Raw genomic sequence first — 144,179 nt, 5'->3', positions numbered from 1 at the left:
CACCTACCGCTCATGGGTGGAGACCAAAGGGGACATTAGGTCCCCCCTTTAATTTATTAGGGTCCCCATCCGCCATTCATGGGTGGGGACCAGGGGGGACATTAGGTCCACCGTTTATATTTATAGCCCCCGGGTGGGGGTGAGGAGGGGCACTATGTCCCCCCTATTTTAGTTGTTTGTGTTCCCCACCATAGGGGAACGGGGGGACCTGGATCAGGTAGCTGCCGAGTCACTAGTAGTTTTAAAAGACAGTGAGCTGCTCGCTCCACTGGCTGCTCGCTGTTTAGGCGACATGCTCCTTCTCGCGACATGAGAATAATTAATTGGGTGCAGAAGAATGAGTAATATGCAGAAGCAGGGGATATCAATTCTAGGGGAGTGAGGGATAAAGTGGTAGAAGGGCTAAATGGTTATAAAATGCATAGGAGAGCAGCAGAGGAAATTATTAATTGTGGACACAGAGTACTTTACCTTTCTGTTGGATGTAAGGAGTGTATTGGTGTGGGCATGGCCGTAGGGTGAGGGGCTTTAACGGAAAGGCACGGACACCATTTTGTTATTGAGCCTCATTAATAAAATGGAGGGGAGGGGGGTAATCAAGTTGTGCTGAAAAGCTTCTAGGAGTTTCTTTGCAGGGTTTTAAATCTTCTTCCAGGTATATTAAAGTTCCTTTTTTCTTTGCATGGTTCAATAGATTTTTCATCTCTGTGATCATGTACCGTTCCCTAAAGAATACTTTACAAATACTTTAAGCATATTTTGCCTCTCTTACTACACAAAAAATACAATAAAGTGCTGGAAAATATTTTTTTAATGCAAAAATTATGTACATTTTATTAAAGGAAATGTGCTACACAAAAGGTAAGTCTAAACAAAAATTACAGAAAAGTCACCAAACTAGTATTGGGAAAGACTATTCCAAATGTATAATTAAATTCTAAAATAAAGGCAGAGATTTATTTTTCAGACATACTGTGTGTAACGGACCACCTGGCCCCCCCCGACCGGCTACCTCAGTCAATCGTTGCTTCCTAGTACTTGTGAGCACCATAAGCACTGCACTGGAACACCATTACCCCGTAAACCCCCAAACCGCCGCAGCTTGGTTGGGGTCTCGCTGTCCTCCACCCACCCTGGACCCAAGACCAGGATCCAGCTTCCAGTGGGTAGACCTCTCCTAGTTCAGAGAGCAAAGCAGGCTGCTCTTATAAGAACAAGTGTTGTGATCCAAGGGAGTATAGTGATTATAGCAATCCCCAGAGTGTTAATATAGCTCTCCAATCCCCCAAAAATTAGTCTAGACTTCATGAAGGGTAAAACGAATCTCAGTTTAGTGGTAGCCACAACTGGCCTTTTATGACAGTCCCCATGCAAGGGGCACTCCCCCCTGAATCTAAGAGTAAACCACAGTAGAAATAAATACACAATCACATTGGCTCTCAGGTCCAGGACACTCCCATACAAAATCAGATAATCCCTCCTCTGTGCCTGGCAGATAAGTGGATCAGGAACTGTACTAATCTAATCTGATTATCTCCAAGCACAGAAAAAACATACATTTTTACAAACCCCCCAAAATACCTTAAAACACACAAACCCCCCACAAAAGTAACATCCCCTGATAACCTTGATCTGGGTGACCAACATATCCGAAAATCACCTAGACCTGTTCAGGGGTTCAGGAATTTCCTGGAAGTCTTATTTTTGACCGGTCTCTCTGTCTGGAGTACAAAAGTACATAACTCACATGAACAGAGCCTTTCCAAGTGCCCCTCCAAGAACACGTGACGAGGTTCAGTTCATCACACTGTGCAGCTGTCATGGGCCTCAATTACAAAAATTCTATTTCTCATAAAGCCTTTTATCAGTTCACATTGATTACATTACTGCCATTAAAGGCTTTTCAGAAGCCAATAAATATCAGTTTAAATAATATCAATTTTTTAAAAAACATTGAGAATCAATATTGTACATAACGTGGAACATTTAAGATTTGGCTTATAAGAGCTTGAGAAGCCTAGTCTTGTTATAAATAGAATTATTCAATTGTTAAAATATAACTTTTATTATGTATAGAAAAGGAAATATGAATCCTATGGTCTAGCGTTAAATATTATCTAGCTCCAGGATGAGCATTTGTGTCAGATACAAAACTTAAGTCGCTCAATGATTTCCATACCTGTTTACAATAAGAATGCAGGGTATGCATATAATCTCTGTTTTCTGTGTTGCTACAATAATTGAAAAAAAAAACACACTTAGTAACTTATGAAAAAGAGGTATGGGATCATAAACTGCGATAGTCTTAGGCATACAAGAAAATAAACGGAGGGAGAGGGAGCTCATCTATTGACTCATCTTGTGCCTTCATGGACACCTAATCTAAGATCCCCCCACCCCGTAGTATCTGGTTCTATCCTGACACTACAGAAATTGCTCAAAAGAGCAATAAGAAAAGCAACAATAAACAAATAATAAAGAAAGTAAAGAAACAAAAATAAATAAATGAATAAAAACTCTCGGTGTGATCAAAAATCTATATAGTGTCTTTCACAAACATCTAACTGGAAGGATAAATCTCCAGTTTTATCTTTATACATTCAGTTAGATGATGGTGAATAACACTATATACATTTTTGATCACACTGAGGTTTTTTTTTTCATTTATTTATTTTTGTTTCTTTACTTTATTATTATTTGTTGTTTTTCTTATTGCTCTGTGGGGAGAGGGCTATAATTAATAAACTCAGGGGGATGTATTGCTACCCTCTAGCCCCCCCATCCATGAGCAGTGAGTTGGGACTATAATTAATAAACTTGGGAGGGAAACAAATGTTCTCCCCAGCCACCCACCCATAGGTAATGAGTGGGAACTATTAATAATACTACAATTATAATATTACCCTCTAATGTCTTCCATGGGAGGTGGATGGAGATTATATTTTTGTTTTCACATTTATTGGAGATATTTCCCACCTGCTTATTGGGTTCAACTGCTAGAATTTTATCTTGCATTAAATCTAATCACAAGCCTTTATTAAAAAAATTAAAAAAAAATTGGTAGTCAATCATTTTCAACTGGGTTTTGCCAATAGAATGGAATCAAGGCCATCGTCTGAGCCACCTTAGGTTGTGGACAATATAAAGTAGGCAATGTTATATATGTAGGTAAAGAGACAAAAAAATGAATTGTTTTAGAAAGTGTAAAAAAAATAATTTAATCACAGTGTTACAGATTTTTGTGGTAACTTACAATGGTCTATCCCCCCACAGGATTATTATATATCTCCTCTAGCTACTAGAAGTATGATGCTAAAATGTTTTGCCATTAATCCAACGTAGAGTATTGCTGAATATTCTCTAAAAATTGAAATAGACAGGTTTAAAAAAAGACCAAAAAAGGCCTAACCGCTCAATAAATACACATGTGATGGAATGACATAAAATAATTTAGCAAGTATACAAAGAGCATGTGTAAAAAGTAATAGAGTTATCACTTTTTCTCCTTAATATAAACTAACAGACAGATTTAAACCAACATAGAAGGTTAAAGGTTTAAAGGTAATACAGACAGTTGGTGAGTCATAGCTTGCTCTCTTTATATGACTATTATATGCAATGTTATATAAACTAAACTTTTGACTTCTATTTTTTTAATGCTACATTTACCTTGAGCGTCTCATATTTTATTCAGAAAGCCATTTGTTTAGTAGCAATTTGTCAGATTGTTTATTCTGTCTATATTATATTTCGGATGTCTTGCTGTGTACAACTACAGTTATTGTGAACATGCCTATATCTCTATACATTTTTAGAACATTCATTCTGTTCATCAATGTCTTTGTTAATGTGTGAGTTATCTGTGATTTTACAAAAAAACTATTCTATTCTTTTTTTTATTTTTCTGTTTATTTCCCCACATTCCATGTAAGATTTTTTTTATTTTTTTTTACAGATATTTATTGTACAGAAGTTTTGGTTAAACGTCACCAACAGAACATGTACACTGATATTTCATGAACAGCTTAACAAAGCACACAAAAATAAATTTTTTTATTCTCGCTTTTTCTTGGTTAAAAAAAAACCCCACAAAAAACATATATATATCAATAAATAAATAAATTAAATTCAAATTTCACCGCCTTTCCAGTATATTCTTAATTAGAGGTGTCCCCATGTTTTATCCAATTAATCATTCAGTAATCTCATATTTCATGACAGATGCATGGTTATATTAATTATAATTCTTCACACTTTTCTGTTCTCCTTCCAATTTTTTAATTGTATTTATTTGTTTAATTCTATTTTTTTATTCTTATCTTCTGCATAGGGTTGTTCAGGGTTGTAGCTTTATTAAAAGATCACTTCTAGCAAACCTGAACAGTGCTCAGATCACCTAAAGCTGGAAGGAAAAGGCCTTATGCATGTCTGAGTTTCTGCAAGGTGGACTATGGAGGAAACTATCTACTCTTAATACTGGACACTATAATTGTATTGAATTTTAACCACTTGCATATTTTTAAACTATGTATCTCTAATCACCATTTCTTTGTCATTGTATCTTAACTGGGTGTGCTTGTTCTTTAAGATACATATATATATATATATATGTGTGTGTGTGTGTGTGTGTGTGTGTGTATGCATGTTTGCTCATACATACATATATTCTGCAGTTTGTCTTGTCCTGCATGCTAAAGCTAGTTGCTCCCTGCCCTGCTCATCACTGGTTTGTTAACTTAAATGTTATTCAACATTCTGCTTACCTCTAAAGACTTTCTCTTTTATTTCTGCTCCCCCCCCTTATTTTATTGATACCCACCCGAATGTCTTGCTTGACCAATCCTCACCTCCTGCAGTCCTGTTTTGATCCTATCATCTCTGTCTTCCACAGTCAGAGTTTTAAAAGACCACTTCTAGCAAACCTAAAAAGTGCTCAGATTCCCCCCCACCCCAAGTTCCTTACTACATTTATAGATAGAATACCACACACAATTTTAGATAATTCCAAATAGCAGCTGCAAACACTACCAGTAATGAGCACAATCCACCTTCTTAACCCCTAACACTCAGTCCTTCTCCTTACTTCTGCTCATTCTCCTTTCCTCTAATTACCTACCCATCAGAGCAATGCTCTGTATTCTCCTCCTCTCCTTCTCTCTCATCTCCCTCAAGATCAAAATATCCCCTTCCACCCACTTCCCTCAACAACACACTCACATTTACATTAATCCCTCTTTGCTACACTCCCCCCTTCTCTCATCTCAAGCCCTGCACTCATTTATCTATTCTCTCTCTCCTGCTCTAACCCAATCTCACCCTAGTCGCCGCCCATATAAAACCCATTCACACCTCCTATCACTATCTCTCCTCCTACTTCTGGCAGCTGGTGTCATCTCTCCCAACCCAGAGCCCCTCACCTCATCTGCTCACACTAAAATAACCAGAAACCATGCACACCTCCTCCAAATGCCCTGCAGTTTATCCTCCTCTACCAAAATTCAGTGTGCACTCTGGAACGCTCGCTCCATTTGTAGTAATATCAAATCTACAGCTATACATGACCTCATCATCTCTAACTCACTCACAATACTGGCACTCATGGAGACCTGGCTGTCCCCATCCGATACCGCTACTCCTGCTTCTTTATGTTTCGGTGGTCTACAGTTCTCCCATACTCCTAGACTAGACTGTAAAGGAGGTGGTGTAGGCATCCTTCTCTCCCCTCAATGTACCTTTCAACCTATCCTCCCTGCCCCTGCCCTATCCTTTACTTCCTTTGAAGTTCACACTGTACGCCTTTTTAAGCCCACTCCTTTAAGAATCATCTATCGCCCCCCCGGTCACACTAAACTATTTATTGAACACTTTTCCTCCTGGTTACCCCACTTTCTTTCCTCTAGCACTCCCTCTCTCATACTTGGGGACTTCAATATCCCTATCAACAAGCTCAACTGCCCTGATGCCTCTCGTCTGCTCTCTGTAACCTCCTCCTTTGGACTCACACAGATTTCTTCCTCAGCAACTCACACTGCAGGAAACACTCTTGTGACCTCATCTTCACCAATCTCTGAACCACCTCTGATCTCTCCACTGTTCCATTTCCTTTGACCACCATCTGCTAACATTTAACATCTGCATACCCCATACCAAAATTTCACCACCATCAACTCTCCAACCTCGCAGTAACCTCAACTCCCTCGATCTCCAGCACTTCTCCACCAAACTCCAAACACTCTTTTTACCCATCTCAAATCTCAACTGCCCTAACTCTGCAACCTCACTCTACAACTCCACTCTCTCCTCTCAACTTGACATCATGGCACCTCCTACAGTTAAAAGCCGCAAGCGCCCCCAACTACAACCCTGGCACACCAAGCTGACCCGTTACCTCCAAAAATGTTCCAGAACTGCTGAACGCTGCTGGAGAAAGTCTCACTTTGCATCTGACTGTGTCCACTATAAATTTATTCTGCGCTGCTACAGCATGGCTTTTTCCTCTGCAAAAGTAAACTACTTCAACACCCTCATAAGCACACTGTCCCATCAACCCAAACACCTGTTTCACACTTTTGATGCTCTTCTTTGCCCTGTGACTCCCCCTCCTTCCACCACCTTGTCCGCCACAAACTTTGCATCTCATTTCACTGAGAAGATCTCTACAATCAGGAAAGAGATCTCTAATCTCTCTGCTACCCTTATCAACACATCACCCAACCCCACTCCCCCTGCCATCCTATGCTCATTTTCACCTGCTACAGCACAAGAGGTTTCTGCTCTGCTCCTGTCCTCCCGCCCCACCACCTGCTCCCTCGATCCTATTCCCTCGCATCTCATGCGCACTTTGTCTCCCTCTCTTGCTCTTCCTCTCGCTAACATTTTCAATATCTCCCTTTCCTCTGGCACATTTCCCTCACCCTTCAAACATGCAACCGTAACCCCGATTCTGAAAAAGCCCAACCTTGATCCCAACTCCCCATCCAAATACCGCCCTATCTCGCTACTGCCATTTGCCTCCAAGATCCTCGAGAGAGTTGTGTACGCTAGATTGACAGACTTTCTCGAATCCAACTCTCTGCTTGACCCCCTTCAGTCTGGATTCCGCGTTGGTCACTCTGTCGAAACTGCTGTGACCAAATTATCCAACAATTTAATTGCTGCTAAATCTCACGGCCAATACTCTATCCTAATCCTCCTTGATCTTTCTGCCGCCTTTGACACTGTTGATCATCAACAGCTTCTTCACATTCTTCGTAACTTTGGTCTACGGGATACTGCTCTCTCCTGGTGCTCCTCCTACCTCTCCCAGCGCTCTTTCAGTGTTTCTATCTCTGGTTCTGCCTCTTCTCCCAAACCCCTCTCTGTCGGTGTCCCCCAAGGTTCTGTCCTCGGCCCCTACTGTTCTCTATTTATACTGCCTCCCTTGGTAAACTCATCAGCTCCTTTGGCTTCCAATATCATTTATATGCAGATGACATGCAAATCTACCTGTCCTCCCCTGATCTCTCTCCGCCCACCTTGACTCGTGTTTCTGACTGCCTCTCTGCTATTTCCAACTGGATGGCTGCCTGGATGGCTGCCTGGATGGCTTCCTTAAACTCAACCTGTCCAAAACAGAACTTCTAGTTTTTCCTCCCTCAAGTGCTGCTACTCCTGTGTCTGTCTCCATCCAAGTCAACGGCGCTACTATCACCTCTACCTCACGGTTCTTTTTGATTCTGACCGCTCTTTTACTCCCCATGTCCAATCGATAGTCAAATCCTGTCGCTTCCAACTCAAGAACATAGCGCGCATCCGCCCATATCTAACGCCGGATGCGGCTAAGGTACTGGTTCATGCTGCTGTTCTCTCTCGCCTCGACTACTGCAATCCCCTTCTCACCGGTCTTACATGTTTCCAGCTTGCACCGCTGCAATCTATAATGAATGCGGCTGCGAGGCTTATTTTCCTGTCCAGTCGCACCTCCCACGCCTCCACGCTCTGTCAGTCCCCGCATTGGCTTCCAGTTAGATATAGGGCCCAATTCAAAATTCTGGCGCTTGCTTACAAATCCCTACATAATGCTGCTCCAACATACCTATCCTCCCTCATACACAAGTATGTCCCGTCGAGACCCCTGTGCTCAGCCCAAGACCTACGCCTATCCTGTGCCCGGATCCCCACCTCTGATGCTCGCCTTCAAGAGTTCTCCAGGGCTGCACCTATTCTGTGGAACTCCCTTCCCTCCTCAATCAGACTTTCATCCAGCCTCCACTCCTTTAAAAAATCTTTGAAAACTCACTTTTTCATTAAAGCGTATCAATTAAACTGTCAGCAGGTTTCTCATCCCCCACCCCATGACTCCTTTCCTGCAACTGTCAAAAATGACCTACCAAGCACTCAATAAACCCTTCTCTAACAAACTATTTAATTCCCCTACTTTAACCCTTTGTGTCACTATACCCCACTCCCTCTAGCATGTAAGCTCATCGAGCAGGGCCCTCAACCCCCTCTGTTCCTGTACGTCCAGTGGTCTGATCACAATTATGTGTCTTTTAGTCCACCCATTGTACAGCGCTACAGATTTGTTGGCGCCATATAAATAATAAAATAATAATAAAATAATAATAATTTGTGAAGTGTGTTCCCTTTTTTATTTTACAAAAAATGCAGATTGCTGTTTTTATATATAATCACAAAGAAATAAATGCATAATTAAATGCATGCATGTTTTCATTGGGGGTATCTACTAAATGGGGATTTTTCTTTTAATTGAGCAGTGAAGTGCCTCTTTAAAAGGTGATCTTGGCTATATACTCACAACATGGGTGTATTCACCAAATAAGGGACAATTGATAAAAGAAGGACAAAATAACCAATCTAGGAAATAACAGAATTTTTTTACTATTTGGCTATGCTCGTCTATAATTTGGCCTAAATTATCTGCAATTCTTATTTTAATTAGTAATTTATTTGTTTAAATGCAATCTGCAGTTGATACACAGTATACTCTTCCAGCACTGGCTTAGGAAATAATTGCATATATTTAGTTTATTTTGAAACTAAATTAAACAAGTCTTTGCTACATAAGAAAAATATAAGAAATTCTAGACCGTACATTAATCAACCCAAAATGCATGCTGTCAGTCACTGAAATTCTTCATTTCTGTTAGTAATAGGCAACAGCGACACCACCAGGCCAGGACGTGTAATGGAAATTGATGCAGATTCAAATTTAAACCCCATAAGATAGAAATCTGCTACTACTGTCTTATATATGTTAATCAGCGTATAGAATACAAAAATACTGTCAAAAATAGAAGTAATATGTTGGTTTAACCATGAAAAAACAAATAGCTACATTTTTCATTGCTACTGGTTTTGTTACACATTTATACTTGAGTTGCTAACTCACAAGGTGAGCATGGTAACACTAATTTGACATCATTGCAGAACTGCAGAATTGTTGCTCTTCTACCCTGTTGTACTATGCAGGTTTGATAGTCATGCAGAGTTCTATTTACCAAGTTCTGAATTTGTTTCATTCAATGTCATTCATGTCAATTCAGATCTAGTCTATGTGGTTCAGTAAATTCTTATTGAGCAGAATTGGTACCAGAACTTTTTTAAATGGGTCAGCGAGATTAATCTGGAAATGGCTCCTGCCCATTGGCAACGAAATCACAATGAATAGTAATCAAACAGCAACCAACTTTTCTTAGTAAAAGGAAAAGTAAAAAAAACTCCACCTTGTTAAAAGTAAGGTTTTGGGGAGATCTACTTTTGAAATGTCATTAATAAAAAAGTGAGATGGGAGGCAGCATTAGGATGATTTGGGGTTAGGATGTTTAAGGCACAGACATCCCTCAATACAAATAAGTATGATAGATAAAGTATGAGAATTCAATAGCAATTCAAGGTTCTGAAGGTTTTGAAGTTGTTGAATTAGCAAATGTGAGTAGACTTGACTGATTTTAACTAACCAAACAGTAGCCAAATTGAAGTGCAAACACTGAGGAAATATCCATATTTTTTTTTTTTTTTTGTCAATCTTTCTTTTATTAGAGGCAAATAAGATGGGATACATAAGAGAAATTGGGGAAAACGGTCAAATGAGTTACAGTATAGGGTCAGTACAGCAAGATTAAATGACATTTCCTGAATTGCGGTGCCTCAATTTTTTAAAATATTTTTTGTCGTTAAAACCGTAGTTAGAAAATACAGGCTAAGGATCATAAGATCCGGTAGGTAACATGCTAACATATTAGAGGTCCTACAGTTGGTTTTACATGCGTAGACGAGAAGCTCACAGTTTAAAGCAACAGCGGTGGAGCATTAGGATAAACGTTATAAGTATCGATCAGTGAATTACAATGCAGGCTATGGATCAGAAGATCCGGTTGGGAACATGCTAAAATATTAGGGGTCATACAGTTGGTTTCACATGAGGAGGCAGGAGGCTCACAATTTAAATCAGAATAGGCAGAAAAGTAGAGAGCCTATCATGCCTAACACATCACTACTCAAAAAAAAAAAAGGGTACATTAATGCTTATAATGTGATTCGCTGAGCTTGTGGTAAACTTAATAGCAATGCGTAGGGGTGACAAGCTTTACACCCAGGTTGTGTACTAAGGCTTGGGTTACAGAATAAAAATTTTAGGCTGTAGGTACAGTAGTCTGCTAACTAAGTGACTGTGAGATAGAACATGTTGTTTAGTCAGTACTAAAGTAAGTATATCACAGTTATGCAGTGTAACTATGCGTAAACTATAACTACACGCAAATACAGGCACAAACATGAGAATTGGCTACCAGCAAATGAATAAAAGAAAAATAAAGAGCTGGAGGGACACAATATGTAAAATGCTAAACCAGGCACAAGGGGGTCCGTTGATAGCATGAGAAGGGGCAAATACCACCAGTGGTCTGCCACTCGGGCAAGTCCTCATCATGTCCAGCAACAGGGGGCCAGATCTGGACCCAGAGTCCCGCTTGCTACGCTGCCGTTAAGCCGCTGACCAGAGTCTCAGTGTTGGCTATGTTGCTTTTGAGGGCCGCTCGTCCTCTGCCTGAGGCCTTGATGGGCACTCGCGCCTGTGTGCCATTGGACCCATCTTCAGGACCGTGGGCCCAGGGTTCCGCCGGGCCCCTAGCTTCTCCCTGGGTGTATGGCAGGCTGTGGGGGGGGTTCCTCCCGGTGAGCACCCAGCCCAGATGAAACGTGTGCGGACCTCTCAGCAACGTAGTATCCGTGAGCGGTATCTGTTAGGCTCTCTGTGTCAGGGGTATCTCCGGGTGTCTGTGTCCGTACCTGAGACCGCCTCGGGTGCCGGAACGGATGGTGACTGCAGGTCGTCCTACGGGTCTCCGCCATCTTGTGCACGGGTCCAGGCTGCATGTTGGTGCACGTGTGGGGGCTGGTAAGCGTGAGCTCTGTATCTGCAATTCTCTGGGCTTTAATGCTGTGTTAGAGTGTGGGTCGTGGAGTTCAGGCGACCCTGTATACCACGCCAGGTCTTTTCTGTGGTCGGCTATATGTGATCACCGCTCTCGTGACCTCCGCCATCTTGGCCACGCGTCTGAGGCCTGTATGATGGTCTGCTAGCTCCTCCGCAAGTAGCTCAAAGCTTAAAGCATGGACCGGGATCTCCCCCCCGGTCCAGTGGGGGGGGGAAACAGGACCGGGTCCGCCGATGCGCTTTGTGTGCTCCGGGCTCCGTTGGGCAGGATAGTGGAGCGGCGGCCGTCCACTCCACTCACCGCCAGGCAGGTACCCGCTGGTTGCTGCAGGGCACCCCTCCTCCGGGGGACTAGAACTCCGCGAGCAAGCCTCTCCCCGGCTCCGGTAGCCCGTGTGCATTGCGGGTCGAGGTTGGTGGTAGTTGATTCAAGTTAGGTATCGATTTTCAGGCGAAATTGAGCATCTTGTGCGGGAGCTGTGCTTGCCTGCGACCGCTTGGCTCGGCGGCCCGGCCCCGCCCCTCGAAATATCCATATTTTACTTTTGATTTTTAACTAGATAGGTTTCACAAAGCCCATTTTTGATTGTTACAGATTGGCAATCAAATACCATTCGGCATTTGTTGAACAGACTTTACAATATTTTGGTTCTTGTAAAAACAAAAACAAAAAAAAACACTCTATATTATTCTGTCTGTACTGAATTACTCACATTTAGGAGCAGTAGGAGGAACAGATACAATGTAAATTAATTAAACATCACCATCTTATATGGTTGTATGTTCTTAAGTAGTCTTTAGGACATGTACCATGTGAGCTTTGCCATAAAGCTATCTATTTTTATACATATATATATATATATATATATATATATATATATATATATATATATATATATATATTGAACTATTTTTTGTATTCTTTTTACATTTTTACACATCTTGTAGCAGGGCCCAATTTACATCTTGGATGCCTGTAGGCCCTGATTTGTTAGTTGTCTTTACTAATATGTCTATAGCTCAAATATCTACCTCAGTATGAAAAGGATTATACATAGATAGAAATTAACTATAGTCTGTTCTGTTCCTATTCTCAAGGTGAAGAAAAGATGCACTGTCTGTGTGAGGGAGGTGTTGAAATTAAGGAGGAGATATAAAAAAAACAATTAAGAAGAATAAAAAATAAGATTCCGGTCTCTTTTAAGGTGCCACTATCAGGCGGCAGCTTGTCTACTGATATTTTTTGGTCACAATCCAGCAGCGTTATTTGATCAATAATATTTTCTAAACTTTGTTCATTATTGAATGTATATTTTCAACATGATCACAATCCAAAATAGTTGGTACATTTGTTTGCCTTTAACATTGTGGAAGTTAAATCATTATTAATGTTAATCAAGCTTTACTTCTGTCACCATTGTTAATCACACAAAATTACCTTTTATTAACAAAAATGATAGATACATATTAATACATATTAATCCAAGCTGAAAAAACTGTGAGTTCAACCTTTAACACATATATTTATGTGCTGTTTAACCAAAAGAAGGCTAAGAAAAAAAATCAAGAAGTTTTCTGATCTGCGGTTTTCACCCCTTATTTAGTGAATTAGTGATGGCATTAACCTTTTATGGTACAGACTGACATATGATATGTATTAGACTTGCATATGGTGGAAAATGTATTACACCTGAAACACTTCATTCACAAATCCAAAAGCTTTTTGGGATGGCAGAATTTCATGCATGTGAAACGTATATATTTTGCAGTACACCGATACAAACGTTTTCCCACCATTTTGTTCAGAGATCAAGTGAGTAAAAGTAACTAATGGAGGAAAAAGAAGAGGAGCAATAAAAAAAAATATAAGCTATTTGATAGATATATATTAAATATAGAAATGCTGATTTTTTTTTTATTTTCTGCTATTGCTTTTTCCCTTTGTCACTTCTCACTTGATCTGTGAATAAAATCAACATTCAGTGGTTACTTCATCAGTCATCTTTTTTCCCATCAATCTCTCTCTTTTTTTTTTTCGTCATCGGAGGAACTTCGAATCATAACTCAAACGAAGATGCTCGTCCACTGTTCAAGTCATTTGTTTCACGATTAATCGGAAAAAATCTGGAATCACCTTATCTGCCCAAATTCAAACAAACTGCAGTCTAATATGTATGAATCTCCAAGTCTAATATCGATGTATTTATTTATATATAAGCATCTTCAAATCAGACATTCTGGGTATAGTATACATGTGTATGTGTTGTTTTATCAATATTCTATATTATATTAGAGTAAGAATACACGTATCAGCTCAGGTTAGGTATTTGTGGTATTTGTTCCGCTTATGAGCACATGCTTATGTTAATTTTCCATTGCATTTCTTTATATGACTTGGTTGAAGTGTTCTCTGTGACTTATAAAGAACTTTTGAAATAGATATGATAACATTGTTCTGTCAATGTGGTGATACATCTTTAAATTAATCTCTTTAGCTTGAATTTTTAACATAAGGTACAGGAGTAGAACTTTTTTTGTGGTCAAGTGTGTTGTCAAAAAGTATTGGTGAGATTGGGATTGTGTCGATATTGCTAATGTGATGATTATTATTAAATGATAGATTGAAATGACTGCTCCCAATTTATCATTAACACAAGATAGCAAAAGGAAAAATTTATCTAACTTCCTTTTTAAAATCTTATTTTGGCAACTCAAAATTGGCATTGCGAAGCATCTCATATTGCATAGTCATTAGGCCAGGCAATATTGTAGCCATTTTTGCATGTCAGCACAGTCTGAGGCAGCATTTTTTCTGTTGTTTTGTCTGCTGGAATTGCCTTCCCAATTCATTTTCAATACTGAAATTCAGCCTAGCAAAAAAGTAGCTCAAACTAAATTCTGCCATCACAAAATATTTTTTTTCCCTTGTGGAAGTTGTTCTGAAGAACCACATTTTTCTGCCCTGTACAAGTCTAGTTTCTATCTCTCCCACTGTATATCTCTTCTCTCTGGACAGTCTTATTCACCCCCACAACAGAAGTGGAGATGGATGTAGCTGTGCCTGTGACTTCAGTCACAGCATTGTCTAGTAGAACGTCCCTGATTATGCTGGCAGGCTCGATAAATGGTGGAGTATTGCATGGCTCTCTAACATTAATGAATATGGAAGATAGATAGACAGATCGATCGATTAGAGTGATCCTCAGAAGATCACATTTCAAGTGAAAATAGGAATTTAAACTTAAAATAAGATGGAGTAGTAATTTATTTTTATACCTAGTGTATCCGTTTGTAAATAGTTGTACGTAACTTACAATATGTAAAAAATCAGGCAGTGTAAACATTTCGTGATTAACACAAAGTATATAAATGATGAAAAGCAGTCATTCACAAGGAATTTGAATGATGTGGACTAGGAGTGACAAGGATATGACCAATCACCCCTGTAAATACAAGAAACATGAACAACCCAAAATCTGACACTTCCTTACCAACCAAGCAGAGACTAAATAATTGTGTGTTGAGTCTATCATGACGGGAAGCACACAGAGGTGCAGGAAAAGGTTTTACATGTGAAATATTAATTTAAGAACAGCTGAGATATCATGCTGAGTGTGACGTGCCTCACAATGTAAATTTGTGTATTAGATAGAGCCTGCATAATCACTTACTATGCTGAGTAATAATATATGTGTTTCAGAAATAGACTATTACATACAGGTGATACTCGAAAAATGTGAATATCGTGCAAAAGTTCATTTATTTCAGTAATGCAACATAAAAGGGGAAACTAATATATGAGATAGACGCATTACATGCAAAGCAAGATAGTTCAAGCCGTGATTTGTCATAAGTGCAATGATTATGGCTTACAGCTCATGAAAACCACAAATCCACAATCCACAATCTCAGTAAATTAGAATATTGTGAAAAGGTGCAATAGTCTAGTGTCCCACTCTAATCAGCTAAGTAAGCCATAACACCTGCAAAGGGTTTCCGAGCCTTTAAATGGTCTCTCAGTCTGGTTCAGTAGGAATCACAATCATGGGGAAGACTGCTGACCTGACAGTTGCGCAGAAAACCATCATTGACACCCTCCATGAGGAGGGAAAGCCTCAAAAGGTAATTGCAAAGGAAGTTGGATGTTCCCAAAGTGCTGTATCAAAGCACATTAATAGAAAGTTATGTGAAAGGGAAAAGTGTGGAAGAAAAAGGTGCACAAGCAGCAGGGATGACCGCAGCCTCGAGAGGATTGTCAGGAAAAGGCCATTCAAATCTGTTGGGGACTTTCTCAAGGAGTGGACTGAGGCTGGAGTCAGTGCATCAAGAGCCACCACACACAGACGGATCCTGGACATGGGCTTCAGATGTCTTATTCCTCTTGCCAAGCCGCTCCTGAACAACAAACAACGTCAGAAGCGTCTTACCTGGGCTAAAGATAAACAGACCTGGTCTGTTGCTCAGTGGTCCAAAGTCCTCTTTTCTGATGAGAGCAACTTTTGCATCTCATTTGGAAACCAAGGACCCAGAGTCTGTAGGAACACACTGCAAGATGCTTGAAGTCCAGTGTGAAGTTTCCACAGTCTGTGTTGATTTGGGGAGCCATATCATCTGCTGGTGTTGGTCCACTGTGCTTCATTAAGTCCAGAGTCAGCGCAGCCATCTACCAGGAGATTTTGAAGCACTTATGCACTTATGACAAATCACGTCTTCTACTATCTTGCTTTGCATGTAATGCGTCTATCTCATATATTAGTTTCCCCTTTTACGTTGCATTACTGAAATAAATGAACTTTTGCATGATATTTAAATTTTTCGAGTATCACCTGTATGCTCTACACTCTGGAGATTGTAACATCATCATATAGATACAGTTAGTGATTCCATTATTAGGCTTACCTTCTTTGGGTAAATTTGCCCCAGAACAGGAAGTATTACTTTACTGAGGGGGTAATGACAGCATGTAATAGCCTTCCAGCAGAAGTGGAGAGGTTAACACAGTGAAGGAGTTTAAGCATGTGTTGGATAGGCATGCTTGGGATAGACGATCCTAGATATAATATAAGGCTAAAGAAGGTTTTTAGAAAATAGGACAGACTAGATGGGCTAAATGGTTCTCATCTCCTGTCACAATCTATGTTTCTATGTCTATGTTTCTAACAACATGAAGTCATTAATTCAACAAGACACTGGAAACATTTCTTAGAGATGTTGTTCTATATTGGCATGATGACATCACACATTAACTTTACATATGTCAGCTGCGCATTTATGCTGTAACTTTTCCTTCCCAGCACATGACTTTATGAAGTGAAGTAGCCTTGGACGATTGGTTATGATAAGACTTGTGCACTGCAAGATATTTTGGTTCTGCAGAATAATTTTTCAGGATACCTGAATTGTGTCCAGATATTGCTCTGGAAACCAAATCCGGAGAACAAACCAAAAAGATACGAAAATGGATCGATCAGTGTGCTGTAAAGTCTATATCTAATAAACTATTACGTATATATTTGAAGAACATTTATTTCTGCCTTTTGTATCACAGATCAAGTGAGGAAAAACAGCAGGAGCAGTGAAAAAAATAAATCTATATTTACCCTCCTTATTAACCCCCTTACTCTTTCCCGAACATGTTCATCATTGCATGGTTCAGTTAATTCATAATTTGGCTATTACTTGGCTCGGAATCAGGTAATTTACTCAAACATCCAATCAATATTCATCATAATATGCAACATTTTTGCCAATCACCAGTTTTGGTGTTCTTGTGCCAGACAGAGTCTCCTGCAGAAAAGTTAGGGAAAGACAACAAATTGGGAAGCAAGTTTATATCACAAATGAAATATATAAGGTCTCAAATGACAGTAGTTTTAAAATATAAAGTAAACTTTATGCAATATCTTAATGTAAAAAAGTTAATTTCTAATTAGGAAATAGCACATTTATACAATGGTTAATTTGTGGATGTGGTAGCTGTAATACGATCTTTAATTATAGAGAGAAATGAAATGAGATGTTTAGTACAAATAACAGGTCCTCTTTATGTTGAAAGATACAAAAAGATCTAGGCACGCAGAAACGTGATGCATGTAGAAAGAGAGGCAATAGATCTAACGCACGTAACTGCATCTAATTTGACTGTTATAAAAAAATTCTACGCAATCTGCAGCCAGCTTTTAATATAACTTAACCTAATTATAAAATAAAAATATTATCAATAATATCTAGTATGACATTATATTAATAACCTTATAGGCAGAGTATAAAAAAAAGACTTTACACTCCTTGCTTCATACAATCAAATTTATTTTTTAATGAGGCGAGCAAACTATTTTTAGTACAACAAATACAGTAATAACACAGTCTAATGTAACAGAGCACATTTTATGCAGTGAGGGCCCTGGTGCAAGAACCCTCAAGGGTTACCAAATGGGAGATCCTTATCTGTCGTACAACTCCCACAATGCTATAGCAGCTTAGGATTTGCCCATCTTATCATTTCATTATTTTCCCAATACATCAAAGACAGTGACATCCAGCAAGTTCATATTTCTTTTTGTCAACATTTTATAAATGTAAAAGTTATGAAATACCTGACAATTTTAGAATAGTTTTGGAAGTTGACCATGGCCTTTCCAGATGTTCTCAACACCTTCTGCCTTCACCGGATTCATTGTATTTTAGTTTCCCACCCAGTGCATTTTGATTTCTCTTTCCAGGACAGCTCTTCAGCAAGTCTCAGCTGATGACCCCAGGCCACACATGATGTTTCCCAATTCTTCTTTGTTTAGTGAAACACAGCTAGCTAAAAATAAGGCAAACAAATAAATATGCCACCCAGAAAAAGGCTAAGAAATACACACAAGTACTGTCCGCAAGCTTTAAAAATACATGCAAATGCCAATATAAGTATACATCAATTATTAACTTCCTGTCTTGACATTTTTAGTCAAATCTTTCAGTTGGCTATTTTAATAGTGAAAAACCTTTTTCACTATTAAAATAGCTAACTTAAAGCTATTTAATTTTTTATTTATATATATTTTTTTAGATAGACAATAATAAATATATCCTTGAAGATTTAAAAGAAGGTAAAGACACATCTTAATGCGGGATAAGCAAGGCAGACTTAAAAAAGTTCCCACCAATTTTATGTTTAAAATGTATGATATGATTATTTTTGTTTACTCATTTTTATTTTTTGGACATTCTTCATTTTTGGTAGTGCGAAAGCATAACAAACAATTACATCTAGACATTTCATAGGAGTATAGGTGACAATGCTGAAATATGGACAGAACTTGAAATGTCAGAATACTGCACTTTTTTTGTAATATATGTATTGTACGCCTCCACAGAAAATATGGCATCTAATATCTGCAGGTAGTGCGCTATAGAGCCCTGGTAACCCCATGTTGGAGGAGGAAATGCTAGGGGAGACAGAGGCTGAGGATTGGAAGGTAGCCACAGCAGCCTCCTTTTGAGGCTGGAACAGGAGCAGGGTTAGCCAGGGCTGTGATGGTGCCAACGGCCTGGTTAGATGGGCTTTTCGGTACGGTCGCATGCAGAGTCGTACCACAGCAACAAAGGTGCTTCATAGGCTGCCAGGGAGGACTTGCTGGATGGTGACACAGAGTCCCCACATGGCCATGTTTAAGGCGAGGAGGACATATTGGGCAATAGCTGATGTAGTGGCCTCCCTTGCCACAATAGAAGCAAAGGCCTTCGACTCTCCTTCTGGCCTTTTCATATACAGTGAGCATGGTATTTAGTGTACCAATCTGCATGGGTTCCTCTATGTCCATGGTGGGGATAGGGGTATAGGTCTCACCAGCAGGTTGGGAGCGTTGATCGGGAAAATGGTTAATTTCAAATCGCTCCTGCATTCTTTCTCTGAACTAGCGATCCAGCTGGGTGGCTAGCACCATTAATTTTTCCAGGGAGGTTGGAACTCCCTCTCGTGCCAATTCATACTTAAGGGTTTCAGTTAATCCAAGGTGGAATTGGTCCACTAGGGCGGTTTCATTGAGTCCAGTGCCTGATGACAAGACACGGAACTCTGTGATGTAATTTTCCACAGCACGGTTTCCTTGTTTAAGGGAACGGAGAGAAGTCCTGGCTGTGGAGGCATGGAAGGGGTCCTCATACAAGGATTTTAGGGCTGTAGCAAAGGACTCCCAGGTGTCCAGTACAGGGCTTTTGGCATATAGCTGTTGATGAGCCCAGGTCTTGGGTTGCCCGGATTACAGTTCTTACTTTAACAAAATCTGTGGCATAGGTATAGGGTTTAAGTACAAACAGGATTTCACAGTCCGTGATATAGGAGCGGAAGGAAGCCCAGTGACCAGTGAATCTTTCAGGCAATGCAATATCAGGTTCAGGAGCATGGTGTGTGTTCCCCTTTAAATCAGCATAGCCACGCTGCAATTTACTTACGGTTTGAATAGGAGGGTCACTAGCTGTGTGAGGGTACTCAGGACATTCATCATCTCTGCGGGCTCCATGGTAGAGATCTGGTCATTATGTAACAGTTTACCAGGAGTTGGAGCCCAGTTGCAGGAGATGGCACAAGGAGGAGGCAAAAACACAGTATAGATAAAGGGGTAATCCAAAGGCAGGGTCAGACCAGAAGCAGAAGTCAGAGCTGGCAGCGGAGTATCGTAGTCTGTAAGGCAGGCAGAGGTCATAGTCCAGGAAATCATTCAGAAGAGTAACAAATATCCGGCAGGAAACACCAAACAAACAAAACCACCAGATCCCAGGCCTCAGAACTGGCTTTTGCAGGAAGCAGAATAATGCAGAGAGATACTGTAGCCCCCTGGTGGACAGCATGGTAGAGAACCTGACTGGGATGCTGGAGCTGTGAGTTCAAATCCAGCCAGGTCTGTTAAAGGAGCAGCCACGCCTTGCTGTCTGCAGGGCTCGGGGTGTACCGTTACACTCCTTCACACTGGCTATACACTGTTGAAGTGTCAGGGCTCTTTTTTTACCACCACAGAACAGGGATCAATAGCCGCATTGAGTAGGTGTTTAGTGAGAGATTGGTTGTATCAGCAGAGCAGCATAATTTTGCCTTCCCCACTATGGGCTAAATAACATTTTGCCTTCCCCAGTTCCCCACTGACACCATATGTGGAACAGAGAACCCCTTCCCCCTCCCTCCCCCTATATCGCCAGCAGAGATGTAGAAATGCTGCAGAAGTGGTTGTTTGATCCTGGTTCTATCCACCCAGGTTACTGCTGATCCACCAGCCACATCCTGTTCTAGGCAATTCAGTGTGTTCTAGGGGGTGTACATGCCACTCATCAAATGTTGTCTGATAATATTTGATGAGCGAAGGAAAAACTGTCCTTCCACTGCTTCAGCAATTAAAAGGTGGTATAGTTACAAACGTGGTGTCTTGTCTTGCCAAATAAAGGTACATATTGCATAGGCGGTGGGCGAGAAGAAGGCATGGAGAACCATTATTGGTACTGTCTGGGGAGTATGTTCATCATAACTGCGCTGATTTATCCTTGTTCAACTTTAGGTTTTCTAATGAGCTTCATTTCTTCAATTCTACAATGATATTAGGCAAGGACACTGTAGGGGAGTGGACAAAGAACAGGAGGTTGTCTGCATAGGCTGTAACCTGGTGTTCCATGCCTCCCACTTGTAACTTCCTGGATCCCCCCTCTCTGCCTTATTTAATCCAGAAAAAGGTTCAAGTGGAGAATGAAGAGGAGAGACAGTAATAGACCCTGTTATTCCATTGTATAGAGAGATAAATAGATAAAAGAGGGATTAACATGGTCATAGCTGATGTGAAAACTGTGTGACCTACCTTCTTACTCTTTGTGGACTTGATTTTTTTCAGGGCAGTTTCTTACGGTGTGCTTGGAACTCCCACAGAGGCAAAGGTTCTCCCATCTGCATCTTTGTATTTCTAGATAAATTTGAGACTTTTGTCTAGCTGAATTGCTTGTTGCTTGAACATGTCCAGAGATATGTGAAATCGTCTTTCAATGGTTCAAATAACCTAATACAGAACTGAGTTATGAGACCTATTTAATTCTATCTGGTGTCTATAGCACATCTTTTGAACTCAGTGATGTAATCCTCAACAAGTCTGTGGCTTTGTTTCAGAGCCCAAATGGCTGGTTGGGGTGGTCTCCTGTCTGTCTGGATCATCATACATAGAGGAGAAGGCAAACACAAATGCTTTCCAAGATCTGATTACCGGATCATTAGCACATAGTAAATCATGTTCCCATTCTTGTGGGGATCCAGTGAGAATGGATAGAATAGTGCAGATTCAAATTGAATCAGAGTGGTAGGTATGAGGCTCTTTTTGTATATTTGTTACCCAATGGTGCATACCGAGAAGTGTGCATTTCCATCCAAATTATCTTCAGTGGGTTTTTGTTTTCTATAGAGCCGGTCATCTGTTAGTATACCTTGAAATCCCCATGTGCATTTGCTTTTTTGAGTTTATTTCAAAAGACACCATGTTGAGATAATTATTTCCCGAATGCTCCCCTACTTCAAAGTTTGTCAAAATATATATATTGTTTGTTACAACCATATCCAGACAAGCATACTTTCTAGATGGTGCTTGTACCAACTGTGAGATGAAACATACCAGAGACTCCGGGCAACCAAGTGACACACTAATGGGAGTATGGGGAGCAAGACTAAACTATTAGGAAAAGGAGTGAGTGCAGGCATATAATTCCACCTACTAACCTACAATTAATTGCGACCAGAGTGTTATCATTGGAGAGAATCCAAGGTATCCTGCTAGATGTTAGGGCTTGTGTGAGGCTCCAGATCTTTATTATTTAGTCCTTTATCAATATATTAGTACAGTGGCATGACTATTAAGCATTTTTCTCTAGCTGTATTGGATCCATTGAACTACTTGATTTGGTTAGAAAACAAATTGGCAGGCAACCACAGCCCTACGTACTCCAAATATTCGACATCACACCCCTGCGAAAAGTGTGAAGAAAGGGGAAGCATGGCAGGTCCCTTCTGTTTACGATGTTAGTATGGTTTATGCTTTTGTTTATGAAAATGTATCAATTTCACCTGTAGAAATAAGACATCCCTAACTCTGGGTCAGTTTCAACATGAGTAACATACAAATCCATGCATTTCTGCAGATATATATTTTTGAAGCAAAAACCATGTTGTGCTGAACTATATTTACAATTTGGAATTTTTCAACAGTTACATTTAATGAATATCTGAAATGAAACTTATAGTCAAATTAAAGGATTTTTACGGGAATAAAATGCAATTCAGTGGAAGTGTATAATCTTTAAATAGCCTTTTGCATAGCAGTCACTTCAGCCAAGCAGAATGGTCACAGAGTTATGTTTAGGTTTTTCAGTAAGCAGTGGCCATAGGAACCACTAGTTTCAATCAGGAACTTGTTTTCTAATCAAGTGAACACAGGTCAAAGTAATTTTTATAGGCTTGTAAATTACTCATTAATAATCTTTTTTTTCATTGCCTGCATTTCTCCATGGAAGAAAAGAATGTTCCCTCTCACCCACCTTCTGATCCTTAATTATTACACAGAGCCCCAGGAGTACAAAAGATATATTGGAAACAATCTTTAAAGGGGAAAAAATAAATAAAAGAATGAATGCTGTTCTTTAAGTAGTCATAAAAAGGCATAGAAAACGAGAAGTAGGAAGCAAGAAGTGGGAATGTTCAAAAAGGAATGAAGATTAAATACAGCAAAACATGCTGGACAGCTGCTGAACCCATACAAGTTTCGCAAAGCTTCCTGCATTGAACATTTGCTAAGTGCATCTTATTCAAGAATAGGTTATTTGAACCAGCTCAGGGAAGAACTACTGATTGAAGAGTCCTTTTGTTTGATAAATATTTTATGACTTCACAGGTTTTAACAAGTGGAATGTTAACAAGCAAACTTTCTTTACAAAGTGGGGGAGTTGAGTTTACCCGATTTCCCCACTGATTAAGCCTTCTGTCAAAAGAGGGATTCTGTCTCACAAATAAAAAAGCCAGTTAATTCTCGCTTAGTTGTATTATCCGAGATTTACAAAGTATGGTTAACTGTTTCACTTCCAGAAAGGGTGGACAGTAGATTTCTCTTTTGATGAAAGATTTGATACATTCAGCACATTTAACTGTGCAGAGAGACATCGCTATAAGGGCACAGATTTCAATATGTGTTATGTCTAAACACTGGCTTTATATAGACAGTAGAATTGGAAAATATAATTATACACTATCTTATATATGAGAATATATTATAAAATAATAACATGGGATAAACTGTGATAGCATATACTTTTTAACTGAAATCATTGAAGTAAACAATTCACAGGTATGGAACATACTCATCTCAGAAATTAAACTGTTCTCTAACAGAACTTGCATACTATATCAATACTATTTTTACATTATAGAAAAACTGTCAGTTATTCCCACCTTAGATATTTCAAAAAGTCATTGTTCTTCATGTGTGCTTTGTTATCATCCGTATTGTTAACCCAATTAACATCCAGGTAGAATCAAAGGAGGGTGAAAAACTTTAGAAATGGAGACTTTAGGAATAGTACTTCATGCACCCTGTAGGGTGTGATGACCCATTGGATCAAGGTGGAGTACATGAGGTCAAAGTGACACTTTGGGCATTGTAACTGCTATATATCATTGAAATGGTTTTAATGTCTGTCACCCTTTTGTACCAACAAAAACAGAATACCCTGCACTCAGGTCCTGCACATATGCTCTTGCCTTCCACCAAGGGGGCGCTCTGTGTATAGGATGGACCCTTTGGTACCGACCCTTTGGTACCGTGTATAGGATGGATCCTTTGGTACCGTCCTTCCGTTCATTGTTGAACTGATTTTAATGGTCGAATGCCAATAAGAGTCCAAAGGAGCCCATCCCATCTGTGCTGCTTAGACAAATGAGGAAGCATTAGGTGAATGTGATTGACTAAGAGTGTTTGAAGACCTTTTTCATCCTATGCCTAGCAGGAACAGTAAAATATCTGCATAAGCCCACCAGTGAGGGCTGGAGTATGGGCAATGGGCGACCCTCATTCAATAAACTACATAAAATTGTTGAACACTGAATGCTGGGACAGAGCCAGGGACTCCGGCAATGTAACCAATTCCATTAGATAAAATGGTTATAGTGCCTCGAGAGCCCATTTAAGTGAACAAAGTCCAATGACATTGTGTTGACAATTACAAAGTTAGAATCATACCCCATGTGCTGCTAGATGCCCTCTGCTTCTTAAAACTTCACCGTCAGCAAATGGATAGAGTGATTTTGAATTAGGTGGCACAAAAGTGGTACTCAGCACCACAGTCGTTTCAGGTCACTGTTGTGATTATGGTTCCAGGTTCCACGAATGTGAGTCAAAATATTTTCAAACTATTTAAAACTGATATCATCTAGTAACCAATATATAGATATATTTGTTTTAAAAGCAAAAACACACGTGGAAAGGCATTAGGTTACTCCAATCTGTGGGAACTTTTGGAAGGCGCCAGGGGCTTCCAATCACCATAAACACTACAGAGAGCTGTAGTGACTCTGGGGAATAGAATGCCTTTTTAGGTAAGGGGGACATGGGTTATAGTTTAAGCTTTGCTGAAAGTCAGGTACCACTTAATCTGTTTTACAGTAGTTATGCTGTAATCATTTTAATGCACCATCAGCATACAGCATCTCTCAAACCATACTCTGCATGGAAAATGCTTTATTTCAAACCTGATATTTTAAATGCATCCCTACAAATATCGCCTATAACACACCATTTTTGTCTTATTTTATCTTTGTCCCTGATGAGTCCATGAAAAGGGAGCCATTTGTAACAAAGCAAATAAAAAAATTAAGATATCGACTATCAACTCTGTAACTGGAATCTGGAATAGCAGCACAATGCTTTGAACATACGTTTTAGCTTTTCTGATCAGCTTCCTAAGCAGCTCCTGGAATGAAGCCATGTCTATGCAGTTCTATTGGATGCTTAGATAGGTGAATGTTGGCCGATATGCAGTAGTCAGGATAAAAAGCAAAACATCTCGACAAGTTAATCCAGGTATTAAGTTCAGTGCTTGCTCTTTGGTGCCTACATCTATTACTCAGGAAGCATAGGTATTTTTATCTTGATGAATGTAGGAAACTTTCCAACTCAAACATGGTCGAGCAATTCATGAGATTTTTCATCTTGGGAGTTCTAGAATGCTAAGGTGTCTATTATTCTCTTAAAGTGCAGCAAGCAGCCTTACAATGAATTGAGTCCGTCTGAAGTTTAAAATCTGCATTCAATTTAATATTCAGAAATAAGCCTTCTATTGGACACGGCTGGAATTAATAAGAAACGTGTGTTTATACAAGCCACTAAAGCCTACTGTCTCACATTTGAAAATGTGTTTTTCTCCAATTGTTATATTAGCAAAACTGTGTGTGTGTATAGTGAGCAAGAGAGAATATGCAAAATGGTAAACCATGCATTATAGGAAAATAATACAATCTCGGGGGTCTGGAGAAACCATAAGGACATTATCAAGCTGAAGGTCACGTGGATAATAATTGTCTCCAGAACCTCAGGATACTAGATTTGCAGTTATATGTCTTATATGTATAAAAAAATTATATTTTTAAGTTACTGTTGCTGTTTTAGGGGTGAAGCTAGGGTTAGCATCAGTGTCAGGGCAATATAGGGGTTAATGCTTAGAGGTAGTATATGTTAATGGCTATGGGACATTAAGTGGTAGGGTCATGAAGGGTTAAGAGTATTAGGTGTATTAATTGTGTTAGTTGTGTTAGCTAGAGCAGGAGCTACAGCTTAGTGTTAGTGTTAAGGTAATGTAAGTAATGTTTGTGTAATGCAGTGTATTGCAGGAGTTCAGAGAGATGTTTACCGTTACAGCAGCACCAAATCAATTTTTCTGTATAGTGCTTAACATTTTGTATTTATCAAATCTTGAGCAGACTCAGGGAAGTCCTAGTTCTGCTCAAGATCACGGACCCCAAAATGCGCAGATGCAATCTGTGCATTATTACTTCTTTCAATGCAGTATAAGATTCTAAGATATACATGCATGTGTGTGTCTGCATTTGTGCAAGCATTTGTGTGTATATATATATATATATATATATATATATACCAAAGGCTTGGCACTCACCTTTAACAAATCAAGAGGAACTCTGACCCTGGTGCTATCTGCATTTAGTAGATATTCCAAAATAAAGTGGGTGCACTCAAGGGATTTTGTGAATGAGCTTAATGTTTTTTATTGCATATTTGCAAAAAGTACACACTGTCCCTATCGATGTTTCGACCCCTGTGTGGGCCTCTCTCAAGATCAGTAAGTGAAGTGAACATACAATCAATACATACATTATAAAATAAAGTCACTTACCAATCCAAGTGATGCTCCTCCGTGTACCCAAACCCGGAAGTGTTCATGCGGGACATGTGACCCCCTGTGACGTGATGACATAGAACGCTATTCTTCCTACTGTCTATTTATTGTAACCAAAATATGAACAGTATAGGGTTGTACCGAATTAAAAATAAACAATTGAAAAACAATTGATAAGCCATAAGTGCAGCATTGCTGAAAGATAACTCCTAGTAGTGAGGATCTGCTTGCATCCAATAATGGAACGATCTGAAAAAACGAAATAAAACGTGTACAAATCATCTCTAAAGTGTACCCACCAAGTTAAATCAGTGTGTACCTGCGATGGACACTGCAAATCTAATGTGCATATTGACATAAAGTAAATAGACATCTGTTACAATGGAACCGATGTAAGAACAACCTAAGAAAAAATATTACATTTTCCAAGTAATAAAAAATATGAACAATATGTATATAAGAAAAAGTGAAAAAGGAAAAAGTTTTTTTTATAAAGTATTATTCAGTATTAAGAAGAAAATTGTTACTAAAAGAATGAATATTAAAACAACATGAACCAACATGGAAAAATATGTGCAATATTGTCCCATGATACTGAGACAATGAGACTATATAAAAAATGAAAAAAACAAAACCAAAAAAAAAAAAAACCCCAAAAATGCTTGGCATTATTAAGAACCTGGGGGTTATATCCTCTTTCCATAAAACGATAGGTCATCTCTAGAAGTTGTTCTTCCATTTTGGTGCAATCACTGCTATACCGTAAAACTCTCATATACTGTGAAATCGGTAATGAATACTTGAGTGTATGTGGATGGTAGCTGGTTGCTCTCAACAAAGTATTCCGATCAGTGGGTTTACGATGTAATGTAAACCCAAATGATCATCTTGTTTATACAATGTAACATCCAGGAATTGTATGTTAATCGAACTAGAGGTGGCTGTAAATCGAACTGTGGTCGGTAGCTGGTTGATATGCAAAATCATTTCATCCAATTCGTGTGACGTACCTCACCACAGAAGGAATATATCGTCCACAAACCTGACATACTAAATGATGTGTTCATCATATTTCGATAAGAGATGTAGTTTCTCATACCAATACATGTACGCGTTGGCGTATGAAGGAGCCATAGCCGCTCCCATTGCATTCTCTAATGTTAGGAGGTAAAAATGATCTTCAAATTTAAAATAATTACATGTTAAAGCAATATGTAAGTATTCCAAAAGATATTCAATGGGTGGTCCTTGATAGACTTCTGAACCAGGTAAGATCTCTCTCAAGGTGTTGATCCCCTGCTCATGGGGGATTATGGTGTACAGCCTCTGTACATCTAATGTAACCAGTAATATGTTCTCATCACCGTTGAATCTCATTTGTTTCACTCTTGAGAGAAGATCTGGGGTATCTCGTAAACAAGTTGCTTAATACTTTCTTTAATATGCAATCAATAAATTTGGCTATGGTTTCCAGTAAGCCATCCCTTGATGAGACTATAGGTCTTCCCGGTGGGTGTACTAGATGTTTATGTATTTTATGGATTGTGTACAGAACAGGATGTTTGGGATGTTCAACATTCAGGAATTTAGCTGTTTTAGAATCAATGCAACCCATTTGTATACCTAGTTGTATATGTCTGTCAATACGTTTTGAAATTGGGACACTGGATCAAATGTCAGTCTTCGATATGTAGTTTTGTCGTCAAGTTGTTTCAGAATGAATGTCTTGTTTGTACTTTTGATATGTTTGAATGACCACCACTCCCCCCTTATCAACTGGTCGTATCACAATATGTGGGTCTTGTTGTAGATCCTTCAATGCTGCTCTTTCCAATTTGGTGAGATTATGTCTATGAGGAGGAGGATGCTGGACAATGGTGTCCATGTCCCTTTTGATAGCTTGAATGAAAGCTTTAATTGCTGGGTTTGATGTGCTAATGTCTCTCTGGAGTTCTAGTTGTTGAACTTGAACCCTTGCATATCTCATGACTAATGAGAGTTCTTTCCAGTTCATATAATTCAATGTCAGCTTTAAACGGAAAGGGTTTGGATACTGGTACAAAAGTAAGTCCCTTGCTTAAAACTGAATAGTGATCTTTAGTCAAAATCTTGGCAGACAAATATAGACGTTACCTCATTTGGACAGGGGGTTTTGCGGTGTAGCTTGTACCTCTTGTGGCTCTTCTGTCCCCGTCTGATGGGTCTATTTTTCTGGCATCTCGAGTGTGCATACCGGATCTGCTAGGTGATTTGCGTTGTATTGAGCCTAATTCCAATACCTTACGACATGAGTCTTCTTGTGTGTCTGCAGCAGAGGCTGATTCACCTGAGCTGACATCTATCGTCTGAAAGGAAGGTCAGCGAATGCAGGTTCTAAATTTGGGTATGTTTTCTCTGTTGGATGTTTGGGTTCCAGTTAGCCACCTGTATACCTGATGATATTTATAGTAGTAATTTACTTTTTCGAATTCCTGCTTATTGAACCGTATCAATACGTTTTTATATTTATTGATTTCATCCTGCAATTTGAGCATCAATTCAGTGGCTGTGGATGATTGAATAGTGATAACATTAGTTGCCTCTAGATCTTGTATGGATTTTTTGTGTTAATAAGCTCCTTGCCCACCTCCTCCACAACTATCACCATCCAGTCAAGGGAGCACTTATTAGCAATTTGCATTTATTATTTGCAGAATTCTGGGTTCTGACGTTCAATCGTGGGAGCATTGCGGACTCTAAAGCCCCTAGGTATCGATAATAGTCGGAGATGAAGACCCCATGAAGGTCTAAATCAATCTCTTTTCTTTTTAATTTAATGAAATCATTGTATAGATCCTTAGCGGAATCCACATGTATTAATTCCTTAGAGGTCCTGGGTCACAAAACTGCCTGTGCCTCCGTGATAGATAATGTTTCTGCTGTTTCCTCTAAGGGTGGTCACGTGTCCTGCATGAACACGTCCAGGTTAGGGTACACGGAGGAGCATCACTTGGATTGGTAAGTCACTTTATTTTACAATGTATATATTGATTGTATGTTCACTTCACTTATTGATCTTGAGAAAGACCCGCACAGGGATCGAAACTTTGATCGGGATAGTGTGTACTTTTTGGTAATATGCAATACAAAACTTTAAGTTTATTCACAAAATCCCTTGAGTGCACCCACTTTATTTTGGAATATATATATGAAAAGACACTCTACCTGAAATAAAAAATTAACACAAAATGCATAGGTGCTAGTCATGTATGTATATTTATGTATGTTTGTGAGTAGTTAATTTTTGCATAGGGCCTACTTATTTTGCTGGACTCTTAAAGTCAGAATAATGGCTGTGTGTGTTTTTGTGTGTGTGTTTGTTTTTGCTTATGCATGCAAAAGTAGGTAAATTAATATTCTCATTTTCATGCCTGACTGTCAGAACAGACAAATACGAAGAATTATTAAGAAGTTTTGGCCTTTTTAAGAAGATATCCAACCCTGAAAGATATACTCCCAAAAAGATTTGTGTGTAGAGGAGCAAAAAACTTGAATTCAAAGGTAGTTAGCAGAGACCTATGAGGATAAACATAAAATGCAACAAACCCCTTTTGTATTTCTATAGTTTAATCAATTTCAGGATGCTGAAATTGATTAAACTATAGAAATACAAAAAGAGAAAAAAATATTAACAGAAATAGAAATGGAAAAAGACAAATATAAAAGAGGTTATCATTTGTTTCAGAAAGAATGCAGTTTGCCTTTTAATATGCCCATGTAGAATGAGTTATATTGGAAAAACAACCAGACCACTTAATGTAAAGATACAGGAACACATTATAAACATCAAACAAATTATATGAAGGCAGTGTATCCTTACATTTTAAAAATAAACATCAGAGTAGTCCAGAGGGTCTTATATTTATGGGCCATAGAAAGATTTTTCCCGCATGGAGGAGAGGTTATTTTGAAAGGACCCCTTGAAGGTAAGAAATTAAATATATCTACAATTTTAATACTTTACAATCAAAGGGACTGAATGTAGATTTCATACTCTTCCATTTTTTATAATAAACTCCATGAATTTTTATGGATATTTTTATATTTTATTTTATCTTATTTTTTGGAAAGCTCCTCTAATAAATAATACACATAATTGTCACAAACTAAAATGTGCCTAGCGCCCATGCCACTCTCCTCCTCGGCCCGCGTTACTCCAGTCCTTAAGCCAATTGGCCCAAATAGGATTATACTCACCTTTGGTATCTCGAACAGCTCCCTCTGCTGGTTCACTGTCCGAACTACAGCCCCTACAAATAAAAGTAATTGTCTTGCCGTCACGCCCCTTAAATGGACAAATTCGCTCAGGCTTTCTAGACATCATTAGCCAGAACTGCTCACCTCTCCCTGGATAACCCTGCATCTGTGCCACAACCGACCATAGACCACCCCTTTGTGTTGGATGCATCCAATAGCAACAGCATGTCCACTAAATACGGAGGTGATCCAAAGACTTGCAAGGAATTAATCAATTAGATAGAATTCCATTTCACAATGTCTTCCAAGTCATTCCCTACTGAAAGGTCTAAGATTATTTTTTCATGCACCAACTTACAGACAAGGATTTATATTGGGCTAATCCATCATGGGAGGCTAATAAGACTCTGATATACAATTACCAGAGTTTTGTAAAGGCTTTCCATAAAGCTTTTGACCCACCAGGTATGGAAAAGAGTGCAGCCAAATACCTTATGAGGATCAAACAGGGAAACATATCAATAGCAGAATATGCTATTGATTTCCGCAAACTTACGTCAAAATGGACAGGACTAACAGTGGGTTAGTCTCTGCATTTATGGATGGGGTTAACGACAACATCCTAGATGAGGTGGCAGTGAGAGATCTTCCTATACTTTTGGAGGACCTTATCGATTAATTGATATAGATAATCGTTTAAGGGAAAGACATCTACAAAGGAATAGAGTCAAAGGTCCTTTTGTAGTTGCTACTCCTGAGTCTGAGCCCATGCAGTTAGGGACAACCAAACTATCAGAGGCAGAGAACCAATATAGGAGAAAGGAAGGGATCTGCCTATATTGCAGGAAGAAGGGGCATCTCAGAAATTATTGCCAGGTGCGTCCAAGGGCATTAGCTTTGGGTGTGACATCTAAGTCCCCATTCTTGCCTCAGAATTGTTTGTTTCTCCCTATTACATTGTCTTGGTAGAAGAAAGAAATTGTCATACAAGATTTAATAGACTCAGGAGCAGCCGACAACTTTATAGACAAAGATTTTGTTAAGACCTATACACTCCCATTAAGAGAGAAGTAGACACCCTTGGCCGTCCAGGCCATAGATGGTAGATCGTTATATTCTCCTATTATGACGCATGAGACCAAGCACTCCCTCTTCTCCTATTGTATTGGGTTATCTCATGGAGTACTCTATGTCAGGAAAAGTGTATAATCAAAATCACACCGCTGTATTCTATTAACACTAACCCACCGTTATCCACAGAAAGACCACCATCTCACTTACACCTCAGTTCTGATTTGGATTAGAAGTAGGCAGACCAGTTACCTCCTCATAGACCCTACAATTGTTCCATTGATCTCCTACCAGACACTATACTTTAAAGGCAGGGTTTAGGGTTCATACGTAGATCTTCCTCTCTCACAGGTGTTGGGTTTTTCTTTGTGTCCAAAAAGATTGGGATCTATAGCCGTGTATAGATTATAGAGGGGTTAACAAAATAACTATAAGGAATGCATACCCTATTCCATTAATCACAGAGTTGTTCAAGCATCTATATTTACCAAGTTGGATCTTAGGGCTGCATATAACTTGGTGTGTATTAAATAGAGACATGAATGGAAAACCTAATTTAACACTAGCAGTGGTTATTACAAAAATATGCTCTTATGCCATTCAGCCTATGTAATGCATCTGCAGTTTTCCAGGATTTTAAAAATGATGTCCTCAGAGAATATATTAATTCCTTTGTGATTGTGTACTTGGATGATATTCTGATCTATTCCTCTAATCTAAGCATACATCATTCTCGCATATCTATGGTATTACAAATGCTTCTCAAGAATGATCTATATTGCAAGCTTGAAAAGTGCCTATTTGACCAAACTGAGGTAAACTTCTTGGGCTATTTAATATCTTCTTCAGGATTCAGTGTGGATCCCAAGAGGTTATCAGCTATAATAGAGTGGCCATTACCTCAAGGTTTAAAACGAATAAAAAGGTGTATAGGGTTCGCCAACTATTACAGAAGATTCATAAAGGACTTTTCTTCTGTAATAGCCCCTATTACAAACCTTCCTAAGAATGGGTTAAATCACTATACCTGAAGCTGTAGAAGTGTTTGAAAGCTCGTCTCTGCTCATATTCTCAGACATCCAGATCTTACGCTTCCTTTTAAATTGGAGGTGGATGAATCTGAAATAGGAGTAAGTGCTGTACTTTCACAGCGCAAATTCCCTGACCAACCATTACATCCTGGTTGGTTCTATTCCAGAAAACTTACGTCGGCCGAATGTAACTATGACATAGGGAATAGAGAGTTACTTGCCATAATTGATGCCTTAAAGGAATGGAGGCATCTCCTAGAACAAGGCTTCCCAAACTTTTATGGACCGAGACCCACTTTTGAAAATGGTAATTTTTTGAGACCCGCTTTTAATGCATATTTTAAAAATGAACACCATGGCAATCATCTTTAGAGGAATACAATTGGCACACCATGGCAATCATTTTTAGAGACATAAAATTGGCACACTATGGCAATCGGTTTTATAAGCATAAAATTGGCACACCATGGCAATCCGTTTTAGAGGCATACAATTGGCACACTATGGCAATCAGTTTTAGAGGCATACAATTGGCACACTATGGAAATCAGCCTTAGAGGCATACAATTGGCACACCATGGCAATCAGCTTTAGATGCAAAAACTTGGCAGACCATGACAATCAATTTTAGATGCATAAACTTGTCACACCATGGCAATCACTTTAAGATGCATAAACTTGTCACACCATAGCAACTTTAGATATATAAGATTGGCACACCATGGCAATCAGCTTTAGATGCATATCATGACAGTTTTAGCGGCATACTTTTGGCATATCATGGCATTTTTAGCGACAGAAACTTGGCATATTATGGCAGTTTTAAAGGCAGAAACTTGGTATATCCTGGCAATCGGTTTTAGGGGCATACAACTGCTTACTCACAGACACAGACAGAATTAGAAGTGCTGTGTTCCGCTCTTTCATCCAGACACCTCATGTTGAGTATTCCAGTGGTGGAACTTATGTAGAGAGGGCTCTGGTGCAAGTATGTTTTCTGAGAACCCCTCTAGTGCAAGTGTGGCCAAAAGATGGATCCCCATCTGTCAAAGAACCATGCGATGCCAGCTGGGGATCTACCATTTGCCCATCGTTGCAGGGTTATATTTATAAACAGTGTTTCAGCTTTTGAATGTAAGCATGTTTTTGTATGAAGGATATGTGTGCATTTATGGGTGTATTTTTATGTACTGTTGACATTGGAATGTAGTGGTATACTTGTGTGTAGTGTTTGTGTCTGAATGCAGGGGTTTGTTTGTATGTAGTGTTGAAATTGTAATGCAGGTGTGCTTTTGTGTGTAGTGTTGGTGTTTGAATGAAGGGGTGTTTGTATATAATTTTAATGTTTGAATACAGGGGTGTGTTTGTATGTAATGTTTGTGTTTGATTGCAGTACATGTGTAGTGGATGGTGTGTGTATATTGTGTATATAAAAATATACATATACACAATGTGTGTTTAAATGTAAGCATGTTTTTGTATGGAGTATGTGTGTGAATGTTGGTGTTTGAATGCAGGTGTGCATTTGTGTGCAGTGTATAAACTTCCACACACACTGAAACACATACACACACACATACAGAGACACACACTGACACACATGCAAATACACACACTCGAAAATACACACCCTGACACAGTGATACACACAGGCACACACACAATGATACCTAGTTTCCCACACACAGATACACAGGCACTCATGTACACAGACACACATGGACACACAAATACACACACACTGACGCAAAAGGACACACAGATACACATACTCACAGAGACAGGATGTGAGGGTGACTGTGTGTGGAGGAGGTGAGTGTGACAGTGTGGGAGGGAGTGTGTGTGCTGGTGACAGTGTAGGGGACAGTGTGAGAAAGGGTGACCGTGTGGGAGAGGGTTGAGAAAGGATGACCGTGTGTGTGGGGCAGTGTGAGAAAGGGTTACAGTGGGGGGGGGGGGGCAGGGTGAGAAAGGGTTACAATGGGGGGGGCAGGGTGAGAAAGGGTTACAGTAGGGGGGCAGGGTGAGAAAGGGTTACGGGGGCAGGGTGAGAAAGGGTTACAGTGGGGGGGGTGCAGAGAGAGAAAGGGTTACAGTGGGAGGGGCAGGGAGAGAGAGGGTTACAGTGGGGGGGGGCAGGGAGACAGGGTTTCAGGGGGGAAGGCAGGGAGAGAGAGCGATTCAGTAGGGGAGCAGGGAGAGAGAGGGTTACAGTGGGGGGCAGGGAGAGAAGGGGTTACAGTTGGGAGGGGGCAGGGAGAGAAGAAGTTACAGTGGGTATGGGGCAGGGAGAGAAGGGGTTAAGGTGTGGAGGGCAGGCTGTGTCCTATTTATTTATTTTTTTAATTATCTCAGTCAGCTAAGCTTCCATTTTGGCTACTTTGAAAAAGATTACATTTGAATCAATCTGAACTTTCACTTTAACTTTTCACTGTTAGATTTGAAATTGACTTTGCAGCCTGCTTTTTTGGGAGCTTTATTTATAACATCATTGTCTTTTATTGTATACTGGTCTCTGAGGAAGTCCCCTGGTGGACGAAACGCGTAAGACCAATCCTCTTTTTATTCTTTTTAAAAATCAATAAACCTCTTTTTCTACCTATCTACCTGTCTGAATCCTGCATGGTTCCTGATACTGGGTGATACCTGATCATAAGAGGGAGATACTAGTCCCCCAAAACATTGGGGAAGCACCAATAGAGCATGTATATTTCAACATCCTGCAATCAAGTGCAATCTATAGCAGGAAATATTACATTTCCAAACTGTATTATGCTATGTTTTATTTTATTTAATTTTAGATTCATCAGCTGAATCCCACATATATTGTATTTCTTGGCTTGTTCAGACGTAAAACTACTTCGGAGGTGTTCAGTGGGAAGCTGTTTTTTCTGTTTAATCTGATAAGTATTTAAATTCTTTTTTCTTATTTTTGTTTTCTATCATGCCACTACAGCCTACTTGTATGTGATAGACAAATGATAAACAAAGACATGGCAAAAAGACCATCTCTTTTCAAGAACAGTAATCTGCATTCTAGATTGTAAGTTCTTTCGAGCAGGGTCCTCATCTATCTATTGCTCCTGTAACATTTTGTAGTTGTCTCATCTGTTAATAAATTCCCCCATTTATAATATTGTAAAGTGCTGCTGCTATATGTTGGCGCTAAACAACTGCTGATAATAATAATAATAACCCTGCTCGATAAGGAAGCTTGTGATTCTATATGGCTGATAGCCTTGGCTGTGAAATATTAGTCTGGCAGGATACGTTTGGGAAATTGTGTTATTGGAAAGGAAATAGTCACTAGTGACACCTATGTAATGATATGTGTATCGGTCCAAGAATTAACATTATGTGCCAGGGAAGTGATGTTATCACAAGGGAGCAGTCCTGCCGCCTAATTAACACTACAGGTCGAGTTTCATGTGTTTTCTTTAGTTGTTCAATAATGCATAGCTAACAGATGTCAAAAATCCCAATGGGAATCAATTTCAGCTAACTTATGTTATAAAACTGTAGGCGATCAAATTACTTTGTGCAAAATATATATTTTTTAGAAAAAAAAAAGTATGGTGTATGTTTTATTATTGAAAAGAAAAACGTGTGCTGTGTTTGCATCATATTTGAAGAAAACTGCCTGGCCAAATGTAATGATACAATCCTGAATTTATTTCAATCAGATTTCAAAAATGGCTGAAAAGCTACATTTTAATTTGATTTTCTCATGATCTGTGCACAATTAACTGAGTTTTTCAAAAAGTTACCAAGGGTTACCCTTTTTTTATTCTCTCCCAATGGATTAACGTCTGGAAAATACTAGTATTGAAGACTGTCATATAAAATATATATTTTATTGTTGATGTTTTATGTGTTTTAGAATTAGTAACACAGTCTTACAAACGTATGTGTACATGAGATGTGATGAAAGTTTTGTTTACATTGCTTACTAAATATGGAATGCTATTGCCACCATGTGGCCAAGGAAATCATCTGCAGTTAGAATTGGTATTCAGATATTTTCTCCAAAAATATTTCATATTAGGATTACAACAACACTATTTAAAAGAACAAAACATTTAAAAAAAAAAAACAACTTAATAACCTTTTCAATATATTAACATCAAAGTAGACTTAACCCCTTAAGGACAGAGCTTCAGAAGCTTGACTTACGCTTAATGACACAAGCAATTTTTGCATTTTCTTGCTGTTTGCGTTCAACTGCAATTTGCATCTCTCTCATTTATTGCACCGGCACATATTATATACTGTTTTTTAAAGGACAGAAAGGGCTTTAATTTGATATAACATATATATATATAAATGCTTACTTATTATAAAAAAAATACAGAAAAATGCAAAAAAAATGAAAAATATTGTTTTTTTTTACAGTTTTTGCAATAATAATGTGTGCATAATTAGTGCAGGTTAAGGAAAGTAATTAAAAATAAATTCATTTATTTGTTCTGATTTACAGAATATATAATGTGTCTGGGATTTTAAGTTTTTTTTGGTAGTTACAGGTCACAAAGCACAAGGAGTAAAATAAAATTTTAATGTGGAGCGATTTTAGAATTTGGTATGTTTGTCTTGTAAGCCTAATAGCCATAAAAGAAAACAAAATTGCCACACAAAAGTATATATTTATATAAAGTAGACACCACAGGCTATTTACCTAAGGTTGTTTTGACACTTTCTACGTAGCCATTTTACCGCCAACCTCTGCTAAATATTGGAGTAAAATTGTGTTTTTTGGGGGTTTTCGCACACAAACTTATAACAAAGAACTTCTCAAATGTATTTTGTAAAGTTGGTGTGTGCTATTCCTGTACAAAGTTTTATTATGTGTTCAGTTACTTCTGCTGAGTACAACGGTACCCCCATTGTATGTCGTTGGCACTATTTCGTGAAGTTACAGTGCCATATAGGAGACCTATCCATTTCAGTATTCACAGTAGAATTTTGAGAGACGGATTTAATGAGCCTATGTGTCCATTTGGGGTATTATAACAGTTTGACTGTTCAAAAAAAACCCACAAAGGCCTACCATTTGTAAAAGTAGACACTCCAGGGTATCTCATAAGGTGCATATTGTGCCTTAACATGCCCCCATTATTTCACCAATATATGCCAAAGTATGTGGTAAAAAATAATTTTGTGCGTTTTTTACATATGGATTGCATTTTTGCTAGGCATTGTGTATATTTCACATGTGCCACTAAGTTCAAACCCCCCAAATTATGCTCAGCTAAGTCTTCTGAGTAAAATGACACCCCCATTGTATGTCTTTGGCACTATTTCGTGAATCTACAGTGCCATATAAGAGACCTATCCATTTCAGTATTCACAGTAGAATTTTGAGAGACGGATTTAATGAGCCTATGTGTCCATTTGGGGTATTATAACAGTTTGACTGTTCAAAAAAAACCCACAAAGGCCTACCATTTGTAAAAGTAGACACTCCAGGGTATCTCATAAGGTGCATATTGTGCCTTAACATGCCCCCATTATTTCACCAATATATGCCAAAGTATGTGGTAAAAAATAATTTTGTGCGTTTTTTACATATGGATTGCATTTTTGCTAGGCATTGTGTATATTTCACATGTGCCACTAAGTTCAAACCCCCCAAATTATGCTCAGCTAAGTCTTCTGAGTAAAATGACACCCCCATTGTATGTCTTTGGCACTATTTCGTGAAGCTACAGTGCCATATAGGAGACCTATCCATTTCAGTAGTCACAGTAGAATTTTGAGAGACGGATTTAATGAGCCTATGTGTCCATTTGGGGTATTATAACAGTTTGACTGTTCAAAAAAACCCCACAAAGGCCTACCATTTGTAAAAGTAGACACTCCAGGGTATCTCATAAGGTGCATATTGTGCCTTAACATGCCCCCATTTTTTAACCAATAGATGCCAAAGTATGTGGTATAAAATTATTTTGTGCGTTTTTTACATATGGATTGCATTTTTACTGGGCATTTTGTATATTTCACATGTGCCACTAAGTTCATACCCCCCAAATTATGTTCAGCTAAGTCTTCTGAGTAAAATGACACCCCCATTGTATGTCTTTGGCACTATTTTGTGAAGCTACAGTGCCATATAGGAGACCAAGCCATATCAGTTTTTACCGAACTTTGAATTTTGACGCTGGGCCTATGTGCAATTTCCAAGCATCTTAGCAGGTTTTAAATTTAAACTACCCCACAAAGGCCTACCATTTCTTAAAGTAGACACCCCAGGGTATTTCAAAAGGTATATTCTAAACCTTAGTGTAGGATCATTTTTTTGTTAGTTTGTACCAAGTCTCGTTGCAATTAGCATTTTTGTCTGCCTTTTTGACACACACTTGGAGATGTTATTGTATATTTTGCTATCCTTATGTGTGCTGTGGCAGTATAACACCTAATATGTTGCTCAGCTATGTCATCTTAGTGCAACAATACCCACATGTGTACCTTTTTCATGGTTATGCGGATGTTGAAAGGGCACATTGGAGACCATGTCATATGAGTTTTTACCAAACTTTGAATTTTGACGCTCGGCCCATGTGCAATTTCCAAGCATCTTAGCAGGTTTTAAGTTCAAACTACCCCACAAAGGCCTACCATTTCTTAAAGTAGACACCCCAGGGCATTTCAAAAGGCATATTTTAAACCTTAGCGCAGGATCATTTTTTTGTCAGTTTGTACCAAGTCTAGTTACAATTAGCATTTTTTCTGCCTTTTTGATACACACTTGGAGATGTTACTGTATATTTTGTAATCCTTATGTGTGCTATGGCAGTAGAACACCTAATATGTTGCTCAGCTATGTCCTCTTAGTGCAGCAATACCCCCATGTGTACCCTTTTTGGGGATATGTGGATGTTGAAGGGGCACATTGGAGACCAAGCCATATCAGTTTTTACCGAACTTTGAATTTTGACGCTCTGCCCATGTGCAATTTCCAAGCATCAATTTCCAAGTGTGCTATGGCAGTATAACACCTAATATGTTGCTCAGCTATGTCCTCTTAGTGCAACAATGTGTCACGGGCAACGCTGTCACGGATTCCAAAACACAGACAGACCACAAAGAGAGAGAACACAGAGAGAGAAACTTGTAATACCGGTCCTTAGAATGGCCGGGCTATACAAGCAGAGAATAGTCAAGGTACAAGCCGAAGTCAAGGGGTAAAGAGAAACGGAACAACGATAGGACAAGCCGAGGTCAAGGATCAGAGAAGACAGGATAAACGGGAGACAAAGCCAAGATTTGGTAACCAGACAGTTGACTATTCGGCCTGGGTGTGGAAAACGTTAAAACAATGGCCAATACATAGGCCGGGCTGAGAGGGGCAATCAGGGCAGTAATAGCTTGTCTCAACTCTTACGCCCCTCTTGTAACACACCCTGCACCTTTTCTGGGGGTTTTGTTTTTTAGGGGTTGGTGGAATCTTAAAGCAGAAGTGACCTGCCTCCATTCTTCTGCTAGGCTCCACTGATGGTCCCCCTCTGTGGCACTCAAGTAACCCAGAAATGAGCTGAAATTTAAATGAAAGGAATGTGCATTTCAGCTCAGCATTTGCCTTTTTAAAAATAATAAAGGCATTGTGGACTGCCGTCTGCATTATATATATGCCCACTTTTTTGTACCATGCCCTGGTTTTGCGCATGATTAGATACGGCTGCATTAGTTGATCGGATAGATCAACTCCCCCCATGTGCCGATTATATTGCTGAATGCAGACTGGCACCCGTTTATGTTCCTCTCTGCCACGAACTGCGACCCTGCGAGTGTTTTCCCCATGGATCGTAGTTAGGATGAAAACCTCCTTTTTATCGCGGTACTTGAGTGCCAGCAGTTCATTCTGGCAGAGAGCTGCTGTTTCCCCCTTTTTAATTTTTTTTTCTGCTAGAGCCTTTGGGAAACCTGTGCGACTCTTCCTGATAGTGCCACAGGCCACGGTCTCAAAACAGTACAGCATTTGTAAGAGTGGGATGCTGTTATAAAAGTTATCGATGTATAAGTGATAACCTTTGTTGAGTAATGGCATTATTAAGTCCCAGACAATTTTCCCACTTGTCCCTACTGTATCTGGGCAACCTGGGGGATCAAGGTGGCTATCCCTTCCTTCGTATACACGGAAGGTGTATACATAGCCACTGCCACTTTCACATAATTTATAGAATTTTATCCCATACCGGGATCTTTTGGATGGGATGTATTGTCTAAATCCCAGTCTTCCCTTATATTTCATGAGGGACTCATCAATTGAAATTTGTTTTTTGGGGGTGTAAATAGTGGCAAATTTTTCATTTAAGTGGGTAATTAGAGGGCGTATTTTATAAAGAATGTCATACTGCGGATGACCTTTTGGGGGGCACTTCATATTGTCATTAAAATGCATAAAACGCAGTATGTCCTCATATCTCTCCCTATGCATAGTCTGGGAAAAAATGGGGGTATTAAAAATAGGATTTTTAGTCCAGTACATTCTAATTGTGGGCTTTTTAACTACCCCCATTAACATGGTCAGTGCCCAGAATTGTTTAATTTCTGGCACACTGGTTGGGTACCATCTCTCTGTCCTGGCGATTCGGGAGTCTTGGTTGCGTGCAAGATATTGCTCCGCATACAGATTCGTCTGGGTAACTACCTCCCCAAAAAAATCATCCCCCAAAAACAGCTCCATACAATCCAGCGCATTATAGCCAGACAGGTCAGCCTGTATGCCAGGATTGGCAGTGAACACTGGGATGTCTGGCGAAAAATGATTAGGGGGTACCCAGTCATCTGCGCCATATTGAACATTAGGGGAATCAGCGATTTCCTCTGATGTTACTGCACTATCTGGCACATAGTCCCTGTCCCCTGCGTCACTCCCTGCGTCACTCTCTGAGGCAGTGTCGGTCGCCTCTGAGTCGGCGGCTAACAGGGCATAAGCCTCCTCTGCGCTATACTTTCGCAACATTTTTAATACAGTTAACACAGCTAAGAAAACTTTAACTAAATAACTAAACTTTTTTTTTTTTTTTTTTTTTTTTTTAACCCCTAACTAAATTCCCCAAATTACCACTAAATTCCACCCATCAACTAACTAAATCACAAATTAATAAAATAAAATAATAAAATATAACCCCTTAGGGTTACAAAAAAAATAAAATTTAACCCTTAAGTGTAAAAAAAAAATAGATCACAGTAAAGTACTGTGACCTGTATATTGATCACTGCTAGCAGTGATCAAGCAGCAGGGAAAGGGTTAATATTTTTTTTTTAAGGAAGGGGAAAGGGATTAGGAACTTTTTAAAGATATTCACTATTCTTCTGGAACACAATGTTGCAACGATCCGTCTCTCTCCACTTCACAAACCCACACGAGGTGGAGGGAGGCGGATCAGATATCCCAGCAGTATTGTGACCGCTGTGACTGGCTGTTACAGCGATCACATGTGCTGGGACATCGCGATTTGCTGTTGCTGGTCTGCCCCTGACTCAGAGGGACCCAGCAACAGCGTTAACCCCGCGATCGCCGGCACTGCGCGATCGCGGCGTTAATTTTACCGCGTGACGGACGAGGTCCGTCACCCGTCGTTAAGGCCATCCCCAGGATGACGGACCTCGTCCGTCACCCGTCGTGAAGGGGTTAATGGCTAAAAATAAGAACTGGAAAGATAAAGTGCTGCACCTTTTCTGTGGAACTCTCTTAACTTCTCCGTTAGACTTTCATCCAGTCTCCACTCCTTCAAATTTTTTTAAAAACTCACTTCTTTGGTAAAACATATCATTTAAACTGTTAGCAGGTTTTTATCCCCCCCCCCCCATGACTCCTCTCCTGCAACTGTCAAAAATAATAAATAAGTTCTCAGTGAATACTTTTGCAGAAACCTATTTCATTACCCCTACTTATACCTTTTGTGTCACTATACCCCAGTCCCTCTAGCATGTAAGCTCATTGAGCAGGGCCCTCAACCCCTCTGTTCCTGTGCGTCCATTTGTCTGGTTACAATTACGTGTCTTAGTCCACCCATTGTACAGCGCTTTGGAATTTGCTGGCGCTATATAAATCATAAAATAATAATGATAAAGTGTACTGATTGATCACAATACATGCATTTGACTGGAAAATTAACGTATTCAGACATTGCTCAAATTGCACTCTTAAAGAATGTAATGTACATCATGCCATTCAGAAGAGGTATTTGGTAAATTAGCATTTGCAGGATATTCTATAAACACACTTCTGTTTTATCAATATTATATTTGTGTATGCAGTAGGACAAAACGAAACAAAAAATGTGATTGATACACATTGTGTTTGTTAGTTTTCATGTTGTCCATTAATAGTTAATGTATAACAGGTACAATAAAAAAAATCTTCAGCTAGGCTTTAAAAACAAACTGCAAGCCCAGGAGTAAAGCCAAAGGAAACCAATGAACTTTAAAGTTTAAAGCTGAAGAAAGAAGATTACCATGACTACGGGAGACAGCTTCAAATAGGTATATCTATTTTACACTGCACTCTAGGGCCACCAAACCACAAGTGTGAATTTCAACTTTGGAGCTCTATGCAAAACAGGCAAAGTACCCATGGGTGCTTTTTTCCTTCAAAGTATTTTATGTTAACTTGTTGACAACTTTTTTTTTTGCACTTAGTCCTGTGTCAGCCAATCATGGGTTTGTTCAAATGTTTTAGATTTTTTTAATTGGCAAATTATCTGCAAAACTACGCTATGTTTGTGTTGCTTTCTTTGGTTACTATGTTTTATTTTCTAATTTAGCCAATTCAATTGCCGTTTTTAAATACCTTTTTTTGCTTGCAAAAGCATATATTAGAACAAGTGAAATGCTGGCAGAATAAGCATATAAGCAGCAATATGCTACTGTTTGAGGTATCCAGCAATACTCCAGTACATGCCAATAAAGTTGCATAGTGCTGCAAGGTGCCAACGCAATCAGATGTCTGCCAGAGCACCGGGAGATCTATAGTGCTGTAACTAAGGACCAATATGTCAGAAGCACATATTTTTTTTATTGTTCCCCCTCATGTAGCAACATTTGGGAAATGTTTGCTTTTTCTTGAGAGAAATCAGGGCGTATGTATGGATGCGAGATCGAGAAGGAATGCACAGGTTGTTGACAATTCACAAATGTTAATTTTTTTTTTTTTTAGAGAATGATGGAGGAGCAGTAGGTAGAAACATTTGGCATATAAATTTAAAATAATGAAAGTATTAGTTACAAGCAATACGGAGTGTGTGCATCACCTGTCAATCTATGGTGGACAAGAAGAAGAGAATAAAGGACAGAGGTACCAAGGATGCGCTTTCCTCTGATCACCCAGATTCAATGCTTGTTGAGTAAAAAGTGAAGGAATGACATAACACATCAGTGCTAGATGCCAAAAAGCATGTGTACAATCATATGAGTAAAATATATAACTTTTAAGGTTACCTAAAAAATAGAGAGTACTATATTTATATCTATTTATGTGTGTGGCTGAATTCAAATAGATGAACTTCTGAAAATTCAATAAACATTTTATTTAGATATGTATTTGTGAAATGTTTGCACAGCACATAATGGGTACTGTTTTTTAGTACACATTTTTTTTATTTTTATAAAACACTGTTTGCTACATGATTGGTGGCAAAACAGTTTGACATTTCCGTAATCACACAAACAGCATATTTTCCTTTTTGTTAGCCAACCATCATAAATTATTAAATAATCAGTCTTGTGTTTTACTCTGTAATTAAAAAAGGAAAATAGAGAGGCGGCATGGGGACTGTAGTTGAGCAGTAGCCCACATTTTTTGCCAGAAGTTTGGAGAATTTATCTGCCCCTTAAAGCGGCACTGTCATGCCGAATTCCGTTTTTTTTTTTAACCCCCCTCCCGCCTCAACTACATCCAATCGACCCCCTAGTCACCCCCAAATGCCCCTATGTCCCCCACATTACCTATTTTTTATTCTTTATTTTCTGCCCCGATCTATATTCAGGGCGCCGCCATCTTTGTGTGGGTAGGTGAAGTCCCTGTGGGACACGTCATCTACCCACACTAGATAGCCCTGAGATTCCCGCACATGCCCAGTGAAACACCTGGACATGCGAACGGGAATTTCACCTATTCATTCATTCATCAGACAGACGAATGAATGAATAGAAAAAATCAGACGAACAAACTAACACTGTGTATCAGTGTTCGTTTGTTTGTTCGGTTTATTACAAGGAGGGAGCTACCGGCTTGCAGCTCCCTCCTTGTAATATGTAACTATAGAAGCGGCAGGGAGCAGTGCTCCCCACCACTTCATAAGCCCCCCAGGTCCCCTCCTCACTCTATGGGGGTCAATATGACCCCCATAATAGCACAAGGGAGATTCAAATCTCCCCAATGCCCCTACTCGCTATATCACGAGTAGGGGCATGTCCACTAAACAGTGAGCAGCCTGTGGCTGCTCACTGTAAAAAAAAAAAAAAAAAAAGGGTAATAAGGGGGGGACGGGGGACCTATTGTCCTCCACCGCCGGCCCCCACCCCTGGTCGGCGGGTGGGGGCCATAATGGGAATGAGGGGGGACCTACTGTCCTCCCCTCAGGCCCCCACCCCTGGGCGGCGGGTGGGGGCCATAATAGTGATAGGGGGGGACCTACTGTCCTCCCCCCCGGCCCCCACCCCTGGGCGGCGGCTGGGGGCCATACTAGTAATAAGGGGGGGGACCTACTGTCCTCCAGCCCCCGGCCCCCACCCCTGGGCGGCGGGTGGGGGCCCTAATGGTAAAAGGGGGGGGACCTACTGTCCTCCCCCCCGGCCCCCACCCCTGGGCGGCGGCTGGGGGCCATAATAGTAATAAGGGGGGGGACCTACTGTCCTCCAGCCCCCGGCCCCCACCCCTGGGCGGCGGGTGGGGGCCCTAATGGTAAAAGGGGGGGGACCTACTGTCCTCCCCCCCGGCCCCCACCCCTGGGCGGCGGGTGGGGGCCATAATGATAATGGGGGGGACCTACTGTCCTCCCCCCCGGCCCCCACCCCTGGGCGGCGGGTGGGGGCCCTAATGGTAAAAGGGGGGGGACCTACTGTCCTCCCCCCCGGCCCCCACCCCTGGGCGGCGGGTGGGGGCCATAACGATAATGGGGGGGGACCTACTGTCCTCCCCCCGGCCCCCACCCCTGGGCGGCGGGTGGGGGCCATAATAGTAATAAGGGGGGGGGATCTACTGTCCTCCCCCCCCCCCGGCCCCCACCCCTGGGCGGCGGGTGGGGGCCATAACGATAATGGGGGGGACCTACTGTCCTCCCCTCGCCCCCACCCCTGGGCAGCGGGTGGGGGCACTAAGTAAATTCCCCCCCCCCATCAAGGTGACTAGGGGTGCCCAAGCCCCTAGTCACCCACCCCCCACCCAAATAAAAATGCCCCTACCTACCCCCCTCACCCTAAAAAATAGTGAGGGGGGGAATAAAATTGCTAACCTGTAAAGTAAAATTAAACTTACCATTCGACGTCTTCTTTTTTCTAAAATCTTCATTTTTCAGCCCCAAAAAAGGCCAAATAAAAAACCATCATAGCCGTCGGACTAAAAATAAAATAAAAAACCCGAGCGCAAAAAAAAACCTGACGAAAAAGAAAAAACCCGAGCGCAAAAAAAAATAATCCATCTTATAAAGCCTTGCTCCGCCCTGCAATTAGGCTAAGAACACTCTGATTGGTGGGTTTAAGCCAATCAGAGTGCTCTTTGTCATTTTACAAGCGGGGGAAAGTTCTTTGGAATTTTCCCACGCTTGTAAAATGACACAGAGCACTGTGATTGGATGGATTTCAAGCCATCCAATCACAGTGCTCTGTGTCATTTTACAAGCGTGGGAAAGTTCTTTGGAATTTTCCCACGCTTGTAAAATGACACAGAGCACTGTGATTGGATGGATTTCAAGCCATCCAATCACAGTGCTCTGTGTCATTTTAAAAGCGTGGGAAAGTTCTTTGGAATTTTATTCCCCCCTCACTATTTTTTAGGGTGAGGGGGGTAGGTAGGGGCATTTTTTATTTGGGTGGGGGGTGGGTGACTAGGGGCTTGGGCACCCCTAGTCACCTTGATGGGGGGGGAATTTACTTAGTGCCCCCACCCGCCACCCAGGGGTGGGGGCCGGGGGGGGCAGTAGGTCCCCCCCCTTATTACTATGATGGCCCCCACCCGCCGCCCAGGGGTGGGGCCCGGGGGGGGAGGACAGTAGGTCCCCCCCCTCTTATTACCATTATGGTCCCCACCCGCCGGCCAGGGGTGGGGGCCGGGGGGGGCGGACAGTAGGTCCCCCCCTACTACTATTATGGCCCCCACCCGCCGCCCAGGGGTGGGGGCCGGGGGGGAGGACAGTAGGTCCCCCCCCTCTTATTACCATTATGGCCCCCACCCGCCGGCCAGGGGTGGGGGCCGGGGGGGGCGGACAGTAGGTCCCCCCCTACTACTATTATGGCCCCCACCCGCCGCCCATGGGTGGGGGCGGGGGGGGAGGACAGTAGGTCCCCCCCCCTCTTATTACCATTATGGCCCCCACCCGCCGGCCAGGGGTGGGGGCCGGGGGGGAGGACAGTAGGTCCCCCCCCTCTTATTACCATTATGGCCCCCACCCGCCGGCCAGGGGTGGGGGCCGGGGGGGGGGGGACAATAGGTCTCCCTCCCTTATTTTACTTTACGGCCCCCACCCGTCGTTTAGGGGTGGGGGCAATATTTTTTTTTTTTTTTTTTTACAGTGAGCCACAGGCTGCTCACTGCTTACTAGACATGCCCCTACTCGCGGTATAGCGAGTAGGGGCATATTATTTACTAATACCAAGTCATTTTTACTTAGTGTTAGTAAATTTGGCTGAAAGACCAATTTAGGTCTTTCAGCCTTTTAGTAGATAGCTCCCTGATACCATGGGAATTAGGGAGTTATCTACTAAGCGGCTGCAAGATGCAGCAACAGCAATGAATAGGATCGGAGTTTCATTCAGTTGAATGAAATTCCGATCCGAACAAAGTACCGAATTGCATCCTAACACCAATGGAGAAACAGTGCTCATTCTGTTAGGATGCAATTCGGCAGTTTTGCCGGCGTTCTGTCTAAGTGACAGGACGTTCGGCAATACTGACAGGAAGCATTGTGGGAACTGGGAGGAAAGCTAGGGATCATGGGAAAATTGGTCTGACCAGCGGAAATGAAGCACACTTTGCTCCTCCGTTGGTCAGAGCTGGTCAAGCGGAGGAATCCTCCATAAGACAGAGTCCCTACTTTGTCTTATGATTTTAAAGAAAACTAAAGAAGACAGGAAGAAAAGAATAACAGATCCTGAGAGAGGGGGAGAAGAGGAAGAGATTGAGGAAAGGTAAGTTCGGCATGACAGTGCCGCTTTAAAGAAATTATTCATAATATGGATGGTGATTTTTTTTGAAAAGGCAGTAAGTAATGGTAGAACATTAGATTTCAACAGATTTATGTATTAATTATCTAGTTACAACAATATTGCACTAGTTTTTTTTCTGCATTTATTTTAGATCTTTGAGATCATCATTTAAGGGAGAGTGCAAGTATATTTAAAATGTATTCTACCTCACTATATCACAGTGTATTTATCTATATACACAAGTAACTTCACACTTTTTTTGGTTAGTTTTTCTAGTTTGACTGATTTTATTGTCCAATGTTCATATTTTTACACTGTGTTTTTAATACTTTTTGCACACCTAATTATCTATTTTACTGTCTTGGGCATTTTGAATCAGGATTCTTTTTAGGTTGCTGCATGTGAAATTGTTTGACACTGTGTTTTAGGTGTTACGACGTGCACTTTAAGATCACTTGCGCCACTTTATTTTGCTTTTATTTTTTTTTAATGGTAGAACAAACATACATCAAAAATGCTAAAACAGCCTCAGTAATGAAAACGCAGAATATCAAAGAAAAACTATAATCCAACCATCCTTTATTGTATAATTATACATTTTTACTATACAAATGTATCTAAGCAAAGAAAATATATACAAATACAAAAGTATGTCACTATGACCCACAAGCATGGAATATTAACATAATTCAAATACATTTACATATGTACGTGTGTTCATATACATGCTGTCAACAATGCCAATCTAACTTGGCTTTTACTTTTATTTTGAGAATCAAAACAGAGTTTCTTCTATACAATCTGTCTTATAAAATATATCATAAGACTTATTACTCAGATTATTTAAATATTTGTTTACCTCTGTGTCTATGGCATATGTATTTTCATATGTATCATATAATTTATTTCCTTTACATACTATTTAAATTTAATTTATTTGGTGTTTGGTTTATGGTGTTTGTGCACACATATTGTCTTTACAGAAACACTCCAAGCTCTAGAGTTTATGGTGCCAGGAGTGCCCTAGCTTACCTCTATTGTACTTTGTCAAACCATATTTGAATGTTTTTACCTGGGATCCTCTGTGTGCTGCTTCCTGCCTCTACTACAAATGCAATCAGCTGATGTTCTCAGTCAATGAGCTATGCCTTGCATGCATGGCTTAGTTCAGGAGTGCTAACAGAAGTTCCTTCTTAGAATTCAAAAGAAGTTTTAACTGCGGTTGACATGAAACATAACCTTTATTGTAAAATGTTATTTTAAAAAAAGGCTTTAAAAGAATATATCATCATTTCAATGATAAAATAAATTAAACTGCTAGTCTAGGTCAGCTTAAAGTAGTTTGCCAAGTCTCCTAAGCTTTTTTCAATAAAAAGTTAATATAAAAATGTGAGATAAAAAAGCTAAATTTCACAGGAGTTAGAAAGAAGCAAGAAACCTGAGTCTTTCTAGGTCAGATTTTCAATATGTAAAAACTGTAGAATCCTTACTAGATGAACAAGAACATCAGATCTCTCCAACCTCCGTATAACCCAATAGCACATTGTCAGAATGTACATGCCTGGAGGTGTTTTCCTCTGTGATTATGAAAATACCCGCAGATCGGTTGACAAAATCCAAAAGAAGAGCCACGAAAGCACTTTGCTCAGAAACTGATGTTGATGATTAGAAAATCATCTGACAAGGAAGGTAATATAGTATTGTTGAATAAAGACAATTACGTCCAAATGTACATGGAGCATCTTGCTGACACTGGTGGTAATAGGGTCCTATCCTTTGATCCGCCTGTGACATTATTGTAATTTAGATACAGGATCTCCCAAATCTGAAACACAATTGTAAATAAATCTGGAATGTACTCACTTGAATTTATAACTATTGTAAACAATAAAGCTGATGAAAGAAATAGTAAAAGCAATATTTTTTTCCCATGTGCCATATCTTATGCAAATTGATTAAAAAAAACTCCTAAAATTAATTATGTTAAAATCACACTTTTTTTATTTAAATCTACTTTAATTTGCCTGTCCTCTTCACGGAGAGACTGATAAAGGGTTTGTTTTCAATGTTGATGTTAAATACTAGCTGTGAGCTATTTACCAATAAGTTGTGTGACCAACCCTTATTAACGTCTGCCTCTACAGATACCTATCACTTAATAGTAACTGAAATGGCATGCTTTCATCACCATAGCAAACACAACTGGATTGTATAACAGGTACACCCTGCACATGCATACGTCACCTGTGATTGGCTACAGTGGGATAGACAAAGGGAGTTATAAGCTTGATGTACATGATACTACATGTAGCAAACTGTTATTTTATACAATGGCATATTCATATCCGCGTTATGGGCCTGTGGGCCCTAGTTTCCCCCCCTTAGCTTTTGAAGTTAATGTCTGTTAGGTTAATTGCTCATTTAAATGACATGCATTTTATTTACATAAAGAGTTTTTTATTTTTTGAACTCACGTCTGTCGGCTTTTTGATTTTATTTTTTATCGATGGCTGACATACTTTGAGATGCACTTTAGTATTTAAATGTGATGACATACTGTATACATGACATGTATTTTTTCCTACAGGATGTATTGGAAATTTGTGTTAGTTTTAAGGTTATAACTTGACTTTATCTTTACAATTAGCTGAGGCAGGTTTTAATTTTGGTAAGATAGCAGTAAAATGTAGCATCTAATGTGGAAAAAAGTCAGTGTGGAAACTATGTAAGCCCACCTGGTATTTAGCAATCACAACTGGTATGATGTAGAATTAAAACAGCTATTAGACACTAATGTTAGTAACACCCATTTTAACAATTAGCGGGTTGTCAGTAAAAGTGAACAACATTGGATAGCTAAAAGCTAAGAGATGGCTAAATCTTAATTTACCAGCATTAATCATGTTGAGTTAAGTGAAATAATTTGAATAATTAACCATTGTTCAACGTATTAGTAGACCTTTTACAAAGGTAATTATGTATAAAAATGAGTGTTAACATTCAGTCCTCACAGATCAAACACGGGCTTTATATTTAAGATTTCCCTGCCTAAACAAAGATGGGTAAAACTAGATAACTGACAGCGGATTAATTCACATTAGACAGCTAATTCAGAAAGAGTGTGGTCCTATCATACTTGTGTTTAATATTCCTACTATTCATATTTTGGCAAAAATCTGTTCTCTTAACAGTCAAATTACCTTTAAGGCATAAGCTATGTTTTTTTTGTGTGCATAGAATAAATAATTCACTAAGCAATGCGTGCATTCTCTGGCTCTGTTTTCTTCTTTTTTTCACATTATTCTATTTGTTCATCTGTGCAGAAATAGCTTTACATGTTTTTTGGTTCCTTTCTAAATTTTTTAGTTAAGACATTTAAGGTGAATTCTTGAACGGCAGTGCTATGGATCACCCACAGAGGAATACAATTAATGAGACGTCCCTAAAAGAGAAGAAAATGGAAATATTATCAACATGTAATAGGCATAATCATTTATTTTCTTTCTCCCTTAATCTCTTCCTTTCTCAGAGATATTTAGGAGCTCTATATACTTGTTAGAGCACATTAAGCACTTGTCTTTAGCGTTGTCTCAAATATGTCCTTTATGTTATCTGTAAAGTTGTACCAATATCTCAACCCAATACGGTCTACATTCTAACTATGAATGGAGACAAGTAAGCATTCAAGCTATTTTAGGTTCTATAGTGTGGTTAGAAACTTCTAAAATATGTGTTACTTAGAGCAGACATTAACCCAGGCTAAAGCATTGTATGGTCATATTATGTAATTATAGCCTCAATTTAATATTTTTGGATACGCTTTTCAAATGATATAGTAGTTTTGGACAAACTTTTACAATACTTTTTTTTCCAAAATATCTAAATCAAATACAGCAAGATATACAAATGTATCAAAAATATCAAAATATTGTAAAATGTTTATATTTTTCATGACATTAAATCATTGTAAAGTTTATGCAAAAATATTAACTCCTTTGAAAAGCTTATCCAACAGTATTACATTGAAAAGAATAACTGAGTGGCAAGGTGAAAATAGCCCACACCAGCTAAATCTGTGGAGAGCTGTGATAAATGGTAAAAAAAAAAAAATATAGTGTAAAATAATTTTAACATATGAAAATGGGGAAATAGATGAGGTAAATGCACTCACATAGGGCAGAGCCTCAAATGAATAGGCTCAAATCACATGAATTGATGTGTTCTAAGGAGACACCAAACCTCTTAAATCTTCTATCCAGAGGAAACTCAAAAGAAGAACAATAATGTGGAATACAGTGTTGCAGTTAAAAAATGGATGAAGAAAATAATAGAGCTGCTCACCTTAAACAGACCCTCTTATAATCGGACCCAAGGAATACTGGCAGGTGTGTCTGGACTTCACAGTCCCTTATTTAAAATACATTTTGGGGTACTGGACATTCTAATATTTAATATTCCCAACAATTTACCTTTATCTAAAAGTTTATAGTAACTTAATTTCACTTCATTAGTGGGGTCATTGATCATTTTTTTATGCAAGTTAGTGTCCCCCGATAATCTAAGAGTTTCATTGTTATAATCACCGAATTCAAAAAGAACTAACGCTCTTCTTTAGGAAAATATGGAATACAGGCCCTTAGGTGGTTTAGAAAGTTTTTCATTCATGAAAGTTTTTCATTCATTTCAGTCTTTCATTTTTACTTAAATTATACTCCTATTAGTAACACTCAGTTACTTTTTTGCATTTCAAGTGTGTGTAAATTTGGGGAAGTATTTCCACCTATGTGGTAGCAGCTGTGCCTATTCATCACATATACTGTTTTTTGAAATACTAAATTGAGGCTTATATCCATTTTTTTCATATAGTCAATGTTGTGCATTTTGATAATCTTTGCAGATGGAGTTCAATATTTTTTGCTTTTTCTTTATTTGTTTTGTCTTCCTGATCTTTGTTTTCGCCATGCAACAGACATTCCTCCATGCAACAGACATTCCTCCATGCAACAGACATTTGAATCATGAATGTATTCATATGTAACAGTTTGTCATAATGTTATTGTTTTATGTTTTAAGTATTATCTAAAAGGAAAAATATATAATTTGATAAAATTTGATATATAAAAAAAAACAAAAAAAAAAAAACAACCCTGCACCCTGGTTCTTTCAGCAGCCAATCATGTTTATCCTTCATACAAAATTTGCCTGTAATATACATTTTCAACAAATATTTGTACAACTGTAACAAAAATATACCAAAACTTCGTGTGCTAGACAGCCAAATGTCTCGTTTCCAAGTTTTATGTAGCTCAGTGACTGCGTTACAAAATCTTCTGCAGATTTGGTAAAGATATTTGTGTCTATTCTTTTTGTCATTGCAGTAGAGACGCCATATGGTGTCACAGCCTGTACAAGGAAAATAAAAACATCAAAAGTCAGTAGAGTGAGATTGCTCACCGTGGCCTCTGTTTAATAAGCTTTTACAAATGATTCAATACGGTTAGAAAAACTTTACAAACGATTTAACTACAGAAGTCACCATTAAAGTCTGCATGTTTTTTGTTTTTTTTTGTGGGTAAATCATTTGAAAACATATTCTAACATTATTGAATCATGTAAACAGTTTATTAATAGAGGCACATATTGTAGATTAAATGGTCATATAGTGATATGGGTAATTAACCTGTATGTTTTAGGAGTATGGTAATCATATTCTGATATTCACTCTGACTTTAATGTATTCATTAATCTTGTATTATTGGGTGTTATACATTTAAAATAGAAATATATAAAACAATGATTCAGATTTTCTGCATATATGTTGAATGAAAAAAAAGCCATTTATTTATTTTAGATAAGATGTAATTCTTTTCATTTATATTAGAGAGAGGAAAATGCGAATAGGATGAGAATTGTACCACCCCTCAGTGTATAATAGACCATCAGCCATCTAACCAAAGGGTAAGGGGAGAGGATTCATTTTTTTATACCTTCCTACAATAATGGTGATCTCAATTTGTTTGCATCGACTTCCCATTTTCACTTAAAGGGACACTCCAGGCACCCAGACCACTTCTGCCCATTGGAGTGGTCTGGGTGCCAACTCCCATCACCCTTAACCCTGCAAGGTAATTATTGCAGTTTTTATAAACTGCAATAATTACCTTGCAGGGTTAAGTCCTCCTCTAGTGGCTGTCTATCAGCTTCTTAGAACACTAAAAATGTTTTAAACGATGCTGGACATCCAGCAGCGCCGGAATCCCCATAGGAAAGCACTGAATAATGCTTTCCTATGGGGAGGTCTAATGCGCGCGTATGGCCATTGCCGCGCATGTGCATTAGGTCTCCCCCGACGGCTGACGGCAGGGGAGGAGCATGGGCGGAGCCTGACCCAGCACCGAGGGACATCGGGGCTGGATTCAGGTAAGTCACTGAAGGAGTTTTAACCCCTTCAGCAACATGGGATGGGAGGTGAGAGGGGGGGGGGGGGGGGAGGGCACTGCAGGATCCTGCAGTGCCAGGAAAACAAATTGGTTTTCCTGGCACTGGAGAGTCCCTTTAAGTATGGAGGATGAGATAAGTTAATTTACATCAGTTACATACTTCACCAATGTCCCTATCTAGTGAGTTATATAAATCTTGACTGGTATTCACTTATCATTATCGTGTTTTTCGACAGAAAACTTTTAAGCTATTGAGATTCTTTGTTTGAGGAAATGTGCTAAGTTGGCTATAGCTGGGGAATATTATGGCAGAAATGTATCACAATTAATGAATTGACCACTTCACATTGCCACACGTGTATACACGACTGCCAGGGTCTGCACGTTTAACTTATAATTGTGTATAAAGATATTTTGTTTGCAATGATTGTGCTGATAGCATAGCCAGTACTGCCTTTCAAGCACCGGCTCTGCTTAGCTACCCTGCACAGCACAACACTGCGTTACTCACTGGCCAGGCTGCCCTCTGGCTGAGAGTAGTGCTCAGTAAATGCTCTCACCCAGTCAGAGACAATAAGGGGCATTTCTGAGCTGTCTGCTATCAACAAATTCAGCTGGTTGTCCGCTGGATCACCAGGCAGATTGGATCCACCTGACCAACAAGGAATAAGGATCAGAGCCCCCACTCACTGCCAAAAGGTAAACAGGTTGAGGACTCAACTAAAAATAAATAGAAAGAAGAGCAGGGAAGGCTGAACAGGGAAATGTAGCTTCCTCACGCACAATCTACACCCACACACATTCATCAGCCTGTCCCATCACATACACGCATTCACCTTGTCACACCACTCCCCCCACACACACACATCACCTGTCATATCACCACCCCTTCACCACACACACTAAGTCACACTATTGGTCTTCCCCTACCACACACAAGCACAGTCACCATGTCATATCATGTCCTCCCTCACACACAATCATCTTGTCACCCCTCCCCCCCACACACAGTCACCATGTCACAGTCACCCGCCAAACTTACCCCTCACACACAGTCACATTGCCAAAGTCACCATCACTCTGTTGCAATCATCCTTTCACACTCACTCTGTCACAACCACCCTGCCACAGTCACCCTTGTAAACACATAGGCACCCTTATACACAGACAGTAATCCTCATATTTGTACAATCACCCCTCACAGTTACAACACAACAATCATAAACACAATGCACACAACAAGACTACAAGTAGCCATCCCTCAAGCATACAACTCAATGCAAGCAGCTCCCTTCACACATATGCTCACAGACACAGAGATACACAGATAAAGACATGCATTGCAGGCACAGTCATGGACACACATACACACAGATATATATTTACAGATTCTCACAAGGATACTCACTGCCACACATACTCTCAGGCACATACATGCTACACATTGCCAGACATGCACACACTGTACCAATTGTTACCAATACCAACTGTTACCAATACACATTGCCAGACACACACTGTTATTTTATGACTGTATCTGTCAATACATGTATTTGTGTGTCTTTGTGTTATTGTGTGTCTTTATAAATCAGTGTGTGTTGTGTGTATGTGCATGTATCAAAGTGTACATATGTGTTGTATCTATTGCTATATAGGCATATTGAAACAAAAACTATATTTTAACAATAGACATTTGCACATAATTAGTTATGTTTTGCGTAATATTTTTTAATTCAAACTTTTTTTTTAACACTTGTTAAGTGCTCTATTTGTCTGGAGCCTGTCACACTAGTGAGAGTTAATACAAGTGCCAATTTCAAGAAATCTGCATTTTTATAATTGGGCAGAAACAAATTCTTGGCTATCAGCCGTAAAGCCAGGGAGATTTTCTTCCGCTTGCATTAACTTCACAAAGAAGCAAAGGAAATCCATGCTTTTGGTTGGTGTATTCCCTGGCACAGACAGAAAGTCTGAAAGTCTGTACTTGGTTAGAAGGGCAGGGCTTGCAAAGACTGCAAAAAAGAGATCTGTAGCTTTTGCAATCTGTTTTAGATAAATCCCAATGAAAAATGCATCTATTGGGGGCATTCCTTTAATTATATGTTTTCTTATTTTAAGGTTCTCTTTTTTTCGTTTTTATTTTTTTTAAACAAACAAAAACAATACATGATGTAATGTTTTTATAACATTTATCCATAAATGGAGGATCTATTCATATATGAGACTAATTTACCTGAATAATAATCCCCTTTGATTTATATTCAGCTTGAAGGGCTTTAGAAAATGTTGTAACAAAAGCCTGTAATAAAAAGGAAATATTAAAATGCAGCAATATAATTGATGCATATGGTTTATTGGATAAACTATAATTTGTAATTTGAAAGTTATTGTTAACATGAACTATTAACCATATCATTGCGATTACAATGTCACTGTTCTGATACTTGTCAACAGCCCGTTTACCATTATAAGTTTGGTTGACCTCACAAAGTCAAGCAATCGTAGTCCTTCAGAAAAATTATTATTGACACATTATTGGAACCATTGGAGACTTTGTAGTTCAACGCCAAAAATAACTTGATAAACCACAGAAAACAATAGCTCAATTAACTCATTTAATATAGGTCAAAACATTGGAAACTAAACAAGGATAACGATTAATCGATTATTTATCAAAACTTACTTTAGAAGCACTATAGAGAGAATAGAGTGGACAAGGGAAATATCCAAATGCAGAAGATATATTCAAAATAAGACCTCTCTTCCTAAAATGGAAATGAAACATTTTAGAGATATTTTAACATCATATAATTATCCCATAAATTAATTAAAATGAATTTTCTTTGGTAAAATTTTTTTATCATCCTCCTATAAACATCTACTATTTCAGGAATGTTGAGAATAGAAGACAGACATGTGTATCTCTAGAACATAATAGATGTTGATATTGATTATGAAATCAGCTTAAACTGGTGGTTTTATCTTACACATGACACTAAATATAAGTACGGTATATGGAAAATAAATTACATGATATAAACTGGACATGAATGCATTAGAGATTGCAATGTGTTTTATAGTATTTTCCATTATCCCTATGACTTAACTCTGCTTTCTGATGCTTCCTCAAATTTATCCTCAAATAACATGAAAAATGAAAAAGATGTTTATCTCGATCACCAGTATGTAACCCCTCGATAAGGACGCAATATTGTTTCCCTGTGCAATTTCAGTGGGTCACCAATGATATTTCTTAGTTCCCTCGACAGCTTCTCATAAGAAGATGTAGTGTAACCTGTATACAGAATATAAATTGAAAATAAAGTGCATAGGTAACTAACTCACACTTTTCTGAGCTAATGTACTAGCTCAGGTATATGCGCCTTGGGGTCCGTAAAGGCGACCCTCACCCTCCTTCTCGTCCAAATGTTCTCCAGGTGCAGTTTCCTAGGTAATAGGTATAGGAGGGAAAAATATAGCGTAGTACAGTTTGCGTATCTAGGGTGTATGTAGTAGGTAATACCAATATACTCACAAACCCTGAGCCAATATATCGGCTCGCTTCATCAGACGTATGTGGTTAAGAACATTTTTTCCAGCTGAGGAAGCCAATTTGGTGAAACGCGTCCTGGATGAACAGTGAGCAGACAGAATTGTCTTTTGGACTATTGCCACAAGTGTTATTTTATTGATATATTATTTTTATATTAATGTTATATTAAAAAAATATTTTTTATACAATAAATTATATATTATATATTTTTTTTTACACTTACGGCTTTTATTTCTACCTGCTATTACAAAGAAGGAATGTGGTCCTTAACCACATACGTCTGATGAAGCGAGCCGATATATTGGCTCAGGGTTTGTGAGTATATTGGTATTACCTACTACATACACCCTAGATACGCAAACTGTACTACGCTATATTTTTCCCTCCTATACCTATTACCTAGGAAACTGCACCTGGAGAACATTTGGACGAGAAGGAGGGTGAGGGTCGCCTTTACGGACCCTAAGGCGCATATACCTGAGCTAGTACATTAGCTCAGAAAAGTGTGAGTTAGTTACCTATGCACTTTATTTTCAATTTATATTCTGTATACAGGTTACACTATGTTTTGTATATTTGTGTTCTCTGTTTAAGGTCAGTCTGAAAACATTGGGACTATTCATAAGTATATATATCCATTAAGGTACAGCAAAGTTTCCCTTCAATTTTTTTCCTATATATCTACCACTATAGAGCGCTACACCGATATTTCTTCCTGTTCCACTATTTTCTGATAGAAAGATAAGCACGGTGACACAGCAGCTCACATCAATCTGCTTGGTATAACCTAGAGTTAAAACTATACATATAAGCGCTTGTACTTTCCATTTTATTCTCATAAGAAGATGCTTACCTTGGCAGTACTGCCTTACCAAATGCTATTAAGTCCCCTGAACAATGGGATCTTGCAAATTAATTGTGTTATATAATATCTAACAATTGAAGTATTGGCCACTGAATCAATTTAAATTGAAGAAAGAGTGGACAAGCTCAAATGAAAGTGTGTCATTTTGGTTCATTAAAAAAAAAAAAAAGTTAAAAACCACTGCTCTAGCTAGCATTAATTCTTATAGTATTCTTGGAAACCCCCCACCCTCCTTTCCCCCCACATCGTAATGACAACTCACAGAGTGCCACATATCTAGTCCCCTGTACGCATATTATAGATTTGGCAAGGTCATAACTTTGTCCTGTGCAGAAATAGAATGTCTCTGGCTAAATGTTTCCTCATTGGTTCTGTTTACAAATGATCAGTTTGTAGAAATGTTGATTCCAAAACATGTAAAATATAGGCGTTGCTAGATGGGGCTTTGGGGAATTAAGCCCCAGATGTGGGACCCTTCATTCCTGGATCTCTACATGTAAGAGGATATTAGTGCTGTGCAAAACCACAAATGGGGAGAAGGTGATGCGGAACAGAACTTTGCTGCACACTCTTCTATTAGTTAGGTAGCATGGTCAGATCACATTGAATATTTGGCTCTGCATTTTTCCACTATGCTATTCTGGAGAGCATAAGCAGCATTCTGTTCATGGGTTGCAAGGAAGGGAGGTAATATAAAGAGGAGAGCATATGCCACAATATCTCTGTATTATTGCAGGGGGTTATCAATTTTGCCCCAGGTGTTTTTGGAACCTGTTTAAACATTTTGAATATCTAAATGTAACAACAACACAACCTTCTGGAGCCCTTTGTAAATCTTCAGCTTGAAAGGGTGGGGCGAGAGAGTGAGAGAGAAATAAAGAAAGATATATCTAACTAGATAAAACCATATAATAGTTAAAGTAAATGTATGTCTAAACACAAGGGAAAACATGGTGGGATTTTTTTGTATTGAGACCTTTCAGGTAGCAGCAAGAATTATTGTAGGTTAAGGTCATTGGTTAAATATAGACATATGAAAATATATTGGTGGCAAACTACAGTTTTCAATAAGGCACAGACTGATATACAATAAAACTAAACAATACAAATTTAAAGAGAAACTATATTGCAAGGAAAACAAAGTTGTGTTCCACCCGGTAGACAGCAACTAGATGTGGAGTTAACCCTGCAAGGTAATTATTGCAGTTTATCAATAACTACAATAATTAAAATTGCAGGATTAAGGGGACTGGGACAGTGCACCCAGACCACTTCAATGAGCTGAAGTGGTCTGGGTGCCTATAGTGTCCCTTCAATACAAATGTCCCATTATGTTTACACTTACTTTTACTTTAGTTTTTGTCACTTATATCAGTCCAACTTATGTTCAGACAGTACTGTCTCTTTTAATTTAACATTTATGCTCAGCTAACAAGTGTGAGAGGGCAAATGCAAATAATACAAAAGTAGACATAAGGTTAAATGCATAAAATATATGCGCAGACATTACATCACAATGTCCAGCAAAATTACTAAATGAGCTGAGGTTTTTAAGAAAATGTATAGGCTGGAACTATATCTAGGGTCTGGCCTTGAGCTGGTGCTTTTCGTGTTAGGAACATGAGGCAGGGGTCATCTTGCCGGAGTCTAAGCTTGAGACTGCGAAGTAAGTGTACCTCGGTAAAAACTAGGCAGATTATTTTACACTGAACTAAATTAAATTAAAATATATGAATGGAAAGTCCCTTTGGGAGATTAGCCAGTCACCTGGCTAAATGTAGGACACTTTTTAAACAAAAACTTTGATGGGTAATTTGCTAAACACTGATTTGTGATAACTTGAAAATGCAACGCTGGACCATAATAGATGGAAGAAACCTCCAACTTGGTTATAATCATAGTTCAGGTTTTTTATCCTGAATTTTGTTGTTTGGTTTTCAATTTATTGCATTCAGTGTATAGTGGATAAACCCTTCAGTTTTTTAAACAACTAATAAAATATTTAGTGTGCAATAGAGTCAGAAAACATTGAGAAAATTACCTTTCTTCCATTTGCTTTAAAATTATTCTTGTCATCTAAAGATAGCAACAAATTAGACATTACAATGGAATTAGATTAAACACATTTGAGTTGTGTAATGTAATTTATAGGTTAAAACATTTCTCACTCTAAAATAAAGTTATCTAATCAAACATAGGCCTTGATTTAATATGATAGGCAAAACCTAGTAAAAATTATTGACTGTTTTCATCCAATAATTTTGACGAAATTCCAGCAGCCAAATGGGTCAACTGCTTGAGATTAATCCTACAATAAATGTGCCTTGTAAGTATATTTTTCAGCATTTTTTAATGACTAGCTCATTAAACTGGTCCCATGATGGGGTAATTTAATAAAAAAATAAAAAATAAACAGGGGGTACTTAGTTTTCTGCCCTGTCTCCACCCTGCAGGTTTGATCTATCAGTATAATAATTATAGTAGGTATTAAGGGGCTCTAATTTGATTAATAAATGGGGGACCTAATATTGTATATATATTTACAATATTTGCAACATCCATTCATATATTTATTACTAGAATATACAAGGAAGTTGAAAATACTATTGTCCACCTCCTCAATATCCGAATATCTGAAATATCTGTTATCTAAAATATACCACCAAGCTTAGGAAAAAAATATATATTGATCTTGAGTTGAGTGTGGATCTCCTGTGATTACGGTTTTTCTGATCTCCTGTCTAATGAAGGTGTAGTTAAAAAAGAAAAAAAAAAGATTGATGATTGATGGTTAAGGGACAGTTGGTAAATGTTGATTTTCTTAATAGATCATCTGACAACTGACCAATAGAGGGACAAAAGGAGGATCTGTGAAACAATATATACTTCCAAGCAGGATTCTTCCAAACACTTTGACTGCAGTTACTGAGGGAGACAGACCAGCAGTGATACAGTGTGTTTTAGCATTGCTGTGGGAGTGGGAGATTCTAATGTGACACAAAGGTTAACTTTCTGCTCAACCTTGCTATTAGCTACTGCCACATGTACTTGCAATAACTTTGAGTGGGAGATAGGAGTTACATATTGTTATTGTTCCGAGTGGTAGACTAGGTTACCAATATACAGTTGTTAAAAGTGGTATCTTTTTTTGGTTAACTGTTTTTAGAAAGAAAATCCTTATTTTAGGAAGTGTGGTTGGAGAAAGAAAATCCTTCTTTATGTGGTGTGTATGGTGTTCACTCAGTAACTAAGAAAATAAAAGATTTTCCTCTTGCCTAGCCTGGGTCATTGATTCTAGGGTGAGACTATGCGTAGCTTGCAGCTTTATATAGCTATTAGCTACTTCCAGGAGAACCTGGAGCAACTTTGAGTGGCAGACTATGTTTAGTTCAGTGTGTGTTGTGCATGCACTCTGCAGTGTGTAAGATCAAGCATAATGATATCACAGTTATAAATCCACCAAGTACCAACCCACTTTGCAAAACAAATACCTCTTTTTGTTGAATAAAGTGGTTACTTTACGCAATACACACTCATTCATATACTTAATTTACTGTAATAAAAATACAAAAATAAAAACTACCATCATCAATGTCACTATTGCCAAGCTGAAATTGATGGAAGACAATGGAAGCCATTTTTGCATACCAACACAGTCATAGGCACTATTCTGCTGTTCTGGCTGCCCAAATTGCTTCCACAAATTTAAATTCAGGCAAGCCAAAAGAGCAGAATTAACTAAATTCTGCTGAACCCCCTCCCTCCCCCCTCCAAAAAAAAATTATTCTGTTGAAGTGGTTCAGAAGAACCAAACCTTTTCGCCCTGCACAAGTCTATTACTTGCCACTGAAGAAATATTTGCACTAGACATTGATGCAAAGGTTTTCCAAACTAACTTTAACCTCTATTTGAGATGTGAGGACAGTTGAGTAAGTCTCTTGTCTTGACATGAATGCAACAGTGACACACATACTCAAAGTTTATTAATATATATATATATTTCAGAAGCCAGTTGAACTGCTGTAAAAAATGTCTATTCTCATATTTATTTATTTTTTCAAATTAAGCATATCTTAAAGCATGTAATATTCTTATGTATAATTATACTCCATCTTAATTCAAATTACTATTTTTTTTTAACATGATCCAGATTTTAGGGCATGGTTCAAACTGCATTTTATTAATTTAAAAAAAAAATGATGAGCTTTATTTTCATAATTAAATAATATTAAATATAAAGAAGAAAGGCTTGCTGTCAGGAGCACGATTTAGGCACTATTTTTTTCTCTTACATACACTATCCTAAAACTATTCCATGAATCTATTACAAAAAAATACCGGCATATTTTTACACTAAATCAGACATCAATAAAATAAACATTCTTGAGTAGGAGTGCTCTCAAGAGATTCCTGTCTATACTTCGATAACATTATGTCAGCAAGACCTTTTCATTTCCTTGAAATGTAATCCTATATTTGAAAACAAACATGTTCAAATTAGGTTACATTTGCTTTTATGGGAGATATCTGTAGATACAAGAATCATTAGTTAGAATGAATAAATCCTGTATTTGGCAAGAAGAAGTTAAAGGTTCTATTCTCTATAAACAGGTTTATGTTTATAGAATTTGCCACTGACCTATATGTGGAATAAAAAAAAGCTACTGTATGTTTCATTGTGTTAAAGAAACACTATAGTCACCTAAATTACTTTAGCTAAATAAAGCCGTTTTAGTGTATAGATCTCCCTGCAATTTCACTGCTCAATTCACTGTCATTTAGGAGTTAAATCACTTTGTTTCTGTTTATGCAGCCCTAGCCACACCTCCCCTGGCTATGATTGACAGAGCCTGCATGAAAAAAAAAAAAAAAAAAAAAAAAAAAAAAAACTGGTTTCACTTTCAAACAGATGTAATTTACCTTAAATAATTGTATCTCAATCTCTAAATTGAACTTTAATCACATACAGGAGGCTCTTGCAGGGTCTAGCAAGCTATTAACATAGCAGGGAATAAGAAAATCTTAATTAAACAGAACTTGCAATAAAAAAAGCCTAAATAGGTCTCTCTTTACAGGAAGTGTTTATGGAAGGCTGTGCAAGTCACATGCAGGGAGGTGTGACTAGGGTTCATAAACAAAGGGATTTAACTCCTAAGTGGCAGAGGATTGAGCAGTGAGGCTGCAGGGGCATGTTCTATACACCAAAACTGCTTAATTAAGCTAAAGTTGTTCAGGTGACTATAGTGTCCCTTTAAAGAAAATGTTTATTCTTAAAACACCTGCTGTCTTGTCCATCATGAAGAAATGATGTAGATTATATAACCCAATCACCTTTTATTATTCTAATAAAAATATTTTTTTTCTAAAAAGTCTTCTCATTAAAATACCTAACCACCCATATCTGCTCTAAATATAAATTGAGATGCAGAGATTTAACAGATAGAAATTGTGCATCCAACAAGGAAAGGGTGAATCAGTAGTATTCTAGGGCGTGTGTAAATTATTTAGACATATGGACCCACCTTGCATATAAAACATTTGGGGCTTTTTGTAACACTACTATAGGAGTGCTAACAACCACAGGATATGATGTTGTTTTCCATGGTAATTACTGCTTATTTAGCACTCTGTTCAAACTGCTTTACTATAACTTGATCTAATAATATATCTAATCTTAATATCTACCATGATTACGTGCTGCCAGTTCCCCTACACCACAAGTCCTTCGTAATGCAGAACTTTGTGCTGACAGTGCTATATTATACCTAGCATTTGTGGGGTATGTGGATATGGGGAATTCTTCTGTGCCCTCTTTGCTGCCCCAAGACCAGTTTCCTCAATGAGCTCCAGGCCGTTATATATATGAAGCTGATCAATAAACTGCAATCTTTAAGTTGTGATTCCAATATTATTGAATAGGTTAGTCAGTGGCTGAGTGACAGGTAACAGGGTTGTAGTCAATGGAGTATATTCAAAACATGGGGTACCTGAGGGATTTGTACTTGGACCCATTCTCTTTAATATATTTATTAGTGATATTGCAAAAGGTCTTGATGGTAAGGTATGTCTTTTTGCTGATGATACTAAGATATGTAACAGGGTTGATGTTCCAGGAGGGATAAGCCAAATGGCAAATGATTTGGGTAAACTAGAAAAATGGTCAGAGTTGACATTTAATGTGGATAAGTGCAAGATAATGCATCTTGGACGTAAAAACCCAAGGGCAGAGTACAGAATATTTGATAGAGTCCTAACCTCAACATCCGAGGAAAGGGGGCCAGTCGGCTTGCTCGATATGCCGCCGCGTGTGATGCCCCCCCTGTGCCCATCGCAGACACCGGTCTGCAGCTCCGCAGTGAGCAGAGCTGCAGACTATGTGTCTTGCAAGCTCTGATCAATCAGCGCGTTGCCGCGGGTTACCACGGAAACACTCTGACTGTGTCTCGCGAGATTCATGGTCTGCAGCTCTGTGGAGCTGCAGACCAGATATTATGCCCACCGGACCACAAGGGATCCGCCGGACCACCAGAGAGCCAAGGTATTTAGTCATCACCCCGCTCTCACATCACCCTCCCCTTCCTCTCATCACCCCTACTTCCTCTCATCACCCCCCTCCCTCTCACATCAACCCCCTCACACTTCACCCACCTCACACATCACCTCCCCTCCCTCACACCATCACCCTCCTCACACCACACCCCTCTCATCATCATCCCCCCTCCCTTACACATCACCCCCCCTCATCTCATCATTGCCCCCTCCCACACATCATCACTCCCCTCCCGCACATTCACACCCGCCTCCTCTCACCATCACCCCCTCACACCATCACCCCGCCTTACACCATCACCCCCTCTCACATCACCCCCCTCTCACATCACCCCCCTCTCACATCAACCCCCTCACATCATCACCCTCTCTCCCTCTCACATTACCTTCCCTCCCTCTCACATCACCCCCCTCTCATCATCACCCCCTCTCCCTCACACATCCCTTCTCTCCTTCACACATTCCTCCCTCTCCCTCACACATCACCCCCCTTCTCTCACATCACCCCCCTACACCATCACCACCCTATCCCTCACACCATCACCCCCTCTCCCTCTCACATCACCTCCTCCCTCTCACATCACCCCCTCCCTCTCACCATGACCCCCTCCCTCTTTCCATCACCCCCTCCCTCTCACCATCACCCCTCCCTTACACCATTATCCACTATACAAGCACACACACTGCATCCACTACACAAACACACTGCATTCACTATAAAAAAACACATTGCATTCACTGTACAAACACACTACAAACACTATACAAACACACACAGACACACACTTATACATGTGTGCCTGTGTATCTGTATGTCTGTGTATCTGTTTGTGTGTTAGTATATGTGTATCTGTATGTGTCAGTGTGTGTATGTGTATCTGTCTGTCTGTCTGTGTATCAGTTGATGTGTCTGTGTTTGTATCAGTGTGTCTGTATGTGTGTGTCTCTATCAATATGTGTGTCTGTGCCTGGGTGTCTCTCTCTATGTCTGTATGTGTGCGTGTCAGTGTTCGTCTGTATCTGTGAATGACTGTTTCTATGTAACTGCATGTGTGTACCTATGTGTCTTTGTATGTGCGCCAGTGTGTGTATATGTGCATACATCTCAGCATTTCGACTACACTACACACAAATACAACCCTGCATCCAAATGTCAACACTACATAAAAACACACCACCATATTCAAAAACCACACTACAGAAAAATGTGCACACTTGCATTCAAATGCCAATACATGCAAACACACCGTACATTCACTCACACATACTCCATACAAAAACATGCTTACATTCAAACACACAAACACTGCTCGTTGCTAAATACATAAAAAAAAATACAAACACTACTCGGTGCTAAATACACTTAAAAAAATTGCGGGTGTCTTTTAAAATTTTAGCTGGGGGGTGCCAAATATCGGCTCCGCACCGGGTTGCCAAATGCTCCAGGTACGCCCCTGGGTATGGGATTGGTCGGATGAATTTGACTAGTTTAAGGTATTACTGTATGGTAATTATGACTATTTGGGTGATAAGATGCCAATCAGTACAAAGTGGGTGGTGGTAGGTGACATGTTATGTGGCCAAGAGTGAGAATGTGATCAGATGAGTGGGTATAACTGGAAGGTGAGATTGTACAGATAAAATACACACAAGTAGCTCAGTGCTAAATAACCAATAAAAATAAATAAATAAAAAGAAGGCTCTTCCCTCTCAATATGGCCACCGTCATTATTCTCTTTTCCCCTACCAAGATGGTCGCTGTGGCAAATTGTATCTGATATTTATATTGGTGAAGGGCTGGTAGAGCGGCTGCCTCTCCCCTGCTCTGTATGGTGTAGGCCCCAAGCCTCAGCTCAGGCAATCCAGCGGGCGTTTTGGGCGTGTGAGGTATCCCCCAATTCACCAGCAACTGTGAAGCTGTAGGTTGGGGTTTAAGATGAAGTGATTTGCCCGTGATAACAGACGATAATCGGGCTCAGGCTTGGGAGCTCACAGATAGTGTCTGCTCAGCTCCACAGTCAGGCTCCGCCCCCTGATTCCTTAATAACAGTATTTACAGTAGCTTTTATTCCATATTTGTACTATACTAAGGATTGTTGTACTGTGATTGGCTGGATAGTTATCTATGCGATCTTGGTGCCACTTTTAAAGTGCTTTTTACCTTTATATACTCCATGAGCCAGGATGCATATTCTTTAACCTCTTAGTGACCGAAGACGTACAGGGTACGTTAGTCAAAAAATGGTCATTAACGACCGCTGTTGTACCCTGTATATGCGTGGCCAAAATGAGCACTGGAAGCAATCGTGATACAAGAAAAACAGGAACTGAAAATCAATGCCTAAAGTACAATGTGAGAGAAAAATAACACAAAAAAACGACAACTCAAAAGTTTGACAAAGACTGGTGGTAGAATTAGTGCATGGAAAGTGTTAAAATACCACCATTTGAAATACCCTAGAGTGTCTACGTTTCAAAAATATATGGTTTGATGGGGGTAAATTACATTGGCCAGCTTCACAAATGTCCCAAATAGGACATGGGTGCAAGATGACCAGCTGCGAAAATTCCAAGTTGGAAAACTGGAATGTGCACACTTCAAATAAGGAACCCGATGCACCTATACATGGGGGGTATCACTGTACTCAGGAGATGTTGCTGAACGCATATTGGGGTGTTCTTTGGCAGTAACCCTTAAAGTTCTCCATACATGCATTCTTAAATTGCTATGTGTGTCAAAAAAATCACCAATTACTATTATTTTTTTATTTTATTTGGCAGAGTGGTGTTAAAATGGCTGCATGAAAAGAGTCAAAACACCCCAAGCTTAATACCTTAGGTTGTCTTCTTTGAAAAAATATATACATGTGAAGGGTTATTCAGGGATTCCTGACAGATATTAGTGTTACAATGTAACTTGCGTTAATTTTGAAGGAAAATGGCTTAGAAATAGCAAAGTGCTACTTGTAGTTATTGCCCAATAACTTTCCAAAAAAAAACTAAGAGCATGTTAAGATTGGACATTTCGAAACTGAGGGCAACATTTTGAAACTATTTAGCATGGTTGTTTTTTGGTGACTGTAGATGCATAACAGATTTTGAAGGTCAAAGTTGAAAAAGTGTGTTTTCTTTACTTTTTTCATCATATTTTATAATTTTGTTTATAGTAAATTATGTGATATAATGAAAATAATAGTATCTTTAGAAAGACCAATGGCGAGAAAAACGGTATATAATATGTGTGGGTACAGCAAATTAGTAAGAGGAAAATTACAGCTAAACACAAACACCACAAAAATGTAAAAACAGCCTTGGTCCCAAATAGTAAGAAAATTGAAAAGTGGTCTGGCCACTAAGGGGTTAATCCATTTGTAAAAGCCAACTGGCAAAACGTGTTTGGATATTGTTACTTTTGTGGTTTTTAAGTAATAAAGGTCTATTGGTCACTGCACTTGTTTACTGTGACAATTACCTTTTATTTTGACATTTTATACTTCCTGGCATTTTATCATCTTACTCTAAGAAAACCTAGGTGGGGATTGTGACAAACTATCCTTCGCCACTGGCTTTTGGAGGGGCCTGATTGCCAGCCTCCTGCCCTGTGATTATGGCCCTTATAATTTATTGGGTCTCAAAGCACTTGGGACTGAACCCTCTGTGCCTGGATTACATCTTTGCCTGCATTGCTTGGCTTTTACATTCCCCCTGGCATATTCGTGGATTGGTTCGGTAAATGAAACGTCTATTACAGTGAGGATAATGTTGTTCAAACAGATTAACAGACTGATGAACGGCCGACCACCCTGCATGTGGAGAGTGCGGCTTTTTAGCCACCCAGAAGCTGTGGTTAACCGCAGCTTAATTGGCGAACGGCTGGGTGGTCGTCATTCGTATGAACGAACACATGGCGGTGGCCATCTTTAACTGCTGAATGCCCAGCGGTGTTTGTCGTCGACTGCGTGGAACTGTTTTCGGCTACTATTTCCCATGAACACCGATTGGACATCCAGACTTTTCATCCGTTCATCTATATCCATATGAACGCCGCGTCGTTCGGTAGTTTCACACTCAAGAACTTGACCTACCCTATGACTAGAAACTATGGAACTAATCCTGGGTTGAATTCTGCCAAACGGCCATTAAGACAACTTTAACCCCATGGCGATCCAACTGTATTCGTGAGATCTGAGCGCTTTTCGGATATATTAAGCACTCAGATCCAAGCTATCTGGGCATAGGTTGGACATATAGGTTAAACATTGTATTATATGAGTTATGTATTTTTATGTGGTTTTTGTAACAGTTTTTGACTTAGGGATATTTCCTGTACCTGGAGAAAATTAAGTTAGCCACTTATGCCAATTATCTCCAGGATAGAGGGGAGGGTGTAGAAAAATGCACTTTGTTTTGATTGGTTAATGCTCCTTTTGTTCTTGTGTTCCATCAGGTCCAGGGGGTGTGCCTCTGGCCTGAAAAGGTGTATATAAGAAATGAAAGTTGCTCATTCAAGCAGTTCTACTTGACCCTCAACTCGCAGCCTTGACTCGTGTTTGGAGGGGACAGCTATAATCACTACAAGGATTACTATGCTCTTCATACTCCCTTAGCTTCACTAAACTCTTGTAAGAGCTTGTTCCTGTTCCTGCTTCACTCTCTGGGGAAAGAGAGGTTCACCTACTGGAACCTGGAGCCTTTTCGTAGGTCCAGGGTGGGTAGGAGACGGCGAGAGCCCAACCAACCTGCAGCGGTTCGTGGGGTCTGCGGTGGTAATGGTGTCTGGTGCGGTGCTGATGGTACTTGGTGAGCGCAGGGAGCATCCGTCTACGGGCCAACCCTCAGCTAGCCTGGGGCAACCGTAACAGGGATCATACCACCAATGCTGTAATCAAAGAGCAGTGAGTCTGCTCTACACTTGTGAGTATTATCTTTTACAAAATTTTAACACATTTTATTATAATTTGAGAGCACTATTGTTTGCCTTTCTACCTATTCCTCGGTTCCCAGACACTCCCATTGCTGAGGCTGTTTGCCATCATATCCTATAAGTGGGGATCGTACCACTGTACCACTGTACCACTGTACTCCATTCAAGCTAGAGCTGGCCATAGCTCTGTGAAATGAGTGTGTGATACCGCTATTTCTAATACTTAAGGCCACTAGATTTGACATATTGCACTACTGGCTTTCCCTGCTTTTCTTATTTATCTTTTATGTGGATATCCAAATTATCTGAAAAGGTCATATCGCCCAAGTTGCAAGTTACCTCACGTCTCATACAACAGCTACAGTTGCTTTTTCCTCTCTCAGTAGAGGCATCTTTACGCGAGAACTTTTTGGACCATACACTTTTCATATTTTACAACTTTTTTATATTTTGTCCTTGTCTTTTATTTGAAGATTATCTGAATATTGCTGTTTGGTTTGTGGCACAGCCCTTTTTTCTGCTTTTGGATAGTGGAATATGATCATTTCGTAGCATGTGCCTGGTTAGGTGGTTGAATGGCAGTTTGCACGTGGGAGCATATTTGGTGTGGAATGTTAGTGAGTGCATGGGAATGCCAGTTGTATTTGAGTTGAATGCTAGTATGTTAGTATAGTGGTGTGTTTTTATTGCGCGCAGGGCCGGCCTTAGGCCTTTAGGCGCCCTGTGCGAAAAATCTTCACAGCGCCCCCCCCATCATCCATGTATTATGTAATGTTTGTGTTATGTCTGCGTATGTGATAGATGTGATGACTGTGTGTGATATGTATGCTATGTGCTGGCTGTGTGTGATATTTGTAATGGGCATATTAACAGTGTGTGATATGCGTGTATTTGTTGTATGTGATATTTGTGCTGGATTTATTGGCTGTGTGTAATGGTTAATTAATTTAGATAAAAATATGCATTTATGGAGTGTGAATGCAGGTGTATATTTTTATGTTATGAGTTATGTGCACACATTCCCACAGTCAGATGCACACAGTTATACATATACACTGTCAAATCCACCACATACACACAAACAGCCACACATACAGTCTTACACACACATACTTACATGCAGACAGTCACACACACACACACACACAGGCAGCCGCATACGTACACACACATGCAGGCAGACAGCCACACACACACAGAGGCAGGCGGCCATCCACACACACAGGAAGACATCCACACACACACAGAGACAGGCAGTCACACACATACAGTCAGACAGCCACACAAACATACACAGGCAGACAATCACGTGCACACACACAGGCAGACAGTCACGCACACACAAACACAGGCAGACAGTCATACACACAGACAGTCATACACACACAAACACAGGCAGACAGTCATACATACAGACACACACACACAGTCAAACACACACACACAGGCAGACAGTCATACACACACACAGGTAGACAGTCACACACACAGACACACACACAGGCAGACAGTCACAGACACACACACACACACACACACACACACACACACACAGGCAGACAGTCACAGACACACACATACACACACACAGGCAGACACAGACACACACAGGCAGGCAGACAGTCATACACACACAGATAGTCACACTCACACTGACAATCATATAGTTACCTCTGTTCATCGTGGAGGCAGTGCAGCTCCTGGAGACTGTTTGTTGGGGGAAGCAGGGACTCCTTCCTGCTTCCACTGCAGCACTTATCCGGCACTTTTAGATCCGCCCCGTCGCAGGGAAGCCCCGCCGCACGGGAAGCCCCGCCCCGACACAATTTTTTTTTTATCCCGGCTGGCTGTGTGGCCGCATGGAGCCCCCTGCTCCATGACGCCCTGCAGCTCGTACACCCCTAAGGCCGGCCCTGATTGCGCGCCATTGTGTGCATGCAGGAGCATATTTGTGGGAAGTTTAGTTTGCATGTATAGGTATTGAGTGTGTATGTTTAGGTATTAGGCATATATGTATAGGTATTGAGTGTGTATGTATAGGTTTGTTTACAATTCTCACCACGTCCTCTATTCATTTATCTCTCCCTCATGTTTCCTCTCCCCCTTTCCTTAATTGTGCCATCTCTCATAACCTCCCCTTTCTTTAATTGTTCTGCTTTTCTTGTTCTCCCTTCCCTTACTTGTTCCCCTCTTCTTTCTCTCATTCTCTCACTTGTACCTCTCTTCTTTATCCTCATTTCTCTCTTGGTCCCCTCTTATTTCTCTCTATCTCTCACTTGTATTCATTAAACTATCAATTGCAGAACAATGACCTATATGGCAATACTAAACAGTCAAGATGTTCCTATAGCCTAGTAAATATTTTTCGGTCACAATTTGCCTTTCAGATTTTGATTGCCTTTCACAGTGTTAATCATTAAACTTAAAACACTGTAATATTTGAGATTCCTGCATTTTCTGTCAGTAAATGCCAATTATGGTTCTGGGGCCCAGACCAGCATTGAAGCCGTCATGGGGCCTTTCCATATTTTAGGGTCACCATGTGTCTGCATTCCCCCAGACATGTCCTATTTTTTAGGGCAATGTTCATGTCCAGTGGGATTACTGACTGTGTCCGGCTTTTTTCGCTGGTGCCAACGTGACTGCACCGACTACTACACGACACCAGCACTGAGTTGCTGATGTGTCTCACTGCCTTGTTCTTCCTAGCTGATGAGATGGGGATCTTTGTTGCTGATATCACTACATGAGGCTGACATGTCCTTGCTGTCTTCACTCATTTCCACCAACCATATGATGCCGATGTGAAGAGGAGAAGGAGGAAGGGGAGGAGAGTGAGGAGGGAGGATGGAAAGAGGGAGGGGAGGGAGTAGGGTGGGTCCTGACTGAAGTATATAAGAAAAGCATATTTTTTTAGGGGGGCTGACGGGGTAGGGGATTCTGTGCAGGAGTTAGGCAGGCTAGGCAGAGAGGAGGTTGCAAGACAGTGGTGCAAGCATTATTTAGTTGCCATCAAACAATGATTTGGCGCAATCAAAATAAAGATGACTTACTACAATCTCCTATAACAGTCTGAAAATATCGCAAAAACCATGATACCACAATTGAGGACATCTGCTCTAAAGTAGAGCTATTTTTTTCCATTTCTGTTCATTACCAAAGGTGTACCTCCACTTGGTTTCACTGGACAGCATTGACTGTCCTCAGGGTCCATTGTATTTGACTCGATTTGTAATCTATATACACCTCAGGTCAATTGCAGTTATCAACATCAGGTTGATTTAGCTCTACAAAGTGTTCCTGCCTGCTCTGTGTTTCCCCTCTGTCATGTCTGTGTCACAGCTCCCGGCTTGCCGCCATGTGCGTCCGTGTCCGACCGGCACGACCGCACCAACTTGCTGAGCTTACCTACTCAGCGGCAAACTGGGAACCGCTCATCCACGCCCCCCCCCGAAAAATCCAAGATGGCGCCGACCATGCGGTCGCGTCCATCAATGGCTCCGCCCCCCAAAGATATCCGAACGTGCGCGTGATGTCACAACATCAACGCACGCGCACGTTCGGGGGTCCTCTGACCAATCAGTGCCTAGAGAGGGATATTTAAATCCCTAATTCACCCCAGTACCTTGCCCTGTCGTGGTTTCCTATTCCTGAGAGTGCGTTTTTCCCTGTGATATTGATATTCTGGTATTCTGATCTTGGCTTTTCCTGGTTATTCCGATTTCTGGTTCCCCTGACTTGGCTTATTTAAACAGTATTGTGTATTTCTGGCTTCCTTGACCTCGGCTTTCCCTTTGACCATTCTCTGTCTCTAACGTATTAGTCCGGCCATGCTAAGGTCTGGTTTATGATCTGTCCTTTTATTTCCTTTCTTATTTCTATGTATAGGTTTACATAGTTTCTGCATGTTGGACCACACTAGCAGTCGTGACAGTCTGACTCCCCGATTTTTCTGCCTTTTTTTTTGTTTTTCTCTCTGCCCCCCCCCTTACTCTTACCTTTTGATCCTTTTTAATATATCTGTAGGGATACTACTATTGTCCTATTCCATAGTTCATCAACTGTTCACAACAAGTGTCATGACTTCCTGTGTTGACTGTACAACAATTACAATGATTTTTTTCTCATTGTCCTGTTACTCCCATGATATAATTTATTAATTTGACTTACATTTAGAGCACCTATTCATAGGCAATGTGGGTATTTTTTTTCAATTGTTGACTTTATATATGAACCTCTCTTTTTTTCCTTTACAATCTAGTGGTCAGATCATTACTTTCTACCAGTTACATTCACAATATATATATATATATATATATATATATATATATATATATATATATATATATATATATATATAAAATATCAATAACAAGATAGTAAACCATTATACCATATGTCACGCCAAGGGTGCATAATGCATTGTTGCACAATAGAATATAGCCATTTAATGTAATTTGTGTAGTGCATATATGAATTGGCCAATGGCCATATAGTAGAGATAAGATGACAGAAGGGATAATGTAAATGGTATAGGAATGTGAAGGGAGGCACATGGTTTGCAACTTGGATTGATCCTTTGATTAATCGAGGGCTCTGCAGGGTGTGAGATTCTACACTTGAAATGCCTGGATGTCTAGTCCGAATGTAAGCTACCTGACTTCAGCCATATGGCCTCTACCTCTTAATTGATTAGTTAATCTCCTTGATATGTTAATGATCACTAGCCTTGTGTTCCAGTATCATATCCAAAAGAAACATATATAGTTTCTTACTTACCCACAGAATATTAATTAAGCCTCATTTTATTATATTTAGAATGGGACAAGCACAATATTTTAATCAAGCCTAAATATGATTTGCATAACTTACTCATATGGGAAGGGATTGTGCTGTCCGCTATATTGGGTCACAAGTAAGGAGTGTGAAATATCTATGGAATGGAAAAATGGTAACAAATTCATATATTCAATTCTTATTTCTGTGGCAAGTACATGAGAGGAGATATAACTAAATATTTCCATGTGGATTGATGCTGGTCTGGAACACAAGGGTTTGGTCACTTATTGTTCCATAGGTCTGCCTTATCTCCACCTCTAGGCCAGGCTTGGTAATCCACAGGGTATAAATCTAATGATTTTGAAATGTGTTTGCACTTGCTTGGGGGCCAGAATATAATTCTGAGTGAGTCACCATCTTCTTTACCAGAGACCCCCTGGGCAGAAGTTTTACTTTAAAAATGATTAGGACTTCTGTTATTATATCCCTTTTGTTTTTATCTGTTGTTGGTGTAACTCATTTGATTGTCATCTATATCGTTGTATGCACTGTGACAAATTTTTGCTCATTATAAATATTCCTTTATTAAGTTTTGCCTTTGTCTGGTAAAGAATCACGTTACCTGAAGAGACTAATTGGTGTTTTTCATACATCGATATTGTGCTAAGTTGTATTTGGTGGGCTTTTATTATTAAGCTACCTGGGGGACCAAGGCACCCCATTTATAAATTGCCTCGGTGGTGGCAGCGTTAAAATAGTAATATTTATATTATTATGGTAAAGAGTGGGTAGTGTTAAGTGGGATTTTGTCATTATTTCTGGTCTAGTGCAGACAAATAATGGACTTTAACTCTTTCACTACCACAACTAAGTCACGCACACTCTTGAAGTAGGGTGCGTTCGTGACACCATATGCACTTTTCTGTGCCTATATATTGCCTCATTCATAACTTTTAGAAATAAAAAGAATTCTGGAAACCTGTTATAACAATAACAATAACAATAACAATAACTATGATATTCCATCAATTTTAACATGTTCATATAGCCAATTTGCATCACTAGACAAAAGATAACTATATGTACCACATATAATGTAGGTGAACAAATTAAAATTTATTTTACTTCTTATTTTATGCATTTAAGAAACTGTTTATGTGTAAATTTGAAAGGTCAACAAGGTTTTGATGTTTGCAGCATAGCCGTTACTTCTTAGAATCCCTGGGCTATCCAGGCTATAAACATTAACATAATTATTCTTTAAAGGAACACTATAGCATTAGGAATACTAAAATAGTGTCCAAGTCACTATTTAGGTGACTGCCACCCCAGGGGTTATACAGGTATTTTACTTAACTTCTACCCCATGGGCTCTCCTCCTTGGTCAAGATTATCAATGTTGATGATCTCAGCCAATCCAATGCTTTCCCATAGAAAAATACAGCATGGCTAGTGAGCATGCATGGCAAAATGCTGCACTACGCTAATCAAGTGGTCTCTATGAAATAGACATAGCCTAGTTTCACTCTGCTATTTATGCAGAAGCACATCTAAAGACTGTCACTATGACAGCCACTAGAGGCATTTAAACCCTGCAATGAAAACATTGTTTTTCCCGCAGAATGGTTATGTTTAACATTGTAAGGTTTAAACGAGAGGAACATGGTGCCATCACTTCATTGAGATGAGGTGGTCTCGGTGTCTGAAGTGTCCCTTTGAAGTGTAGATTGTTGGGAATTCAAAATGAATTCAAAGTTATTTTCATATTTTAGGCCAAAATATCAGAATTGAGAATAAAATCGACTTTTGAATGTTAGCTATTTTAACTTTACTTCGAATTCCTGAAAGTTAACACTTGTGAATAACTTATGGTATAATTATAAAAACAATTCATGTAAATTTCCATGACATACCTTAACAGCAGAAAGGATGTTGCAGTTTATCAGATTCTGGAGAAAAATATATAATTAACAGACTAGATTAATGTGACAACATATTACTCTTTCACTACCTTTAATTTGGCAACATACAGGGAGTGCAGAATTATTAGGCAAGTTGTATTTTTGAGGATTAATTTTATTATTGAACAACAACCATGTTCTCAATGAACCCAAAAAAACTCATTAATATCAAAGCTGAATATTTTTGGAAGTAGTTTTTAGTTTGTTTTTAGTTATAGCTATTTTAGGGGGATATCTGTGTGTGCAGGTGACTATTACTGTGCATAATTATTAGGCAACTTAACAAAAAACAAATATATACCCATTTCAATTATTTATTTTTACCAGTGAAACCAATATAACATCTCAACATTCACAAATATACATTTCTGACATTCAAAAACATAACAAAAACAAATCAGTGACCAATATAGCCACCTTTCTTTGCAAGGACACTCAAAAGCCTGCCATCCATGGATTCTGTCAGTGTTTTGATCTGTTCACCATCAACATTGCGTGCAGCAGCAGCCACAGCCTCCCAGACACTGTTCAGAGAGGTGTACTGTTTTTCCTCCTTGTAAATCTCACATTTGATGATGGACCACAGGTTCTCAATGGGGTTCAGATCAGGTGAACAAGGAGGCCATGTCATTAGATTTTCTTTTATACCCTTTCTTGCCAGCCACGCTGTGGAGTACTTGGACGCGTGTGATGGAGCATTGTCCTGCATGAAAATCATGTTTTTCTTGAAGGATGCAGACTTCTTCCTGTACCACTGCTTGAAGAAGGTGTCTTCCAGAAATTGGGAGTTGAGCTTGACTCCATCCTCAACCCGAAAAGGCCCCACAAGCTCATCTTTGATGATACCAGCCCAAACCAGTACTCCACCTCCACCTTGCTGGCGTCTGAGTCGGACTGGAGCTCTTTGCCCTTTACCAACCCATCCATCTGGCCCATCAAGACTCACTCTCATTTCATCAGTCCATAAAACCTTAGAAAAATCAGTCTTGAGATATTTCTTGGCCCAGTCTTGACGTTTCAGCTTGTGTGTCTTGTTCAGTGGTGGTCGTCTTTCAGCCTTTCTTACCTTGGCCATGTCTCTGAGTATTGCACACCTTGTGCTTTCGGGCACTCCAGTGATGTTGCAGCTCTGAAATATGGCCAAACTGGTGGCAAGTGGCATCTTGGCAGCTGCACGCTTGACTTTTCTCAGTTCATGGGCAGTTATTTTGCGCCTTGGTTTCTCCACACGCTTCTTGCAACCCTGTTGACTATTTTGAATGAAACGCTTGATTGTTCGATGATCACGCTTCAGAAGCTTTGCAATTTTAAGAGTGCTGCATCCCTCTGCAAGATATCTCACTATTTTTGACTTTTCTGAGCCTGTCAAGTCCTTCTTTTGACCCATTTTGCCAAAGGAAAGGAAGTTGCCTAATAATTATGCACACCTGATATAGGGTGTTGATGTCATTAGACCACACCCCTTCTCATTACAGAGATGCACATCACCTAATATGCTTAATTGGTAGTAGGCTTTCGAGCCTATACAGCTTGGAGTAAGACAACATGCATAAAGAGGATGATGTGGTCAAAATACTCATTTGCCTAATAATTCTGCACACAGTGTATTGATATGTACAAAGAACAATACTGGGCACACTCAATGTGCAGTAGTATGAGATCAGGATACCTTCTAAGTCCCAAAAGTCAGGGAAAGGCAATTGCTAGCAGAAGGTGATGTTCTATAATGTTATGGAAATAAACCATGACATTTTTTTATTTTTTTTTAAAGGAACACTCTAACCACATTGATCACTTTATCGCAGTGTAGTGAATTGTGTCAGAAGTGCCCTGGAAACCCCCGATATACTTGGAGTCTACTGAACATCACTCCCTGCCTCTAATACATCTTCAGTAGCTCTCTGTTTGATCTAAGCTCAAGGCATAGCTCATTGGCTCCAAGCAATCATTCCAAGCCAATGAGCTAGCTCTGCTGTTCGAGTGTTCTTTTAAAACTCACAGGCACTCTTTTAAATTATTGTTTTTGTCCACTACTTGCTCTTCTTCAACACTTTTTTTTTAAGTATAAAAGACACCTGGGAGACAGAAATCTTGTTGATTGACAGGGGATCAAATACTTATTTCACTCATTGACATGGAAATCAATTTAGAACTTTTTTAATGTGCGTTTTTCTGGATTTTTTTTTAATTCTGTCTCTCTCTGTTAAAATACACCTACCATTAAAATTATAGACTGATAATTTCTTTGTCAGTGGACAAACGTTCAAAATCATAGGGGGATCAAATACTTTTTTGCTTCACTGTATATAGCTATTTCTGATTAGAACAAATAGAACTTGTCTAAAAGTCATATAGCTGTGAATCATATAGTAATGTACTGTATTTAAATCTAGTTGGAGGGGATCATATTTTCCTATTGAACTCTTTTATCTCCAAAATGTTCTTTGGGATTTTTTAAATGTGTGCAAAAACATGTAAACTATGACATTTCTACTAATATTATATCAGCAATACTAACATCATTGTAATACGGATATGATGTACAGTACCGTATCATTTTCTGGTCCATTGAGAAAGCGACACGGTTCTGGGTTGTGAAGCATTCCAACATTGTTAACTAAGAGAAAAAATATAACAAGCAAATATTAAAAATTTGATTAAATTGATTTAAACCTTAATCTTACGCAATTGTGTTCTTCTATAATAATACATTTCAAATGTAAATATATGTGGGAGTCTGGGCCAACTTCCTTGGTTTTGCACCCCTTCTTATCAGTTGCCTCATTCTCAGGATTGGATTTCCCAATTAACCCCTTAAGGACCAAACTTCTGGAATAAAAGGGAATCATGACGTGCCACACACGTCATGTGTCCTTAAGGGGTTAAGTAGGTTAATCTCATAAGAGCAGGCATTAGGTTGCTAGAGTAGGACCTGACAAAAAATGGGTACTTGCCATTGTGCCAGGCTTTTGAGAGTTGTGATCATATTCTATAACGAAATCCCCATTTTTTTTTTTATTTTTTTAACTATTGAATTCTGTGGATTTTGAAGCTCCTGTTTAGTGAATGAGTGTGCTTGGTGTCACGGTTTGCACTGTGCCATCCAGACAGCCAGGCGTGGCCACCCCACAGGTGCCAGACAGGGGATTTGAACAGTGTCCTTTCTGTCTCCTAATCCTGCTGTCTTACCTCTGAGCCATAATTCAGCTCATGTATCATTTATTTGTTTACTCTGATCCTCTGACTACAGATATTCCTCAACTATTCTTCAGCTTGTCCTTGCCTGTACTGCGACTTGGAGCACTATTCCTGCACAGCCCCCATGCACAGATTCACAGTCCAGGTGGCTTCTTACCTGGTCACCTTGGACTGTCTATCTGCAAGGGTGAGCATACATCTCTGTGCTACAGACTCCAACCAAGGTAAGCCGTGACACTAGGTTAGCTACATAGCTTTAAAGGCTAAAAAAACAGACATGTGCCCATCAAGTTCAGCCTTCCTCACATTTGGTTTTTGCTGTTGATCCAAAAGAAGGCAAAACAATAGTTTGAAGCACTTCCAATTTTGCAACAAACTAGCTAAAATCCCTTTTGTTCCTAGAATGGCAGTTAGATTTATCCTTGGATCAAGAAGCTATTAATTACCCTTCAATTGTATCCATTGGTCCTAGCAGAACTTTTATAATGTATGCAGCCTTCCTGGATCCATTACATGGACTTGCTACACACCTCCATCCCCACAGATAAACTATGGGTGAGGGAAGTTAAAATGATGATGACTAGACAGGGACCCATGGGTGGTGGATGGGGTCTACTAATATAAGCCTCACTGTAAGCCTCAATTTAATATTTATTTTAGTAAACGTGTAAAATGAATTTAATATTTTTAAACATGTTAATATTTTGATATTTTTTTTAAATATTGATATATTGATATTTTAATAGTTAAAATAATTTTATAAATCTATCCAAAATGTTAAATCACTTTAAAAAGCTTATCTAAAAATATACCATAATAAGGGGGGCAGTAAACTGTTTCCCTTTGTCCTTTTTGGGTGGGTTGAGAATTTAAAACTACTGGGAGATGTTCCACAGTTGCCTCTAGCACTTCACCCACTGAAAATAAAATACCCCCTCACCCTAATAGTGAGGTGCATTAAATTTAATAACTGTTTTAAGAAATTTCAGACTTACTTTCAGTTCCAAAAAATGGCAATTAAATAAACATAATAGCCTGATGCTAGTATTAAAATTGCAAAACACATAAAGAAAATACATGCTGGAAATTATTTTTCCCAAGTGAGCCCCATGAGGGTTCCACACAGATTGAGCTTTCTACGTGGGAAAGGCCTTTTCTCGCTTTTAAATCTTAGTCAGATGCCTCCGGTTTTCTTGTAAACTAACCAATCAGAGCGTCCTGAATGACAAGTCATGAGACCTTCGTTGGAATACTCCCAGGCAAGTCTCATAAGAGGAATTAAAACCTCCCTCATACTAATATGGGGTTTATATTGACCACTGGCCAGCCACCATATCTGATTCACAAAACAGCTTATCCATCATTCAGTACCTCAGGGATGCATCTGATTGGCCTTACAATTAGTCTGCAACTTGACAACAACCCCAAACTTAGAGCCAAAGTCATTATAAACTATCTTCAGAGTAAGGAACAAGAAGTGATGGTATGGCCTACATGGACCCCTGATGTCAACATCATCGAATCTGTCCGAGATTATATGAAGAGACTGAGACTGCCTAAATCCACAGGAGAACGTTGGTTAGCTCATTATAGATGTTTGGAATAACCTACCTGTCAAGTTCCTTACAGATCTGTTTGCAAGTGTACCTAGAATAAACTAATGCTGTTTTGCAGGAAAAGGGTGTTCACACCAAATATTGATTTGATTTAGCTTTTCCTTCTGTTCCCTTTAGATACTTGATCAAAAGAAACTATTAGTATTTCTGTTTCTGAAAGCATTCTTACTTTACAGTATATTTTAACACCTGCCTAAAACTTTTGCACAGTATATATATTCTTCATCTGGTGGAACTTCAAATAACTTTACTACTGTCATCCTCTAGTACAATTTGGAACAATTTAGAATCCTCTAGAACAGTAATGACAATATGGCATTTCCATAATAAAATGCAAGAAAACTCTTACCCAGAATTCCAATCTCCAGACCATTTAAGCTTTCTTCTATGTATTCATAAATACTGCCTTTTGTGAAGTCAACTTGTATGATCTTGACATTTCTCCCTGTTGAATGTTCTGTTCAGAATACCAACAAACAATGATTAATCAAGTGCTCAAATAGGCTTTATAGATTTTGCACAATAGGTGTGGTCCTCAACAAATATTCCATGTATGCCTATGTGCAGACTGCAATGTTTCATACATATTTTTTAAGCCTCCCAAAAACACTAAAAGTTGAAAAGTACAAAATTAAAATGCTTTTTGTTTCCTTACATTGTGCATCATATTTGCCACTAAACATGACTTTTGAGCCATCGTGTAACCGGCCAGTGTGAGATTTCCTTTTAATTGGTAGATCCATGTCTAGATATATCTTAATACACATCAGGAGTTTTATTGTGCAATGCTCTTAGATGATCACATATATTTCCAATGTTAGAGGTACTCCTAGCCTATTTAAATATAACACCCCTCTAATAATAAAATAAAGCTATTTACTTACCTTCAATCCCACGCTGTGTCAGCCTTATTGTGGTGACTGCTGCTCCACCTCTCACTGAGATCTATATTACTAATGTTCTCAGGCATTCCAATGCTTCTCCACAGAGAATTATTGTGGACTTAATGTGCATGCACAGCAATTACTGTGCTAATCAGCATTTCCTCATAGAGATGAAATATCTCAGTGCATCTTTTAGGGAGCATTCACCATCTTCATGGAGAGCGTGAAGATGCCAAACGTGAAACGTGCAAAGATTTCAGGACCGTAATGGGAAGCACTTGTAGAGGATGTCTGAGTGAAAGCCACTAGAGGTGTCCTTCAGGAGAAATGTAAACATTGCCTTTTTTACTATTTTATTGAAAAAATATTGTTTTGACCTGACCCTAGGAAAAAAGAATGATCACTTACCAATTTCCATTGCAACTGTGTTCATTTTCTCAACCGTTCGGCTGATCATTACAATATTCATCCCACGTTTAGCAAGCTAGAAAAAAAAAAGAAACCTCGTGGAAAAAACATACAGTTTATAGTGCAGAAGTATAGCTAAAGAAAAGTAAAGTTTCAACCATTTGTTAAGATTTTGGAAATACTTAAAGGGACTCTCCAGCGACAGGAAAACAAAACTGTTTTTTCCTGGCACTGCAGGATCCTGCCATACCTCCTACCCTCCCACCCCCATCCCATGTAGCTGAAGGGGTCCAAACCACTTCAGTGACTTTCCTGAATCTAGCACCGATGCATTGGCCAAACGCGTGCAATAGACCTCCCCTTAGGAAAGCATGGCGTGAGGACGTCCAGCGTTGTTTAACCCCTTAAGGACCAAACTTCTGGAATAAAAGGGAATCATGACATGTCACACATGTCATGTGTCCTTAAGGGGTTAAAACACTTTTCAGGTTTTAAGAACCCAGAAGTCCCCTCGGCGCTGGTGACTTCTCCTCCCAAACCGACGTCAGCTCCCTAGTGGAGCGGAATGTGCATGCGTGGCAAGTGAAATTTGTATCCAGCGTCGCAGTTGCGCCTTTAGTGGCTTTCCGGAAGACAGCCACTAGAGGTTTGATTAACCCTGCAATGTAAACTTAGCAGTTTCTCTGAAACTGCTATATTTGCATCTAAAGGGTTAAAACCTGTGGGACCTGGCACCCAGACCACTCCATTGAGCTGAAGTGGTCTGGGTGACTATAGTGTCCCTTTAATCTTTTTTGGTTAAATTACAGATACAAATTTGGGACCTTAAAATTTTATTTTAAAAAATGTATAATTTTTACACTTGTTTTTATATTTGGCATCTGATAAAAGCCTGCACTGGGTTTGCATTTGTTTGCCCTGCCAGTTAATATCTGATTCCTGTGTTTTTATATATTGGTTGCATGCGGATATTACTGATTTTCTGAATGCTTCCGAAGAAATGAGAGTCGGTAGGACCAACCAAACAAAAGAGTTTATTGAATGGCCCTACATATGTAGAAAACTTTTTTATGGAATGACTGCGAGGGAGAGAAATTACGTTTAACATGTAATTTCCCCAAAATAATTAACTAATTTATTTTGTATTTCATTTTTTTATGTTATAAGTAATAACTTCCAGGTAACAGTTTACAGTTTATCCATGTGTTTTGCAGTGAACACAAGGGTGTTAATTAATATATTTATAAATTATAGAGCAAGATATGCTATAGACATGTGCAATTCATTTCGGTCCGAATATGAATTCGGACGATTTTCGGGAAATTCAGACATTCGGGTACTTCCGAATGTCCGAATTGCCGAAGTTCCGAAATTACCGAATTTGCGAAGTTCCCGAAGTGTCGTAAGAACAGTATTACCTAAGTACTAACATACTTACCCAGTGAAAGAAGAAGGTTACATTGCAAAAATTTTAAATAAAAAGTATACAAACATAGCCAGGATTCAGCTGTAAGCATTTGCAACACTTACAACAATCAAGTAACATACATTCATATAACATGTAAGTTACTTGGCCAGTCAATGTAATGACAGGAATGAATAAGTAGATAACTCCCTCATTCCCACGGTATTAGGGAGCTATCTACTAAAAGGCTGAAAGACCTAAATTGGTCTTTCAGCCAAATTTACTAATACTAAGTAAAGATTACTTAGTATTAGTAAATTATACCCCTACTCGCTATACCGCGAGTAGGGGCATGTCTATTAAACACTGAGCAGCCTGTGGCTGCTCACTGTAAAAATAAAATAAAAAATAAGGTCCCCCTCCCGAGCACCGACTTGCGCGTCAAATTATTGCCCCCCCTGGCCCCCACCCCTGAGCGGCGGGTGGGGGCCCTAATGTAAAATAATGGTGGGGGCACCTATTGTCCTCCCCCCAGGCCCCCACCCCTGAGCGGCGGGTGGGGGCCCTAAATCAGAATAAGGGGGGGACCTAATGTCCTCCCCCTGGCCCCCACCCCTGAGCGGTGGGTGGGGGCCTTAATGTAAAATAATGGGGGGGACCTATTGTCCTCCCCCCAGGCCCTCACCCCTGAGCGGTGGATGGGGGCCCTAAATCAGAATAAGGGGGGCACCTAATGTCCTCCCCCATGGCCTCGACCCCTGAGCGGTGGGGGGGGGGGCAAAATTATAATAAGGGGGGACTTAATGTCCTCCCTCCTGGCCCCCACCCCTGAGTGGTGGGTGGGGGCCCTACAGTAAAATAAAGGGGGGACCTAATGTCCTCCCCCTAGCCCCAACCCATGAGCAGTGGGTGGGAGCCCTACAGTAAAATAAGGGGGGGACCTAATGTGTTCCCCCCTGGCCCCCAACCCTGAGTGGTGGGTGGGGGCCCTACAGTAAAATAAGTGGGGGGACCTAGTGTCCTCCCCCCTGGCCTCCACCCCTCAGCGGCAGATGGGGTCCTAAATACTAATAAGGGGGGACCTAAGGTCCTCCCCCCTGGCCCCCACCCCTGAGCGGCGGGTGGGGGCCCTAAAAAAAAAAACGTCCCCCACCCCAGGGGGACGCAATTATAAAAAAAAAAAACGAGTGCAAAAAAAAATAATCCTTCTTCACTCGGCGAGGTGAATGAAGAGACTGACAGGTAAGTCTCTACATTTACCTGTCACAACACTCTGGTTGGTTTGAAATCCACCAATCAGAGTGCTCTGTGTCATTTTACACAGCGTGGGAAAGTTCTTTGGAATTTTCACACGCTGTGTAATTTGACTCATAACTCTCTGATTGGTGGATAAGTAACCAATCAGAGAGTTATGAGTCAAATTACACAGCGTGGGAAAATTACAAAGAACTTTCCCACGCTGTGTAAAATGACACAGAGCACTCTGATTGGTGGATTTCAAACCAACCAATCAGAGTGTTGTGACAGGTAAATGTAGAGACTTACCTGTCAGTCTCTTCATTTACCTGTCAGAGCACTCTGATTGGATGGCTTAAACCCACCAATCAGAGTGCTCTGAGCCTAATTGCAGGGCGGGGCAAGGCTTTATAAGCCTTCCCCCGCCCTGCAGAGCTCAGTCTGCACGGAGCCCTCCATGGGTGAAGATGGATTATATTTTTTTGCGCTCGTTTTTTTTTTTTATAATTGCGTTGGTTATTATGGTTTTTTGTTTGGCCTTTTTTGGGGCTGAAAAAATAATATTTTAGAAGAAAGAAAACATTGAATGGTAAGTTTTTTTTTTTTCAGGTACTTAGTTAAAGGTCCCCCCTCATTAGTTTTTAGGGTGAGGGGGGTAGGTAGGGGGATAATTTTTATTTGGGGGGGAGGGGGTGACTAGGGATTTGGGGACCCCTAGTCACCTGGCGGAGGGGGCCTTTTTTTTAGGGCACCCACCCGCCACTCAGGGGTGGGGGCCAGGGGGGAGGACCTTAGGTCCCCCCTTATTAGTATTTAGGGACCCCACCCGCCGCTGAGGGGTGGGGGCCAGGGGGGAGGACACTAGGTCCTCCCCCTTATTCCAATTTAGGGCCTCCACCCGCCTCTCAGGGGTGGGGGCCAGGGGTGAGGACATTAGGTCCCCCCCTTATTAGTATTTAGGGCCCCCATCCACTGCTGAGGGGTGGGGGGCAGGTGGAGGACACTAGGTCCCCCCCTTATTCTTGTTTAGGGCCCCTTTTTTAAATCAAAGTGTTATTAAAGGAATATTTGGCTATTATACACTGGTTTGCCACATTCCTCTTTTCATTTCAGTATTATTTTATTTGCCATTTTATTCTATGCAAGTTTATTTTATCCAGATCTAACTATCGTTGGTTTTCCACCATATTGGAATACTAAAGAATCCTCAAGGTGGGGATTATACCACCCATACGCCATCCACCGAGCAGTACGTCTGCTCTATATACGGTGTGTATATTTTATTTCATTTTAATTATTCTATCACTATACAGTGAGCACTGTATATTATTTTTTTCTTATCCCGAGTTGGACTACTCCATCATTTTACTAAAGCACCAAAGAGGAGCACCACATATCCTTGATTGGGGATTATTCCACTTCACACTATCCATTCCAGAGCTGGATTTAAGCTCTGAATATTGTGAGTAGTTCTACTATTACTACTATTCTACTATTTACACAATATCCACATTTTGTTTTCATACTACATCATTGGAGTTTTCTCTCTCTTCTGTTCTTCCCGCATATTCATCTTCAAACTACAGATATACATTCGGGACGCTACATAACCTTTTGATGGACCACTAGGATCACCATTTGCACATTTGGACATTTTATATTTGGACTATTAGGTACCGTTGTTATTCCAATTTTTATATTATATTTGGAAAAATTTTCGGACAATTTGTCACTGCTGCTACTCCTATTTTTATATTCCTATTCTTATATTATTATTTGTTATTTCCACTTGTTTTAGGCGCACCCTTATTCCTTCTTTTGGGGACCAGGGTGGAGGTCATAAGGTCCCCCCCTTATTCTAGTTTAGGGCCCCCACCAACCGCTCATGGGTGGGGGCCAGGGGGGAGGACTTTAGGTCCCCCCCATTAGTATTTAGGGCCCCCACCCGCCGCTTAGGGGTGGAGGCCAGGGGGAGGACATTAGGTCCCCCCCTTAATAGTATTTAGGGCCCCCACCCGCCGCTCTGGGGTGGGGCCAGGGGGGAGGACAATAGTTCCCCCCAACATTTTACTTTAGGGCCCCCACCCGACGATCACTGTTTACTAGACATGCCCCTACTCACGGTATAGCAAGTAGGGGCAAAATTTACTAATACTAAGTAATTTTTACTTAGTATTAGTAAATTTGGCTGAAAGACCAATTTAGGTCTTTCAGCCTTTTGGAAGATAACTCCCTAATACCGTGGGAATTAGGGAGTTATCTATCAAGCGGCTGCAAGAGAAGTCCCGAAATGCCGAAGTTCTGAAGTCTTGAAGTGCCGAAGTCCCGAATTGCGAAAATCCCGAATTTCAGAATGCCGAACAGAACCGAAAATTTTCCCCATGAACATGCCTAATATGCTATGCCACTAATGTATGCATATTAACATTTTCTATATCTTTTTACACTTTAAAAAAAAATTTTTTTTGAGAAGAGGGGTACTGGAATTCACGTTTTATATAGCATGATTACTGTAGTTTGACACTTTCACCAATTTATTTTATTATTCTATTGAAGATAGGTCTAATTTACTGGGGTGTAGTGGGAATACACTGTGTTAATTGAGTATGAGAGTTTTGGGTCTAAAGTTGTTTTTTTTTTTTAAATATTTTTTTCTTTTATTAGGTCATTAAATAGTTTTGATTCTAAAAAAGCAAGTAATAAATAGTCTGGTTTTATACTCAGTATTTAAGGTTGTTAATATAATTTTACACTACAAAGTGTTTGGTATATTCATTTCATATTTCAGTCAAGTTCACTGAGTGAATTCCTATAATAAGCATGTAGAGGAGATAGTCTTAATGTATTTGCATACATTTTTGTCTTACCTCAATTGAATATGCTTTACCAATACCATCTCCAGCCCCAGTCACAACTGAAAAGGAAAAATAAGTTATTTGAATATGTGTTTTGCCTTTAAAATAAATTATTACAAATACAACTTTTATTGCTGATTCTTTGAATTTGGTACATAATTGGATCAGCACATACCAAATTCAAATGAAGTACTTAGATCCAAACTGTAATATTCTAATATTAATGGGAAAATATTATACACAAAATTACAGAATAGTGTCAATTTAAAAGGTAACTTTTCAGAAATTAACTGGCCGTGTTTAATATGTAATTATTGTCCTTAGCACATTTAAAGAGCAGCAACTGATAATGAGGGACAAACAAAGAGATGGGACTGCGCCGGTGAGCGCATGTAATTAAAAGTCCTGGTTGAGGTAATAATTTTGAAATAGAGTCCAGTATAATGGAACTTTGGTCCTATGTTGGTCTCTGAAGTTGTAGAGTATCGCTTCTTGCAGGTATATGGAGGAGGGCGATGATTGATGAAAATTATAATGGTAAAGGGTGATCCAAAAGGTATCCAAATAAAATAGAAGAGATAATACTCACTTTTTGTAGAGCTTAATCCAGCTCTGGTATGAATAGCTTGCAGCGGTATTGTGGCAAACCTAGCCACTTCTGGACTATGCTGTACCAAGGTTGTCCGTAGGCTGTAGGGGGGGACTGTATATATTGTGTTATGTGTGTATTATACTGTGGCCGTTCGCATGCTGGCAGCCCTAAGCTACCAGCCTGCAAACACTTCGTTTGACGAATCGCGGCTATCCGGGCCGTTCGCCAAATGAATACGGGCTCCCCAGGTGGACCACACACTTAGAGTCGTGTGGCGCTCATTAACCGATTGCAACAATGTTGCAGTCGGTAATTAAAGGCTCTCCTAGGTGGCCGTCGTTCGACTACCGACCATGCGGCGGTCGGCCATCTTGGATCCTTTGTCTCTCCAGCGGTGTTCGGTCGTCGAGTGCCTGGAACTAAAAACGGCTACTCGATGATACGAACACCGCTGGACTTCCAGAGCGTTCGGGAGTTCCGCTCTCATCACATTGTGTTCCCCATCGGTGTTCGGTAGTTTTAAACCGAACTCGAGGGTTAAATGGATTTCATGCGGCGTTCGGTCAGTTCAGCTGGGAGCTGAGCGGTATTCTCCCAAAAGATGCGCTCAGCCCCCAGCTATCTACCGAACGTTCGGTCACATTAATCTACCGAATAAAACTCTACAACTGTATTTTAATGTAGATTGTCAGTTCTGCTGCACGAGGGGATAATGCAGCGAAGCCTGTTGGGAGAATTATGCTGCATGATGGGAGAAATCCCCTGAAACAACTGTATGGAAACCCCTTGCATGGGGAACTGTATAAATATGCACGCTGTGAATAAAGCCAGTTAGTTGACTCCCAAACTGTGTTTCGTCCGGTTATTGGGAGGATTGGGGATATTGCCTTACTTTTCAGCGCTGACTGTGGATGTACCTGTTATACCAGCGGAGATCGTGGATTCTAATACTGCACTCCGCTACAGGTATGATCCCCACTTATGGGATATGCGGTGAGTATCCTCTTTGGTGTAGTGACAGACAGCCAGGGGGGAGATAAAACAAAAAACAGTGATGGTGCAGTATGTTCCAAAAGTGGATAAAAAGTATTTAAACATAGTAGATCCACTCACATTTAATAGAGCTTATACTAGCTCTAGTGTAGTAGGCATACAGAGGTATAATCCCCGCGTCTGGGATATGTGGTGAGTGTTCTTTGAAATGGTTCTTAAGATGGTAACAGGAGCTCAGGGAGAAGATAACAAAACAGCAATAGTGCTCTCAGTAAAACAATGCTGGTATATAAAATATAATAAAATATACTCACAATGTATAGGGCAGGCTAACTGCTCTATGATACAGGCACGGGTGGTATAATCCCCACCTAAGGATTCTTAGGAGTATAGGAGATAATTGGGTAAAAAGCCAGGTAGTTATAATAAAAAATAAATAAAATAAAAAAGTAAATAAAAGATAATGGTACAAAAGAGTAAAATGACGCGTTTCACCAATTTAGGCTTTATCAATGGATTAAAAAACATTTCAACCTGGCTAGATGGGGTACATATAGGCTTGAGACAACTTGAAAATTGCGCGAAAACTGCTCTGACCAATCACAGGGCAGATTGTGATTGCACACAAATAACAGCTGTAAACCTTTAAGAGTACATAGATATAACTTATGGGATGTGAAATATATGATTTTATTATAAAAACGAGGGTATGATAAAGAGAATTTTCAGCATATTAGCCAAAACACGTGACGTGCGTCATAAGCGCGACGTCACTTCCGGTCACTCGGTATTCTGGGGCATGTAGTTGTATCATGAACTACATGCCCTTTCTTACTTTAGACAGGTGCCCACGAAGGCACAGCTTAGGAGACCTTTGTATTTATACCGACAGGTGCCCATGAAGGCACAGTCTAGTGGAACCGTTACTTAACTCAGTACCTTTTAGGGCTATCTCTCTATTTTTCTTTCCCAGAGCACAGTTAGCTAACTCCTTCTTACTTCAGACAGGTGCCCACGAAGGCACAGCTTAGGAGACCTTTGGCTACATTCTTTACCTTTCTAATTACAGCCGATCAATGCTTATGACGCTGACTGGGAATGGTTTCTGTTTTTTCATGTGGGGCAGCAACGAACTAGTCGTATCTATACATTTATGATATACTCTGCAGTCACTGAGTCATTATTGCACATACAATCAGCTATGCACTCCGTGGTGCTTACTCTATGTTCATTTTATTAGCTTGACACATTGAGCTACATTGCAATCGAATTCTGTGACCGTGTTTACACAGCTGACTTTGCATTAATCCGGTCACTTAGAAACATTGTAGCTGTGTATTGTTACCGTGCAACCTACACCTTATCAGCCTGATATATCGAGTTATATTGCATTTGAATGTTATGACCGTTTTTACACAGCTGACCTTGCTGCAATTCGGTCATTTAGGAACACTGTAATTGTCTATTGCCACCATGCAACTTAATTACGACTACAGAGCAGCGACTAGTTGTTTGGGATTTATCTATTTCCCCATTCCCCCCCCCCCTCTTGTGGGGTTTTTTGCCCCTCATGATTTAGGTCGTTTTTTGTGATTGTCCTGCTCACTCCCCTCCCGTCTGTATGTACTCCTCACTATGGAGATTATTTAAGTCACGATTTTTGCCTCAGTTATTTTTCCATTGAGACATTAAAGTGACTTAGTGTCTGTTTGTGTGATTTTTTAGTTAATTAATAAAGTATTTTACTGATCCCTTTGAGTATTATATAGGGACAGATCTCTCTCTTCTTTGTTTTCTCTTTACTATTTTATATACCAGCATTATTTTACTGAGAGCAGTATTGCTGTTTTATTATCTTCTCCCTGAGCTCCTGTTACCATCTTAAGAACCATTTCAAAGAACACTCACCACATATCCCAGAGGCGGGGATTATACAGCTGTATGCCTACTACACTAGAGCTAGTATAAGCTCTATTAAATGTGGGTGGATCTACTATATTTAAATACTTTTTATCCACTTTTGGAACATACTGCACCATCACTGTTTTTTGTTTTATCTCCCCCCCTGGCTGTCTGTCACTACACCGAAGAGGATACTCACCGCATATCCCATAAGCGGGGATCATACCGCTGCAAGCTATTCATACCAGAGCTGGATTAAGCTCTATAAAAAGTGGGTATTATCTCTTCTATTTTATTTGGATACCTTTTGGATCACCCTTTACCATTATTATTTTCATCACTCATCGCCCTCCTCCATATACCTGCAAGGAGCGATACTCTACAACTTCAGAGACCCACATAGGACCAAAGTTCCATTATACTGGACTCTATTTCAAAATTATTACCTCAACCAGGACTTTTAATTTCATTTACTTTGCTCACCGGTGCAGTCCCATCCCTTTGTTTGTTTGCCTTTCTTATTTATTTCAAGGACATGTGAGGGAGTCCTTGTTTGGGATTGCTGCCCTTTGTAACTCTTTCTGATATATTAGCGCTGACTCTATTCTCTGTTTTTTGATAATGAGGGACATTAAATATTATTATATTAGTGTACTAGATCTTTGTCTTCCAAAACTATAATGCTAATTAAGCTATATGCATCTAATCTTATTAATCAGTTGTTTTTGGATGCATTATATATCAATATTCACAGGTCTGGCCTTGTTAATTAAAGTAAATTATTGGCATGTGCTAATAATGTATTACTCTTTATCTCAGATCATTTTTAATTCTAAACTCCTCTAAATGTCTTTAAAATAAAAGAGATTTAGACAAATGAGAGAAATCCAATATTTCATGGTAAGAAGGATCCATTCAATAAAATAAATTTTCTTCCTCATCTTTAATTACTTTTTTTCAGACATTACATCTTTATTTGAATTTATCCAGTTTTAGTCATTTAAAATGATTATAAATAGTTTTGTTTGGTGCAAAAATACAGAGTAGCTGAGTGCACTTTGTGCATATTTAACAGTTGGGCCACCCCAATCTTCCACATATTTTGATGTATTTTTTTGGAACGTGATCACTAATTGGTGCAATCTACATGTGGAGGGTAGGACAAACAGGAAAGTGCACACAATAACTGAGGAACAAGTGTTAAGCACTTCACTGCTCCACACTCAAAAGAAGAAGAGGTGGGTCAACAATGTTATTGTAACACAGACAAAGAACAAATTGAGGGCACCATAGGATGATATCCCCAACACCCCACTCGATCTAGCATATATTATTCACAACATACATACTGTTAATTTAAGACATTTACATTTACATTACAAATAACTCAAGAACTTTTTCAACTTTTTTGCAAGCTGAGTAATATCTGCTATTCCGTTGGTTGAGCAGTAATCCAGCTTCATTGATCACTGATTTTATGAAGTGGTATTTAATATCAATACATTTAAATCTTTGACAATGTGGAGTAATTGAAAGAGCTATTGTGCCCTGATTGTTCCTGAAGACTTGTACTGACTCATATTGACATTGATTGTCCATTCACCTGTGCAATTTCATCGGCTACAAACTTTCTTGTGTAGCAGTTAAAGCCAGCTTCATAATGACAGTCACTATGGTGTTTCTAGGACTTCGATGCAATCAGTGGACCCTTCTTTGTTTAAATTCTACAGAATGTTTAATATGTATATATTTTGGTTCATCGTTACTAGAACATCAATTTGTTTAAAGTCAATGCCTTGGAAATGTTTGGAAGAATCAAAGTCTTTCATCTTGAATGTAGCTGCAAGTGTTTCTTTTACAACTTGAATATTGTTTCACTATCAGCACATTTGATGTAATCATCTACCATATTACCTTACCTTGTCTGGCAGAGTGTTTACTTCATTTTGACTACAGCTGTTATACCCGGACACATCCTTGGCTCCTTAAAATGCACCGCCAGGAAACTAATCTTCTGTTATGCTCCCAACCAAGGATCAATTAAATGGTAGCTCAACATGAGTTGAAAGCTTTCCTTTAATGCTCTGCATTTAATCCCTGTATTTCTTAAGCCAATAACATTTAATCCTATTTTGAGTCCAGCTTAAAGTTCATCCATAAACTAGCCTAAGTGTGATTTATAGGACCCAACGACAAATAGAAGAGTTCGATAGCCTACTAGTTGAGGAAATAGCTAAAATGACAATGAAGGGGGAAGTTATCATCATGGGTGACTTTAATCTTCCTGATGTGAACTGGAAAACCAAAATAGCTGTGTGTGCTTGGAGCACACATATTCTAAACTCCCTACTGGGTTTGTCTCTAAAACAAGTGGTTGAGGAGCCAACTCATAAAGAGGCCATACTAGTTAGGGGGAAACAAATGGAGATTCTATATCTGCTATTACTGTAGGTGAAAGTTTAGGATCCAGTGATCATGAGTCAGTGTGGTTTAATATAAGAACAGTGACTGAGTCACCACACAAAAACAAAAGTTTTAGACTTTAGAAAAACAGACTGTTCTAAAATTAGAATATGTGTAAAGGAGTCATTATCAGACTGGAGCAATTTTAATGCAGTCCAAGAGAAATGGGATTATTTAAAAGTTGCACTGCTGAAAGCAACAGAAAATTGCATTAGGGTTGTCAGTAAAAGCAAAAAATTAAAGAAACCACTGTGGTACTCCGTAGATGTGGCCAAAATAGTAAAAACCAAAAAGTTAGCATTTAGTAATTATAAAAAAAAACAGAGTGAGGAAGACAACATGATATATAAGATTAGGCAGAAAGAGACTAAGCGAGTTATAAGAGCTTCCAAAAAAAAAAAACACAGAAGAGAAAATAGCACAGTCAGTAAAAAGGGGACAAAGCTTTTTTTAGATACATAAATAAGAAAAGGAAAGCAAAACAATGATTAGTTAGATTAAAAACAAAAGAAGGAAGGTATGTAGAAGAGGATAAAGGTCTAGCTGACTGCCTCAATTAATATTTTTGTTCATTATTTACAGATGAAAATGAAGGAAAGGGGCCTCAGTTAGGAAAGGACAAATGTGTAATTTGTTACATATGAGTTTACAGAGGAAGAGGTTCTATTTCAACTGTCAAAATGGGACATGGGACCTGATGGAATACACCCAAAGTTATTAAAAGAGCTTAGTGGTGTACTAGCAAAACCATTAACAGATTTATTTAACCAATCATTGTTAACAGGAGTAGTCCCAGAAGATTGGAAGTTAGCAAATGTAGTGCCCATTCACAAGAAAGGTAGTAGGGAGGAGTCGGGCAACTATAGGCCAGTAAGCCTTACTTCAGTAGTGGGGAAAGTAATGGAAACCATGTTAAATGATAGGATTTCACATGGATTTCAAGATCAGAGACAACATGGGTTTACTTCAGGGAGATCATGAAAAACTAATATCATTGATTTTTGTGATTGGGTAACTAAAATAATAGATCAGGGTGGTGAAGTAGACATTGCTTACCTAGATTTCAGTAAGTCTTTTGACACTGTTCCACATAGAAGGCTCATCAATAAAGTTTGGATTCCAATATAGTAGAATGGGTAAGGCAGTGGCTGAGTGGGTTATAGTCAATGGATTATATTCAAAGCATGGTCTTGTTATCAGTGGGATACCTCAGGGATCTGTACTTGGACCCATTCTCTTTAATATTTTTATTAGTGATATTCCAGAAGGTCTTGATGGTAATGTATGTATTTTTGCTGATGATGCTAAGATATGTAACAGGGTTGATGTTCCAGGAGGGATAAACCAAATGGCAAATGATTCAGGCAAACTAGAAAAATTGTCAGAGTTTTGGTAGCTGACACTTAATGTGGATAAGTGCAAGATACTGTATCTTGGATGTAAAAACCCAAGGGCAGAGTACAGAATATTTGATAGTCCTAATCTCAACATCTGAGGAAAGGGTTTTAGGGGTAATTATTTCAGATGACTTCAAGGTAGGCAGACAATGTAATAGAGCAGCAGGAAATGCTAGCAGACTGCTTGGTTGTATAGGGAGAGGTATGAGCAGTAGAAAGAGAGAAGTGCTCATGCCATTGTACAGAACACTGGTGAGACCTAACTTGGAGTATTGTACACGGTACTGTAGACCGTATCTCCAGAAGGGTTTTGGTACTTTTAGAGAGAGTTCAGAGAAGGGTTACTAAACTGGCATGATAAAATTTACCAGGAAAGGTTAAAGGATCTTAACACGTATAGCTTGGAGGAAAGACGAGACAGGGGGAAATATTATAGGAATCTTTAAATATATAAAGGGAATCAACACAGTAAAGGAGGAGACTATATTTAAAAGAAGAAATAGCACAACAAGAGGACATAGTCTTAAATTAGAGGGGCAAAGGTTTAAAAATCCCAGATATACGATTAGGCCAGGGACTAATGGAAGTATTTAGAAAATTGGACCGACTGGTTCTTATCTGCTGCCACATATGTTTCTATGTAATGGAGGAGTGGAGCGGCAACAGGCAGACCCCAGGTCTCCTATTAACATTAATAAAAATATTACTATATCCAAATGTAAAAAATAAACACATGAAATTATTGATCAAAACAGGAATGCAGCCCATTCATTGTGTCCACAAAGAGCAGATCATAAATAGTTTATTCACCTGGATCGAACGTCTTGACAGTTTCTATGAAAATGCAGGTAATAAAAGGTGAAAGTAAGAAATACATGGGAGAAAGGTTAAAAATATAACAGTGCACTCATAAGAACAGGTCACCCCCTCTAGGGAGTGCACCCATCCAGGACATAGAAACATAAAATGTGACGGCAGATAAGAACCATCTAGTCTGCCCAATTTCCTAAATACTTTCATTAGTCCCTGGCCTTATCCTTTAGTTAGGATAGCCTTATGCCTGTTCCACACATGCTTAAATTCCTTTACTGTGTTAGCCTCTACCACTTCAGCTGGAAGGCTATTCCACTACCTTCTCAGTAAAGTAATACTTCCTGATATTATTTTTAGGACCCGCCATTTGTAAATCACATCTTGTCAGCTTGTGGAAAGGTGTGGGTTGTCAACTTGCAGTTTGCCAGTCCTGCACATGTGGGAGACCCATGGCTAGAGTGAATACCGGCACATCAGAGAGTTGCCTCTAGTCTGCTCTCTATAACCTCCTCCGTTGGACTCACACAGTAGTCTAATTCATAAACTCATAGAGTTGATCTAATCTCATCTTCACCAATCTCTGTACCACTTCTAATCTTTCCAATGTTCAATTTCCTCTATTTGACCACCATCTGTTGTCCATTGACATCTGCATACCCCGTACCCAAAGTACACCCCCCTCACCACATCAGTCTTGCAGAAACCTCCATTGTCTGGACCTACAGCAATTCTCCATCAACCTCCGAAGTCTCCTTTCACTCATCTCAAAACTCCTCCTACCAACTTGACCGCCACAAACTTTGCAACTCGCCTCACTAAGAAGATTTCTACAATCAGGGAAGAAATCTCTCATCTCTCCATCCACTACCAACTTTTCCCCTAACCACACTCCCTCAGCTGTCCTATGCTCATTTGCACCCACTACAGCAGAAGAGGTTTCTGCTCAGTAGGGTTGTGCATGGGCAAAAAATTTGGTTTGGAAATTGTTGCTGGGAATAATACACTTTGCCTATACTGACCCAAGGCTCAAGCTACAGATGACATGATGTTCAGTCTGTTTAAAATTGGCTAACTTGGAGCATGTCAGCTATTTGAAATAATATACTTTATCTATATCCAATGCTTACTGAATATACCCCTAGACAAGAGTTATAGAACATCGTGTAACAATTAACAGGTGTTATATCCTGTATGTTTCTGTCTGTCAGCCTTATTTTGTGTTTTTCTCCCTTTGATCACAACTGCATAGTAATGTGTAATTTAGAAATGAGTAGTAAATATCTTTAATTTGCAGTGCGCATGCATATTAATCTGAAGTGCGTAGTTATAGTGAAATTTAGTTTTGTGCAGGGTCCGAACACGAAGATACACCAGCAAGCTTCCTATAGGTTAAGATGTTAAGATAAGATAGATGATTTTGTTAGGATTGTATAATGCTTGTAAGACCACCCCTGTTTCCTCTTGAACATAAACTGTTACACAGCTCATTAAACGCTCAGAAGTCACTTTGAGCCTGGCATTTTCTTGTCTCATTCATTGGGGGTTCCTCACCAGCTGGTTTGGGGACAAGGAGAAATACAGAAAGTTCCAAATTGCTTAGAAGTCCATGGCATGACATAAAGGAAATTTCCTGACGCAGAAAATCTTCACTTACAAGGGTTCGGCAATTCGGACCAATGGCATTCGGAACTTCGGCAATTCTGACATTCGCAAGCAACCCCTCTTGTTTTGCCACTTTTCAGAAATTCAAAGCACTTTGCCACCACAACCACTTACACATCTATAGGGCTGCCAGTGCCAGGAATTGGCTTATTGGTCAAGATTCCTGTCATCATTCATGTAATTTTCCCTCCCTCTCTTGTTTTGCCACTTTTCAGAAAGTCAAATGAATTCGGGAATTCGAACTGCGGACATTTGTTTTCAAGAAATTTGTCCAAATGTACATTCAGAATGAAACAAATTGCACAGGTCTACTGCTCAGCTCCGTTCCTCCCGCCCCACCACCTGTTCCCTTGATCCTATTACCCCGTATCTCATCCGCACTTTGTCTCCTTCTCTTGCTTCGACTCATTTTTCAATCTCTCCCTCTCCTCTGGCACATTTCCTCTACTCTTCAAACATGCAACTGTAACCCGATTCTTGACCTTGATTCCCCATCCAACTACCAGCCTATCTCGCTACTGTCATGGTACCTGCCACTCACACCTCCTTCTTCTCCAGCAATTTCGGCACTTTGGACGCCGGCCACGATAGCCCCGTCCCATTTTATGACGCGGCGCAACTGCGCAGACGTCATGACGTCAATGACGTCACGACCCGCGGGAAATCTCAAAGCAGGACGTTCTGGGGGCGTGGATATCAATTAAAGAGACAGGGCATAAAAGGTACTCACTGTGAGTCATTGCCCTGTCGTGGTTTCAGCTTGCCTGTCCCTTCAGGGTGTTTATATTCTCTAGGTGTTCTACGGTTTTGACTTGGCTTGTTTCTTGACTTTGCTTCCCTCTCCTATCCTTATACTCGGCCCGGCTTATGCTTACCTGTCTTCTTGTTCCCTTGACCTCGGCTTTTCCCTGACCATTCCTTGTTTGCTTGACGTTAGTCTGGCCACTCAAGGTCCGGTATACGTCTTTATAGTTTTAGTATACTGCGTGTTGGATCCCTGTCTTGATCCTGACAGCTACTGCCGTTTGTCTCCAAGATCCTTGAGAGTTGTGTATGCAAGATTGACAGACTTCTTCAACTCTTTGCCTGACTCACTTCAATCTGGATTCTGTGCTTGTCACTCTGAAACTGCTATGACCATAGTATAAAATGATTTTATCACTGCTAAATTCCATGGCCACTACTCTATCCTAATTCTCCTCAACCTTTCTGTTGCTTTTTGTGTCACAGTGAACCATGACATCCACTATGCCAGCACTAGGAGGTTCTGACTGCTCCTGTCTATTCAGCCCACCTGAAGCAGATGCCTAATCAGCCAGGTATAAAACACTGCCTCTCTCTGAGGGCAGTGTCAGTTCATTGACTCTGGTTCCTGTATTTGTGTTCTTGATCCAGTGTTGTGCTGAACTTGGCTTATTTATCCTGACCTCTGGCATCCTCTGACTTTGGCTGCTCCTCGACAATCCTCCTGCTTGTTTCCTTGCCTGTACTGCGACTTGGAGCTAGATCCTGCACACACTCACAGGCCAGGTGGCTTCTTAACTGGTCACCTTGGTCTGCGTTTGTTTGCAAGGGTGAGTGTATAACTCTGAATACCGGACTCCACATCAGGTAAGATTCCTGACATTTTGACACTGTTGATCATCAACCGCTTCTTCTTATCCTCTGTAATCTCAGTCTACGAGATACTGCTCTCTGCAGGTGCTCTTCCTCTCCTAGCGCTCATTCAGTGTTTTCTTTCTGCCTCCCTTGGTAAACTCATAAGTTCCTTTGGCTTCCAGTATCATTTCTATTTGGATGACACGCAAATGTATTTGTCCTCCCCTGATTTCTCACCACCCCTTTTGACTCGTGTTTCTAATTGCCTCTCTGCTATTTCCAACTGGATGGCTGCTTGTTTCCTTTAACTGAACCTGTCCAAAACAGAACCTTTGGTCTTCCCTCCCTTAAATGTTGCTACTCCCTTGTCGGTGTCCCTCCAAGTAATTGGCGCTACCATCCACTCTACCTCTAAGGCTCACTGCCTAGGTGTTCTCTTTGGACATGAGGGGTAAAGGAGGGTTGGAGTCAATCAATCACTAAATCCTTCCATCTGAAAAACGTGCGCATCCAACCCGTTTTAACTTCTCATGCGGTAAAGGTGCTTGTCCATGCCACTGTCCTCCCTTGCCTTGACTACTGTACAGTGGCGTACTAAGGGGGGGGCGGTCCGCCCCGGGTGCCACTCACTAGGAGGGAGCCCAGGGCAGACTGCAATGCCCCTCCTGCATCCATCGCCGAGACTGGGTTACCACGGCAACGCTCTGATGGTCTCGCGAGATCTATGGTCTGCAGCTCTGCGGAGCTGCAGACCGGAAATGATGGCCACCGGACCACCAGGGACCCCACTGGACCACCAGGGATTTAAGGTAATTGTTTAGCCCTCCTCATCACATCACCCCCCTCCCTCTACTCATCACCCCCCTCTACTCATCACATCACCCCCCTCTACTCATGACCCCCCTCCTCATCAGCCCCCCTCTTATCACCCACCCTCTCCTCATCACACCCTCTCCTCATCACCCCCTCCCTCTCCTCATCATCCCTCCTCTCCTCATCACCCCCCTCTCCTCATCACCCCCTCCCCTCATCCCTCTCCTCATCACCCCCTCTACTCATCACCCCCTCCCTCCCCTCATCACCCCCTCTCACAATAACCCCCCCTCCCTCACACAATCTCCCCCTCCTCTCACCTCCCTCTCACTTCAGCCCCCCACACCATAACCCCACACCATCCCCCCGTCCCTCCCCTCATCACCCCCTCCTTCCCCTCATAACCCCCCTCCCTATCACAAGCACTCTCCCTCCCTCTCACAATCACCCCCTCTCACAATCACCCCCTCATAACCCCCCTCCCTATCACAAGCACTCTCCCTCCCTCTCACAATCACCCCCTCCTATCACCCCCCCTCCCTGGGCTCCCTTTCACTTCACCCCCCATCACCCCCTCCCTCCCCTCATCACCCCCTCCCCCTCACAATCATCCCCCTCACAATCAACCCCCTCCCTCTAACAATCACCCCCTCCCTCTCATCCTCACCCCCACCAAGCTCCCTCTCACTTCAACCCCCACACCATCACCCACCCCCCCTCACAATCACCCCTTCCCTCACACCATTATCACCTATACAAGCACACACACTGCATTCACTATACGAACAGACACAGACACACACTTATGCATGTGTGTCTGTGTATCTGTATGTGTGTTGGTATATGTGTATCTGTATGTGTCAGTGTGTGTCTGTGTATCTGTCTGTGTGTCTGTGTTTGTATCAATGTGTCTGTATGTGTGTGTCTCAATCTGTATGTGTGTCTGTGCCTGTGTGTCTCTCTCTGTGTCTGTATGTGTGTGTTTTTATCTATATGTGTGTATCTGTGTCTATCTGTATGTGCCAGTGTTTGTCTGTGTATGACTGTTTCTATGTAACTGCATGTGTGTACCTATGTGTCTGTGTATGTGTGCCAGTGTGTGTATATGTATGTATGTATATGTGCATACATCTCAGCATTTCGCCTACACTACACACAAATACAACCCTGCATCCAAATGTCAACACTACAAAAAAACAAAAACCCACCCGTACATTCACTCACACATACTCCATACGAAAACATGCTTACATTCAAACACACAAACAGTGCTTGGTATTAAATACATAAAAAATAAAAACACTTCTCAGTGCTAAAGACATTTAAAACATTTGCGGGTGTTTTTTTTAAATTTTTTTATGGGGGGGGATGTATGTTCCCAACTTGCACGTTAGTCATTAATAAATGCAGGGGCAAGGCTCCTCTTCCTGTCCGCCTGCACCTCCCACGCCTCCCCCTTTGTCAGTCCCTACATTGGCTTCCTGTAAGATATAGGACTCAATTTAAGATCCTGATACTTGTTTACAAATCTCTACACAATGCAGCTCTGACCTACTTATCCTCACTAATATACAAATATGTCTAGGTCCCTACGCTCTGCCAGAGACCTATGTCTAACCTCCGTTCGTACTCCTACCTCGGATGCTCACCTTAAAGTTTTCTCTAAGACTGCACCGTTCCTATGGAACGTCATTCCCCTCTCTGTTAGACTTTCACCCAATCTCCACTCCTTCAAAAAAATCTTTGAAAACGTACTTCTTTAGGAAAACATATCAATTAAACTGAACAGCTTTCCCTCCCCGCACCCTGATTCCTCTCCTGAAACTGTCATTAAACCAAAACACTAAGCCCTCAATGAATACTATCCTAGCAACCTACTTTTCTAGTGCAGCGCTAAGTTATAAAGTTGGGACTTGCCCCTCAGAGAGATATATGGTAGATGTAAATAAAACAGAAAAAATAGACATACATATAGTGAATATATTATCCAAGGTGAATGAAAATAAACTGACATAGAAAAGAGCCATTCCCATTAGTGCCTTCAGTTTTTACATGTATGCTTAGTGTACTGTACAAATGATATTTTCTATAGGCTGAAAGATTTAATACAAAGAAAGGCTTGTATTTTGTTTCACTAGATTATTGCCCAAAAGATGAAGAGATCAGCACTATGATATGAAGGTGATTTGATTTCTATATACAACAAAAAAAGTGCCAAGATGATGGGATTGTATAATGTTTTGTTTTGTGTTTTGTTTTTTTTGGTCATTTGATGAATCGGGAACTTAAAAACAGGTTAAATGTTAACCTGTTTTTAAGTGCCCGATTCTTATTTAATTTCACATTGTTACTGATAAATTCCTTTCCATCCACTATGAAAGATCTATATCTATTTTTAATGAAGTAACTAGAAAGGTGTACATTTTCAAACCTATCAGATACTGGATCATGTAGAGTAGGTGCTTGGTAATCCAAGAATGACGACTATCTTTGATTTTGTGAACAAGGCTTTCTTGCATGTTTGCATTCATTTTATCGTGTTTTATTTTGAGAAAATCCACAGACCACATGCGTCACACTACTGTAAACACCCAATGTTTGTATTCTGCTCTTGAGTATGATGTGTGCCTTTTTCACTAAGTCTACCTTTAAGCTTGCTCCTATCCAACCGCTAATCCAACTCATAATTCCAGCTCATAATCCCTCCCCCATTCCCACCCTTTAATCCCACTCCCTATTCCTATCTCAGAGGGATTCCCTCTGTTGATGTCCCTGCTCACACTGTATTGAGATCTCTCTCTCATACTGCATCTCCTGCACACTGTGATTGCTGCAAACACATCTCCAATCACTTCTTCCCAGCACTGTTGATGTGACAGGGGCCTGGTGGCACTGTTAAAGGGACCAGAGATGCTCATCAAGTGGCCCTAAGAGCATGGGACCCCTGTAGCATGCAGCCCCAGTGCTGCTACACTGACTGCACCAGAAGTAGATCCACTGCTGATTCCATATAAGGTTGTTCTTGGAGGAAGATTTGCTCTGCATTTAATAAATCAGATGTTTGCCAATCAACCATTTTAGAGTAACAACCATATGAGTAAAGTTCATCTCATACATGCTAATAATATTCTACCACTTTACAAACAATCTGTTCATTTATGCATGCATCTCTTACAAAAATATAAAAAAATACCAAAATTCTTGGCATTAACTTGAAATATCTCACAGAGTTATGCTGAAATTGTGACAAAGAAGATAAAGAAAACAGTCAAGCACCTTTCTTTTGGATATCTGTAAGGAACTTTCTAGGAATGCACAAAAAGTATACAAGTAATGTCTATTTATAGCTATCAAGTCCATGTATAGATACTGTAATGCTTACATGAATTTAAATGGAAAACAACTGCCGATCTCTTAGGATTTAGATTGATGACTAGGATACTAGAGAATAACACAGGTACTGTATCTTTAATTAAGTAGATGTTTGTTAAATGGAGTAAGCAGCTTCTGGTATGCATGCAGTATAGCAGATAGGAGTTTGCAAGTCCATGGAAACGGAGCAAAATAAGAAATGAAAGTTGCAGCAGGAATGATTAGTTTTGGAGTTAGAGGTAAGCAGGCTTGAGAGCAGGTAGTCTCCTATTACGGATTCAAATATGACTTAGCTTTCAATGGTGGAAGTCCAGGTTTCCCTAAGTTCCCTAAGATGTTAAGTAGGAAGAAGAAGATCCAGTTACTAGCCGCGGTCGAGGTGAGGAGAAGGTGGGTCGATAGTTTTCCAGTCCGGGTTCGGTGCACAGAAGGTTTAGAGGAATCTTGCTAGCCGGTTTGATTTCGCGGTAACGCTTTTCAATAATCCAGCGTCTTGAATCTGGCGCGGTCTCATTATGAAGCATGGGGAGACCGCGTCAGAGAAGGGGGTGTGGCTAAGCTCTGTCAACCCGGAAGAGACAATGTAATACCGGCAGTTAGGACATGACAGTACCCTCCCTGTAAGGAGCACCCACAGGGTGCTATCAACATGGTTTAGATGGATAGCGTTTGTGGAATGCGGTAATTAACCTGTTTGCATGGATCACAGAGGAGTTTTCCCAAGTGTCCTCATCGATTCCGTAACCTTTCCACCTAATGAGGTACTGCAGGGAGCCACGATGGATCCGCGAATCCAGAATCTTTTGGATCTCGTATTCCTCTTCACCTTGCACCAAAATAGGATCAGGAGTAGTAAGTGCATCTCTATGGAAAGGGTCAGAAAGATGAGGTTTGAGCAAGGAAACATGGAAGACAGGGTGAAGTTTCAAAGTAGGTGGAAGCTTCAATTTCACAACGTTACGGTTGATGATTGACAATATTCGAAAAGGACCAAGAAAGAGGGAACTCAGTTTCTTTGAAGGACGGTTGGTGGACATGTTTTTTGAGGAGAGCCAGACAAGATCACCAATTTTATAAGCTGGAGGAGGTTGCCTCTTAGTATCAAAAAACGTATTTTGATTAGACGATGCGAGTTTAAGATTTTCATGCAATTTACGAAACAGGGAAGACATGTAAGAGTTTTGATTTGAAACGGTGGGGTTAGAAGAAGGAATGGTATGAGTGGGAAACGAAGAGGGATGAAACTCATAATTTGAGAAGAAGGGAGTCATTTTACTACTGGTATGAACTGAGTTGTTGTATGCAAATTCGGCCACAGGCAACCATGTGATCCAATCATCTTGTAGGTGGGAACAATAACATCTTAAATATTGCTCTAAGCATTAGTTAACTCTTTCAGTTTGCCCATTGGTTTGGGGATGATAAGCTGAAGATAGTTTGCGTTGAATATGAAGAGAAGAACACAATGCTTTCCAGGATTTGGAGGTGAACTGGGTTCCTCGATCTGATGATTTCATCAGGAAGTCCATGAAGTTTCACTATATTATCGAGGAATACTTTAGAAAGTTCAGATGATGAGGGTAATTTCTTCAAGGGGATAAAATGGGACATTTGCGTGAAGCGGTCCACTACTACTAAAATGGTGGTATGATGTTGAGAAGGAGGGAGTTCTACCAAGAAGTCCATAGAAATGGATTGCCAAGGCCTTTCCGGAATCGGTAGATTCAGTAATTGACCAAATGGTTGATGATGTTCAGACTTGGATCTTTGGCAGGTTGAACAAGTTTTGACATAGGATTCGATGGTGTTGTCCTGGCGAGGCCACCAATAATATCTCTTGGATAATTCTAGGGTCTTTTTTATTCCAGGATGACCAGACAAAGGAGAATCATGAATTAATTTGAGTACTTTATTTCTGAATAAGGGAGTAATGTAAATCCTGTTATTGAAATAATAGAGACCATTTTTCTTTGATAGTTTTGTTGACTTGGGAAGTTCAAGAGCATCTTCGCTTAGACCTTTTATGTCATCTAAAAGGGATGTTATGATTCCAATGACTGTATGAGGAGGAGTTCTAGCTACAGGAGGATCTCTCAAGTCAAGATCTTGGTGAATTCTGGAAAGTGCATCCGCCTTTTTGTTTCTGGATCCGGGTCTAAAAACAATTTGAAAATTAAACCGAGAGAAGAAAAGATTCCATCTTACTTGCCTAGCAGAGAGAGTCTTGTTGGAGTGAAGATATTCAAGGTTTTTGTGGTCAGTATATACCATTATAGGAGTTTGTGTTCCTTCAAGAAGATGTCTCCAGGTTTCGAAGGCTGCTTTTATACTCAGTAATTCTTTTTCTCCAATAGGGTTGTTTTTCTCAGCAGGAGACATGGATCGTGAGAAGAAGGCAACTGGATGAAGAGGATTTTGAGGTGTTTTGTGTTGAGAGAGGACAGCTCCGATGGCTGTCTCTGAAGCATCGGTTTCCAGGACATAGAGAAATGTGGGGTTTGGAAGTTGAAGAATAGGAGCAGTTGTAAATCTTTTTAATTCATCGAAGGCTGCTTGAGCCTTTTCATTCCAAGTGAAAGGATGCTTTTTGCTGTTAAGTAGATTAAGTGAATGAGCTACGTCGGAGTAATTTTTAATAAATTTTCTATAGAAGTTGGCATACCCCAGAAAACGTTGTAATTCTTTTACGTTAGAAGGAATGGGCCAGTTGAGGATACAGTTGATTTTGGAACTATCCATGCTTATCGAATGAGGTGAAATAACGCATCCTAAAAAGGTAATTTCATTAACGTTGAAAATAAATTTTTCTGGTTTAGCGTATAATTTGTGAGTTCTGAGTCTGGATAACACCCATCTCACGTGTTTCTTGTGTTCTTCAGGATTGTTAGAGTATATAAGAATGTCATCTAAATAAATGATAACACAAACATCTAGAAGATCCCTGAAGATGTCATTTATAAAGTGTTGAAAAGTTGCGGGGGCGTTACAGAGGCCGAAAGGCATCACAAGATACTCATAAAGGCCATATCGGGTCCGGAAAGCAGTTTTCCATTCATCGTTAGCCTTGATCCTAATAAGGTTATATGCCCACGGAGGTCAAGCTTGGTGTAGATGGTAGCTGTTTTTAACCGTTCAATCATTTCATTTATCAGGGGAAGAGGGTAACGATTTTTAACTGTTATTTTGTTTAAAGCTCTGTAATCTATGATGGGACGTATAGTCTGGTCTTTATTTCTCACAAAAAACATACTGGAAGCAGCAGGTGAGCTGGAAGGTCTAATGAACCCTTTACGGAGGTTTTCATCCAAGTATTCCTTGATGATTTTTAGTTCTGATTCAGAGAGAGGATAGATGTGCCCAAAAGGGATAGGGGCACCAGGTATGAGGTCTATAGGACAATCATAGGGACGATGAGGTGGGAGTGTCTCAGCTTCCTTTTTACTGAATACGTCTGAAAACTCAGAATAACAGGAAGGTATAATTGGTTCTTCAATAACCTGAAAGATTGGAATATGTTGTAGGCATGTTTCTTTACAATAAGCAGAACTAAAGGTGAGAGAGAAGGGAGACCATGTAATTTGTGGGTTGTGGTTCCTTAACCAGTTGATTCCCAGTATAACCGGATAAAGAGGTGATGAGATAACATCAAATATAAGAAATTCGGTATGAGTATTGTTAGTGGTTACTCTTAAAGGAATGGTTTTGTTTAGTATAGGGCCTGAGGATATGAAGGAGCCATCAATCACTCTGACAGAAGCAGAAGTGTTTTTGCGAACACAAGGAATTGTATTTTTTGTTACAAAGGATGAATCGATGAACACCCCGTTTGCACCAGAATCAATAATGGCTTCAGTCGTAATTCTTTCTTTGTCCCACTGTAATATGAGAGAAATAGAGGATAATTGAGTGGTTGACTTTGAGGGAAGTGCACTTAGTATAGAAGTGATATAAGCATGCTTACCGCCTTTTGGATGTTTCAATAAGGGGCATTCTGGGATCACATGATGTTGTGAGGCACAATACATGCAGAGGTTTAGTAGTCGTCTTCTGGTTTTCTCTTCTAGAGTGAGAGGACTTTTTATTACCCCTATTTCCATAGGTTCTGTTTGTAATGATGGTTTTTCAGGCGTTTTTGAAGGACTGAATGTTTTTTTCCATAATGAACTCGAGAGAGCTTTTTCGGCCTTTCTTTCTCTAAGTCTTCTGTCAATGCTGATTGACAGTTGAATCAGAGCATTTAATGTAGTAGGGAGTTCAGTTCTAGAAAGTTCATCTTTTACTGCTTCGGATAACCCAATTCGGAACTGGTTGCGTAGGGTTATGTCATTCCCTTGAGTTTCTATTGCCCATCTTTTAAATTCAGCAATGTAGTCTTCGACGGGTCTATGTTTTTGATGTAAGGTTCTAATGGTTAAATCAGCTGTAGATTGTTTGTTGGGATCTTCATAAAGAAGAGACATGGCTTCAAAAAATTCATCCAATGAGTCTAAGATGGGGTCATCGTTCTCCAAAATGGAATGGGCCCAGGCCATAGGTTCACCTCTTAGAAAGGAGATAACTGAACAAGCCTTAGATCTTTCAGTGGGATAAGATCTAGGTTTTAAAGCAATCAATAATTTGCAGGAATTAAGAAACTCCCTGTATTTGGATCGATCTCCAGAAAACTTTTCGGGATTACAGACAGCAGGGTCTCTAGCCGCCGAGTACATAACAGTATGAGGAGTATGTGTTTGTAAGTCTCTTACATAAGTAAGAATCTGTTCATTTGCAACCTGTAGGTCTTGCATGCCTTGGGCAAGTGTATCGACTCTTTGATTCAGCACAGTAAATTTAGAATTGAAGTCTGCTGGATCCATTACAAAGGCTGGATTATTCTGTAATGCTTACATGAATTTAAATGGAAAACAACTGCAGATCTCTTAGGATTTAGATTGATGACTAGGATATTAGAGAATAACACAGGTACTGTATCTTTAATTAAGTAGATGTTTGTTAAACGGAGTAAGTAGCTTCTGGTATGCATGCAGTATAGCAGATAGGAGTTTGCAAGTCCATGGAAACGGAGCAAAATAAGAAATGAAAGTTGCAGCAGGAATGATTAGTTTTGGAGTTAGAGGTAAGCAGGCTTGAGAGCAGGTAGTCTCCTATTACGGATTCAAATATGACTTAGCTTTCAATGGTGGAAGTCCAGGTTTCCCTAAGTTCTCCTCCGGGGAGGGAAGATGTTAAGTAGGAAGAAGAAGATCCAGTTACTAGCCGCGGTCGAGGTGAGGAGAAGGTGGGTCGATAGTTTTCCAGTCCGGGTTCGGTGTTCAGAAGGTTTCGAGGAATCTTGCTAGCCGGTTTGATTTCGCGGTAACGCTTTTCAATAATCCAGCGTCTTGAATCTGGCGCGGTCTCATTATGTAGCGTGGGGAGACCGCGTCAGAGAAGGGGGTGTGGCTAAGCTCCGTCAACCCGGAAGAGACAATGTAATACCGGCAGTTAGGACATGACAGATACAACCATGCATTTGTAGTATATAGAACACTAGGTGGTTTTATACCTGCAATGTACACACAAATCTAAGACTGCTAGAAAGAAGCTCTGTACCGAATAGTCACAAAGGCTAGTACAGAAATCAGGAGGTAGGAAGTGGGCCAACATTTACATTCACTATACATTATGCAGAAGGACTGACCATGTACAATGTACTGAAAGAGCAGTGCTGGTTTGATGGGAAAGGTAAGTGAGAACATTTAGTTTTACATCTTTGTATAAACACAAGGATGACAGAGGGGGCTTGTTGACTCTATACATTGTTATTATTTTTCTGCATCATACACAGTTAGAACTTGGTAAAAGCTCAAAAGGTCAGATCAATAAGACTTTAAAGGAACACAATAGGGTCAGGAACATAAACGTGAATTCCTGACTCTATAGTGTTAAAAACACCATCTAATCCAATAACTATGTTTAATAAGAAAATAACGACTTGGCTATTCAATTCCAGTTATTGAGGACATAATCCTTGATAAATAGATATATTATTAAAGTTCTTGATATATTATCTTTTTAACTATTTGCCCCCTGCCAGTGCTAGGAGACTACAGGCAAATAGATTTTAAAAAAATATCCTATGGGGTCTATACGAGGTTGTATAAGGGAGGTTTGTATAAAGGAGGTTTATTACCTCCCTTGTGACTCCACACACCATGCCCATGGCTGCCCACTGCTCCCCAGTTGCTGTTAACATACATGTGAAATCCTGCACAGGTCACATCTGTGGACATCGGGTGCAGGCCTCATTTGAAAATCAGGAGTTAACAGATCTCGGTCCATTATGTCCCTATTAAAATAAAGAAAGGACAAGATCGCAAAAAAACATGGAAAAACAAATTGTGATGCAAATGAAAATTATTCATGTTAGCCCATTGAGGGTTCCACGCAGACTGAGCTTGCACGAAGGGCCAAGAGATTCCAAGTTCCACCTCTGGCAGAGTCCTCTCATGAGCCTGTCAGAGCATTGCTGTTGGTGGCCATGGCAAAGCTTCACATGGCATGCACGTTGGGCTTGCGAGAGAGGAAGAGGTCCTGCTACCTGGATGCCGAAGTTGAAAGATTGAGACTCCAGGGCTCCCTCTTCACATGCGATGCCACCAGACCACCAGGGAATCTAGTGTCGTCTCTTCCTGGCCAGAAGTAAGAGGCAGGGAGGGGGAATAAACTTAATTGTATTTATTTTTTTTAAAAACCACACTGCATCCACAATACACACTGCATCTGTTACACATAAACACACACTTCATTCACTTTACACACACACTGCATCCACTTTACACACAAATTCTATGTATCCACTATACACATACACACACCTTGTATGCACTACCCACACACACTATATCCACTTAATACACACACTACATCCACTATACACACAATCCACTTTACTCATCCTTTTGGTGGACTCGGGACTGGGCCCTGTTGGAGGACTCATGGGCAAGCCCTGGGAGGCCAGGCCTTGAGCCATGTAAGGGGTCCCAAAATTTCTAATGGCAGAACTGGCCACAACACACAGTTGTATACACACAACACTCACAGAAACAGAGCCCAACACTCTAAGAGGGCGCCCCCTGCAAGAAGAGTTTTATTAAGGGAAATTCTATATATCACTTAATACATTAAGGAATGCATTCATTGTTATATTAAAGGGACACTATAGTCACCAGAACAACGACATCTTATTGTATTTGTTCTGGTGAGTAGACTCCTTCCCTTCAGACTTTTTGCAGTAAACACTGCAGAAAATGCAGTGTTTACATTACAGCCACATAACTCCACTGGACACTACTTAGTTAGCTGCTAAAGCTGCTTCCTTGGGCAGTGCTACAGTGTGCAGCACTACCATTCCGTGTCTCTACCCTCTGCATGCCGACACTGAAATTTTCTTATAGAGTTGCATTGATTCAATTCATCTCTATAAGGAGATGCTTATTGGCCAGGGCTGTGTTTGACTTGTGCTGGCTCTGCCCCTAATCTGCCTCCTTAACAGTCTCAGCCAATCCTATGGGAAAGCATTGAAATTGGCTCAGACCACCACTTCTGATAATGTGACCAGACAGGGGCAAGTCTGAGTAAGACCGGGGCTGAGCTAGCAGCTGCAGACTTGAATAAAAGTAACATTTTACTATATATAGGGAGGCAAGTGAGGGCAAAGGGGGCTAGATGTTGGTTTTAACACTATAGAGTTAGTAATACATGTTTGTGTTCCTGACCCTATAGTGTTCCTTTAAGTGATTCATATTCAGTCTTGAATTACCATGTTTGAAAGGAAACTGAAACAGTGAGACCCGAAAATATAAATTTACAGTATTTTGATTATTATTCAAAAAAGTAAATTGGTTTCTATTAGGACTAGATTTTCTTAGTAGTGGAAACCACTTAAAACGTTGCATTCCTTGTGAGGAATAATTGGCAGAAATTTTCAGAGGCGCTTAGGAGCTAACTGAACCCATACTGAAAATGGCATTTTGTATGTCCTTTGTCTTCAATTACAGAACAGAAAGTCATCCTGGGAAATAGGCCAAAAATTGTAAATTGACACTTGAACTTCAAATGTGAGAATGTGAAAAGGAAATAGTTCATGAACTGCTTGTTGAAAATGTAATTTCTGAGAGCTGTTTATAAAGAACAATTCTGGGACAAGGTTTTAAAAGTAGTGAAATCTTTATGGGAAACAAAATGTTTCTGATGACTGCTTCACATTTAGGATTTTGTTATAGACATACTCTTTATAAATACTCCCTTTATTTATTCTCACTCGTGTTGCATTTATCAACAGTAACAACCAATGGAAAAGCAAATATCTCGCCGTGCAGGTAGGTCTATGAAAGAAGAAGAAAATATCTAATAGTGCTCACTGTAAACCTAAATATGTGATGCAGTATAAAATTTTTATATATTTGATAGAGCGTTAAGTCGCTCAAATATCTGCGCATGGATGGTATAATCCCCACCAGGGATATGATGGTAAATAAAACTAGAACAAATAAAATTGTAAAATTGTATACAAAGTGTAATAAATGGTCTATCACAACAAAGTGAATTAAATCCGAATATACTTTAATGCTTAAAAGAAAAAAACATAAATGTTACAATATTACACAACACGTTTTACCAATAAAGGCGTTTTCAAGTGTGAATGCGATATTTGGACTGTGAAAATGTTGACTTTTTTAAAATATATTTTATTTATTTAAGAAGTATAGCAATAAACAAAAGCTTTGACAGGCATAATTTATATAGGAACAGGGTTAGCATCATATAATATCGTCCGGAGGTTCAAATTATTTTAATAGCGAAACCATTAACCCCTTCAGGACGGAGTCAATAGTGCACGTTCTGATCAAAACAAAATGTAAACAAAAACTGGAATTTGCGCTATATGTCTGTTCACCCGTAGTTCCCCTCTTTCATATTATATGCACCCACACTTATTTTATATCATTTTGTTCAGGAGAAACAGGGCTTTAATTTATCATTAACTAGTCATATATGGAACATAATTCATTATGAATAAAATAAAAAAAAAATTGAGAAAATAAGATTTTTTTTAAATTTGTATTTCCGTCTGACATTTTAGCTGTGAATGTCATAATACTGTTAGGTTTTACTGCACAAAAATGCACATATTTGTAATCAGCGATGTCTCACGAGTACAACAGTATCCCCCATTAACAGGTTTTATGGTGTTTTGGAAAGTTACAGGGTCAAATATAGAACGTTCCATTTTCAAATAGAAATTTGCCAGATTGGTAATGTTACCTTTGAGACGGTGTGGTAGCCCAGCAATGAGAATTACCCCCATAATGGCATACCATTTGAAAAAGTAGACAACCAAAGGTATTGAAAGTGGGGTATGTTTAGTCTTTTTTAGTAGCCACTTAGTCACAAACACTGGCCAAAGTTAGCGTTCATATTTGTTTTTGTGTTAAAAAAGCAAAAAGCGAATATTTGGCCAGTGTTTGTGACTAAGTGGCTACTACGAAAGACTGGACACACCCCACTTGCAATACCTTGGGTTGTCTACTTTTGCAAATGGTATGCCATCATGGGGGTAATTCTCATTCCTGGGCTACCATACGCTCTCAATGGCAACATAACCAATCTGGCAAATTTCAATGTCAAAAAAATGAAATGCAAGCCTTATATGTGACTCTCTAACTTTCCAAAACACCATGAAACCTGTACATGGGGGGTACTGTTATTCTCGGGAGACTTCAATAAACACAAATATTAGTGTTTTAAAACAGTAAAACATATTACAACAATAATATAGTCCATAAAAGTGCCGTTCGTTTGTAAAAAATGCAAAAAAACGTCACTTTTACTTAAAATATCATCGTTGTAATACAATTTACCAATTTGAATTACTAGTATTTGAGTTCAGCGAAGTCGCCCGAGTAAAACAGTACCCCCCATGTACAGGTTTTATGTTGTCTTGGAGAGTTACAGGGTCAAATATAGTGCTTGCAAATTAAATTCTCAGCACTTTCTCCCTGTGTTGTCAGGTATGTCAATCAAATTTTAATTAATCATATCACCTAATTATGTTAAAAGATTACTTAAATATACACGTAGAATTTTAATATATATGCATTTATAGGTATTTAAATTCTACGTGTATACTAATGTAATCTTTTATGTAATTATATGTATTTATCTATATATATATATTTGCGGTTATTTGCATTTTATATATAGATAGATATATATATAGAATGTCATTCTAAGTGTATTTTGTTACCAATATATATATATATTAATAACAAAATACAGTTAGAATGAAATTACATATGTATATATAATTTATATGAAATTTTGTTTCAATATTTTATTTATTAATTTTATTATTTTATTTATTTATTATTGTAATTATACGTATTTATATACATAATATATGTGTATATATCTATTATATATATAATATATGTATATTATATATATGTAACGTCATTCTAAGTGTATTTTAATACTAATATATGTACTTATATTAGTATTAAAATACACTATGTATGACGTTAAATATATATAATATAAATATATTATATATATATATAATATATACACATATATTATATATTTAAAAATGCATTTAATTTATTTTATAACCTGTCTAATATTTTTTTTTTACACCTCCTACCAGCAGGGGGACTGTCTAATATTTTAGACAGTCCCCCTGCTGGCAGATCCACAGCCAGCTATAGGGGGCCATGTGAATGCTCTTTGAGAGCGATCACATGGCCCCTGGGGGCCTGATTTGCTGTGGGAGGGCTGCCTGGGCTGTGAGGCAGTCCTCCCGAAGCGGAGCGCCGGGAAGGTGAGTGTACCGGGCGCTCCAGGGGCTTCAGCCGTTACGGCGTGCTATGCCGTCGCAACGGCTTTAAAGCCCACTTAATCCGTGACGGCATAGCACGTCGTAACGGCGTTAAGTGGTTAATAAACAAAAAAAGAGCAACAAAAAAAAAAAAGAAAAAAAGACTCGACATAAGGCCAAATCAGGCCAAAAAATCACTACGCTTTATCTTATAGGATATTTGTTTGTCCAGGGTAACCATAGTTTTACCAAATCCGTTCTAGTACTAGTGTTAAAGATAGAATTAGATTCCATCTTATGCTGATATTCTATTTGTTCCATAATCTCTTGCCATGGTAAAGGAATTGAGGATTTCCAAGCCCTAGCTATACATATTTTAATAGCGAAGAATATATGCGTCAGGAGATAGTTTTGATTTTTGTTTTGAGAAGGGAAGCCGATATTAAAGAGAAATAATTGAGGACTAATTTATTTTACTTCCGGGAAAAATGGAATTTACAAGTCTAAGCATTTGAGTTTTAACATTCCTTAATCCCAAATATTCCCATTAAACATGATATATAGAACCCTCCTTCACCCCACATCTCCAGCATTCTCTAGGGTAATCAGGTGAGATTTTGTGAAGTCTTGCCAGGACCATATACCACCTATATATTATCTTTAGATGTATTTCATAACGAGAAACACTATGTATACAACGATTAACTAAAAGTGTGGCTTTGGTCCATTCTGGGAGAGAGAAGGATCTTCCAATATCTCGTTCCCACTTCATAAATAAAAATATATGTGATTCCTGATCTATTGACTCTTTAATAGATCTAGAGATCACTCCCTTCTTTTTATGTAGCTTTGTAAAGGAGTCTATGTTATGATTATTAAGTATTGATTTCGACATTAAGAAATGTTTAATCCTTAAATAGTTGAAGAGATCTCTAGAGGGAAGATTATATTTTGTTTGTAATTGTGCAAATGGAACAGGTTTAATCCCATTGCCCAAGTCTGAAATCTACAACATACCAAGGTGAATCCACGATTGGACATTTATATCTTCAATTGCATATTGTAATACCTCTAATGGGGCTCCATATACTAGTTTGTCCTACAATTTTAATTTTTCATAAAACATTTTTTAAGTGATAATCCTATCTATGAGGATTTTATTAGAATATAACTCAATGTCCAGTTCTCCTAGTTTTTAAATGCCAATCCAAAAAAAACATATCATTTGTGTCTGGGGGCCTCTTTCTGCTCTAGTATAAACCATGATTGGTTTTCCATATACGAATTTACCCACAGCAAGAGATGTGATAACATACAAGCTTCATGGGTTTTATCGACATCTGGTAAGGCTATTCCCCCCTTTAAATAACCATTTCGGAGGATATCATACGCTATCCTAGGCTGTTTACCTGACCAAATATACTTAGATTAGATTTTGAAACTGGTTAAGGGTTCCTTTTCCCAATCTATAGGGGATCGCTCTAAAATAATACAAAAGTTTTGGTATTAAAAATGCTTTGATCGGGGCGTGGCTAGCTGAGATACAGAGCAGACGTGCATGCGGATAGCTCCGGCTCCAAATCCCACAAAAGCAGCTTTTTTTATAATTAAATCACCTCGGAAACGAGCCCAAACTCTCCTCACTGCCTTCCAGAGTGCAATGGGGAGAAAACACAAGAAAAACGCCCGCCCGGAGAGCGCAAATCACCCCGATATAAAAGACTCTCCTTTGACCGGTCACAGGCCCGCAACAAAATGTCGCCAAGCAGACCATGCGGCTCCAGCGACTCCAGCGAATCCGTAGATGAAGAGGATTTGCCCCGACCTACCAGTGGAGTACACCTGCAGGCAGATTCGGACTCGGACGCCTCTCCCTCCACAAAAGGAGACATAAAGAAACTCCTCCAAGACCTAAGAGCTGTGTGGAAGGCAGACCTGGCAGGGATGCAGGTGGAGGTTGGCGGGCTGTGGCAGCGGATTACAGCAGCGGAATCCAGAGAGAAAACCCGGGAACAGCGCCAGACCGACACCCAATCCCAGGTGGAAGCCCTCACACAACAGGTTCACAACCTGTCATGTACGGTGGCATCACTGGAGGCGAGACACCGTAGGAGGAATGTCCGGATCCGGGGAGCACCAGAAACAGTGACCCTAGACACCCTACTGGACTTCGCCCATAAGGTGACACAGGCAATGGGGGTCAAACGAGCGGGAGACTCACCGCTATTTGTGACAGCCTTCAGGATCAGGAAGGCTCCGACCGCCCCAGCGGACGCTCCTAGGGACATAATCGCAGTAAACCGGGACGCAACAGTAAAATCGGCCATCATGGCCTGCTCCGGGAAGAGCCCCAGTGTATTAGTAGATGCCAACAAGATAACAGTATATGCGGACTTACCATTCTCTGTGCTCTTGGCCAGCAAGTTCCTGCCCATCACCAGGCTTCTGAGGGAACACGGCATCAGGTACCGATGGGGAGTCCTGGGAACCCTGGTGGTGCCACGGGGGGGAGGAGATCCACGTCCTATCGGCCACTGAGGACCCAGCAGACTTTCTGCAGCAACTTCAGCTGCCCCCTCAGCCCACTCAACCCTTAACACAACAGAGGCCAGAGACCCATGGCGACCAAGCTGCCAAAAGACGGGGACACTGGGATGAGAGATGGCGGAGACGCTACCAGGCGGCAGAACCCCTTATAACGCCGATCAGAAAATGTGAACTACATGTTTCTACCTGCCAACAGTTGATAGTTATTGGACTTATAGAAGTTTGTGAGAGATGATTTTTTGTGTTAACTTAGTTGCGGGGTGTAGTGGCACAGAGGGAAGGGAACTCACACAATGACCTAGCGGAAGAGAGGACGGTGGGTGGAGGGGGAGAGCACACACACTAAGAGGAGTAACTATGCTGGACACAGAGCCTCCTGTCCTGTCCCAGACATGTAAGCCTCCGGGAACGGTAATCGACCCACCAACCTATGTAGAGGAGAGTAGGTGACACTCTTCCCTCCCCACACACTCGCAGGCAACAGATCCCGTTACGATAACGACCTTGCCCCTTACACGGAAGCATGGGGGACGTACTGACTAACCCCAAATTAGGTTTCATTTCAATTTCAACATCGGAAATAATGTTTAATCCCAGTTTATTGAAGTGATTAATAAGGCAGAAAGTGCCAGTTATTTATTGACCACCTAAATTATTTACATAGATTATTTCTTCTGGGTGGTCGTCCCTTAATGACATTTGCTGTGTGCAAAAAGGTGAATGAAGTACCGAGACCGACAGCCACACACCCTAAAACCTTGCATGACTATAGCAACAGTGGGTTAGCCCAACGCACACCACACAAGTCACACGACATGTAAGCATGATGCCGGATGATCAACCTGGCCATCCACAACTATGGGTCAGTTTACAGGCATACCAGAAATTGACGTTACCTAAACAAAACACTATTATTATACTATATTATTTTATATTATTATACTATATTTTCATGTATTAACTTGTGGTTAGCAAGATGTCTTTCCCCCGTTTGAACTTTGAACTCTGAAACAGCCAGTCGCTGCAAAACTAGTAGCCATGTATCACTAATTAACCTTACATACCTGATAGCAGGACTAGTACGATTCTGACTACCTAACAAAATGTGCAATTCAATCATATGTTGTTACACTGAATACCTTGTTATGCCTGCTGCTGCTATTGTTGCACTGCAGGCTCATATGTTAACCTCTTTGCATAACAAAAATAAAGAATAAAAAAAAAATGCTTTGATCATATTAAATCTGCCTATCCATGAAGCCTCTATCTTCTTCCATTTTTCCACCTGTTGTTGCAGGTTTTTTTTTAATAGGGTATCATAATTCGTTTGTATCAGCTTTTCAATATCAAAGGATATTTTAATTCCTAAATAATCAATGTTGTTTCTTTCTCATGAAAAGTGGAATCGTGAGATCCAAAGTTCTTCCTGGGCCTTAGTTAAATAGGAGGCTAAGATTTGCATTTTTTTTCATATTAATCTTGTAATTTGAAAAGCTACTATAGGAAGATATACTTTCTAAGACCAATAGGATTGAGACTAACGGATCTGTCCAGGTGAGAAGCACAGCATCTGCAATAAGGGAGACTTTAATTTTTCCATTATATGACTTAACTCCCTTTATTTCTGTCTAATCATACTAGCTAAGGCTTTAATCGTAAGGATATATAACAGAGGTGCCAAAGGGCAACCTAGTCTAGTACAGTGTTTAACCTCAAAAGGTTCAGATTCAAAGAAAGGATTCATTATTTTTGCTGTAGAATTCCTATATAGCAGCATGGTTTTATTCCTAAATTGAACTGGCCCATGACAAAGTCAAGGAATCTCCAACTGACTCTGTCAAAGGCCTTCTCAGCATCAAGAGCCATAATAACAGATCCCCATTTATACTTGTTTGTTCTATGCATTAGATTAAATATCCTACGTTTATTATCCGTAGTACTTCTCCCTCTGACAGATCAACACCAATCAAATCGCCTATGACCTCATTAAGACGGCTAGACATTAGTTGAGAGAAGATTTTAATATCTATATCAATGAGATATAGGTCTGTAGTTAGTGATAAGTGATGGATCTTTATCTGTTTTTGGTATTGGAATAATTGATGCCAACAGCATCTCATTAGGAAAAGGGTTATCAATCAACACATCTGTATACATATCCAAAAGGACAGGAGTAATAATAATAATAATAATTAAATAATAATAAAACAAATGCCCACCCCCACCAATGCTCTGCATCACACACACACACACTGCACTCATACACACACTGCATTCATACACACACTGCACTCACACACACACACTGCACTCATACACACACTGCACTCATACACACACACTGCACTCATACACACACTGCATTCATTCACACACTGCACTCATACACACACTGCATTCATTCACACACACTGCACTCATACACAGACTGCACTCATACACAGACTGCACTCATACACAGACTGCACTCATACACAGACTGCACTCATACACACACACTGCACTCATACACACACACTGCACTCACACACATACTGCACTCCTACACACACTGCATTCTACACACACAATGCACTCATACACACACTGCACTCATACACACACTGCATTCTACACACACACTGCACTTATACACACACTGCAGTCATACACACACTGCATTCATACACACACACTACACTCATACACACACTGCACTCATACACACACACTGCATTCATACACACACTGCATTCATACACACACTGCATACACACACACACACTGCACTCATATACACACTGCATTCATACACACACTGCATTTATATACACACACACTGCACTCATACACACACTGCATTCATATACACACTGCACTCATACACACACACACTGCATTCATACACACACACACACACACTGCATTCATACACACACTGCATTCATACACACACACACTGCATTCATTATATACACACACTGTAAATAAATATTCAATTAATATAATTTAATTAGGATCTAATTTTATTTAGAAATTTACCAGTAGCTGCTGCATTTCCCACCCTAGTCTTATACTCGAGTCAATAAGTTTTCCCATTTTTTGGGGGTAAAATTAGGGGCCTCGGCTTATATTCGGGTCGGCTTATACTCAAGTATATACGGTATTTATAGTCATAACATTCTCTATTTCAGATGTCAGAGTATTAATATTGTGATCAGATTTCAGAAGGATTTCATTAAGTCTCCATCTTGTCCTTGGCCTGAAACTCTCTTTTAGCTTAACATTAATAAATACTGGGGCATGGTCTGACAAAACTATAGAACCAATATTCGATTTAATAATTGCTCTTAAAAGCCCTGCCTTCACCAAAAACATATATTTTCGGGAATACGTCTGATGGACATGTGAGAAAAATGTGTAATCTTTCTCAGTAGGGTTTAAAGACCTCCAACAATCATATAAAGAATTCCTATTTAGAAATTCTGAAAAGTCAGACAGGTAAGAATTTGTAGGCTTCTGATCTCTAGTATTTTTATGGCTTTTATCCATTCTTGGATCCACAATGCAATTAAAATCTCCCCCAACTATAATATTACCACATGCTAATTCATAAACCCTTTCCATGATCTTATCCAGGAAACCCACCGGGCTATAATTTGGTGCATAAATGTTAACAGAAGTATATAAAAGTCCATCGATTTTAGAAATGAGAATCAAATATCTGCCCATTGTGTCTCTAAATAGATGAATAAGTTCAAAATTAACTCTACTATAGATTATAATAGCAGTACCTCTTTTTTGGGGGCTTCCCTTCCATATTTGAGCAAAATATTAACAGAAATCAATAACTATACCATTTTCAATCAGAAATGTATAGACAGCACCCATTTTCTGGGGTGAATTCAAACCCTGAACATTCCATGACAACAAATTAAGTGCAATCGTAACACCTATGATCCATGATTTGCCCCATGTCGAGTCTCCGACCAATGACAAAACTAACATAAGAAAAAATACATGAAAAGATCAAATAAAACACAAAAAAAATATTCCAAAGAAGCAAAAAAATCCCTTCCAGGTAGTCAAGTAAGAAGAAATGCGTACATGTATTCCCCAAGAATTGCAGGGGTGAGAATATTAGAAAAAGGAGGAAACACTTCATAACCATGCCAACACAAAACATTATTTTAGACTAGTAACATCTGTTCATCTGTATATATTTCAGTCCCCTATGGTCTTACCTAGATTGCCTATATTATGGATTAAATCCATCAGTGTTTAAGATGTGATTCATGTTAAAAATGTATAGTCATAGGAAACCAAATATATCATCCGTATATCCTTATAGGTCATCCATAAACCCAACCCACATAGAAAAATCACGCCATATCACAGACATGCTCCAACTTAATGTATCTCTGAAATTCTTCTTTATGTTAATGCTTACTTTAACTCTCTTTATATTACTGATAGACCTCTTCTTTGTGATAAATATAAAATTTAAATAGACAATCTTCTCCCCATCCCCTTATTATAAATCCATTCAAGTTAACTCTAGTGTATATACCTCCTAATCCCATTTCCATATTGATAGAAAAAGGCCCTAGCCTTCATGTTGAATTAACATTATTTAATTTACCACATGTGTATGTGTAAAGAGAGAAAGGAAACAAAAATAATAATATATTAAGCCTACAAGCTCAGTTCTGCAGATAGACTATCGTGTCGAAGCTCAATATTTTTTAAAGATGTGATACCCCTAAACTCAAAGTACTAGTCGCCGTTATGCCATTAATTATATATGTCTAAACCCTAATCAAAACCCTCCTCTCATCGTGAAGCACAAATAAATGTAATTAACAAGTGTACTTCTCTACATTTAAACATTCTCTACATTTACATGTATACAATAATAAAAGGTACTTCTAAAATTTTTAAGCATGGCAGCCTTATGCGATTGCGTAAAACTTTAGCTACATAGGAAGCAAACATTAAACAGGGCTAGGTTTTCTGTTAGCATTCTCTCTTTCTCCATAGGGACCAAGTGGTTACTCATTTAACTTATTCAATCTGAATTATATCTATTGAAGATTCCAAGACTGAATTGCTTCTTGTGCAGCAGATGCTTCTTTAAAAACATTTTGCTGATTTTGAAAGAATACAGTTAGTGCCGTGGTGAAGTCTCATTTGTATTTGATACCATGCGATCTCAGTAAACAGTCTGAATTACAAATCTTTTCCTTGCCTGCTGAGTTGTTAAGGATAGGTCTGAGTAAAGCTTAATATCTTTGAATTGAGGATCTGAGATAGAATTCTTCTGTGCCGTTTGCATAATCAGATTTTTGATATAATTATTAGAAAAGCAAACAATAATGTCCCTTGGTATATCTGACGGCAAATTCTTCGGTCGGTGTAGCTTATGATATCTTTCAAATGGGAATTCTCCCATAGACTTTACAGGGATAAAATTTAGAAAGAAGAATCTAAGAAATTGGTCCAGCTGATCATAATTAATCGTTTCTGAGACTCTTCCCTTTTAATTGATTAAACTTTAGAGTTAGATCGTCATTGAATGCTTGGATTTTTTGAAGTGTTTCAGATTGCAGTTGCAGTTTAGAGGATAAGTTAGATAATTCCAGCCTTAAAATATTGGACTTGTCTTCAGAATCTTGTTTTAATTTCAGGTATAGTATTTCCAGTGCTTCATTAAGTGTTTGTTGTGTTATATACTGAGAGGATACCAGGCACGGCCGTCTTTAAAGCGGGGCAAACGGGGCAGCTGCCCCGGGCCCACTCACTCCTGGGGGGCCCAAAGCAGCTACCCCGTGGGCCCCGCTGTCCGCCCACATTTTTTTTATTTGCCCCCTGGGCCCACCGGTGCTGCGGCTGCACCAGGAGCCCACACACAAAGAGGGCCCGGTCGTGCGCTGTGGCCCTTTAACAGCGCGACCGGGCCCCCTTGTTTTACCGCAGCAGGCTGGGAGGAAGTGACTGCCGTGAGTCACTTCCTCCCAGATAGAGTGAAGCCGCGCGGGATGGAGGAGGAGGAGGCCATTAGGAGGGAGCTGGAGTGCAGGAGCCTTACACTCCCAACGACCTCAGCCTGCCACTGGACCCCAGGTAACCCATAAGGTAGGCTGGAGGGTGGCTTTATAAATGTAAACTTTGCATGTGTGTGTGTGTCTTACTATGTGTGTATGTGTGTGACGATGTCTGTCAGGGTGTCTGTCTGTGTGTGTGTGTGTGTGTGTGTCTTAGTATGTCTGTCTGTGTGTGTCAGTATATCTGTGTGTGTCTTAGTATGTGTGTCTTAGTATGTCTGTGTGTGTCAGTATGTCTGTCAGGGTGTCTGTGTGTGTGTCACTATGTCTGTGTGTCAGTATGTCTCTGTGTGTGTCAGTATGTGTTTGTGCGTGTGTCAGTATTTCTGTGCGTGTGTCACTATGTCTGTGCGTGTGTCAGTATGTCTGTCAGGGCCTTTGTGTGTGTCAGTATGTCTGTGTGTCAGTATGTCTGTCTGTGTGTCAGTATGTCTGTCTGTGCATGTTAGTATGTCTGTCTGTGCGTGTCAGTATGTCTGTCTGTGTGTGTCAGTTTGTCCGTCAGTGTGCATGTCAGTTTGTCTGTCAGTATGTCTGTCAGTGTGTGTGGCAAACCTAGCCACTTCTAGGACACTGAACTTTATATGCCAAAAGGTTGTCTGTATTTTCTGCTGTGTTGTGTATGTAACTTGGATGTATATTATGTGCCATTGGAATTTGTATGCTAGCAGCCGTAAGCCACTAGCATTCATGGAGTTCGTTTCACAAACCGCGCCTATACGGGCTGTTCGTGAAACGAATACGGGCCCCCCTGATAGACCACACATTAAGGGATGTGTGGCGCTCGTTAACCGACTGCAACAATGTTGCAATCGGTAAGTAAAGGCTCTCCTAGGTGCCCGTCGTTCGACTACCGACCACGCGGCTGTCGGCCATCTTGGATCCTTTGTCTCTCCAGCGGTGTTTGGTCGTCAAGCGCCTGGAACTGAAAATGGCTACTCGACGACACGAACACCGCTGGACCTCCAGAGCGTTCGGGAGTTCACATTAATGGTCCCCATCGGTGTTTGGTAGTTTAAACTGGACTCGATGGCTAAGTCTATTTCGTGCGGCGTTCGGTAGTTTTAGCTGGGATCTGAGAGGTATTCTCACAAAATATAACCCCAGACCCCAGCTATCTACCGACCGTCCATTCGTGCAAATAGAGTGAATGATGGAGAAGTTATAGATTTTATAACCGAAATGTCGGTTCTGTTGCACGGAGGGATAATCCACTTAACGGTGTATCCCAGTGGCAGTATCCCTCTCGTGCAGCAGTGCCTGATGGGAGAAATGTCCAGAATGTTAAGTCCCCCATGTAGTCCCCTCCTGTATTACCCCTGCTAAGTCTGTCTGGAAACCCCTTGCATGGGGAATTGAATAAATACTGGAAGCTGTGAATAAAGACCCGAGTTGACTCCCAGAACTGTGTTTCGTCCGGTTACTGGGGGATTTGGGATATTGCCTTACTTTTCAGCGCTGACTGTGGATTTACCCTTAATACCAGCGGAGATCGTGGATTTTAATATTGCACTCCGCTACAGTGTGTAAAAATGTAAACTGTACATGTGTGTCAGTATGTCTGTGTATGTAGCGTGTGTATCTGTGTCAGTGTGTATCTGCATGTGTGTTAGTGTGAGTGTCAGTGTTTATGTCTGTGTATCTGCATGTGTTTCAGTGTGTGTGTGTGTGTGTGTGTGTGTGGCAATCTATGTGTACATGTGCATACATATCATCATTTAAATCACCAACACTACACACAAGTGCACCCCTGCATTCAACCTTCAATACTACATACAAACACAGTCCTGCATTGAAACGTCAACAATACATAAACACCAAAAATATATATAAACACACCCCAGCATTTAAAAAAAACAAGCAAACAAAAAATACACATAAATGCATGCTTGCATTCAAACATCAACACCACATACAAACACACCCCTACATGGGGGTGGGGCTTGACTGGCATGGCGAGCAGTCGCATGCAGCATAAGCTCCTGGAGACATCTTCTATTTTAATCACATAAGCGGACTCTGGTTACGTAAAACTGACACCAGAAGACCCAGCTGACAGTCTACAACCCCAGGGCTAATAATTTGGCTGCTGTCTCCTCGTCAATGGGACAGCATCTCACGGGAGCAAGCTTGAGGCCTAGTTGCAGCCTACCACGCGACATGGGAGTGAGGGAAGCGGCCGATCCCTCCACCCACAAACTACTGTGAGCACCCTGGTGAGATACCCTGATTCCCCCCCCCTGCCGGTGAGGCACATCCTGGCACATCACGCTACATCTCTACCCCCGGGACTGACCTGTGCACACAGTACACCTGCCAGGGCTCAGACTCGGTACCCCACATGGAGACGGGAAGCGACCCTGAGGGGCAAAACCGGGGCCTACTGGAGGCTTTCGACCACATCTGCGCAGCATTTTGGGAGCGGATCAGACTCCGTGCAGAGACAGCGGCAGCCCTACCCTCGCAGAAGGCAGGCACAGGCACTCCTAAGCACGGCACGCTGGAGGGAACAGATGAAACCCCTAAACACCAGCAATACTCACTTGTCCATCCGGAGACGAAAACCGGAGGTAGACGGGGCCCACGGCGCAAACGACGCATCCGCACCCTACAGAGGAGACAGAAGAGGCGCCCGCGAACCTCGACACAGAAGGGCAGCCCCACACACAGGCATGGCCCTCTAACCTCTCGAGGTCCGACATCCAGACTCAACTGCCTCTCAGCAACAGCCGACGGAGACACTCCTCACTTACCAAGCTGGAACACACGGAGACTACCGCTTTCCAGCCCAAACGCAAAACCTGAGATCTCCCTGTACACACAGGCCCGCCGACTTCCACACTGGCGCGAAAACCTGATTGACAAGCTGCAGGACTGGCCTGCGACTCCAGCAGGCATAGGCTGACGGGGGAGGCACTACAGGACTCTATGGTACTCAGGGCACTGGACTGGCTACCGCAAGACCATACCTGCATGAGCTTAAAACAACAGTATGAGCACTGCACACCCCTTGTTGATTTTATTTTACTTTGTTGTTTTTCATCTACTTTCTGTTTCAACCCACTGACCATACTGCAGGTTCATGCCCTAACCCTTAGAGAATCCTAAAGCACCACAGGAGGGGTCCCCCAGTGGGATGTAGCAGATAGTAGCTAGACATATCAAACCCGGTCTTTAAACGTCTGGTACAAGCTTGTTTTTTTGACACCCCTATATCTAATATCAGCAATTTAATATGACTTAGTCTCCCAAATCTTATATCAGAGCTGACATAAAAACTAACATTGTGATCCACCTACATTGTTACATAAAAATGTGCACTGTTACTTAATGCCACACAATTGTTCTTCTATGATGTCTAATGGGCTTACACTCGCTGTTGTGGCGTTGCTTGCCTCCCTGTTTATCCTATGCACGACAAAATAAAGAATAAAAAAAAAAAACACACCCCTACATTTACACAAACATACTCCATACACAAACATGCTTCCATTCAAACACACAAACACAACTCAGTGCTAAATACGACTCTGCAAGCATGGGAAAATGGTTCCGCTACTGCGTTGGGAAGTGGAGAGCGTGATTGCATGTCAGGGAGTGGGGGTCAGGGGGCCCCATCAAATTCTTGCCCAGGGCCAAATAAATTTTAAAGACGGCCCTGTTACCAGGTGGGCTTCCTGGGTTAGGGGAACAGATTCTCTACGCTCACCTAAAGATGGCCTTTTAACTAAGGAGTGCTCTTGAGATTTAGGTGAGTAAAATATATTTTTTTATTTTTTTTCCGTATTTGTCGATGTTGCTTTATCTTTATCTCTTTTGGGAGACATTTTCACCTCTTTGCACATATCAATCCCCCTCCCCCCCCCTTTTTCACCAGCAAACAAAGCAGTGGGAAAGGGGAAAAAAAAGGAGAAAAAAAAAGGATCAGCAAATAAAACCATTATTTCACCACCTTGAGAGATCGATAGCTATCTTCTATGCCGTAGCCTTCTTCTTACCCTTCCTCCTGAGTTGGAGTACAGTTATTGTTTCCAGGATATACCACTCTGTATATTATCTTTTGTCCAGATGAAATAGGCACTGCTCGTAGTTCACCTCCTCCCAGCCTCCATTTCCCAGCCCAACTGCCGCAACTCACCGCTTCTGGCTTTCACATAGATGTGTACCGCCTGTCAAGAGTGAGAGCATAACGAGCAGTTGGCTAACTCCTCTGAGTATTCCTTCAGACTTAACTTGCTTCTTGTCCTTTGCCGGTTTTACCGGTTTAAGCTTCCTTGGCTGCACTCGCGTTCAGCGTGCAGAGTTGGATGCCGCTTCCAGGAGGTCTGCTCCTCTCCCCATATCCTCGTGGCAGCGGGAGCGTGTGCGCTCATGTGTCACGTCATCCCCACGCCCTATTTGGACTTTTTTATATTGTTATAATATTCTATCTTTTCATATCTTTTGGCGCAACCCGTTTTTTTATTTTTTTTTTATTTTAGGAAGCACTGTAATGGAATCTAAAATCCTTAATAATGCACTAGAACACTACCTTTTACAGTGCTTCTATCCAAGTGTGCAGCAGCAGTGGATAGAAGCAATGTAATGGTAAGGTATTGTATTTTGAAGTTTTGCAGATATTAAAATTGAGACAGTGGTTGGTAAGAGACTAATAGGCGTGGTACCTATGCTTATGATGGGCATACTTACAGAATCTCATAGACAGAAAACGCCAAAACAGTCCACAAGGGTTCTTGATCTGGTGATAGTTGTCCCCACATGGTATCGCCCAATTCCCATACTACCAAACTTTTGTCCCCATAAAATCTCATAAAATGTGAAGAGATGTGAGTGCTTTAGTGATTAGCTTGCATTGGGGTGGCATGTCAGTGATATATGGGCATCAATGCTATAAAATACTTTTTTATTACCTGTTGAGTTAATTTTTAATATTTGTATGTGTGTTTAAGATTACTTATACCCCATGTAATTCTCTCTTCCTTTCCAATGCTGTATGTCTGCTTGTTTTACATTCACTTTGTCAGTAATCACAAACTCAGAATTCTCTCTGTTTAGGGCTCATTTGTCTCACTTGGCATACCATTGAAATTGTTAAATGATTTGATTGTTAATAAATACCATCATTACATAATATTGTTATACTTGTATTACTATATTACTACTATTCTATGACAGTCAACATTACAAGATCACAAATACTTACTTAACATTCATCAATACTAGCCTTGTTTATCTGTATTGCCAAGGTCACTGACATAGTTTGGATCTGTCTATTTGCTGTGCTTATTTGTTTTTAGAAAATTGGTGACTTTTGTACCTTTCCTAGAGTTTACCTTTGATGTTTAAATTATTAACTCTGTACTCTGCAGCTAAATACCATTGTAGATGGGATTTTATGTCTTTACTTTGAAAGTCTTTCTGATATATATATATATAAAAATTTGCCTTGGTATTTGTGCTTGAGAGTTAACTACTTAGAAAGTGGATTTTTAAACATTTGGTTTATGTCTGTCTGTAATATCTTGTCAACATAGGTTCATCTCAAAAAGCTGAATTTGAGGATGTGTCAAAATTGTTACTCTTTGCCTAAATTTTGCAATCTGTATTTCACTCCGTGTTCAGTGATAAACCACAAACCGTTGCGCATTATAAACATGCGTATAGTCACACACAAGGCCCAGGGACAGCAACCTGTCAGGTAAGAGGAGCTCTGTTTTTTTTGTTGTTGTTTTTTTTAAGGATAAAATAAATTGTACAGATGGGAACTGCATTTCCATGATGTTTAACCAATCCCCAGCCTGGCTGAGCACACTGTAATTTTTTGTCCAAGTATCTGTAATTACTGATGAACTATGCATGGTCTGAATGTGTGACTTGTGCTGGTTTGTCAAATTGAAAAATGTGGTCCACAAATAACTGCCATGTTGTTGTAGTTAATCTCAGGAACTGTGCAAGGATTTTTGAGAACATGCGAAGATGCATTGTGGCACCCTCCCACCCCCACCAAGGCATTCAAAAGGGCATTAAAAGGTACACAGGATGCATTGTATCCTGTGTACCTTTTAATGCCCTTTTGAATGCCTTAGCCACTGTTGTGTTACTTATTTCCCTGTTTTGAATAACTTACTTGCTTTAGTGTCTCTTATCCCCCATTTTTGCCCATTTTGTGTGTTTCTTACTTCCCCCAGCCTCTTTCTGTGTCTCTTCCCCACCAGCACCTGGTCTTTTTCTCCCCCAGCCTCATTATGTTCCTCTCAGCCCCCAGGCCCTCTGAGTGTCTTTTTTCCCTTACCAAGCCCCTCTGTATGTCTCATTTTCCCCAGCCCCTCTGTTTTTCTTCCCCTCCCCAGCCCATCTGTGTGTCTTTTTCCTCTACTCCCCAGCCACTCTGTGTCCCTCCCACATCCTCTCTATGTGTCTCTTTTTTCCCCTTTTACCAGTCCCTATGTGCATCACTTTTTTCCTTTCCCCTGCTGCTCTGTGTGTGTATTACCCCCAACCCCTTTGGGTGTCTCTTTTCTCCTTCCCTAGACTCTTAATGTGTCTTTTTTTTCCCTAGACCCTTTTGTGTCTTTTCCCCCAGTAACCTGTATCTTTCTCCCTCCATCCTTTTGTGTGTATCTTTCTCCCCTAAGTCCCTATGTGTGTCCTGTTTCTCCACTTTAGACCATCTTCGTGTCTTTCTCACCCCAGCCCATCTGTGTATTTCTCCTCAACCTCCTTCTGTGTGTCTTCCCCCCCCCCCATACCCTCCCTCTTACCCCCTCTCTCTCTCAGCCAAGGAGCCAGGGCCAGCTGTTGGAGAGCAGCACTGTGTAGGAGAAAAGGTGAGTAAACATCCTTTTACCCATTACAGGTGCAGTTAGGTAAACGGTTATTAGGACACTGTAGTGTTTGGAATACACATAATGTTCCTTTAAGAAAAAAAAAAACAGTTGTAGTGTGAGAGCAACAGGTATGGCAAAGTTCGTTCTCCTTTGATTTCACTTCAAGTAGTGAATTAAATTGTGTTTGCACTCACCATATAGGTAGATACAGTGCCTTCCCCATGACAACACATTCCAGTGCAACTTTTTTAAAATACTAATTTGACAAGAAAGCTCAAAAGAATAACATAAAAATTGGTAATGTTTCTTTCACGTGGAATTTGATCACTTTTTACTTAATTTAAAAAAAAATTTAAGAAAATACACCAGTATGGCTTTTTATCTGGAGAATAATTATGGGGAAAAATCTCCTAAATTCTGCATAAAATAATTAACATTTTAACGGACTGTAAAAGGACAATATTGGGCTTGTCAAATTATAATAAAATGACAGTATGAATACATAAAGGAAAGATGAGATTATAAATAATGACACAAGAGAAAAAAAAATGCAAGTCCCATATTGTGACCATAGAATAATAACAGGTGATGTAATCCCTAAGTCTTTCCAGCCAGTGAGGCCTTCTTGAATAGATCTTTCTTATTTACAAATGAGTAAATCTGTAAACTATACTAAGCTCACTGCTCAAAGACCACAATGGGTGCTTGGCTCTAACTAAATTCGATGTGAACATGATACATTCTGTCTGTTGATTTTTTTTTTTCCCAATAGGTTCAGATATGGTTAATCATGGAGGATGTTCCATTAAACATTGCAGGCTGTAGAGTTCTGTGTTTGCCAACTGGTTATATGTATAAGCACGTACCAAATATACGTGTCGCTACAGTGAAGGGGAGGGGGCAATTTTCCGCTCTACATTATTCCTTCCCTTACCACCAAAGGTGTAATCCCATGGTGGCCTGGTGGCCGAACTTGCATCAGTGATGGACAGTAAAACTATCGAGAAGCTGTGCACTGTTGTGCTGTAGCCTGCCATCCGGGCTCTAAAGGCCACAGCACAGCCTTACTCACAGAGAGCTGCATCCATCTGCTGGCCACTGATGCCTGGTCTACACTGCACAGATTACATAGTGTACGTTTCACCATTACTATGCACATGGGTGCAGCGTCTGTGCACTCCCACCCCATGCCCTGTGCATGGAGATGTCATAGAAGGGACCATGGAAATAAGTGTGGCAACAGTGAGCACCCTGCCTGAAAGGCCCCGTAGACACGTGGGAGGGAAGAGAGACTACTTCCTGTGCTGCCCAAGCCCCCTGCTTTACTATATGTAGGCAATGTGGCATGGATGGACATAAAATGTGGGCATTGTGACATGGATCATGTCACAACTGAAATATATGTAGGCAATGTGGAACTGATGCAACTTCTCCTGCCACCATTTGAATTTCTTTTTTTGAAATGTGGAAGTTTAACACTGTAGTTTGCAATTTGAGCAAACATCTGCAGTGTTTGATTAATCCCCATAGTACTAATGAGAAGCCTCTGGTTGATTATTTCCCTATTAAGAGACTCTAATGGGGAAAAAAGGGGAGTGCTTACAAAGGGCAGTTCATAAGATATGCAGCCTTTGCAAGCTCTTTTAAGATATGCTCCCAATTAATACATGCATGAAAAACGCAGGCATGTATTCACTGGAGGTATATCTACTAAACATGAATTTAAATTCATACTTCTATAAGTTTTGCAAGTAACTCATTAATAATTTTCAGGAATTAAGCTACTTCGGACTATGCACGTGCCCAACTTCTGTTCAGGCTCTCTCATATCATTTTACTCTACTTAGGGGATTTTTGGGAGTGCATTATATGTGCATGCTTTCCAAGGTCTTGTATAGGTAGATCGAAGCATGGTTTGTTTCCCACTATATCACAATGTATAGGGGGGGCATATATACATTTTGTAAATCTCAGCATTTATACTAGTTAAGAAGAAAGGAGACAGGGGAACCCGCTGAATCAGAGCATTTGCAGTTAAAGTGCTTGGAGTGTCCCCACTGGTGTCATATTAGTCTTTATCAGTATTAATAAATCCTTCAATTACACGTTCAAGCTGTTTTCACAAATATGTTTATTTATATAACTCTCATTACCAGTCTTGGTAAACTCTTCTGTTTCAAGTTCACCTCTACAACTTCAGCTATGTCATCAATTAAGTTCATATTATATTTGATATGGTTTATTGGAAAATAGTGAAACATTTTATGATATTAGTAAACATTAAAATGTTTATAATAAATTACTAGATTTCTTCTATTTGCATATATTCCTTGGGGTTCTTTGCTGACCTATGCTCAGTAGCACCCTGTGTTTAATTGTTGTGACTGAGTGCGACCCTATACTTTTTTTCTATATAATAAATTACTATGGAAACATTTTTCAACACATTCCCATTTATTTTAGTTATTGCAATTATTTTTTACTCCCATCCCCCCCAAAGAAAATCTTAAAGAAAAAAAGATACCTGCATTTAGCTTGGTTAGTGACCTGAGACACTATCCCGAGAGGACAAGTGAATTATTCACAACATTAACCAAGATATTGCAAAATGTAGACTAATTTGCCAACATGGAAAAAGTCTATAAAACACCAATAATAAAATCCAATCATCACAAGGAGTTGGGCAAATCTGCTTAGATCAAGGCCGTTAGTCTGTGCTTCCCAGATGTTTTAGATTCATATTGCCAGCAGACAGTTATGTCCAGTAACATCTGAGGAACTAATGGTCACAGTTTAACAATTGTGCTTTATATTGTGACTGTTTTGGCAGGTTATCTGTCAGTACAGTAGTTAGAACACATTCCTATGTTTATATGTGAAGCGTACCTTAAAAGGCCTATAGATCTGGCCATCAGCTATAGTAAAATGGGTTTACTTTGTACTCAAAATATGTAATGAAGTGTGGGTTTGAATCCGGTTGAATTTAAACTACCCACAAACAATCAGCCTTGTTTTTCTGTCAGTTTTACTTTAGTTATTTTTTTATTCTTTATTTTGTTTTACAATCGTTACCTTCAGCCTTGCTTTTTTATTAGAATACATTTTATTGTTTGCACAACCTTTACCCTTGGCCTTACATTTTATTGGTTTTACAAGGTGTGCCTATGAACGCTTTAAAACCATTTACCATTCGTCAGTTTTTCTTCCATAACAGTAGTGCAATAATAATGAAAACTCAATGTCTTTTAGCAGAGAAAAAAATCCATGCAAATATCTGCTCAGTTAGGTTTAAATTTAAATGAAATAAAGTTAATTTAGATCAATGATTTTATTCAGAATTTAAACTGAGTTAACATTTTATGAAAATGTTATCCCTTTTAAATAAGTGCTTTATTCTTGAAAATACAGTCATTTTCATATTTTTTACCAAAAATTATCAGCAACATTGAATAATCTACTTTAGTAGTTGCTAAAGCAGTATTCTATGTGTACCAGTAATCGCATTTCACATAGCATGCCTATAATTCTTTCAAGAAGCGTTTTGTTTTTGTTTTTAAAATCAGATTTAACACAGCTGAGTGCTTGAATTTGTAGGAAGCTATCCGCACTGCTTGTTGCTTAGAGGATGGACAGAATTAGATTGAAGAAGCATTTTTACTTTCTAGCAAGTAATAGAATTTGCTCTTCTTTTGCCATAATGCAAAACTACAAAAATATCCAAAATAAATTAATTACACTGTAGGGTCGGATTTGAAAATGAATTCTAAGCTAACTCAAACTAATTTAGTTTAAATTGTAGCCGGTTCTCAATTAATTTGTCGGTTCATGTATGACCATAGATTTACTGCTCACATAGAACAAGCACTTTATTGAATACCATGAATATAGTGTGCGGAGAAATATTATTACATTACCTGCCCATTCGCCCATTGATCGAAAAAAGGACAGCGGCAAAGCTCCCCATAGATGTGGAAATAGGTACTTCGAAAATCCCAAACATTTCAACAAAAAGTACAAGCACAGAATAAATCCAAGTAGACAGAAAAACTGTTGTAAGATATGCTCCATGATAGCAGATTTAGAGAGAAAATCAGTCCTCTTTCCTTTTCGGTCTCTCTATGTACCCACTTGTCTCCTTTGTCCCCCCTCTCTCTGCCTCTGTGTCTCTCAATGTGTCTGCTCGGCTACTTGTTACTGAGTTTATGCTTAACTACAGCTAGAAAGAGATGAGTAATGAGTGAAAGAGAACATGCCATAGTTTAACACTTTGCACCTCACAGTGGTGAGCAATTGCTCTGGAATCCAATGGGTTACATTACTGACAGATTGTATCTCTTCCATTCTGTTACCAGGTTTATTTACAGCCGCATTTGATGCAATTACCTTCTTAACTCCTGGGTTGCCAAATGATTGTGTACCTTTGCTTTCCTGGCAGTGATCGGGTTAATTAAACTCAATACATAATACTGAAGATTAAGGAGGTTTATATTTCACTGTTTATTGATTGATTGCCTTCCTGCTGCAGCTGAAAGATGAACCCTTTAAGTGCTGTTTTATGAGTTTGCATTGATTTCTCACAATAAAGCATGATGATAAGTGCACACGTGGTCATTTGTAACATATTTTGTCATTTCTTTCCATCCCACAACTCTTAGCCACATCACAAAATAGTCAGTGGAGTTTTGAACCACAAACTTACACCCAGCAACATATGTTTGTAGATAGTCATAAATGCTCGAAATTGATAAGAAGGCATACTACATAACTACATGTGATGCTTCGTTTTCATGTGAGTTTGCAAATGACATTCCAATTAAGTTCAGTTCAGGCACAGTCTGGAATTAACCGAATGTGTAGTTTAGTGTAATAGAGGATTTATCTGTGTTCTTTGGGTGTGATAGGCTTTTTTCTTATGTTGCAATGCATCATGTGGTTTTCAATAAACTACGGTATATAGTTTTTCAATAAGTGTAGCCTAGTCTTTCAATGTACCAAGACTTAACGAGGTACCGACCATCAGCATTTGGGACACTATAGGCACCCAGATCGCTTTATCTCAGTGAAGTGGTCTTGTTGCAGTCTCCCTGTCCTTTTAACCCTGCAATGAAAAACTGCAGTGTTTTTAGAAACTGCAATATTTATATTGCAGGGTTATGTTCTCCTCTAGTGACTGTAATACTGGCAGCCACTAGGGGTGCTTCCTCTGAACTGACCATATAAAACGTCAAAAGTCCATAGGAAAGCATTGAATACAATGCTCTCCTTTGTGGAAGCATAGGGTTGTACCATTGCAGAGGAGGCCTTGCCTAAGCTCTAGAAAACGGGTTCCTTACGCTATAGTGCTAATTTAACGATTTCCATAAACTAATTAGTACTAAAATACATATTGAGGGTTTTATCACTAAATAGTGGATTGTTGTGAATTGGAAAACCTAGTTCAAAATAATCTGCAACCAAACCTGGTCTATACTGTACAATTAGTTTGCTAATTCCCTATTTAGTAAACAAATGATAATCCCTACAAAACTAGTCTAGCACATCCAAACTTTCAGCCATGACTTTTAACATTACCTTCAGTTTTACTTTTTAATAATATACATTTTATGAGTTTCATAATCTTTACCATCAGTCTTGGTATTTTCATTTGAAAATTTTACAATGAACACCTGTGAACCCTTTCATACACTTTACTGTTACTTTATATTTGCACTATTTACAGTAGCACTATGTGACGGACCGCCTGGCACCCCAACCCTGGTGTCTCCATCAGTCCATGCTCCTAATGCTCACCGAGGATTCCAAGCACTCCACCAGACACCATAAGCATAGTAGCTTGGTTGGGGTCTCGCCATCCTCCCTTCCCCCTCCCCCACAACCCTGGACCCAAGACCAGGATCCAGCTTCCAGTAGGTGAACCTCTCCTACTCCAGAGAGCGTAGCAGGAACAGCTCTTATAAGAGCTAGTGATTAGTATCCAGGGGAATATAAGGAGTATACAGGGCCGGATTAACATAGGGGCTGATGGAGCTGCAGCTCCAGGCCCAGGCCCATGGAATAGGCCCATTTAAAAAAAAAAAATGTTTTTTTTTTTTTTTTACACACACTACTCTTGGGTTTGCCACCTGACTGGTATTTTACCAGCACAGCCAGTATTTGAGGCTGCCTGACCGTGCCGGTATTGCAGTAATACCGGCAACACAAATGCAGATATTTTTATCAGTATAAACTAATATTACTCTGCAATACCAGCACCAGCCAGTAGGGGTCACTTTGTGTGGAGAGATGCAGGGATAGGAAGTTACAGCATATCCCTCCCTGCCTCTCTCTACTCACTGATCCGCAGGGGAGCAGCTACACAGCACAGAGTGTCCAGACTGCAGCTCCCAGCCTGCAGAGACAGGCTAGAGCTCAGGTATGTGAAGGATGGGGGGAAAGCTGCAGGGAGACATGGGAACACTAGGGGACACTGAGTGACCTGGGAACACTGAGACACTTGGGAACACTGGAAGATCAGGGGACAATGAGACACTAGGGGACGCTGTGAGACCCTAGGCACTTGGGGACACTGGGAGACATGGGGACACTGAGACTCTGTGTCCCCACGTCTCTGTGTCTCCATATCTCCCAGTTAGTGTCCCTAGTGTCTCAGTGTCCGCATGTCTACCAGTGCCCATATGTCTCAGTGTCTCCCAGTGTGCCCTAGTGTCCCAATGTCTCACAGTGTTCCCGTTTATCTTAAGAGTCCCCTAGTGTCCAAGTGACACTGGGCAACATAGGGACATGAGGGGACACTGGGAGAAATGGGGTACTGAGACATTGTGATACATAGGGACACTGTGATGCATAGAAGACACTGAGGCATGGGTGCATGAGGCGACACTGGGACACATGGGGCACTGAAACACTGTGATACATAGGAGACACAGACACTAGAGGATACTGGGAGACATGCGGACACCGGAAGACGAGGAGACTAGGGGACACTAAGACACTAGAAGACCGGGAGACACTGGTAACAATCCATCTTTTATTCAGCAGAATAAATGTAATTAGTTTTTTGGTGATTTTACAGAATTATCTCTCAGGTCACTCCTTGTGATTTACAGGAATACATAAATAATTATGCAAATTAGTAAGGATCTTGCTGCTTCAGTCTCTCTAACACTGTGGCATGTTCCCGTTCTTCCACACTCACTACATACAGCTTTTCTCTGTCACAGACTCTATACCAGGAGCTTCTGCCTGCTAGTAAGAAGGTTAGGAGAGGAATGGACCAGCAAGTGCTAGGGGACAGTCCTTAGAAAGCGTGGAGCAAACTCCTCATAAGACGCATTTATGCCAAGCTCAGGGTGCTGCCTGTATAGTATGCCCTAAGTTGGCCAGCTTGCGTGATTGGCAGGCAGCCTGACATGCATTCATGCCAGGCTGGCCTTCCAATTCTTTAGGCAGACACGCCCCCTTTTTGGGCATGTACGAATCATTCAGCATTTCTGATTACATGATTTGCGTCAGTGGCCCACCCTTTTAACCCGCCCATTGACTTTCTGCATCACTACTGTTCAGGGGAGGGCTGGCAGCCTTAGGCCTGGGAGGCAAAACCAGTCAAGTGGCCCATTGCGCCACCAAATCAGTTCACCATCCATGCACACCTTTTCCTGGTTTTATAACGGATATTGATGTTATGCTAATCAGTAGCTCTTTGCCATACCCGCTCCTTCACGGCTCTGACTTTCAATGTTGTCAGAGCACAGGCTGAGAATCTCTGAGCCTGTGCTCTGACTCACTAACTGAGTGCCAGAACCACAAGGGAGAGGATATGATCTGACTGCACCTACTGCTGGTGCGCACCAGTGGACCACCAGCGAATCGTTTAAATTAAATATGCTGGTGTACCCAACTTGTGAGCTGTGTTGGCCGCCGGGTGCCTCTGTTGTCATGGCACCCTGCGTGACCGCACAGCTTGCCCACCCCAACGGCTGGCCCTGCTGACACACACTGACGTTACTACTTAGACATCCCTCAATATTAATACAGACATCAGAGTAAACACCAATAAACTGTGGAAACAGAGCTGATCCCCCCAAATTTATAAAGGTTTGCTTAGAGGATTTATTGTAAGATTAAATCATGCCTCCTCCTCTCTCTCCCCCATGCGCTGCTCTGTAGGCTGGGAGGAAGTGAAGGGTAATCACAGTCTCCCAGCACAACGCCACCTGTGGCTGCATGGGGAACAGCTGTTTAATGTAATGCTTGTAGGACGGCCAGCTGCCGCAGAACCTCTTTGTTTCCGCCTGTGCAAAAGGCTCCAGGCACTGCTTGTTGTGAGTGTGAGCCACTGTAAATTAGGGCCAGAGGGCACTTGCACTGCGGTCAAGACGGGTCTGGGCAGGAGGAGAGTGCAGTGCAATCAGTGCACTCCCCTCCTGTGGGTCACCAGTAGACTGGTGCACCTGCCCAGGATCAGAGCCGGTGCAAGGATTTTTGCTGCCCTAGACAAAATATAAATTTGCCGCCCCCCCATGTGACATCACAATGCCCCACCCATATGATCTGCCATATGAATTAACGCCAGTGCTGCACACAGTGTGTGTTTACATTAAAAAGCCTGCAGGGACCAGCTATAGACACCAGAGCCACTTCATTAAGCTATAGTGTCCCTTTAATGTGAGGTAAATTATAGATTAGTGTCACTAATAATATACTAGATTGCCTACTTACAATTAGATGAGGATGATGATGGGCTGCAGTTTGGCTCCACTGGTCTGGTGTAGAACAGGATCTCTGGAGGCTGTTTGCAACTGTGGTCACAAAATTCAATGTTCTGGGAGAATTGGAAGCAGCTCCATTTTTTGGTCTGGGCCCAGCTCAAGGTCTGGGCCCCAGGGCCTGACGGTGGGTATGCCCATAAGGCCCACTCATATGTTCCACCCACCCATGAGTTCGCTCACAGTTCGTGTGTAGGGGATGTGTTATGTGTTATTGTAGAGGATCTAATATGTGTGCTTATGGTATGTAGTGTATAGGGATACCAGTTTGTGCAGGTGATGCAGTGTGTTTGTGTGTAGTGGAAGCAGTGTGTATTTGTGTATAAGGGATATATTATGTGTTTCTGGTTGTGTGTAAGGGATGCATTGTGTGAATCTGTGTTTGTATGCATAAGGGATGCAAGGTGTGTGTCTGTATGTGTGTGCATTGAGTGTAAGAGATGCATTGTGTTTCTGTGTGTATGTGTGTTTGCATGTGGGTGTAAGGGTTTGCATTGTATGTTTCTGTGTATGTGTGCAAATGATGCATTGTCTTTGTGTGTAAGGGTTGCATCATGTGTGTGTGTAATGGATGCATTGTGTGTTTATCTGTGTGTAAGGGAAGCATGTTGTGTTTCTGTGTATGTATAGGGATGAATTGTGTGTTTCTGTGTATGTATAGGGATGCATTGTGTGTGTGTGTGTGCGCGTAGTGTGAAAGAGCTCCCTGTCTTGCCCCCTGTCCTATAGAGCTGTCCCTTCTGTCCCTTAGAGCTCTCCCCTGCCCCTTAGTGGTCTCTCCTCTCCCCCACCCTCCCCTAGCGGTCTCCTCTCACACTCACCCACCCTCCCTGTGCTCTTCTCATCCCCCCTCCACCCTCCCTGTGTTCTTCTCACTCCTCCCTCTGTGTGTTCTCCTCACCCCCTGTGTTCTTCTTACCCCCTTCCTCCCTGTGTTCTTCTCACTCCTCTCTCTGTGTGTTCTCCTCACCCCCTGTGTTCTTCTTTCCCCCCTCCTCCCTGTGTTCTTCTTACTCCCCCCTTGTTCTTCTTACTCCCCCCTTGTTCTTCTTACCCTCTTCTTATTACTCCCCCCTTCTTCTTACCCCCTTCTTCTTCTTCTTACTCCCCCTTCTTCTTCTTAACCCTCCTACTTCTTCTTACTCCCCCTTCTTCTTCTTATCCCCACTTCTTCTTAACCCCATTCTTCTTATGACCCCATTCTTCTTCTTACACCCCCCTTCTTCTTCTTACCCCCCTTCTTCTAATTACTCCCCACTCTTGTTCTTCTTACTCCCCACTCTTTTTCTTACTCCCCTCTTTTTCTTATCTCCCCTCCTTCTTACTTCCCCCTTCTTCTTCTTACCCCTTCTTCGTCTTACTCTCCACTCTTCTTATTCTTACTCCCCCCTCTTTTTCTTACTCCCTCCTCGTCTTCTTCTTACTTCCCCCTCTTTTTCTTACTCCCCCCTTCTTCTTACCCCCCTCTTTTTCTTATCTCCCCTCCTTCTTCTTACCCCCTCTTTTTCTTATCTCCCCTCCTTCTTACCCCCCCTCCCCCTCTTCTTACCCCCTCTTTTTATTTTCTCCCCTCCTTCTTACACTCCCCCCTCCCCTCTTCTTACTCCCCCTCCCCTCTTCTTACTCCCCCTCCTCTTACTCTGCCCTTCCCCTTACCCCCCCTCCCCTCTTACTCCCCCCCTCTTATTATCCCCCCTGCCCTCCTCTTACTCTCCCCCCTCCCTCCCCTCCTCTTACTCCCCCCTCCCTCCCCTCCTCTTACTCCCCCTCCCCTCTTCTTACTCCCCCCTCTCCTCCCCTCCTCTTACTCTCCCCCTCCCCTCTTCTTACTCCCCCCTCCCCTCCTCTTACTCTCCCCCCTCCCCTCTTCTTACTCTCCCCCCTCCCCTCACTCTCCCCCCTCCCCTCTTCTTACTCTCCCCCTCCCCTCTTCTTACTCTCCCCCTCCCCTCCTCTTACTCTCCCCCTCCCCTCTTCTTACTCTCCCCCCTCCCCTCTTCTTACTCTCCACCCCCTCCCCTCTTCTTACTCTCCCCCCTCCCCTCTTCTTACTCTCCCCCTCCCCTCTTCTTACTCTCCCCCCTCCCCTCTTCTTACTCCCCCCTCTTCTTACTCTCCCCCCTCCCCTCTTCTTACTCTCCCCCTCCCCTCTTCTTACTCTCCCCCCCTCCCCTCTTCTTACTCTCCCCCCTCCCCTCTTCTCACTCTCCCCCCTCCCCTCTTCTTACTCTCCCCCCTCCCCTCTTCTTACTCTCCCCCCTCTTCTTACTCTCCCCCACCCTCCCCTCTTCTTACTCTACCCCCTCCCCTCTTCTTACTCTCCCCCCCTCCCCTCTTCTTACTCTCCCCCCTCCCCTCTTCTTACTCTTCCCCCCTCCCCTCTTCTTACTCTCCCCCTTCTTACTCTCCCCCCTCCCCTCTTCTTACTCCCCCCTTCCCCTCTTCTTACTACCCCCCCTTCTTCTTAGCCCCTCCCCTGTAGCGTGGCCGAGCTGCTCTCCGGTCCGCGGTGCCCGGCCGGAGTGATGGGAAGGTGCACGCTCAGTGTGCACTTCCTGTCAGTCCGGCCGGTTACAGGAAACAGAAACTCCGCGCGGAACAGGAGTTTCTGTTTCCTGTAACCGGACGGACTAACAGGAAGTGCACACTGAGCGTGCAACTTCCCATCACTCCGGCCGGGCACTGCGGACCGGAGAGCAGCTCGGCCTCCTACAGGGGAGGGGAGGTGAGGCAGTGCGGCAGCCACCTGAGCGCTCTTTACAGAGCCCTTAGGCGGCTGCAGCATTTAAAGGGCCGGCCCGCCGCGGCCGGTCTTAATAGGATTTAGGGCGGCCTGGGGGGCAAATGCCTCCCTGCCCCCCGGCCCAGCCCGCCCCTGCTACTGTTAGGGTTATGGATTTACTTGAAAGATGAAAGCATAAATTAGAGAGAGATTAGCATAGAGTGTTTGTTTTCTCATAGCTGCATCCTATGAGTTTCTCTTCAGCAACACTTCCGCCAGATACATGACGATTGGTAGGTATGACTGTTTTAGTGTTTTTTTTTGTCGATAAGATTCTGTAATTAAGCCCATCATAATTGTCAGCACCAGGCCCAATGTGCTCTTAATCTGTCCCCGGGAGTATACCAATCCCTAGTATAAATATAGCTGTCCCCTCCACATATGAGATGAGACTCTATGCTGAGGGTGAAGAGGAACTGATTTTAAAAGTGCCACACTTTTGGACCTTCAACAAATGATTAGATATTTACAATCAATTCTAGGATCACATGTAATTAATCATATGCGGTGTATCTTTTAACCTGCTCTTGTGGTTTACTCTATGTAGGGCACACAACCAGAAAGCTTAAAAGTAGATTTAGAGAGCACGAGTGCGCTCTCTTGCACAAAAATAAAAAATCCCCAGTAGCCAGACATTTTGAGGCGATTCATGACAGTGATCCAAGGCATATCTCTGTGATGGGGATTCAACTACCGGTAATCCCTGATAAAAAATAATCTGATAAATAGAACAAAAGCCCTTATCAGCGCAGAAACAAACTAGACATTTAAATTAAACACCCTCAATCCCTATGGGCTCAATGAGGATCTGGAGCAGATTATTTAATCCGATTAATATTTTTATTGTCTCCTCTCTCTCTCCTCTTAAACCAAAATTCATAATTTTTTATTGATAACATTTTATTGGCATGTATGTCTATATGTATTGCCTTCTTTATTTGTTGTGCACTGATAATATTCCTGAACACAGAGGCACATGTATATTTGGTGATTGATTGACAGCAAAAAGTGCAATCCAACGATATTGGAAAATACCAAATGGCATTATACCCCTTATGTATGTATTAAATGTTTCCTTATACAACTGGCAATTTTGGTTTATAATAGGTCCAACTACTTTTTTGGTTATATAATGCATTTTAGATAGTTTCTCTAGATGATCATTGCCTAGCTTTCAGATTTTTAGTTTATGTTTATTGAATACTCTTGATATCTTTTGGTTTATAGAGAAGGTTTATCCCTTTAAGAGTCTTGTACATTTTTTCTGACATCATGTCTTATTGTAATTAACATCCTTAAGTGATTGATATATAAACTGGACGTTTACTTGATAAACACTAGTCTTGATAAAGTCTGTGTTACAGACGAAACGCGTAGACCACGTGTTCATTATTTTATTGCATTACTACACCGGCACAACCTCCTTGACCCTGTTTGCGGCTCCCTGCTTTTTAAACCGGCACGACCTTCTTTACCCGGTTTGTGGCTC

General features: G+C 40.3%; 1 protein-coding gene across 1 annotated transcript; it reads right to left on the bottom strand.

Annotated features, from left to right (window-relative positions):
* Nucleotides 1–51,760: 51,760 nt before the first annotated feature.
* Nucleotides 51,761–135,367, bottom strand: HSD17B3 (hydroxysteroid 17-beta dehydrogenase 3). Its single transcript, XM_063457184.1, has 11 exons — nucleotides 135,058–135,367; nucleotides 89,235–89,281; nucleotides 83,727–83,802; nucleotides 82,784–82,891; nucleotides 80,170–80,237; nucleotides 77,573–77,608; nucleotides 61,449–61,483; nucleotides 57,673–57,754; nucleotides 57,223–57,288; nucleotides 53,803–53,952; nucleotides 51,761–51,991 (listed from the first exon to the last, which is right to left on the bottom strand). The coding sequence occupies exons 1-11, from the start codon at nucleotides 135,209–135,211 to the stop codon at nucleotides 51,881–51,883; spliced, it is 933 nt and encodes a 310-aa protein (XP_063313254.1). The 5' UTR covers nucleotides 135,212–135,367; the 3' UTR covers nucleotides 51,761–51,880.
* Nucleotides 135,368–144,179: the final 8,812 nt, after the last annotated feature.

The sequence above is a fragment of the Pelobates fuscus genome, chromosome 5, assembly GCF_036172605.1.
Source record: "Pelobates fuscus isolate aPelFus1 chromosome 5, aPelFus1.pri, whole genome shotgun sequence".
NCBI lineage: Eukaryota > Metazoa > Chordata > Amphibia > Anura > Pelobatidae > Pelobates > Pelobates fuscus.
This window is presented reverse-complemented; position numbering and strand designations above follow the sequence as displayed.

Bases quoted from the DNA above. Each gene is read 5' to 3' on its own strand.
- HSD17B3 (XM_063457184.1), bottom strand. From the start codon at position 135,211: ATGGAGCATATCTTACAACAGTTTTTCTGTCTACTTGGATTTATTCTG. The intron at 83,803-89,234 runs GTAAGACAAAAA...TTTTTTTTCTAG, and splicing joins GTAAAGCATATTCAATTGAG to CTTGCTAAACGTGGGATGAA. The intron at 53,953-57,222 runs GTAAATTAGTCT...TTCCTTGTACAG, and splicing joins CAAAGGGGATTATTATTCAG to GCTGTGACACCATATGGCGT.